General features: G+C 40.0%; 8 protein-coding genes across 13 annotated transcripts in view; 5 read left to right on the top strand and 3 right to left on the bottom strand.

The window, feature by feature from the left end:
• Window positions 1–643, top strand: part of abcb6b (ATP binding cassette subfamily B member 6 (LAN blood group) b) — a 31,294-nt gene extending 30,651 nt beyond the window's left edge. For 3 of the 4 annotated variants that reach the window (XM_067604267.1, XM_067604266.1, XM_067604271.1), the window contains one exon: window positions 381–643. In XM_067604267.1, the coding sequence (XP_067460368.1) occupies window positions 381–507 (127 nt within the window). In that variant the 3' untranslated portion in view covers window positions 508–643. The remainder of the gene's footprint in view (window positions 1–380) is intronic. The other variant, XM_067604268.1, reaches the window with a different exon arrangement.
• Window positions 644–4,783: 4,140 nt separating this feature from the next.
• si:ch211-67e16.11 (uncharacterized) lies at window positions 4,784–23,946 on the bottom strand. Its single transcript, XM_067604261.1, has 8 exons — window positions 21,472–23,946; window positions 20,196–20,477; window positions 13,034–13,294; window positions 11,685–11,855; window positions 10,838–10,969; window positions 9,254–9,420; window positions 7,608–7,880; window positions 4,784–7,515 (listed from the first exon to the last, which is right to left on the bottom strand). Exons 1-8 carry the CDS (start codon window positions 21,722–21,724, stop codon window positions 7,339–7,341), a joined length of 1,716 nt encoding a protein of 571 aa, XP_067460362.1. The 5' UTR covers window positions 21,725–23,946; the 3' UTR covers window positions 4,784–7,338.
• Window positions 23,947–26,082: 2,136 nt separating this feature from the next.
• Window positions 26,083–46,714, top strand: ttll4 (tubulin tyrosine ligase-like family, member 4). 2 transcript variants are annotated; one of them, XM_067604259.1, is made up of 22 exons: window positions 26,083–26,213; window positions 26,297–26,389; window positions 27,246–28,615; window positions 29,113–29,605; window positions 30,091–30,259; window positions 30,361–30,437; window positions 30,567–30,630; window positions 36,432–36,550; window positions 36,962–37,072; window positions 37,355–37,431; window positions 37,571–37,765; window positions 37,909–37,991; window positions 38,386–38,514; window positions 38,792–38,914; window positions 39,023–39,121; window positions 39,682–39,816; window positions 39,913–40,050; window positions 40,222–40,318; window positions 41,140–41,350; window positions 41,804–41,871; window positions 41,990–42,060; window positions 42,495–46,714. In XM_067604259.1, exons 3-22 carry the CDS (start codon window positions 27,968–27,970, stop codon window positions 42,682–42,684), a joined length of 3,297 nt encoding a protein of 1,098 aa, XP_067460360.1. In that variant the 5' UTR covers window positions 26,083–26,213; window positions 26,297–26,389; window positions 27,246–27,967; the 3' UTR covers window positions 42,685–46,714. The 2 variants fall into 2 exon arrangements, with proteins under 2 accessions (XP_067460360.1, XP_067460361.1); XM_067604260.1 differs by lacking the exons at window positions 26,083–26,213; window positions 26,297–26,389; window positions 27,246–28,615; ... (2 more) ...; window positions 30,361–30,437; window positions 30,567–30,630 and adding an exon at window positions 32,134–32,524.
• A 5,886-nt stretch (window positions 46,715–52,600) lies between these two features.
• prkag3b (protein kinase, AMP-activated, gamma 3b non-catalytic subunit) lies at window positions 52,601–69,053 on the top strand. 2 transcript variants are annotated; one of them, XR_010930676.1, is made up of 13 exons: window positions 52,601–52,942; window positions 58,907–58,970; window positions 59,278–59,417; window positions 59,664–59,745; window positions 62,230–62,288; window positions 62,575–62,620; window positions 62,718–62,772; window positions 63,236–63,362; window positions 63,764–63,929; window positions 64,151–64,188; window positions 64,367–64,513; window positions 65,199–66,267; window positions 68,507–69,053. XR_010930676.1 is itself a non-coding variant. In XM_067604258.1 (13 exons), the coding sequence occupies exons 1-13, from the start codon at window positions 52,859–52,861 to the stop codon at window positions 68,575–68,577; spliced, it is 1,173 nt and encodes a 390-aa protein (XP_067460359.1). In that variant the 5' UTR covers window positions 52,601–52,858; the 3' UTR covers window positions 68,578–69,053. The 2 variants fall into 2 exon arrangements, 1 of the variants encoding a protein (XP_067460359.1); XM_067604258.1 differs by having other exon boundaries at window positions 65,199–65,292.
• A 4,259-nt stretch (window positions 69,054–73,312) lies between these two features.
• On the top strand, window positions 73,313–83,140 carry LOC137192057 (fer-1-like protein 6). Its single transcript, XM_067602594.1, has 11 exons — window positions 73,313–73,347; window positions 75,472–75,554; window positions 76,272–76,383; window positions 77,091–77,145; window positions 77,642–77,773; window positions 80,783–80,845; window positions 81,129–81,207; window positions 81,479–81,635; window positions 82,253–82,439; window positions 82,632–82,733; window positions 82,877–83,140. The coding sequence occupies exons 1-11, from the start codon at window positions 73,313–73,315 to the stop codon at window positions 83,138–83,140; spliced, it is 1,269 nt and encodes a 422-aa protein (XP_067458695.1).
• An 82-nt stretch (window positions 83,141–83,222) lies between these two features.
• Window positions 83,223–114,507, top strand: fer1l6 (fer-1 like family member 6). The gene is made up of 35 exons (XM_067604256.1): window positions 83,223–83,332; window positions 83,462–83,696; window positions 84,783–84,891; window positions 85,349–85,589; window positions 86,171–86,291; window positions 87,574–87,674; window positions 89,408–89,510; window positions 89,974–90,093; window positions 90,283–90,435; window positions 90,556–90,727; window positions 91,295–91,419; window positions 91,956–92,090; window positions 92,242–92,391; window positions 92,485–92,592; window positions 103,695–103,757; window positions 104,312–104,410; window positions 104,802–105,027; window positions 106,040–106,170; window positions 106,491–106,613; window positions 106,719–106,764; window positions 107,272–107,316; window positions 107,950–108,041; window positions 108,487–108,615; window positions 108,705–108,845; window positions 108,937–109,064; window positions 109,170–109,340; window positions 109,520–109,674; window positions 110,771–110,913; window positions 111,170–111,258; window positions 111,382–111,480; window positions 112,277–112,397; window positions 112,584–112,704; window positions 112,780–112,937; window positions 113,053–113,153; window positions 114,161–114,507. Exons 2-35 carry the CDS (start codon window positions 83,475–83,477, stop codon window positions 114,339–114,341), a joined length of 4,422 nt encoding a protein of 1,473 aa, XP_067460357.1. The 5' UTR covers window positions 83,223–83,332; window positions 83,462–83,474; the 3' UTR covers window positions 114,342–114,507.
• On the bottom strand, window positions 113,660–122,881 carry si:ch211-67e16.4 (uncharacterized). Its single transcript, XM_067604257.1, has 12 exons — window positions 122,609–122,881; window positions 120,802–121,294; window positions 120,571–120,720; window positions 119,916–120,151; window positions 118,524–118,664; window positions 117,976–118,048; window positions 117,639–117,844; window positions 117,422–117,508; window positions 116,879–116,981; window positions 115,553–115,776; window positions 114,587–114,692; window positions 113,660–114,302 (listed from the first exon to the last, which is right to left on the bottom strand). The coding sequence occupies exons 2-11, from the start codon at window positions 121,238–121,240 to the stop codon at window positions 114,636–114,638; spliced, it is 1,716 nt and encodes a 571-aa protein (XP_067460358.1). The 5' UTR covers window positions 121,241–121,294; window positions 122,609–122,881; the 3' UTR covers window positions 113,660–114,302; window positions 114,587–114,635.
• Window positions 122,882–124,436: 1,555 nt separating this feature from the next.
• LOC137192056 (glutamic acid-rich protein) lies at window positions 124,437–138,931 on the bottom strand. Its single transcript, XM_067602593.1, has 22 exons — window positions 138,797–138,931; window positions 137,891–138,083; window positions 137,486–137,637; window positions 137,128–137,347; window positions 136,927–136,986; window positions 136,745–136,815; window positions 136,187–136,391; window positions 135,836–135,973; window positions 134,747–134,917; window positions 134,019–134,141; window positions 133,751–133,825; window positions 133,439–133,506; window positions 132,575–132,638; window positions 132,007–132,220; window positions 130,425–130,565; window positions 130,098–130,284; window positions 129,622–129,769; window positions 127,998–128,389; window positions 127,544–127,749; window positions 127,061–127,296; window positions 125,848–126,067; window positions 124,437–125,501 (listed from the first exon to the last, which is right to left on the bottom strand). Exons 1-22 carry the CDS (start codon window positions 138,929–138,931, stop codon window positions 125,327–125,329), a joined length of 3,594 nt encoding a protein of 1,197 aa, XP_067458694.1. The 3' UTR covers window positions 124,437–125,326.
• Between the last annotated feature and the right edge of the window lie 3,846 nt (window positions 138,932–142,777).

The raw sequence follows: 142,777 nt of genomic DNA, 5'->3' as shown, positions 1-142,777 counted from the left end.
TGCTTTGTTTTTAGACACTTCCAGATTATTAAGTGCCAAGTCAGATATATCAGAGCTTTCAGAAAAATCCCAGCTTACTAGTCATAATTTTAACTTGGAAGTTGATGTGAACACTATTTACAAGTCGGAAATATTATAATAACGGTAACTCCGATATGAAATGAACGTGGCATAATGTGGGATTATCCGTTTCGGAAAGTTACAATTGTCAGACACAGCCCCGCAATTTTTTGGGAAAGGTGTGGAGGGTGGGGGCTGTTCAACCATCCAATAAGCAGTTCTGATGGAGCATACTGATGCCTTTTTTTGTTTTTAAAGATGTAGTTTTGGGTCGTCACCTTTTCTCCTCTTTCTTTCTTCTTATTTCCCCTTCTGTTCAGGCATGATGAGCTGCTGGTCCAGGGAGGTCTGTATGCAGCCATGTGGATGAAACAGCAGAAAAGTCTCGACACACAAAACACAGAAACACAGATCAATAATCATATTCAAGACACTGAACTGAACTGAATACATACATACGACATTGAAACTGACCTGTTGTCACCATCCAAACCTGTCAGATTTCACTGAGGCTGTGAACCGAGTTGTCACAGTAGAAACATTTAGCAGCAATAATAAAACTTTTTCTCATGTTTTAACATAATTTTGTACTGTTTTGTCACTCTGTAATGAACTTTGAATTGCTTTTGTATGAGATTGTGATCTACAAATGAGTTTGACTTGAAAGTCTACAACAGAGTAATAGATCCGTGGTTATGGAAAGAAAATCAAGAGAAAAAGTAATTATTGACAAGATTTTGAGAAAAATGTGATAATAGTAAACGATTAACTTAATTAAAGCTGGACTTTTGTCTCCCCCTTCTGGCAGTGAGAGTAATTGAGAGTAATTAAACGCTGTTGACATGTGCTTACGTCATAGGCTCCGTCGTAGCACTCTGCTACTGTTGGGACTGTTAAACGGTGGATAAATTGTCTTGAGCGTCACACAACTGTCACGAAATAACTCGTTTCACTATCAGACTTTGATCCATTCAGTCCGATAACATTTAGAAAGTCTAGAAGAGAGTTAGCAGAGGGCTAACTGGAAGTTAGCTGCTCAGCCAACAGAAGTCTCAAGGTGCGCATTCAAACAGCCAGAGTGGGAATGTCCCTCCTGACATGAGATTTAAAAGTTCTGTATACTGTGAAATATAGAGCGATTTATCTGGCAGTGGTAGACTTAACCAGCATTGTGTGAACTCGTTTGGCAAAGCCTTGAATGTAACTGACGTTCATTTATATGTAAAAGTTAAGTTAAACTGCAGGTTTAAAAGTAATGTAAGGGACTCATTCAAACTCACAATATTATCACTTCATCTTCAAACTCTGTTATTGCACCTCCAAAATCAGGATTTTCCATTAAAGTTATTGATGCAACCTTAAACCGGCAACTGTCTCCTAAGAAATACAGTGTGTTTAGTAGTCGGCATTTACCATGACCATCATCTTTACAAAACCAAATGGCTTTGGTTGCTAAACCTTGACCACGCATACACAATTGAGTAAAAATGGAATTAGGCAGAATTGTTCAATACAAACATTGTTTGATGGGATAAAGAGCAAATGCTCACAGTGTAATTGATGTGACACCATGACACCATGAAAGCTCCTTTGTCGCAGACGAAGCTGGCAGTGATCAGATACTTGTCAAGTTTTATATTACGCATGTCAGTGAAATTTTAGTCTAACTTTGGTCATGCATTTTTAATGTTTTATGAGTCTATCAGTGAGGTTAGTGGAAAAGGCACTTGTTTACTTGTTCGCACACAGTGTCCATGTCACTCTTCTCTGCAGTAATACAACATACTGACTCTCTTCACTGTCATTTCCAAACTCTGGCTGAACTGTTCTTTCTCTCTGCTGTTCCTGCTCTGGATTCACTCACTTGTTCACATAAATACTGTTTACTGTCAGAGTTCAGCTTGATAGGAGGAGTTAAAACACTGAATTACCAGCAATATTTCAGTAGCCAGCATCTACGGGAAGATTTAGACTGCCGACATTAATCCTGGAATTTACTTGTTCCTTTCATACCAACAGGAAAGATAGTTGACTGAAAGTAATGTTAATGTTACATTGACATCTACAGCACTTGATAATGTTACATTAGCATACCTTTTTAGCAATGTGGCCGTGCTGCCTGCATGTTTTTCCCTCAGTTGTTTTGTTGCCACTTCTTGTCTTATTCTCAGTGGATTGTAAATTAATTTAGACCATAAATCTGTTACTTTCAAGAACCGGTAATGCAACATGTAAATCAACTTCTCAACTTCAGCATTTACTTTTATTTGTTGACTAAAAATGTATGTCTTAGTTCTCATTTTCAAAGGTTAATTTTGTCTAGTTTTAGTCTTGATTTCGTCGTTAAAGTACAAGGTCGTCAGCGAATATTCTTGACAAAATTAACACGGTTGAGAAGATTCAATCTGCGTCATTAAAAGCTGAGGTGATTGTGTTACTGGGATTGTTTTGGTAAAAACATCCTGGATGGGCTGAAAGTGCTGGTGTCAGAGGTTACTCTTTGGAGTAAAACTATATCAGCAGCCTGAGGGCTTCTCAGACAAAGACAGATGGAGAGTGTTTCAGCGAGAACTGTGTCTCGTCAGCAATAAAAACCTTTGAAACAACTACTGTGTCATGGCTTTTCTATGTAAAACACATGGTGATGATCCAAACACATCTGACTTTTAATGGCACTACGTGAGGACTTACATGAATCATAAGCCCCTTTCAGACATGCACCTCATTGTGTAAATGTGTTGGAAATTTTGTGTCAGTTTTACCTTTGAATAAGCCCGAGTTACTTTTCTGCTTAAGTTGTGACAGCAATGTGATAAGGACCTACTATAATTTCTGTAACACTTCTAACACAGCTCAAATTAAAATTCAATGCTAACATAACGGCCACAGTAGCGAGTCCTCTGCCATCACTATCCTCATAGGTGCACAGCTGTGCATCGAGTTAAACACACTTTCAGTACTGTATATTGTATATTGTGGGTCGCCAGTTAAGATTAATATTTGTACTACTAACTACTTAACTTGTAAACATATAAAGTATAAAGCATAAGTACATAAAATATATAGTATGTACTGTATGATATAGTATTAAATACATAACTCTTGGCCCAACAGTAATTTAATAGTCACAAAGTAGCTATAAGGAATGGAGTACCAACAGATAATGGTCCAAAAAAGGGCATTTGGAGAGTAAAAGAAGCCTGTCAATACTTGTTTGGTCACAAATCTGACAAAAATGTGACAATGTCGGTTAAACTGATACAGACCTGTGTCAGTAACGGTTGCTACTAGCAACTGAATGTTCAGCTGAAACCAACACAGAGGCTGTGCCTGAGATCACTCCCTGTTTATTACTATATAGTGCACTACATTTACTGTCTGGCACTTTATTTGAATGTCCGAATTCATTGTGTGCATTTATTTTATCTATAGTACACACACTCAACACTCAGAAACTCAAAAGTAAATATAATGCACTATATAGTGAATTGGGAGTGATTTCATACACAGCCCATATGTACTATGTGAGAATTGGAAAGCTTGACAGGCATAGCAATAGTTACTGAGGGGGGCAGGGCTTAGTGAACCACAGCCTCCAAATGACCACAATCAACATCTTTCTAAAACAGTTTTAACTAAATCAGAACATTATAATATTCATGAATGTAGAATTTGTAATTGTAAGGCAGCTGTACACTGCTGTCACAACTTTTAAAGGGTAACTACACACCAAATCATTTTTCACATTGTATAGACAATCATATAGGCTTATGTTGGCCCATGATGTTAATATAGGTGATTTTTACAATAATACACATATTGTGTGTTTAAAACTGTTGTTTTTTTTTTTTTTTTTTGCTCAAAATTACCTTATTTGTGTCTGCTTGGATTTGAAAACTCAGTTCATCTAAATTCTCTGTCCCTCCCTGACCGTGATGTATTAGGCAAGACTCAGTGGTCTATTTCGTTCATCTACTAAATAGTAGAACAAGATAGCTTAACAAGATATTCAGGGCTGATAAACAGTAATGTTAAGCCTTTCATAGTAGAGTCACTAGTCCAGCTACTACATGGGTACCACACAGAAACTTTTAGCAGGGGGCCATGAATGTGCTTCTAGTGACTGACAAAGCTCCAGCAGACTCTGTCCAGCGAGGACATGGAGAGTCTAACAGTAGCTGCTCATGGCCGGTTAGCTCGGCTCTAACTCTACCTAACTACTAAGAGGTGACAAAGTATGAACTATTTAAACCTCTCTCAAGTTCTCTATTTTTCATTTTTCATAGTTGTACATACAAAAAGTGTGTGCAACTCAAAGGCATTCATGACAACACCATGAAAGAAGCACACTCTGGTCTTCATGGCTTTAAGCTTGCTGAATTTATGTTTGTTACTGCCATGCTCTTGAGAGTTGTAGTTCACTTTTATGTTTTTTAATGTGCACAGTCTTATCCGTGCAAAGTCGATTTTAAATATTTTAAATTCTTCATTGTTTAATTTATGTTAACAAGCTTGCAATTTTCTTCTTCGCTGCTTTTATCGCTTCTTTGTGTCAATCAGCGGAATAGTGTGAAACTGTTAGAATATGTATCGCGTCACACCTCTACAGCTACACCTTTAATGCTATTTTGTCTTATATCTTGTTGATGCAGTTCAAGTTATTGTCATCTCATCAGTACTTTAGAGTTGGAAACCAGAAAAATAAATCTCATATACTTGGATGGTTTCTAAAAGTACTTTATTGACTATATTTTGTGATTTGCTGCATGCAACTAGAAACATTTCTGTTTAATTACATCTCACACTCTGTACAGATCATTACACAAACTGTGAATATGCACATGTCAACTTGTTGGACAGTTCTGGTCCAAAATGTCCCACGCATTTGGAAAGTTTTTCTTCTGATCAACTTCCATCTCTTGAATAAACAAATCTCTAATGTAAAACAGACAACATTGAACATCAATACAAAACACAGCAGGTAGGGAGGGTGTATATGGTTACTGGGATGAAGAAAAGACAGGAGGTAATGTACAGAAAAAAAAATCACAGAGTACCACCAAAGGTACAGGACAACATGTAAGTTGTTAGTGTAGGGATGAGTTTATATTAGAACGTGTGCATGGATGTGCATGTTTCATGTGATGCACTTTATACCAACAGCCTTTGTCTATGTGTTTCAGCACACACACACACACACACATGCACACACACATACACACACACACTCCCTCAGAAAATGTGCCCTTATTAAAATGCCATAGCCAGTCTGTGTAGCAGTGAGGGCAGTCTCAGTGCTTCATATCTTAATCATGATCACTGCCGACCAATCTCTTATTTCCTGTCTGTCTCAGTGTCTCTCTCTTTCCTTCTTCCACAGCTTAAGCTGCATAAAAAGTCCTCCACCTCTAAATCTTATAAACTCCCTGACATCAGATATCACTCTGCTTGAATGCAAAATTCATTTTTTTTAAGCTGAGTCTTATTTTTGTAGTTTTGGCCGTTATTCCTAGAAGACCACAGGGGCAGCCATGAACAATTTTGTGTGCTCACTTTTATGTTAAGCACCAAATAAGCTGTTTAGATTGTTGAGTTTAACCTCTGGATTTTATGAAAATCTGGAGTTAAATGTACAAGTCTCACCACTGCCAAAATGTACCTTGGGAGTCCTAGTTAATGTCAATTTAAGTCTTGGAAGAGCTCCAACTATGAGATACCTAAAGGAAAAAACTAATGGGACTTTAAATCTATCCCACTTTGCAACTACAATCACAGTGACACGTGAGGGTGTGGTGGTGGTCGTGGTGGTAGCATCAGATCAGAAAATGGGTCATTTTTGAGGGCTCTGACAAACAACCTATTTTGTCATTTAGGTGTGAGGGATGTGTTGGCTTAGTAAGAGTCAAATGTCAGACTCAAAGCCTGAAAGAGGAAGCAAGTCTTGTAAGAGAGGCCTTGAGTAGTGGGACATAGTTTTGATGACCCGAATGTTGACTGTGGGAATGTTTTAATAAGTAATGGTTCTGCTTGAATATGATGTACTGAACAAACCTCTACACAAATTAATTTGAGAGGAGCGAGCAGCAGTTTGGTTCAAGAGGCAGAGACTCATATTTCACCCCCTCTCCAAAAACACTGTGAATACTGCGAATGACTGATCAGTAGTGTGAAAAATATTCTTAACTCAAGGTTCACCTACTAGCTATATTTGTGGACTTATGTGGTCTTCTTTCTAGAGCCTTCTACTGCGAGATACAGTTGAAAGCTACAGATAAAGCTAGTAAGTGTCCATAGAGTTCAAATTTGATTTTGATTCAAACTGTGTAAACTGTTTTTCGCAGGTTCTCATTCCAGTTTTCCTATGCACAGATTCAAATGTGCATAAAAAGTGGATGTTTATGTTTCAGTGTTTTGTGAGTTAAAAATCATTCCAGTATTCAACTTTTTCTAACACTGTCAAAGCAAGGAAAGAGAAGTGGAACGAGAGGAAGGACAACAACAAGCTAAAAGAGGAAAAGGTAAAATGATGGACAGAAAAAGGAGTCAGTTGCCAGCCAAAAGAAATACAGGAGGAAATGAGAGTCAGAAGAAGGGAGGGGGGGGGGAGGAAAAAAGATGGCAGAAGTGGATGGAAAGGATGTATGCAAGTAGAGAGAGGAAGGAAGGAATCAAGAAGGAAAGAAAGTAGAGAGGAGGTTAGAAAAGGAGATCAAGAGAGGAAAGGTAGGAAGAACGGAGCTGACTAATGGTGAATAAAAGGACAGAATGGAGAAAAGAGGAAAGGAAGAAAAAACTGTCAAACAGACAATAATAAAGATAAATGATTGGCTCTGAAATGTTAAAGTGCCCAGGAGATGTGTCTTTCACACACGCACATATACACACTGACCCGAGTGTAAACTAGCAATAGTCTCAGAGAGAGTGGCTGTCCTCTTGCTGAACTCACACGCACACACACACATACACACACATGCACACACACACACACTGTTTACACGGTGTTCAGGACACTCCCCTTGGGATGAGCTGTCATCACCATGGTTACAGTCTGAGTTCAGAGTTAGGACAGAAAATACACACACACACACACACACACACACACACACACACACACACACGAGTGTCCAACAAACACCAGCACTGCAAGTATGCATGTATGTAATGCAAACGTGTGTGTATTTTCTGTGCGTGTATGTGTGTGTTTGTGTGTCTAGGTAAATCATTCTCTATTCTCTCTCTCTCTCCCTCTCTCCCGGTCAGTCTCTGTGTCTCTCTCTCTCAGTTGGTCCTCCTGTGTTTCTGGTGCCAGAGTGCAGTTGGCAGGTTCTGGCAGCCATGGTACTCCCGTCGCATCTCGCCATCCGTCAGTGGCGGTGTGGCATTGCAGGGGGCACCTGCCAGCGTCACGTTTAAAAGGCCGGCCCACGGCTCCAAGAGGCGAGACATCCCAGCACCCTGATAAAATTGTTGGTAGAAGAAGAAGAGGGGATTAGAGGACTGTTTAAAAAAAGTGAAAAGAAAAAAAAGTCTTAAATGTGATAAAATACCTTTTCCAGGTGGTCCAGCAGGCAGGTTGCAGGGCTGATGTATGACCAGCTGCTGTCCTCCCAGCCTGGGTTCAGCTTCTGGTTCTGGTGGTTGTGGGTCTGCCGTGTCTGGCTCTGGATCAAAACCACGTTGAGGTGTTTCTGTGACCCTCGCAGCCTTTTGGACAGAACGCCACTATAGCTCTGATCCACAAACAGCAAAACACGAGTCGCCCTGCAGCCGGCCAGGTCGGCCAGCAGCTCGTTGACTGAGTATCGTTCTTTTAGATCAGCCTGGAAACAGAGAGAGAGAGAGAAAGAGGAGACATGTCAGAGCGAAATAGTGTTTTAAATTTAGATTTTATGAAGAGGCAAACTTTGGCAATGTTTCTGATAAAGTGTCATAACAATAAACCAAGATGAATTTAAGTGAGAAAGATGGTGAGGGCACACAGAGAAGTGTTAAATAAGACAAAGTAAGGGGGAACATACACCACCCACATCACATAGCGCTGCATCATTTCACACCTGTAGCACTATTTTTAATGTGCAATGTACAGTAGCCAGGATGAGCCAATTTGAGGGTCAAATCTGATGCTTTTCTGGAGCACTGACTCTGAAAAAATAGGGAAGTAGCATATCCTGACATTACAGTGCCAGAGTGTGAGCTTACACACAAAAAAATAAAACACCAGTGTGCGTTGCCCTTAAGAGCAGACATATTGTGAAAGTCATGTGAGTTGGAAAAGTAGAGTCCACACACTAGATAACGCTCCCATGAACATTTATTTCATGGAGCGAGTTTCATAACATTTCAAGCTTAACGCTCAAAATGTCACATGGTGGTATACCAATAAATGTTCATGGGAGCATTATCTGTAGTTTATCTATTTTTCACATGTTCCCCATCAAACTAAATCACTCTTGCAGCATTTGCACATGACAGACCAACAGCCCCTTTAGCAGCCAAATTTGAGGTCCTCAGCAATAGAACCAGCTGGTTAAGTTTTTGTAGTATTTAACAGACATGTCTGTTTCTGATCTGGGAACCTTTTCATCTCTGATACCTTTGACTGATTTTGTGCTCAGATATTGGCAGTCTAGCTTATTATCTTCTCATGTAACCCGCACTGTCTGGCTGTTAGCATATCTGATTAGCAAACCAGCTAATGTGCTAATCTTCTGTATCCATTGACTTCCACTGACATTTTTCTGACAGCAAAATCACTGGACGTTGTCTGATATTATAACAGATGATAAAGACACAGTGCAGATAAAACTGTAAATCCTGTTTACCAGGACCTGTTCACAGTCATGACCCCAGCCTACTGCACCCAGTCTGACCTGTTGATTTGTGTTAAACATGTCTCTGTAATAACTGCCTTCAACTATGTGAGCTCATTTCCTCTTTTTTTTAGAAACTTGAATGTGATGACAGAAATATTGTAGTCTGGGAGGTCCTTGTGTGTGCATGTGTGTGGTCAGAAGAATTATCTCCTTATCAGGCTGATAATGGCTCCCATGTGTGTCAGATAAATCATTTCACTGTTTTGTGTTGGTGATTTGCTTCGAACACAGCAGCCTGTTCTGTCACACACACACTTTTAATAACCCATTTGTTCTCAGCACCTGACCACTATAAGTGTGTGTGTCTTCTTCTATCTTACGATGCCGTTGAGGTTGGCGTCCCACAGCAGCATGGTGCCGTCGTTGCGTGTGGGCGAGTTCAGGTAGAGAACCAGCGAGTCGGCGCAGTGCTGCTTCCTGCAGACGTACGACACGTGGTTACGGATCACCGCTTTCTCCGTTGCCGAGTAGACACCCTCTACCTCTTCTGTGTGGGAAAGAGATGAGGGAGAGGAGTCATGCATGTTATAGAAATGGTCAGTTCAAGCTTTGGTGGAGTTCTTCGCATTCAAATGGAAAAAAAACCTGCTCACAACCAGTGTTCCTTTGTTTACTGCAAAATAAATCTTTCTTCATTTAGAGGTATCTAAATTCTGTGCTGTGTCCTCTAAACTCTCTTAAATCAATCTCCATCTTTGCTTTTCTTTGCTCCTGAGATAAATCAGCACAAGGAGAAAAAAGAGAATTCAAATCTTTGCATTGTTTTCTCTTTTTTTCCAAAGAAACTGTGTAGATACTATTTCATTAATAATAACACTCGTTCTTATTTTCTCCCTTCCTCCTTGTGTACATGCATGGTTTTTAACTTGAGTTGCATTCTGTGTATGAAAACATAATATATATATATATATATATATATATAAAGTACATTCATTCATTCAGTCATTCATGGGTAAAACTGGGAGGCACAGAAATTGAACCCATGTTGTATTAACTCTTCAGAAGCAGCTTTGCTGTGTTTAAAATGTTATGTTATAAATCAGGGCTCAGAACACTTGAAAGAGGTAATTTGTGGTTGAATAATTCAGATCACACTGTGTAAAGAGAACTTTGTCAGATATTTAGATGATTAAAAAAGGCAACTGCTTTCTTTGAATTATATTCTACATTTGTGCTCTGTGGATGTTTTTCTCTCCACTTGAGAAGTGAATGACAGCGTTTACATCGCCCTTTACGGATACCTCCCACCAAAACACAGACAGACATAGGCTGCATTCACACCAAATCTGGCAATGTAGGAAAACCACCAGTCCTCCCATTTGTTTGAATGGGGGTAGTGCGTATAGGCTGGAGGAGTGGGGACTGCATGGGCTGCAGCAAAAAACCACAGTGGCCGTGCGGGAAGAACCAGTTGAACCAGAATCACATTTTGCTGAAACGCAACTCAAAGTCACACTGCAGTGGCCAATCACGTGAGCCAGCGATCAGACCAAAGACGCCCTGTACAACCCTGCCATGAGGGAAGACAAAGACATTACTAGGATGAGGGGAGGACATTTCTCTTCGTTTGATAATGTTAAAAGTAAAGTTAGGCTTTGCTGTCAGCTCCCCGACTCATTTTAAAAAAGATGAGAGAAAAAGAGAAAGAGAGCCTGAGAGAGCTGAGAGCCTTAGTGAGAGAGAGAGCAGCAGTGGTCGAACGAGCTAGAGAGTGAATGAAGAGAGGGAGCGGTGGTAGTGAGAACAAAGCAGGGACTCGGAGAAATAAAATGTTATTTTCTGATTGATTCACAGTGGTTATGTTCTAAAGCACAAATAAACACGCCCACACCTCCTCACAACCCTACAGGAAGGTACCACATTGCCGGATTTGGTGTGAATGCAGTCATACTTTTAAGGCATACCGGGAAGCTGTCCACTGCTGGCGAAGAAGGTCTTGATGTGATCTTTATGGAAGCCGTTGATCCGGAGCATTCTATAGAACCTCTGAAGATTCTGCACGTGACGGTGGAATGTTATCTGCTGCTGCCAGCCACCTGCAGTGCGGACACACACACACTATTTTATGAACTCTACAATAACCATACACATTACAGATTTTTTTCCACCATAAAAATATTTTCAAAAATATTTTGAACTTTTTTACAGCTTGAGAATTTTTGAAAAACAGGAGATCTTGGGAGCTTCTCAGGAGGAACAATTTTGCTCAGTCCTAGTTACTGAGGTTAGACTTTTTGTTGGATTTTAAAGGTGTGGAGTTCACAGCATTGAACTCCATGCAAGATGCTCCTACACTAATGCAAGGGTGGAGAATAAAGCTCTCTGCTTACATAGCACACAGTACAAGCGTACATTAGCTTGATTTAGCACAGTGTACTGGCTCTAAGTAAACTTACTGTATTGAGGTATTGAGGATAAAAAACAATTTCTCTCTTGAAACACAGTATGCATTGTGTATATATACAGTATATACACAAGTTGGAGGTATGTGGTGTGTTCCAGACATTAATCCCTTTATAAAGCTCTGGGTGATGTCACAAACCCTGCAGTCCCTTTCATGCCTTTATTAGAGAGTTGACAGTAGAGGGATGACAGGAAATGAGGAGAGAGAGAGATGGGAAATGTCCCTAGTTGGATCGAGGATGTTGCTGTTCATGGTCCACACTTAAATTAAGTACATTTTAGTGTTTTGGAAATACTGTACAGGTGAGAACAATCCAAATGTGAAAAAAAAAACCACACAAGTCCTACCTGAGATGAGCACAGCGTGGTCACAGGTCTGGTAGAGTCGGCAGGAGAGGTGAGTAGCCAGCGGCTGCTGGTGGCAGCGTCTGGTGTTTTTATTCAGCTCGCAGCTGGAGACGGGCAAACTGGGAGAGCCCATGGGCAGCGGCTGAGGGCACCTTGCAAACTCTGCCTGGTCTGCAGGAGGCAGGGGCATGGAATTTTTCAGAAATTAAAAAGGTATCAGCCTCACAGAAAATGCACATGTGTTTATCTTGAAAACAATCTCTAAATAAAGCAGACCCCCAGTGTTGAAACATTAAACACATTTCCTCACATTAGGGCGAGTCAAACTTACCGTATACTCAGCACACAGTGGATTTGAATGGGTCATGATCAACAATTAAGGAATACTTTATCTCCTCATATTTGTAGCATGCCAAAGGTGGGTTTGTGATTTTATCCTGAGGATTCTCTATGTTTGCCAGAACAGCAATATAAACTCTTCCCAGCAGTTTTTCTCACGAGGCCCAGGTTGCTGGCAGAGGCTGCAGGTGTGGGTGGTCTTGGCATAACATGAGAATAATTCTGCATTTGACTCAGAAAGCCTCCTACCAGGAAAACTGAAACAGAATGCCACTCAACTTATAAAACTCAGGTGAAGTGTAACAACCCCAATTTCACCAAAACTATGTAACATTATATTAGTATCCTCTTTTCAAAGCTAAAACTATGTTAGAAAATCAACCAGCAAAACTTGCTTGGGATAGATAGTCTATTACAATTTTGCTTTTGAGGAAAATATATCAAATTATTAGATTGATTCACATTAAATTTGATACAGATATTCAAGGTCCCCAGAGGATGAATCCTTCTGATTTAAGTGATCCCCTGACCTATCCTCTAGCATCTCCGCAAGGTCGACATTTGTGGTTTTGAGTGAAATGTCTGATTATTCAGTACTTTAGTTTATTAGACCAAATACCTAAAGTACATAAAATTAATGTTATTTCCATCAGCCTCAGATATACTTTGTGTTTAGTGCTATAGCAAATTTTAGAATGGCTGCAGACTCTTGATACAACTTTCTTCTGTGTTATGTTCGAGGATATTCCATCTCTCAGAAATAAATCAATATTTATTGTTTTACCTTTGGTTAAATGAAAAGACTGATATTAATTTGATCTGAGCGTTCGGTAGAGACACAGGCATGTTTATCCTAGCTTAGCACAAAGACAAAGAAAAAAGCGGGAAACTGCTCCAACAATAGAGGAAAAATAGCATTCCAACTGCTCCGATCAAGTTAGTCTAAAGGAATCAGCTGGGATTTGTTCAGACCTGTTGAACCCTATTAAAGGCAGTGAGTTGAGACTTACCAACACATCTGAGTCTCTGTGTTCGGTTGCTGTCTCCCACTCCGACCACCAGTGGGAGGAAATGGACCTCACAGAGCCCTCCCACGGCACGTTCAACCAGACGACTAGCACCGCTGACCGGACCACTAATGGTACCACTGCGTAGAGATGCACCTGCAAGGCGGCCATGGCCATTACCAATCAGCCTCTCAGGCCCGGCCTGCCGACGCTTCAGCTGGTTCTGACAACGACTCTTCAACGCCAGAGTCAAACACTCCTCACCTGAGGACACAGAGAGTCAGAAGTCAGTGTGAGAAGGTGATGATCCAGAGCTTTAGAATAGGTTTAGAGTCACAATTTCCTGATGTTGGAGATATGTGTCTGAAGATTTTAAAATGGATTAAATAACAAACACTTTTTCCATCACTGCTTGGCCTCTCTTCTCAGCTGAAAAGGTAAAAATGGCATGTTGTTATCTGATTCATTAATGTTTGTTACAGCAGGCTTATGTGAGTCTTCTTAAAAAATATCAACTTCTATTATTCTGGCAACAAAGAGGGAGCCATTGCTTCACTCTCACCACCTTGCACAAAATATTTTTGTCACCTGACCATTTTCTTGTCTGTGATTGGCTGATGTTGAAGCAGTGCCAACTGAATTTGCATTGATTTCAAAGTGATATTTATAACAGATATTTTTAAAATCTGGTATTCAAACAGATATTTGGGTTTGCTTCTGCATTGTGTGGCCTACTGCAAATACACATTAGTGTATCTCCTGCTGACACGTTCCCGCTCAGTCCATAAACTTTACATTGGTATGACGTCATGCACTATGCTTTTCTAGGTTCTAAGAAAGTTTTTCAAATATGAAACCTTTATGAATGCAAAAAAGCATAATACATAGTGTGATAATTAACCTTGTTTGCAGTTGTCCTGTCAAAAGTTTTACAGATGTGTCTTAAAATGAATGGTGGTCTATGGGGAAAATGCTTTTTGGGCTGCAGATTTTTTTCATTGCAGTACTGTAACTGGCCACTGGGACAAATTGGCAGCAAAGCTGAGTGGCGACGCCATATCCAGCTCTCTTAATAAATCCATGATATTTTGTAACAGAAAACAGAAAAACACAAATAAGTGCTTTAAGATGCTGAACACATGGTTAAAAATATGAATAAAACATAGTAAAAATGACACCTACAAATCAAGTCAAATCTTGGCCAAATAAAACTTTTGTTGTTGTTGTGTTTGGTTGTGTGTGTGCCTTCAAAGAGCTTTTTTGGGGGAAATTTACACCCTTTCATCATTTTACAATTGAACAAAATGCAGCTCAACCATTCTGGAATTAACATTTATGGAACCTCTGATTTACTTTAATTGGTATTCTCATATGCACTTGCTCTCCTCCTCGTCCTCCCTTCTTCTCTTTCTCCTCCTTGTCCCTCATTCTCCATTTATTCTCTTTCTTTTCTGAGCTTCGCCTTTAGTGACTTCTCTACTTCTCCCATTTCCTCCTCCCTTTTCTTTCCATCTTTCCTCCCTGCTTACTGAACCTCTCTTCTTTTCTGCCATCTACCTTCTCCTCTCTCCTCTTCAGGTTAAATAAGGTTCAAAGACAGTCTGGCTTTAAAAGACACTGGTCCAAATCCATCTACAGGACCCAGCAGGGGGCACAGTGCTGTGTGTGTGAGTATAAATAATTGACAGGTATGTGTTTGTGTAGCACAGGGCCAAATTCACCTCAACATCTGGCCCTAACCTCTCTCACAGCGGGAGGTCAGCAACTTGCACTTTACACATGCTTCTTTTACAGAACTTATGAGGACCATGCCAGAGTACATTCACTTCCTGTCCCCTTAGACCAAATTCTTCATTAATAAAGCACTTTGAAACACTTCTTTTACTCTCCCTTTTGGCCTTTTATGCACAGTAAGGTTGTTGTTTGCCACCACCAAAAGTGGAGCTTTTCAGAAACACGGATGTAAGATTGTCAAACCTTTTACAAATACGACCAAAATACTCTCACTTTGCCTTAAGTGTTATGAAACAACTGTCCCCTCTGACCTTCCATAGTGATTCCTCAGAATCTGTATTGAGACAACAGAAAAAATTGTTGTAGATGGAAAACTTTTAGAAAAAAAGTGTGGATGGAAAACATTGAAGATGAAACGTAATACACATATAAGTGAGGACATTCAGACCTGCATGCTTTACCTTAACCTTTACTCTACACTTGAAAGAAAGTTCCGGTTTATTAAAACTTGGGTCTTCTCATAGCTTTTGTAGCTTTGGCCAAAATTATACTTAATGCTGAAATTAAGTCTTAAAACAGTTTCTGTTGTCTTCACTTTGCAAATATGTCTTCACTCTAAAGGTCTAAAACTCAAATTGGTTCTCAAAAAGATAGAAATGCAAGAAAACACGCACACACAGAGATTTCAGGTGTTGCTGATGGCAAAAAGTGTTGAGGAGCTTGCAGGGATGAACCCCCTCTGAGCAGGAATATGTCCTACATAAAACAATGAGCTATAAATGGAGCTTTCAAAGAGTGAGACCACATACATTCAACTTTCACTTTCTCTTCTGCTTCAGTTAAAGTCAGAACTTTATACTCACACTAAATAAAACACATACAGGCATGCCAACCTTAGAGGTAGCTTAATATTACTGCTGCTATTGCTGTCACTGCTACTACTTTTGACTACTATCACAACTACAACTGCAGCCACTTGTCACAGTCTGGCACTATGTCCCTTCCTCCAGCTGCATTCCCACTTCCCATAGTTGCCATTCTCCACCAGTCCACCAGATGCCCTCAGTCTTTTCTCCGTGCTTTCCAGATCCTGCCACTCCCATCCACCCTGCTGTCACTGCAATCATCTAATTCCCCTCACCTGAGCCTCCCCGCCCATCTCCCCACCTGCACCTCATCAGCCACTTACTTCATATACTGGCCCAGATCTTTTGTTCCCTTGTCAGATCGTTGTAGTTGTCATGTTTCTTTTTGTAAGTGCTTTCAAGCTTCTCTTTTCTGTATCCTGTTACCTGGACCTGCATCATATCTGTACCTGCTTGCCTGCCTGTCTGGACTTTTCCCTTTCTCATCCCTGCAGCTCTGTGGATTTAATACAACTGCTGTTTGGACTGTTTGAACTTGCCACCCATGCCTGTTAGCTTTTGTATCTTCTCTTTTGACAATAAACTCACTGAACTGTCCCTGCCTGCCTCTATAGTCTGCATTTGGGTCCCCTGCTGCCTAATACACCCATGATAGAACGATCTGACCAAACATGGACCCAGCAAATGCACTCCGTGAGGTAATTCACACCATAATCCTTTCTTGAACTACTACAGCAACACCACCGGGATAAAGGCATTCTGGGAGGTTTCTTCCAGGCCTTGCCCAGCAGAAGTACTAGATGGAACTGCAGTGAACTTGACGACTGCTCTAGCCTTCTTGTCTGCTAGCGTCCGGCCTCCTAAACCTTCAGCCTGTTTCCTAGCCAGCTAACCTGCCGCATGCTAGCCACCAGCATCATAGCCACCAGCATCATAGCCTTCAGCTTGCATCTCAGCCTGCACTCCAGCCTGCTAGCCTTCAGCCTGCACCCTGGACTGCTAGCAACCAGCCTGCACTCTTGTTGATTAGGCTTGGGTTCATGAGCCTGCAGCCTGCCTGTCCTGAGCCGGCTAGCCTGCTACTCACCTGTCCTGATCCTGTATTTCCTGAACCCTAGGAGCCTTATATGGAACACCTGAGGAGCCACTCTGACATCCAGTGGTCACCCTTTGAAGGGACTTGCCTTGCCATTATCACAGGGTACTGTGGAGTCCCCAAAAGGAGGTGGGTCCCCATGGCTCCCAACACCACTGGCTCTTTCAGCAGCCCAACACCACTGGCTCTCTCAGCAGCCCAGCGCCACAGAGTCTCCATTGCCCAGCACCTCTCCACTGCCACAGCACCACCAGGCTGAGCATTGGCCACCCCTGCCAATGCTCAGCCTGTTCCAGTTCCTGAGCTGTTGGCTGCTCCTGCCAACACTCAGCCTGTTCCAGTTCCCGAACCATCAGCTGTCTTGGCCAACGTCCAGCCTGTTCCCGAGCCGTTGGCCACCCCTGCTGACGTCCAACTTGACCCCCAGCAGTCGGCCGCCTCTGCAGGCATCCTGCCAGACCCCCAGCAGTTGGCCATCACCGCTGATGTCCTGCCCAATCTTCAGCAGTCTGCCACCCCTACTGACACCTGCCTGAACCCCCTTTGGCTGTCCTTGCCAACACCCTGCCTGAATCCCAGTCAGCTGCCCTTGACGACGCCCAGCCAGACCTGTAGTCAGCAGCCCCTGCTGACACCCAGCCAGACCTCCAGTCAGCTGACTCTGCTGACCCACAGCTAGAACTCCAGTTGGCCATTTCTGCTGACCAACAGCCAGACCTCCCTGATCATCACTCAGCTGTCTTCGTGACACCTTATCAGACCTCCAGCTGCCTGCTTCCTGCCCTGCACTCCGGTGGTCTGCCTGTCCTGCACCCTGCCCTGACCCTCAGCTGTCGATTACCACTGACACCAGTCCTGCACTCCAGCTGCCGGCCTCCGGTGCTGCACTCCAGATACCAGATGCTTATCCAGCAGCCTGCCCTGACCTGCAGCCAGATCTTCTGGTGCCACCGGCCTTTCCTGACCTCCAGCCTTGTCACCAACCTTCTGAATGGCCCAGCCTTTGTCGCCATCCTCCAGAGCGTTCCTGCCTATGTCGCTGGCCTCCAAGTGGTCCCACCGATTTTGCCAGCTCTGCACATCTGGTTGTCCTCTTGCCCGTCCTCCAGAGCTGCTTTGCCAGCATCAAGACCATTGTCCAGAACTTGTCCCTTCGGCCCTGCCTCCTTGTCTTCATCCAGACCTGCTCTGCCCTTTGGTCCTCCATCCTGGTCGCCCTCCAGATCTGTTACACCCATCAGCCCAGCCCCCAGGCTGTCTGCCTTAGGTCTCCTGCTCCACCCCTGTCCAGCCCCGAGGCCCTCCGCCTGAGATCCCCAGTGGCTTCCCTAGCAGCTCCCAGGCCACTTGCCCCTGAATCCCTCCTCCAGACCCCCTGCACCCACCCTGCTCGGTGTTCCTAGCTGGCCTGGAAGGACATCTGGAATCCGTCCCTTGGGGGGGGGGTTCCTGTCAGTCTGGCTCTATGTCCCTTCCTCCAGCTGCATTCCCACTTCCAGGTTCTTTGGTTGCCATTCTTCACCAGTCCACCAGATGCACTCAGACTTTTCTCCTTGCTTTCCAGATCCTGCCACTCCCATCTGCCCTGCATCACTGCACTCGCATCATTCCCCTCACCTGAGCTTCCCCGCCCATCTCCCCACCTGCACCTCATTCCCCTGTCAGTCACTTACTTCATATACCGGCCCAGATTCTTTGTTCCCTTGTCAGATTGTTGAAGTTGTCATGTTGCTTTTTGTCAGTGCTTTTGAGCTTCTCTTTTCTGTATCCTGTTACCTGGACCTGTACCATATCTGTACCTGCTTGCCTGCCTGTCTGGATGTTTCCCTGCTTCATCCCTGCAACTCTGTGGATTTAATACTGCTGTTTGGACTGTTTGGACTTGCCACCCATGCCGGTGAGCTTTTGTATCTTCTCTTTTGACAATAAACTCACTAAACTGTCCATGCTTGCCTCTATAATCTGCATTTGGGTCCTTCCCCTGCTGCCTAATACACACCACCCATGACACCACTACTGCTGGAATATTAGCTACTGACGTTATTGCTACTACTTCTACTTCTATAACTACTCTTACTATTATTTATAATACAACTTTTGATGCTACAGTGAACATTGCTAATTTTAATAGCTACTACCACTGTACCTCTGTAACCATCAGGCCTAATACTACTGATATTACTGTTGGCTTACTACTTTTTTTTTTTTTATTACTGCAGAGTTTGACACTAGAAAGCTGTTTTCACGTTGATCTGCTGACGGGGGAAAGTCTTTCCGTGCTCACCTTAAATCTCAATTTCAAGTGTGTTCCTAATTGTGATTTGTGACATAACAAGTTTGGAGCCAATCATGGCCCAATATGAAACTTGCATACATACACTGAGACTGGACTTTACAGTTATAGGAGACTTCTTGTGTCCAGCAGTTCAACTTGAAAAATATTTGCATATTCATACATACTGCATTTTCAAATAAGGACAGTGAGTCGTAGTATTTTTTTAACAAAGTACTTGAACTTATTTTGTGATATGATTATTCCAAGCAGAGTTGTATATATGTCTTAAAACATGTCTGGAGGAGATTTTTCAAGTCACCGTTGACTTTTTCAGTATTTATCCAATACAACAATCTTTCAACAAATAGAAAGACTGGAGCACACTGATTGATTTATAGCCTTTAATGGTGCAAACAGGCTAATGTTTTGACACTATTAAGTCTTCATCAGACAGTTTTCTTGTTTCTCTCTAAAGTTTGCTGTCCCTGATCTGAGAAGCACCTGATTCATCTGCACATTGTTGGAAGATGGGCGGAGAACCCCTTTTTACCTATTTTTTCTACAACAATCTTCCTGTAACATTAACCAAGTGCTGCGAGTGCCTATACGGAACCATAAACACTGTTAATCCTGCTGTAGTAGCTACGGATGGATATTGTATTGCAACAGCAGATATTGGAAAAGAAATGAAATATGTTGTCTGAGAACATTAGACATCATTATGTGTCTCTGAAAAAGTACTTGCTGTTGCAAATTAGTATTAGGCTGTGTAAACATAATTTCTGGGCCACAGGGTTGATTTTTGCCACTGCTATCTGTTATCTGCCATTATCACTATGGTTTCCCTTTTACAACTACTGCAGTACCACTACTATTGCTACTACTACTAGACTATTACACCACTATTACAGTTATGATTGCTATAAGATCTATGGGAAGCTGTGTGTGAAATGCCTAATGAAGGCTGACTTGTCTTTTAATACAAAAATTAACTACAGCAAAATACAGGTTTTTAATGTTTTCTTTCTTTTTTTTTAATTCAGATGTTCCAAAAATTAAACATGATTGAAAAAACAGCATGACTGAAATGCATGATTCAGCATCAAACAGTTAAATATATGTGCAAGTAATGAGTAATTGAAACCAAGTTAATAGTGACTTAACAGTGCATGTACAGATTGTCTGCTGACTCACCCAGATAAATTCCATCCAGATGGGAGCATCTCTTCTTTGTCACGTTCACATCCACATAAAAGAGGACCACTGGGTGTCCAAAGTTCTCCCCAGGGCTTGGGTCTAGCACCAGCACAGCATCATGGGCTGTGGAGCCAGGGAAAGACTGCTGGTTTCTGTGGGGACTCTCCCCTCCATTCAGCATAGGGTTTACACTGAAACCCCCCCGCGGCTTGGAGCCCACCATCCCACTTGAGGAGTGGTAGGAGTCTGGGAGGATGGCCAGCACTTTGTCTGAGTTACCTGGAGGGTGCAAGGGGAACAAGAGAGGAACAAGAGAGAGGAAAATAAACTATACAAGGTTAATGGTCCATTTCAAAGGGTTACAAAAATAGGAAAAACAATGTGTGGCATTGGTGGGTCACTACATTTCCATGATTCTGTGGTAATCCTGATAAGGAAATACCACACAAGTACCAAAGACTTGATATTAGAAGACTCATATTGTGGTAGTATAGTAGTAATAAATACCAAGTCGCTACACATTCATTGCTGTTATACACACTATTATACCCAATATGTTGGCTACATATATACTGATACTATTGGAGGTATAATAATCCATTCAAACAATAACTTCCTGTTGATATGACTGTATTGAGTAATACAGTGACAATATAACCATACCATACAATACCATATAAGAGACAAAAAATTCCATTAAACAAAATCAAGTTGAGTCAAATCTGTAAAAACATTTGGGGACAAGTATTATTCCACTTCCATTTTGTTTTTACCCACTCAGATCATTAAAATTTTGATTGGTTACTACACAATCAAGCAATTCATTATGGAAGTTTTTTTGTTTTAAACCATCCCGTCATTAAAACATTTTACATTATTAAAACATTTTAAGATTTTATATTTTTTGTGGGATAAAATGATAAGTATAATTAAGAAAAGTATATTTTTCAAATTGCAAATTCAGACTTTTTCAGTCGTTGTGAGAGAGTGGACATTTGCACCTCTTAATCAGTATGATCAATAAAGTGGATTTTTCTCTTCTTAACCACATCACAAACATTTTTTGAATCCTATCTTATTCATCATATTTTTATATTGTCTGACAATAAAAACTGTTCATCAAAGTGGTTGTGCACTCTATTTTCCCCATTTTCTTTACATTTTGGTAGATTCCTGCCAGTTTGTCATAGTATACTATGAACTTCTCCAAACCCTCCTTCAGGATAAAACGATTTAAAGCACCCCAGTGATGTTTGACCTTTGCCCTCCCTACCTGCAGCAGTGCGTGGCTCCGACACGTAAACGGCCACAGCGGACAGTGGCAGGTGGGCGAGCCGCCTGCACTCTGCCTCAGAGAGCGAGGACATGCGGAGGCACCGGTCCAGCTGGTTCCACTGCAGCGACTGGAGGCCTGAGCGGACCCAGCGCTCCAGCCGGCCCGGGGCCATGCTGCCTGCTGGGGCCACCAGTGCAATGTGGAGGACGAGGATGGAGAGAGGTGCTGCAAGAAGTATCAGGAGCCTCATTGTGACACTGGGGTTCTTCTGGTTTTTTAGTTATTTTTTTCCTCTTGATTTCACCTTTTAATTTTTTTCCTCTTTTTCTGGATTTATTTTATTCTATTTATTCACCCTTTTTTGTTTTGTCTCTATTTTTGTTCTTTAGCCGTCTTTATCCTCTTGATCCTCCTTTTCCCCCTTTTATTCTCTTTATCCACTTTAAACCCCCTTGTCCTCTTTTTTTTCCTCCTCCTTTTCCTGTATTTCTATTTTCCTCTTTCCTCTTTTTCCTTTTATTCCTCTGTATCCTTTTTATTCATTCATCCTTGACTCTTCTCCTTTGCCTTTTTTGGTCAGTCATTAAGGTGACAAAAACTTTTCTTGCTTCTCAGTCTTCTTCAATAAACAGCAAATTCAGTCTCTTTCAGTTATTTCCTTTCCTCTCTGTCCAAATGATGTATTAAAATCTCCAACAGATGCTTTTCTTGATTTTTTCAGCTGATGAGCTGATATTCCCTCTTCCTTGTTGCTCCTTTAGTTCCTGCTTTTCATATGAGAGATTGAACAAATGTTGGTCTACAACATCTATGTTTGTTTTTCTTCTATTTGTTTTCTTCCTTATTCCCTCTTTTTCTGTATTTGGAAAAAGTAAAATGAAATATTGGCTAAACCAAACACATTTGTTTTTTCTTCACATTAAAGGACTAGTTTTCTTCTATTACTCCATCTTCATCATCTTTTCTTTGCATCTGAGAGAAGAAAACTGACTCTAACATTTTCTTTTGGTTGTTTTTACAATTAAAGACTTTCTCCTTCTTTTCTCACTTTACTTTTCAAAATTCTTATTATTCCTCTTTTCTTCTGGGTTTCAGAAGAAAAAATATATCCAATAGTCCCTGTGGAAGCAAATTTAGAGTTTTTGGTTGTTTTTGTCTTTTGTTGATAGACTGACTTGTCCTCCCCCTCCTCCTCTTCTTCTTTATTCCTCTTTCAGGGGAATGATTTATTCAACCGAGCCGGAGCAGCTTCACGCTCTGTGTTGGTTTGGAAGGTGATAGATCATCCTGGAGTAAGAAAATGTTGTCCTGATAAACGAGACTCAGTTCTCAGAAGACAGATCCTGTTTCTTGCTCTTCTTTCTTTTGGGACGACCAGTTTGTCCTGCAGACTCTTTGCTCTCAGTGACACTTGAGACTGGATCGTCCCAACCCGTCATCCACAGCTCAGAGGATAGAAGCACTCCTGCTGCTCACCCTGCTCACTGCTCAGCTTCAGTTTGCTCGCTCTCTCCTGGTCTCTTTATCCGTCTCTCTCTCTCTCTCTTTCTCTCTCTCTCTCTCTCTCTCTCTCTCTCTCTCTCTCTCTCTCTCTCTCACTCACTCACTCACTCACACACAAACAAACACATACATTTTTTCTCTCTCCCTCTTCCTCTTTCTTCAAGCTCTGACATGCCAGAGGGAAAAGGGGGAGAAGATGATGAGAGAAGAGTAAGAAAAAGAGGAGAGGAATAAGGGATAAGTAAAGAGTGGGAAGGAGGAGAGAAAGGGTATGAGGAAAGGTTAGAGGAGGAAAAAGGAGAAGGGAAAGGGAAAGGCCAGAGTCAATGAGAGACTGGACATGAGTGACTGAAGAGTGAAAAATGAGAGAGGGTGACAAGGAAGAACAGAAGGGATGTAGGAGGGAAGTGAGGAAGAGAGGAGGACAGAGAGAAGGAGAGAAAAGGAGGAAAGCAGGAGAGGAAAATGGGGGGGGGGGGGGTCTGGAAGAAGGAGTGAGGAAACAGTAGAGACAGGAGAAAGAAAGAGGGAAAGAAGGAGAGGAAAAGAAGATGAGAGAAATAAAGAAAAAGAAAGGAGAGAGAGGAAAGGACTGTGTGGAAGTGAGGGAAAGGAAGGGAAGAGAAGACTGAAGGAGGAGTGGAAAAACAAGGGAAGGATGAAAAAGAGGAGATGAGATAAGAAGGAGATGAGAAAGAATGAAAAAATAAAAAATAATGAGAATAAAAAGGGAGGAAAGGAAGTACTGAGAGAATAAATGGACAAAAGGATAGGAAAGAGGAAAACAAGAGGAGCAAGGAGGGAGGAGAGAAAGGTCAGGAGTAAAGGCGGGAGGAAGATAGATGTTGTCTCATAGTCTTCCCTCCACTGAGCCCTCTAGTGATGACATTTGTGATGTACATGCCTCTCTGGTCTGGAGAAAGAAGGCACTTTTTGGGCACTTTGGTCCCTAGAAGTTTTCTTCACAGTCCAAGCTTAGCAGTCAATCTGACCAAGTGAAGACAAATGAAATGCTTTGAAAACACAGACTGGCTGAGAGGAGAGTCAGCAAAATTAGAAATGAAGTATATGCCTAACCATTGTTTCATTGTTTTGTTTTCCCCAAATAGCAACAGATTTTCTTTACAATAGTTAACTAGGAATGATCTTCCCTCTTTTCCCTGAGAAAAAAAAATCAAATATACTAAATGGTTCCTTTCCTTTGACTACTGCCAAGTTTAACTTTAGTTTTTAAATTTGACTATAAATTTTCATGTGTAGCCAGGACTCCTGCCATAGCACATGTATAAAATCTGTCTCATGCAATCTTGCATTGTGGTGGATTGTGGAATATGCAATGCAAGAAAGCCAATTATACCAAAGTGGGACCAAAAGTAACTTTTGTCAGCAGCTGCCTCTCTCCCTATATATATATATATATATAATATTACAAAAAAATATTATGAATAAAATGAATGGTGTAAAATATATTTTATAACCTGGACTACATGTTCACTAATAAGTCGCCTTATTAAGAACTTAGAACAGAACTTTTATAGACAAGAAAATTTGAGTACCGCTGTGCAACTCTACTTCTGTCAGTGATGACACAAAATGATCATAGTAGGTGTCAGAAATTATATATGGTATCTGTAGTAGTGAATGAGTGAACGTGGGAGTGATTTCAGACTCAGACATGGACTCTTTAATTCTATTTTATTCCATTCTGTTCCTCCATTGACAATGTCATAATTCCTGTGAGCCTTTATTGACAGACTCCAGCTGTGAGATAATATGATTATCATTATTTAAACAATCATCGCTGAATGAACACTGACTCATCATAGCAAATTTAATACCAAACACTTATTAGCCTAGAACAAATGGATAGCGTTGTGATCACAGATAAGCTTCCCCACTTTAACATCTCCAAGTACATACACAGAGAACAGTAACAAAAAGCCATGAGAAATTGAGAAGCCTACCGGCAAATAATGCTAAGACAAGGGTCTTTGGAGAGTTGATAAAAGAGGCCTGTCAGTTTTGTCACAACTGAAATGCCAGTAGCAGTTGCTATAGCAACAAATGTTCAACTGAAACCAACTGCTGATGGCAAAATATTGTATTCACTGTTTTAAACAACAGTCTACAGTAGATTGATAATGTCATACTTCAGAAAAAGTGGAATACTCTAATCCACAAATGCTGCCATACATATTACATTTTATGACAGCACCTGTAATATAAATGTGTTTGGACCATCCTTCTGTCATGCTCTGACTGCTCATCCGTGGTCTGGTCATTTTGTGCTCTATATTCGATATCTATGATCTGTAGGCTACAATACATCCACTAACAATTGTGCATTTGGAGCTACAAGTGTTACTGAACTTGTATATCCAGCAATACTTTTTTGTTCTCTAAGGTCAAGTCAATTTAATTTATACTGTAGCCAAAAATCACAGGTTTGTTTTTTACAACCTGTACAACATCATGAGGCACCCTCTGTAATTATAACAACAATTCTGCTCCATTGTTTTCTGAGAGAGCAATTGTGTTCTATGTGATCTGTAGGCTATTTTATCATTTCCAGACAGTAATATACCTAAAGGGGTAAATGTTAAATTTATAATAACTATGAACATTTTTATATATATAGGCTATATCTTTTATGTATCGCACCTCTCATGGCAAAACAGCAGATGATGAGCACAAGTGATAGATAAAAACCAAGTACTGCCTGTGTAGTCAATCTGCGCACAAGATGTCAAAAAATAATTTCAAAAAATGAAATACATAGCTACTGAAACACATACTCCCCAGTACGTAAAATAAACAGACCACACTGATTTTTGTTGTTTTTGTATGTTATTGTTTCTTCAATACAATATAGGCCATTAAGGAACATTTTTGAGGGTTTTTGAAGGAAAACTTGGTAACATACTGGGCTGAAATAAATAACCTATTTACACGTTTACTTTGGGGTGCAATACATTGAAGCACTCCACCACCACAACCAAAACTATCAAAACTAACAGTGTCAGTAGTGGTGCTGTTACACGCCGCTGTGAGCCAGCGGAGGGCGCTCTGATGCACAAGTGAGGCGGAATTACGGCTCCCGAGTGAATCTGGCGTCAATAGACGATCTTCGGCCATGATGTGTCACTCAGACTTTTCAGCTAGCAACTGCGATGCAAGAAACTCTAACGAGTAGCAGCATCGACAAACCAGTGTAACAACATGTTACAGGGGACCATGTAGATACGAATACATTTTTACAGACTGATACCGAGGCTGTGTTTTGTTATTGACACTCCTGTCCACTGGGCGGTCTTGACAGTTGCTGTTGTTGTGTTGAGTCGTTGTTGCTAACGCTAACAGTTGAAGCTGGACGGTGCAGTGGCCAACGCAGACGGATACAAGCTACTGTGAGGTAATTGCTGATTACAGTTTTATTTAACCGTAAGGATAAGTGTGTCTTAACATTAGTTAGTGACCAAACATTACCGGTTTAGCGTTAAGTTAGTTAGTTTCCTGAAAACGACTCGCAAATTAGCCAGTTTAACGTGAAGCTAAGCGGCGTGTCCTGAAAGTACACACACGTGAAACTACTCTCTCCTCCTGGACCTCCGTCATATTGACAGCAGCTTTAGCATGGTGTCAACCTCAACACATGGTGTTATGCCTGCTGAAAAGTGTATCCACATATCATACACACACAATAAAAGGCAAGTTATTGGCAATACCACACTCTTGATGGCCTCAGACTAGCCTCGGTTTGTGCCTCATGTATTCGCATAGTTTCTGGTCACAGAGGTAACTATTGATTACACATCATGTTTCCACATGGTATACAATTAAACACCTAAGTTATTGTGTCCACAGAAGATTTATTTATATGTGACATAACATCACAACAATGTCAGCTTTGTCAATGTAATTAGATGGCTGTTGTTAAAAGCTGTTAGAAAGGGACTGTTGTTAAAAGCTGTTGGAAAGAGGCTGTAAGAGAAAACCATTGTTGAAATAGTGTTGCCGTAATGGTGACGTTTGACTGGCCTCAGCAGTAGTGGACCCCCGTATTTATTATACTTACAAACAATAACATCTTTACAAGAAATATTTTGCAGCTTCTTAAGGGTTACTAAGTCACTTTCAGCTTTGTACTGCATTAAACAAGTTTTTGCTGACTTTCTTTCCATACAAGAGGGAGCAGAATGCTTAACTCTTCTGATAATGTATCATTAGAAAGATTTAGATCTCTCAGACTGACTTCTCTTCTTGTGTAGTTTCAGTGGTGAAAGCTGGAAGTTTCTTGTCTCCTGTGAAGTGACTGAGGAAGATACAAAAACTCTTAAGGACACCGCTCTCTCCTCCAAGGCCTGATCCCTGAGTGTGAGCCAAGTATGCAACGTTATGCAGCCTGAAGCTTTAATTTCATCCCCAGAGTTGTTAAGAAGAATAAGGAGAAATCTGCTTCTGGCTCTGTTTGCATCAGCTAATGCCCTCAAGACTCTTTCATCAACTCTTGGCCTTACGTTAAATTATATAACTTATATAAAAGTGTGACTGTTAGTTGGAGTGTGAACCACTTTGCCTCAGGGAAAAAAAAATCCTCATGTGCCTGCCTTATAACACTGCATCGCTACAGAGCGCTAACAGTGTCCTGCTGACCTGCAGCACACGTGCAAGGCCTAGGTGTTGTACTGCTAACTGTCTCTGCAGCTGTAGTGGCAGTTATGATTGCTGCTGGTAAGGATTCATCAAGAACTTTTAGTCAATCTACAGCGACGAACAGAAAATTCACAACTCTGTTCAGTTGGAGCTGACATCTCAAAACTCATTTCTTCTGAAAAAACACTAACGGAGTGGGGAGCAACCAGGAGGGACAGGTATTTTCGCCTCAGGCTCATTTGGTATCATCTCGACTATAAATCCCTGTTCTGCCTGTCCATCTCCACCCAAGACCCCCAGACCTTCAAAAATAACCACAGCTTTGTTTGACTGTGCCATGCCCACCAACCAGTCCTCCCCCTGGGGTGGGGGGAAGCTCCGGGTTTGCTCCAACGCTGATAGTCCCACAACTACAACCTCTGTCAGTACACACGCCAAGACAGTTGCAGCCACTAAAGTGCCTTTTAGTCAGCCTTCCCTAGAGCTGTCCAGGAGAAAGGACCAAGCCAAACCTCTCTCCTCAAATGTTGCCTCATCTGCTTCCGCTGTGAGGCAGACAGCAGTGGCCCCATCTGTGGTTTCTTTACAGGAGAACGGTGATAGAAGTAAAACTAACACCCAGAGCCAATTCACCACTGTGCCAGACGGGTCTCCAGCCCTGCCACAACAAATTGATCGGATTCAAGGTTCACACCAGTTACTGTCAACAGGACGGAAGCAGGCTTGTAGCAGCCTCATAGAGACCAGTGCCCCTTCCTCCATCCCCAAGAAGGAATGCCAGGTTGGGTTAAATGTTCAGCTGACGAGTACCACAGAGAAATGTATGTCGCTCCAGACCTCTCAACCTGGAAACACTTTAGCTATGAGCAGATGTCAGGCTGCCACAGGTGATGCGCCATTGGGATTGGAGTCTCTTTCGTCAGTTTGTCATCAGGACCTGTTCATCAAAGGACAGCCCGCTCTGCAACAAACTAACAAGTTGATGGTGAGCATTGAAGTTAAGTTTTAAGTGGAACATATGTCCAAAATGGAAAAAAAAGGTATCTTCACCCAACAGTGTTGGATTTTCAACTCTTAAAATGAAATGCATATAGTGCTTGTCTTAGTACAGAGTGACCATAAGAATGTTAGACTTTGGTGGAGTTCCTGCTTTCCATTTAGAACTATATTGGACACCTGAAACTGGTTATTTTGTTCCATGATGCTCAGATGAAGAAAACATTTCATTAAAGCACAGTTAGGATTAATATTTGTTATACATACCCTTGCTGATGAACTCAGCTTCTGTTTTAATATCAGCACATTAGAGCTGTGCTGTCTATTAAGTATGGCAGTACCAGTCCTTGCAATTACTGATTATGTTGGTGTTTACAGAATTTTTTCATTTTGTCATTTTTTACATTGTCACATGTATGTCCATGTCTGTAGGTCCATTTACTGCATCCTCTTCCACGTTTTAACTTTCCTTGTCTTGTCTTTTAGCTTGAGGCCACAGACTGTTCCTCCTCACCTTCATTGCCTCCTCTATGCCTTACTCTTTGTGAACACCAGGGGACAGCATTAGGAAAGGATGCCTCCAGTCTCAACACTGCAAAAGTAGAAATAAAAAGCACAACAAGAGAAACAACAACAACTACAAGGAAGAGTCATTCAGATAAACCAGCAACAAAATCCATTCAGGCACAGAACAGTTGCACAAAAATAACTGCTTTAAACAGTCCGTTGCTGGTAAGAGGTAGTCCTTCATCAGTGGTGGCAGCAACTTCTCACAGTAAGCCCCAAACAACAGCATCACTAGACACAAACAAGCAGGCCCAGGAAAGTCAGTGTTCACCAGGAAGCAACCTGTCCACATGCAGAAGAATAAGTCCTCCAGCAGCCAATCCTTTTCCAAATGGCCCCACGCCAACTGTGCTCAGTGCCAGTGTCAGTGCCACTCAGGTGGAGCAGCCCACAACGCTGGATGCCATCCCAGGTAATCAGAATCAGTGGTTTACTTAATGTACACCATAGCTGTATAGGGAAACCTGGGGTGAGAGAATGGCCATTCAGTCTACAGGTTAGCAGTCAAGAACATCAGACATTTTGAACACAGGTTTTGCAGAAATATTCATAACTATGGTAAGAAATTATTAATGAGCTAATAATAAAAGTAGGATTCTATTAATACAGTTGAATGTCTTATGATTATGCTATGCTTTAAGAAACTTGTTGTAATTAGAGAAACAAACTTTAGAGATAAAAGTTAGTGATTAACAGTTTTTACCTTAAATACAATGAAATATTGGAGTCAAATAGGTAGAAAATCATGAGACACATGATTCATGTCTTGAGAAATCATTGACTCAAGAACAGCAAGAACAGTGTTTTTCAGTTTTTTCAGTTTTTATGTAGCTAGAATGAAACGAGAAATGGAGTGCTGCGAACTCTTTGGGTTCATGACTGTATTTTCACCCTCAGCCGTGGCCTCATATCCTCCAGGAGCCTTGGTGGGCTCTGTGACCACTAAGATCTCCGCCATCCACCTAACCAAGCAGGGACAGCATGCCTGCATGTCATCCTCATCTCCCTCCCCTTCCTCTCCCTCACCATCAGAGGAGTGTCCGGTTGGAGAGACTCAGCTATCTGGGTGAGGAACAGCTAGTTTCTTCTCAGTCAATGAATACAGCAGTTCCCCCCCATCACATCCTTATTCTGAAAATGTTACTTACTTATAATAATTGTTTGCAGTCAAGAGTGTGTTATGCAAGTGGATGGAGGTGAGGAGGAGCTGCCTGATGAGCTGGAGAATGCCTGTAGTGATGATGGTAAGATGTAATAACACACACACACACATACTTACAGCTCCATTGCACTGAAGCTGCCTGCAGTCAGCTTGTAATCGGCTCTATTCATGGTGTAAACAACTGATTTTAGGTTTCCTTTGTTTTCTTCAGATGATTCAGACTGCTCGTCCATCAACGGCACCTCATCCACAGCATCCCTTACACTCCTCGCTGGGTAAGACTGGGTGTAACTCCACACACATGCACACACTTCAGCTCCTTTTTTTAAAAGGGGACCTATTATGCTCTATTTTATTTTCAGTCATATATGTAATGTTACAATGTCAGATGTTCATATTAAAAGTACCCAACGTGTCAGATAATGAGGTAAACATATGGAGAACATATGGCCTCAGACTGCTCTGAATGCTTGGTTTACAACGGTTTTTTCTACTTTCAGTCCGAGCTGATGTCGGCTCGTGACGCTGCTCCATACACAGCGTGCAAGCTCACTGCTCTGCTCTGCTAACATAGTGGCGTTTTTCTGTTGTTTTGGGGGTGGTTGCACTGAGTCATGACTCCATTACACAGCACTATAAAGTAAAATAAGCTGTTTACCTGTTGGAGGTGTGCTGGTTGTCTGCAGCTCTTCATCAAAAATCATCATCACTGTGGCTGTATCTACTTGTACCTTTCCTCCCTGTGTTATTTCTAACTGATCCATTGAACAAAGAGCTCCAAATATTTCCATATGTTGTTTCAACTGGTTTTTAGCGCCACTAAAGAAGTTCTGCTAATTTGGTGAGAAACACATCTCACTTTCTGTCAATTCTTCACAATAAAAGTCTCCCATTATTTAGTCATTTAAAAGCTTTTAATTTGAAGCAGTAAAGCAGGAAATGTTGGGTTTGCATCAGCAGTAACTTAACACAACTCTGATATGGCTGCTCCTGAATGCTGGCCAATCAAATCAGAGTGGCCTCATCAGGAGGGGGGCCTTAAAGAGACAGAAGCTCAAATGGCCTGTTCAGAAACTACAGAGACTGTACTAAGGGGCTGCATAAAGGGTCAGTATAATATAAATAAGGAGTTCTTTTAGCTGTGAATCACGCAAAGCCTCTCTAGTGGAGTTCAAAAATTAAAAAAATAGAGCTGGAAATGAGCATAATAGGTCCCCTTTTAACAATGACATTTAAGATTACCAAAAGAAAATAAACACTGACTGATGCAAACTCTATAGGAGACTACTACATTCTATCTCTATTCTTACAGACAGTCCCCACAGCACTGTTTTTGGAACATTTTTTGGATCGTTTCTCACAACCATCACTCATCCATCTCATGGAATAGATATAGAATCGATAGATCCTTTTTCACCTAGTGTAACATAATCCTCCATTAAGATCACACAAATATCCTTTCGAAATGCAGTAAATAAGTGACATGTGTCTACAAATATCTTTCAAGGCCCCCAGTGGTGTCACTATGCGCTTATAAAGCTCTGTTGGTAAAGAAAAATAAAATTAATCAATATATATTAAAAACATATCCATATCTTGTAGGCCCATTTATGAACCTGGTTGAGACATGGTCAATGTCCTGTCATTGGACCACCTCACACCTAAGCCTGGTTTCTAATTGGTCCCCAAAAATGCCATAAAGTATAGATCCATCAGATCCTATGGTCTCTTTCTCTCTCTCTTTCATTCTCTCTCACTGCATTGTTAAAAGGGGCTGAAAGCAGCAGAGCGTGGTGGAAAGGTCTGCTGCATTGTGTATCTTATTGTTTTCCGCTGTGATGGCCTCAACAGTAGAACTCCCTACCAAAGACTCGGAGCTGATTCTCTGCTAAAACAGCCTGGATAGGGACCACTATTGTCGCCTTTTTCCCCCAACCAGCTGATTTGTTTATGTATACATTTAGGTACACCCCCACCCCTTGCTGAAAGCTATAGCTCCTGTATGTATAGTATAGTGGTAAGTTAGGTCAGTGTAGCTGTAATGCCATTGTATACCTGTTGGTGCATGAAGGATTTTATTTAAGAGAAAACATCTGAGGGGATAATATCATCAGCTGTCCTTCATTCATCCGTTTATCCATCATTCCTTGCTTCATATATGACTGTCACGTGAGTGGTTTCTTTTTTTGGGTGTAAATTCTCATTATTTTGTGTTTATCTGAAGTGGATAATGGTATGTGGGAAAAGGAGCTCAGGTTTTGTTCAATTTTTGAATTGATTGCAGCTAACCAGTCGTGTAAAAGTACATGTCACTGATTTGATGGGTTCTTATCTTGCGACAGCACTGGTGTTATTTTGTTGAGTCTTCTGAGCTTTGTAGAATGATTCCTTACATGAAATGTAGCCATTTATGTGCTCCTGTTTATGTTTAGCCATTATTGGATCTCTACTGGCAAATTGCCCAGTCCCTGTGAATAGTATTTTTAAATTTTGAAATGTGGGAACGTTAATTTTAGGTAGATCAGATATCCGTATGACTCCTTCATTTGTCTGTACTCTGTGTCAAAATGTTCTTGTACACTCTGCGTGATGCCTCTATACCACACAAGCTTCATGTTACTAGGGCAGAGTGTAAACAAGAATCCATCCTGACCACACTTGTCTTGTGTTACAAATTAGAGTGGTGACTGGATGCTAACTGCTGTTATTTAGAAGTTAGTGAACTTAATTCTAGCTGCATTACTTTTTGGCTGGACCGCAACAGTGGGGACAGCCCTACAAACCTGAAAGTGCCTGACTGACGGACTGACGGACTGACGGACTGATGGACTGACGAGCGGACAGATGAAGTTACACCATTGGTTGGCCGAAGGCCCGAAGCCTGCCAAAGGTTGGCACAACCAAGTATCCCAGAATGTATTTCGTGCCAACCAGCAGCAATGGAGGAGATTTTGAGATAGGCTAAAAGCTGTCGAAATTCTCGCTGTAGGATTGTAATATGTCACACACTTTATTAAGTTTTAATTTTTTTTCAGGTGAGAAAGCAACCAAAAATTCCCAAAATGTGGTCAGTTTATCCAAATAATGCCTACATTTTTGGAGATCTAAGGAGCTGCTAGCTGGGTGAGACCAGCATCATCTCAGCTTCTAGCAGCCCGACTTCTGAGATAATTAGCCAGTCAATGTCCGTCGTCATCCCGGGGAGAAAATGATCCAATGAACTGATCTGTGCAGCTCTTTGGTAATTTACCACGGGCTCTAATGTCTCTGTAGCATTTCGATATATGATATAATTCCTTTTGGAAGATAAACGTTGGTCTCGCAGATGAAATCTAACATGTAGTTGCCACATTAGTTTGTCTGAATGAGATTATTTTGTCACAGAACAGTCAGGTAGTTGCATTGAAGCCGAGCTGGTGCTGTTAGCAAGTATGCTGCTATTCCAATTGCAGATTGATTGTACTGAGTCCTCCCATCCTCAGAAGTTTGTACTCCTGAGTTGAGTCCAAACTAGCAAGCACGCAAAACAGAACTTGGCGCACTTGGTGTTGAGAAAGGCCCTATGACTTCAGTCAAAACCCGGCGCACTTCCTGGGGGCTCACCACGTGTCGCCACTTCCTGAGTCCGTCATTTCAAATTAAAAGACCTCTAGTGTTTCATATACGGTCCAGCCATTGTTGTGAGACTGCAGTTTGTTTTAATAGTAACAAGCTAAGCAGAGCTCTGGTGCTGAAAGGACAAGAACTGGTCGGTCTTCACCAGAAAACTTAATTGTAGATATACTTAACAAGTATACAGAACAATCATTGTTGATATACTTAAATATACAGAACAGTCATTGTAGATACACTTTCCATGTTTTTTAGAAAGTTAATATACTGTATGTTGTGTAAATGGCTGTCTATAGAGTTTGTGCTTTGTTAAATACGCAGTTAGGTGATGTTGCTTAAGTGTGTCAATATAGTTATATATATGGTATATTTGTTGAAATGTGACCAAACAGTACTGGGGACTCCTTGAGAGGAACTACCCACTGGGGAGCTCCCCTGAAAACTACATACCTTCAAGAGTTTTTTTTTCTGTTTGCATTCACACCACCAACATCAACGCTGAAGAAATGCTGAAGTGAGCTAGCCAGCGGTTGGTATAGCAACATCACTTCTGCGCATGATACAATGCTGTGATCAGAGCTATGTGTTCATTGTGTGTCATGGGTTTCATGATTATAACAGAGATGGAAAGGAGACGTGCGTATTTAGACTATGCGGTTGTTTTTCATGGGTTCTTAAAAATGGCAGTTGTCGGTGCTGCATTGACTCATGTGTTCGACTAATCAATGTACATTTAACTACTGGACCAATCACCGTACGCTTATGTCACCTTAGGTTCCTCTTGTGCTGGGAGAGGACCTACCCTGAAGTAGGAGCTAAAAAAGTCCCTCAAAACGGTGTTCTAAGAACTACAATTGTTCCCAGTTCCTGCAGTGCCGACGCAATAAAAAGGGGGTAGTTACTCCAACAGTTCTCACAACTATGAAAAGGTTCCTACGGCCCGTAAGCCCCTATAGCTCCTCTGTAAGATGGGACAACTATTCAGTTTTATTTATATAGCACCAAATCACAACAAAAGTCATCTTGGGGCACTTTTTACGTAGAGCAGGTCTAGAGCATACTCTTTAATTTACAGAGACCCAACAATTCCCCCATGAGCAAGCGCTTGGCAACAGCAGTTAGGAAAAACTCCCTAATAATGCTTCATAAAATGTTTCCCATACACCTACAGTTGTATGCAAAAGTTTGGGCATCTCTTTTTTTTTTTTAATTGAAAAGAAACAAACACATAAACACAGTCTCTTGAGGATATGGAACATAAAACACAATATTTTCAGCAAACATTAATGCATAGATACTTTTTATGTCATAAATTATTATGACACCCTACATAGTCAGTACTTCGTAACATCCCCTCTGGCAGATGTCACAGCTTACAAACGCTTTTTGTAGCTAAAAGTCTTTCAATTCTTGTATTTGGGATTTTCTCCCATTTTTCCTGGCAAACAGCTTCTAATTCTGCAATGTTCTTGGGCTGTCTTGCATGCACAGCTCTTTTAAGATCTACCCACAGATTTTCAATTATGTTTACGTCAGGGGACTGTTAGGGCCATTCCAAAACCTTCAGCTTGTGTCTCTTGAGGTAGTCCATGGTGGATTTCGAGGTATGTTTTGAATCATTATCCTGTTGTAGAAGCCATCCTCTTTTCAGCTTCAGCCTTTTTTTACAGACAGTGTGATGTTTGCTTCCAGAATTTGCTGGTATTTAGTGGAATCCATTCTTCCCTCCACCTGTGCAATGTTTCCTGTTGCCATTGGCTGCAACACAACCCCAAAGCTTGATAGATCCACCCCCATGGTCAACAGTTGGCAAGGTGTTCTTTTCATGAAATGCTGCTCTTTTTTTTTCTCCAACTTTACCTTTGCTGATTGTGGCCAAAGAGTTCTATTTTAACTTCATCATTCCACAGCACTTGTTTCCAAAACACATCAGGCTTCTGTAGATGTTCTGTTGCATACTTCTGACATTGGATTTTATGATGAGGAGGCAGGTAAGGTTTTCTTCTACTGACCTTTCTTTAAAGGTCTTGTTGTGCAAGCACTGCTCCACAGTAACTGCTCCACAGTAGAACGCTGCACCACCACTCCTGAGTCTGCTAAATCTTCCTGCAGGGTTTTTGCAAATGGGGGTTTTGATTTGCCTTCCTGATCAGCGTACGAGTAGTTCTCTCTGAGAGTTTTCTTGATCTTTCATATCTCATCTTGACCTCCACAGCTCCCCTATATTAACTTTAGAGAGAACTCAACAGACAAACACGTGCTCAGATCAATGATAAAAATAGAATAAGTGTGCTGTAAATTAATCCAGTAACTCTCTTTGATATGAACTTCAATGTTCAGTGCCATAGTGATACTGATATGGATGTGAGAGGCTGCATGTGTTTGGGTTTCTACCATTCATGAATCTGTTTGTTCTTCACTCCTTTTCTCTCTCTGTCGTTCTCCCACTATGACTCTCTCTCAGTATTGAGGAGCCGATGTCTTTGGAGGTGGAAGATGAGAGAGAGGAGAGACCAGCTCTGGTTCCCAGTTTGTTCCCCTTCTTCCCTCCAACACTCTACTTCAGCACCGCCAATGAGAAAGGTTAGGAAACACATGACTCTTGTGTAATAGAGTAAGATCAGTTAACTCACAGAGATATGACACCAGTTTTCAATTAGACATGTCACAGCACTTGGTTCTCAGACAGCACAGAGATGCTGCTGGGTCTTCGGCAACTGTTATTGAGTGTTGTTGTTTGTCACAAGACTGCAGGCCTAGTTTATTTTATCATATTTTATTAAAGCCAGTTTAAATATGATTATTATCATTGGTTTATTTAACTTATTTATTTTACTGAGCAGGTTACCTCTTTTACCAACATCTTTAGTGTTTCCAGTTAGTGTTTAAATGCAATGAACTTTTTCGGTATTTGCATTATGTTTGCTATGATGATGCTATGAAAATATATCTATAATATGCTATGAAGATAACTTTTTGTTGTGTGTTCTGCAGTGGAGCTGTTGCCTGCAGAACAAAGACGACTGTTAAAATGGAAGATGAGCCCAGTCACTCCAAATGTTGTCAAAAACATCATCGCCAGGTCACACTTCAAAGTCACCAAGAGTAAGTCACTGTGTGTGTGTGTGTGTGTGTGTGTGTGTGTGTGTGTGTGTGTGTATGCCTCTGTGTGAATGGCTGCAATTTTCATTTAATAAACATATTTCATTATCAGTTATTTGATAGTTAATCACGTGTGGTCAAGATCTGAAACACAATACTTTTGCCTTAAATTTTATTGCAGTGTGATTGAAACATGCACTTTCCTTAAAAATGAACATGTATGAAAATAATTGTAAGCGGTTTTCCTGGACAATTAAGATGTTTTTCGCGGTGTTGTTCATTTAGAAAGCCATGACTGGTTGGGCTGCTGGGGACACCACATGAAGTCTCCTGGCTTCAAGGCTCTTGGAGAGCACCAGAAGGTAAAAAACTATACACTAATCATTCCAGCCTCTACTCCCAGCCTTAACTTTAAGGAAGGTAAAATGATCAAATAATCCTTAAGATCTTCAGTCCAGAATTACACTTAACGTGGCTGTGTTGGTGTTTCTTTTGTCCTAGTTGAACCACTTCCCCGGAACTTTCCAGATTGGCAGGAAGGACCGGCTGTGGAGGAACCTGTCCAAGATGCAGGTTCGCTTTGGCAAACAAGAGTTCAGCTTTTTCCCCCGAACATTCATCCTTCCTCAGGACATCAAGCTGCTCCGCAAGGCCTGGGAGGACAGTGGCTCCAGGCAGAAATGGATCATCAAACCTGTATGTTCTGTTGTGTAATTCATTTTCAAAATGAGTCATCCAGACGATGGATCTGATTTATTCAATTAGTCAAAAGAGTACGTCCTAAGTATAATCAGGTTACTTGTTCTTGTTCATTCTCTATTTTCTTTCTTGTCTAACAGCCTGCCTCAGCCAGAGGAATAGGTATCCAGGTCATCCACAAATGGAGCCAGATGCCCCGCAAAAGACCACTACTGGTCCAGAAGTATGTAATCCAGTAGATCACTAGAAGTTTAACAGTAAGCAGCCCAGAGCAGACTGCCACTGGTCCACAAGTAGCCATATCAATCATAGTGCAGGAAATACATTTTCAAAGAGATAAACAAGAAGAGAGTTTATACAGTTTTAATTATAATTCTGTTTACAATTTGGAATACATCTTCTTTTCTGAGGTCTTTGTTTCCATTTAATTACTTGTCAGCTGTTAACAAGCTGTGTTGTTGTTACTGTTAAGGTTAGACTTCAATTGAGGTATTAAAGTACTGATTCTAAAATGCCAGCAGGAGATCAGCAGAACAGACCATCGCACTTTTCCAGTACCTGACACCGTTTACTCTCTCACTGGGTTAAAACATTGTTATTGTGGTTGTGTTTTTCAGGTATCTTCACAAGCCCTACCTCATCAGTGGTAACAAGTTTGACCTGCGGATCTACGTCTATGTGACATCCTACGACCCGCTCAGAATTTACATCTTCTCTGACGGACTGGTTCGATTCGCCAGCTGCAAGTCAGTTTTCACCACATCCATCATAGTGACAATTGACTAAATAAATGTCCAAATAGATTAGTTAAACTAGAATTGAATGTAAATGATCTCCAAGGATAAAGTTTGTAATTTCAACAGGAAAAAGTAATGGGACTTATTTAAGAAAATATTATGTAAATATTTCTTTTTTTTTTTTTTTTGTGACAACAAGAAAAAGTTTCCAGAGACTTCTAAATAGTGTCTGAAAGAGGTCATATATTATCGATTTTGCTAACATCCCTGTGTTTCTCCTCTCCAGGTATTCGTCTTCCATGAAGACACTGGGCAACAAATTCATGCACCTGACCAACTACAGCGTCAACAAGAAAAACTCTGAATACCAGACTAACAGCGACGACAAGGCCTGCCAGGGACATAAATGGTAACTGAGGAAAAAAGGGTGATAAGGTTACAGTTAAAACTGAAATATGCAACATTGTCTCTGTTTACCAACTCCAATCAAATGTACTGTTTGTTCATGTGTTTTCAGGGCTTTGAAGGCATTGTGGCAGTATCTTGGTTCTAAGGGAGTCAACACCACTCTGATATGGGAGAAGATTAAAGACATTGTGATCAAAACCATTATTGCGTAAGTTCCTGTTTCCCATTCAGTCATTCAGTCACTGGATGTAGAAAGTGGTCACACAAGGTAGACCGTAGTTGATAGCTCTGTTTTTCATTATTTGTTGAGGGTTTTTTTTTCTCAATCAGTTTATTTTTTGTATTTTTTTTTTACATATATACATTTACATCACAGCCTGATGAGGATAATTTTCAATATAATGTTAAAGACAAGTTTCCTCTCACTTTGTACTTTTTTACATTGTATAATCTGGATGACTGACAACTTTCATAGACACTTTTATGATTTTTCATACTCCTGTCAAAGTGGATATACAGTATTTCATTAAAGCAAAGGTTCACATTTTTTCAAGTCAGTCTTTAAACATTCACTCTCAGGCCCATATGTACACTGAAACCATTAACTATAAAATATTTACTTTGTCTGACAAAATGTTCTAGCTCATAAATCATTTACCTGAATGTAACCAAAATACTGTGCCAGAGATTTGGATGAAAAATGTCATGAAATTATGAATAGATATGATTCTGAAATAAGCTTTCCATCTCCTGTGCATTGTTTATCAGGTCAGAACCGTATGTTAACAGTCTGCTGAAGATGCACGTTCGGACACCCTACAGCTGTCATGAGCTGTTCGGCTTCGATATCATGCTGGACAAGAACCTCAAACCCTGGATCCTGGAGGTCAACATATCACCTAGGTAATACACACACACACACACACACACACACATATATGTATATATATATATATATATTTCAAATTACATCCTCTAACTGTTGTGTTTCTGGTCCAGCCTCCATTCCAACACAGCGCTGGATGTTTCCATTAAAGGTCAGATGATCAGAGATCTCCTGAACCTGGCTGGTTTTCATATTCCTCAAAGAGAAGATGTGGTCGTCCCCTGCAGCAGCACCTCCAGCTCCACCAGCAGGTAGGGGGAGTTTTTAAGACTTACATACAAGGGCTGGGAGGACCCCTACTACATATAGGAGTCTTGTCTTGTCTTAGACATGTGGAGATGAAATTACATGTAGCTGATTGTCATACAGGCATCGCAAGTGTTTCACTTTCCATTTGTTTCACTTTGTGTGTGTGTGTGTAGTCTGTATGGGGGGAACAGGGAGAGGACCAAACCTGATCTGTCTGCTGATGAGAAGGTCAAACGGGCCTTTTACCTCACACAGCGCTACGCTGACCAGGTACACAAATACACACACATAAAGCTGTAAAATAAGTTTATTCTGTTCAAGTTCAAAAGTAAGGAGTAAATGTTTTTGTCATTTTAGCAGCCTAGTAGAAATCACTGGATGCTTTCATTTTTGAATGGAGGAGAAAATTTTAAAAATGAAAATTTGTTAACACTGACAGGAGTGTGTCTTTCAGCAAATCTTAAAATCTTATGAACAACAAATCTGCATCACTGTAGAGAGTGTGCAGTTTTGTCAAAACTCTCCTATATTTCAGAAGAAATGTTGATATATATTCTGTCAGTCACTGCTTATTTTCACATAAAATAGCAAGAAATTAAATTCCAAAACACAGTTTTAATTTCAGGTGAAGTAAAATTTAACTGCAGCTTTAACAAACCAATTTCTTTCCCCAAAATTTGTTCTCTCGGGCAGCTAACTCACAGGCAACAACTAGCCCCTCAACAAGCTCCTCCCTGTTAAAATCTTAAACTATAACTTTCTTACCAAAGTGGACCACCTGTACCTTGTGCTTGGTGGGGGAGCTGCATGACTGTAGCCCCTTTTACACAGCCTGTTCAAGGCAGGAATGCTGCACCTTTATTCCGTCTCGCTGTTCTGTATAAAAGTTATGGACACAGAATAGGGGGACAGAGTTGCTCTGCCAGTAAGCCGGTCATACCACCAACTTCAACTGGTGTAAGCTGCTGCTGATACTAGAACTACCAGTACTTCTAATACCACTAATGGTGCAGATGCTGATGCTGATGAAATTCTGTATGTGTAGAGTTCTAGTTACATTATTAATGTTTCTTTTTTTCTATCTCTATCAGGACTTCCTCTCCACAGTGTTGGATGTTTTGACTCCAGAGGACGTTCACATGCTAGCAGAGAGCGAAGATGAGCTCAGTCGCAGAGGTCAGTTCGAGCGAATTTTCCCATCACCGGCATCATCTCGCTACCTCCGCTTCTTTGAGTGTTCGAGATACCTCAACATACTGCTAGACCAGTGGGAACAAAAGTACTGGAACAACAGGACCAAAGGTATTTCAAGTCCATTTTATCTATATTCACAAATTGCCTTTGTCTCTGCAATCTGTACAAGATACAACACCCAGTGTGTTTATAACTACACTTCATTTACCTAATGGTATTTCTCTTAGTTGGTTGGTTTATTAAGGATTTGTGGCATTTTTTGTTGAATTTTTCTTTTTCAACCGCATCTCACGGCATTCTGAGACCATCGCTGAGGAGGACTGTGAGATGCGGTTGAAAAGCTCTGATGAGATGAAGATGGAACACTTTCACTCAGGACTTGTGTAAATGAGAAGCTGCCCACCATTAATCTCCATGTCATAACTGAGAGAGAAACTCAGGAGCTCTTCAACTCCTCCTACTTTATGTTAAGAAAGTAATAGCACACAAAGGGCAGAAGGATGACTGGGACTGCTGGCAGATTTGATTGATTCTGTGTATGAAATGTTCTCGTGTGTGCAGGTATCAGTCTGCTTAGGACTCTCTGTCAGAAAGGAGTCCATCTCGGAACCAATGACCCTGCTCACATGGTGAGGAACTGGAAAGATGTCATTAATTTGTCTCAATAAATGATACAGTTTATTATTGAACAAAAATCCATGCTTTGATTTGAAAAGTTGAACTATTTGCATCTGTGTGTCTGTCCAGTGGTCCAAGTGTAGCTACACCTCCAAGTGTGAACCACACAGACGAGAACTTGTCAGCCCATCCAGACCCAGGTGAAGACACACACAAACACACACAAACACACACACACAACAGTATCGCAGAACAGAATATTGAATAGAGAATTGGCCAATACAAGTACAGACCTTGTTAAATAATATTCAGTTATGTGCACGATGCATGCTATATGAAAACACTTTATTTGTATACATTCCTTTTGTGTAAAATACCATTCATGCAGAGGAGCAAGTAAAAGCACTCTAACAGCTTAAGAGGAGAAAGCTTAAATACTCTTTGGGGCATATTTGATTAACTTATGTAAGCCATTGTTAAAATGTTTTATGTAGTAATACTAACTAATGTAAGTAAGTTAAAAGTTGGTGCAAACAAAGAAAATATCATTTAAATTTGGTTTGGATTATTCAGACACTATAGAGTGAATTAACCTGATTCTTCCTCCGCTGCCTCCCTCTGACTTGTTCTCCAGGGTGGTGGTCAGCCACCAGCACCAGTCCGATCGCGCCGACGAGGACGACGGGTCAGACGGGGATGTGGCCTCCGTTTCCAGCCTGCCTGTTTCTCCAAGTCCTGGATCTAGTGTCACCAGCAGTGCCTGTGCAAGCCCTCAACCCAGCCTCACCCAGAGCCTGCTGCCCCAACAATTCTCTTCACTCTGAGACTTGGTTTGCTAACACGCTGCTTAGCACCCAGAACAGAAACAAAGCTCAGGGTCTAAGCCGTAGCCCTCACCTCTCTCTCATAAACACCTTTTCCAGTGATCTTCATGTCTACTGGCTCAGAAACACTCACTCTGGACCAGACATCTACTTAAAACTAGAACTTTGAAGCCTAGTAACATAGAGTTAAGCGAGGTCTGGATTTTGGTCTTTAACAGAATTATAGTTTGCGTCAGAAGGAGGTACGTATAAAATGTAACTATAACAAATGTGATTTTGTGCAGAAAATGGCTTGAAAAAAAAAAGTAACGGGGGGAACAGCAGTCAGTTGATGACTTATCCTTTCTAAGTAAGCCTCCATTGCCACAATAGTGAAAAAAATACAATATATAAATAGGACTTTACCAGTGTTTTTATATGTTTTAGGCCATTTACTACAAATCACAAATATGCCAACCATTGTCCAGCCTTTCAGATGGTGCAACGTCACATCGTGTCTGCTTAACATGTCAAACATACATTATTTTACAGCAATGCAGTGCAGACAACATTTCAAGCAGATATGAAAGGTGTGACCTCCTGATTTATTCCAGTAGTATATTGACATTTATCTCAAGTATTCCGTTTATCTCATTAACATTATTAGCATTTGGACATGCTCATTAAGGCTGTTTTATCAATATTAGTATTGTGTGGAAAAAAAAAAACAATAGAAGAGGACATGACATTCATTTGAGTGAGACTACTGCATTGAAACAATGGAGGGCGCTACACAGAGGCTCTAGCAAATAAAACGCTGGCAAAAGCTGGTTTAACTTTTGTTGTCATGCAGTGCAGCGTCACTCGGCCATTTAAATACGTGTAAGCAAACATTCCAGGTACCTGGCGATCGTCAAGACATTAAATTGTCACGGCGATAACTTTTTAGAGTTTTAACATCCTGTCTGACAGTATTATAAATTGCTGTGCAGTGTTTTGGTCTTACAGGCCTTAAAACTCATAAATGTATTGCTTAAACCTGACATCCTGAATTGTTTTTCATCATCTCACTAGTGCGTGTAGCCAACACTCCCTGCTCGCACTGCCACCTAGAGGCGGCTGCTCTGATGCATTTAATTTCCCAAAAGGCTGGTCCTCATTGGACTTTGGTAGTAAACCTAAACTGTGAATACAGACATCATGGACTTTCTCACAACCTACACCTCAAAGCTTTTGGTTTGGGCACATTAGCGGGAGTAAAACTGCTAAACCAACATTACCGTACAGATAATAAATATAAGCTTGAACACAGTGGTCCAAAGTTGTGCTGATGAATAATGACACAATACTATGGTTTCTATTATTGGTTTGGTGTTAAGAGGGCAGTTGTTGTCATCTTCCTAGCCTTACAGACACAAGCTTTGTGTGTGTTTGTGTTTGTGGAATGGAGAGGAGAAGAAAAAAGAGCTATCAGTGGACAAATTAAGGGAGGAATGGGGAATTGGAGAGGAGGTGCGCTGCAGAAGATGACCATTCTGAGCTCACCAGACATTCTGCAGCGTGTTGAAATCTCTGCAGTTTGTTTCAAACATCTTTAAAGTGTCATTACTTCATTTTAGTTTCATTTTATTCTGGTTGATGGTGTTACTGGTGTGTTTCACAAAACCTCACTTTGATTCATGATGTTGATTTTATGTTAGTGATACTTGAAAATGAAATGGCAAACTTTATCACTCTGCCTGGCATGCATGTGGGTGGGCAAAAAAGTTATGCTGAAGTCATTTGATAATAGCAACCTTGTTAGACTTTTAAAAAGCGCTTTCATTTTTCTGTGTGACGATCACTTGTATTAAGAGTATAGAGAGCCGAAGTCATGACGTCACATTCTGGCTAGCCTCTGCTCCACTAGATCCTATAACTCAGTGAAATCTCTTATTCAGCATTGATTTCATCTGACTTTTTGAAAAAATAAAGCATGTTCCTGGGGTGTGCTTTCTATATTCTAGGACAAATTGGCTCAACTACAGCACTTGCTTTTACAAGCTGAAACCACTGCGATTTAAACAAAGTTAAACAATTGATTTTCTAGCATGCAAAAAAAAACCCTCATCTTGCCAGTGGGCTCGCCTCTTTTGTCAAGCCGTAATGTTTAACTCAGGATGGTCGAGGGCTTATGAGAAATGGGGTCCATTTAAAGGCTGCTGATATTAGATTTTTATTGAAACATATGGAGTGAACAACGCAATATACTGTTTAGAAGGCTCTGTTCCAAGGCTGGGTCTTTATTAATTTGCCTGGAAGTTTCTGTTTTACTTCAGCTCTCTATACAGACTTTCTTAAAGGTTGCCAAAATGTAAGTCCAGCTCCAAAATTTAACCCTGCAAACAAACCTATACAAAGCACATACTGCTTTATCATTTTCCAGAATCATCAACACTGTGAGTGGAGAGGTTAGTTAAGAGTACTTAATGTATCCTCAGGAAAAAAAAAAGTATCTTATTTCAAAAATATACATTTACTGTGAGGACACTTTCAGAGAAGTAATCTCAAACTACTTGAACCTACGTGTGAAAATGTTTGGATTTACCTTCTCTCAGAGCCAACAGCTATGGTAACAAATGGGGAGTTGTTGCTTTAGTCTTCTTTAGTCCAGCGGCTTCTTGACCTCAGTCTTACCTAGATGAATATCTGGAATTCTCAAAAAAAAGTCTTAAAGAAGCCCTGCTTTATGTCCCATTGGAATTTATATTGAAAGTCACTTTTGCTCCCGCAAAGGAAAAATTGTGGGAGCTTGTTGAACTCATCTACTGACAAGTTTTGTTATGCATTTACTAACAGATGCCAAACTGCTGTGAAGTGGTCAGTACGTAGCACACATTTACATCTTCATGCAAGCTTTGAGCATTTCTTTGTGGAATATAAGGAGAAATAAAAAGTAAAAGAGGCTAAATTTGACAGAGCAGCATTTAAACAGAACAGCTTGTGATGTGGAGGCACACACTAAAGGGCCCATTCACACAGAGGAGCATCACTGAGGAGAAAGGCATTCAAACTCCTTATATTTCAGTCAGGGTTGCCTGCAGGTAATGGATATTTTATTATCAATTCATGTATTAATTGTAATTCATTTTTATTAATTTATACAATTTTAGTCAATAGAATCTCACAAAATGGTGAAAAACTGCTAGCACAGTCACCCAAAGCCCAAAGTCTTTAGACTGCTTATTCAATACCCAGAACCCTCAAAATATTGATTCAACAAGGTTGAGAAAATCAGAAAAGTTAAAATAGCTTGTCCTGCCACAACGGGCAACCAGTGAATGACGAGGTCTTGGGAAGAAGGCATCTTACTTTTAAATTTGTTGTCAGTTGTTGCTCATCCCCTTCTCCACCTGTTGTGATGTACAAACTGTAGTGTGCCCTACATCATTTTTCTGTCTGAACTGGGCCTGACACAGTGTTAGCCTAGCATCACACATCCAACATAAGACAGCACAAAGTCAGCATCAGCAGGACATCTTAGGTGGTTTTGTACGTTTTTGCTCATTCTCTATATGATATATTAAATAATATGTATTAAAGCTAGTTTTATTCTGTAGTTAACTGAAATATAGGCTAAATGAGCTTAAGCATACAAAATCACCAGTTTAGTTGTTCAACACAGCTGCTCTTGAACAATGACTATTTTGTAATGGTTTCATGGGCACATGAGGCATAAAACCAAATTAGTCTACACTATGTCAATTACAATAAAAACATTCAATTCCAGTAGTGATAGTTTGCTCTGACACATTTAGCTAATCCCACTTTACATTACGGCCACGCTGCCATCAGGTTTGTTGGCTGCTTTTCAGAGTTTATATATATATATAATATTATGAAGTTAAATAACACTGCATTTGAAGTTGTTTACATAACTGAAATGTAATAAGTAAATGGAGATTTTAATATTTTTCACTAACTCAAAAATTGTAACATTTTCATGTGAAAGGGCTGTGTAAATTGCTCAGGATGACAAGTTCAAAATAAAAGTTATTTGAGGTACAAGTCTCATGATGGGGTTCTTTATCTGGGAGATTTAAGAAATTGTTTTCTTGGTTGGTGAAAATTGTTGGTCTTAAAAATGTTGCTATCAAATGTGCCAATACACAGAATACAATACGGACAGAACACACTCAGATTTTCTTGAATTTAGGGCAGAAGAGCAGAGTCTTCGTTACTGGCAGACAGTTACAGCTGTGACACTCAGCTGGAAATTACAACTGTTTTTGAAATTACAACATAAAGTATATAGTCATGGGAAAAAAAAACTAAAAGGAAGGTCTACCAACTGCAACTTTGTAGGTGTTTTGCATTTACATTTACATAAATTTCATCATTATACACTTTTTATCTACAAAGATTTAGGACCCATTACAATATTTTACTGTTATCAGCATTTACATGGGCAGGTGTAAAATGATCATAGGACAGAATAAAATAGGGGAGTAGCTCAGAGATGTAACCTGGGGTCAGGCTATGAAGAGCTTTAACCATAATGAGTAGGATCTTAAAATCAATTCTAAAACCAAGTGGCAGCCAGCGTGAGAAGAATAATATAATTTCTTTTCTTGGTCTTTGTTAGAAGTCTGGCTGCTGCATTTTGTACAATTTGGGGTCTGTGAATTGATGTATGATTTGTGCCAGTTAAGATACTGTTGCAGAAATCCAGTTGTGAGGAAATGAAAGCTTGTATGATTGATTCACTATCTGGAAGACTCAAAATTGAACACATTCTGGACATTCTGCCACTTGAAGGATTTTTCAAGTCTGTCTTAAAGCAACAATCAGTTTCTCAAGGAGGTTTTCCTCGCTGTAATCATTCCTCCTGTTCATACTGGCTATTAAAAGATCCTCTTCAGATGTGCTTTCAGTGACTATGTTTACATGCACAAAATATTCCGGTTTTTGCCCTTATTATGAAAGAGACAATATTCCTACTAAGCTGTTTACATGGCTAATGAAAATGAATATTCCACTAATATTCCTGTTTACATGCAGAGGGTTTCACTTTCAGGGTTCCCCTCTGCTCCAGTGAAAACAGGAATCACAAGATCTCCGCAGGCAGTGAAGTAAACCAGTGAGGTGAAAAACATTAGTGAGCTGCTGCCTGATATTTGTAAGTGATACTGATATGACTGATATTATAAATATAGTATAATATAGTTACAAGCACATCCAGTACCAAGGTTGTCCCATGATGTTTACTACACTGCTAAGTATTCTTGATGCATCACACCAAGTCGTCACCATCAGTCCATGGCTGCATGTCGGGACAGTAACCAATCCCCTCCGTCCCCGTCGCGGAGAAGGTGCACTCTGTTTTTCTCCAATTGAAACCCATATTCCGAATGCACTGTATACATGTCCAAAGAATGCTCCTAAAACCAGAATAATATCAGCATATCCCATGTCTTAATTGGAAGATGCTACATTCGGAATAAGGCCAAATTCAGAATATCCAAATGGAATATGCTGTTTACATGACCCGTATCAAATTCAGAATATTGTCATACTTGGAATAGTAGTGGATTATTAGTGTACATGTACTGTACCCAATGTAGGTGATGGGGGCTAAAATCCGCAGTGTGTCCACACATTCATTATGTGCAAAAATGCACTTAAAAGTTTATCTGAACCTTATATGAGGCTTCAGCAGGCTGAGTTAGTCATATCAAGTGGATATCTGCCACATTTACTGTCTTTTTAGCATCCAATTCCCAATTTATGTTTCCCTGTTGAGCTGTGGTGGAAGCACAGTCACAAAAAGAGGGACTTTGGCACTAAAAAGACTGTAACATTGAAAGATATCCACTTCATTTGGCTAATTTGGACATTAGAAGCTTTATATTATTCATACTCATGTTACTCATATTGTTTTAAGGCAGACTTGGGAAAATTGTGAACCCATCCTTTAAGAATATGTTACTTCCATGTCATGAAGTACAACAGTTTATAAAATTATATGTCTGGTCAAAATTCTGACCATTATAAAGCAGTTGGCCAACAATGACCCTCTGTTTACTTCTGAAACAGCCTGCATTTGGAATACACACACATGCACACATGAGACACTGGCGAGAATTGCTAGAATGAGTGCACTCACTGTGAGTGCAGAGACACAGAAACCAGGCTGTGGTATTCTGAATGTGTGTCAGGACTCTGTAAGCAGTTGTTAACTATTAATATCTGGGCTTCTCTCTCTTAACCAGCAGCGACAGGCCCATGTGGAGAACTGCATTTATAATTAGTAAGACACTGTAGTCAATATTATGACATATAAACTGGATTTAGAGAACTTTCTAAATTCTGCCTTGAATTATGTTTAACAAACATCCCCTGAAATTAGTCAGACTGATGAATTAATTCATTTAGCCAGCACATCTCAACACCAACAAGCAATTGCTGGGATTTGCTGGGCTCTGCAAAATATTTAAATAACCTGCCTACCAATTTATTATTACTGTACATCTATTGGTGTTAAAGGGGTAACAGTGTAAATAATTGTGCAATTGACTTTTGAAGGTGTTGAAATCTTACTTTTCACAAAATTTTAAAATGTTTATCTCAAGCTTGAATTATTGGAAGAGAGAAAGAGAGGATAGTCTACTAGAGTTGTTCAGTGTGTCTATAAATAGTTTGACGGGTAATGGCCCAATGAAACTCAAATGTGTTCCCCAGTAGGACTGCCAAAGCCTTAAAGCTACACCAATCAATATTTTTATTTATTAAAGGGGACCTATTGTGCTTTTCCTTATTTTCAGTCATATATATAATGTTACAATGTCAGCTGTTCATATTAAACGTGGCCAAAGTGTCAAATTATGAGGTGAACATATGTAACAGGTGTCCCTGTCAGCAAAAAGCACCAGCTTCAGACTGCTGTGAGCACTGGGTTTCCAACAGTTTTTCTACTTTCAGTCTGAGCTGATGTTGGCTCGTAGTAGATTTCCTTATACGGACATCTGCTCCACGCACAGCATGTAAGTTCACCCCTCCGCTAACATTATGGATTTTTTCCATTATTTTGTGGGTAGTCTCGTCAAGCCATGACTCAAGTCGAGCTAGTTCGCTGTGAGTGTTTTTCTATTACACAGCGCTGGTCGTCTGCAGCTCTTAACCAAACATCATCATCACAGTGGCTGTTTCTGCTTGTACTTTACTCCCTGCATTATTTCTAACTGAACAAAGAGCTCTAAATATGTCCACTCCGCTAAGGAAGCTCTGCTAATTCGGTGAGGAACATGTTTCATTTCCTGTAAATTCTTCACAATAAAGGTGCCCTGTTATTTAGTCATTTAAACGCTTTTAATATGAAGCAGTAAAGCAGGACATGTTGGGTTTTCATCAGTGATAATTTAACATGACTCTTATGGAAAGCTGGACAATCAGAACATAGTGGGCTCATCAGGAGGGGGGCTGTAAAGAGACAGGAGCTAAGACTTCCTGTTAGAGACAGAGGCTGAAGTGAGTAATTGTATAAAGGGCCAGTGTAAGATAAATAAGGAGGTTTTTTTAACTGTGAATCATGCAAAGCTTTTCTAATGGAGTCTCAGAATAAAAATATAGAGCTGGAAATGAGCATAATAGGTCCTCTTTGTGGCTCAAACTCGATCAAATTGCTACGTGTTGTGACAGATGTCCCTCATAATGATGACCCCACAGAGAATTATCACAGACTCTGCAGTTCCCCTCAGCTCTTCTGAGCATTTTAGCATATTTCATCTTGTTGTTTTGGCTTATGGCTTGCAACTGAACTGTTTTGATTCAGTCCCACCTCTCATCAAACTTGCTGTTGTGCACTACCTGCCAAGCACCAAACAGCAGACACAGTTAGTGACTAGTGGATCATTTAGCAACTAGAGAGTCTAAATATATCTCAAGAGTTGGTTAAGTCCAAAACAGAGCTAAAAGGAGAGTGAAACAAGACTCGATGAAATGATGCTGTTGTTGCTTGTTGTCTGCTGGATGTGGTAATGGGCAACTGTTGGCTAACAAATTAGCCATAACGACTCTATCAGATACATCAATGCTATGTTTACAGCTTGTTCTAATGTAGCCTCAAGTTTCTGAAAAAAGAAGCAGCCAAATGCATGTTTTTTGCCTCTTCATTAGTCCTTCAGGTTTTATTTTTCATCCGGAGAAGCTTGTCAACTTCACTCATTCATAAAACTAACGCAACTTAACTTTTCTGTGGAAGGTGCATCATTGTTCACAGTTATCGGAGATTCCTACAGGAACATCTGGTGTTTTTACGTGATGTAATTATTTTACTATTTATCTTATATATTTATTAGTATAAATGTATTAGTATTAATGGCTGTGTAAAGGAAAGAGGGAGAGATTTCTTTTTAAACACATTTAAACATGTTATAAAATAATTGCTGAAAACGTGAAAAGACTGAACTATGTAGAACTGAACTGTGGAGTTAGAGCGTTAAACTGTTTTTCACCATTTGTGTGGTCAGGATTTTTTGGGCGGGCCTGAAATGGTGGCTCGATGACGAAGAGGGGTTACTAGCATGACCCCCCCTCCACCCCACACACACACACACACACACACACACACACATACACACTCATTATATACACACACTATATAAACATTAGAGCACATGTACTCGTTGTTACTATTTTTACACCGGGTAGTTTTACAAACTTTCATCGGAGACAACTGGGATTCACTTTGGATAGTTCACTGTTACTGGTGAATGGGGCCATTTTCGGTCAATGTTAGCACTCAAGGAGTTAGTTTAAACCCAGCTGAAGTGTCTGTTGACGAGCGGAGCTGCCGGCAGCTTAGGCTTCAGCACTGAGTATGCAGCTGGGAGGTTCTCAGCAAGAGCGAGAGCATTTGCCAGGCAACACGTCACCAAAAAGCACGGCATGAGAGGCTTTTGCTCCCAGGGTTATGGCCACAATGAAGCTGCAAAGGACGTTTAAGCAGAGAAGTGAATAATGTGAAGTGCACGGAACTCCATTGAAAAGAATGACCATTTAACATAACAATGATTGGTGATGGATTGCTTGTTAACTAGTCATTGAAGTTACGTTTTTACTGAAAAAAACACATTTACATACAAAATATGTGCCGAATTAAACAGTGGCTCCTAATATTACTTTATTTTTAAAATATCATCCACCCTGCTTGCCTTACACCTACAAACAGGGCCTATTTTTAATTGTGTATTTTTATATGGGAGTTTGGTATCAACGTTAAGTCAGAGACTGTTCAGCGCCTTCAGTGAACACACCTCCAGTGTTTCAGAGCAGAGAATACTGTTTGTTTTTCCATGATTTTGAAACCTAATTAATATACTTGCTGATTTTTTTTTAATCATTCAAATTTGGCTGGGTGATTAATTACACATTTTACTGTGGTGTGACAAACTAAGAACACATTTATTATTGCTTTACATGGAATTTAATATACAGAACATAGAGGTGGTGGTTTTTGTATGTTTTAGCCCATTTACTAGATGTGATGCATCTATTACATGGTTTACATTATTGACAATTTTCCAAATAAACATAAGTGATAAGACAAATTTCCATTAGTCCTGTCAGCCAGGTTTCACTTCTTTGGCCTCAACTGATTAGATTGTGTTGGTGATGTGGCTCTGTTATGTCCACCATCATAAGAACATTTGTTTTGCAGTCTAAGGACAGGGATGATGCATATGGGTGTGAGGAGGATTGTGCTCCAAGGGCTGTCTTTTCTTTGTTTCTCTCTCCAAATATAAACAATGTTGTCACCTCAACGTCTCACCTATGGATGATAAAGAAGCACTTATAATGTCTGTCACCACTCAAACATATACCCGCCTCTGTCTATAGCTCCCCCCACCTCTTTCCCTTTACATGTTTTCCCCTCCCACTCTCTCTCGCTCTCTGTGAATGCCACAGGCCTCTCACCCCTCAGTCCAGATTTAGACCTCAACCTTTCCCAGACATTCAGACCCAGCTGGCTAAAGCTGCCCGGTAGAGCTCTTCCCTGTCCTTTGCGTCCAATTCCTGCTTCTTTCCTTCCTCTCCTCGTCTGCCCTTCTTCACCACGCCTGGACTCTATATTCAGTTCTTTATCTAATATGGTCGAAGAGCCTCCCAGATGTTTTGGTTGTACAGTGGGTTAAGGGTGTTCTAGTCTTTTGTTTTGATGCCCAGGGCCTCACCAATCGATCTGGTTCCAAAGAGGCAGACCTCCAGCTCCTCTTCCTCAGCCATGGAGCCTTTTGCAGAGGTAAGACACTCACTCCCACCCAGTTGGTTGATTTCACTGCCAATAAATTTTGTGGACAATGAACAATTATAACTGACATTTTATGTTGTAATTGAAATTTAACATAACTTATAGTGAAAGTTTAAATTACATGCAAAAAAGGTGGCTTCATTTGGTTAAATTTGACTTGTTCCTGATGTTGTGAAAACTTTTTTTTTCATACCACTCATGTAGCCAAATATACTGACATAGAAACATTTACATAAGTCATTATTTAGCTTGTTAAAGACCTAAGACATCAGGCAGTTGAAGTGCCTCATGTTAAGAAATAGACTTGCTCAGATTAAACTTTTTGTCATTGTGCGCCTGCTTTTTCCTTCTCTCTGGTGCCTCCAACCAACAGAGAAGTGCTAGTCGAGACACTTCACTTCCTGACCCAGGTTTCAAGCCCTGCTCACCATTACAGCTTTAGTGTCTCTGACCTGTTCAAGCCCGATGCAGATTTGACTCAGCTTATAGTTCAGGTTACATGTAGGATTTATTCACATATACAAGCATGCAGGTTGTGAAGTATGCGATGTGAAGTATGAGATGAAAAGATCTGCAATGTAAAAGTAGACAGTAGACAGTATTTTTTTTTTCTTTTTTTTTTTTTTTTATACAGCGTCTCAGTTACAAAGTCACATCCAAACACACACCAACACACATGATTTGGTAACCAACACAAACAGACACCCAGCAGAAGTGGACAGACCAACCCCTCTGAAAAAAGCAGAAAACAGAAGGCCAGTTGGGCCAAAATGTTACCATGGCGATGGATCAGGCACAATAACTTAAAGTAATTTTTCTCTGAAACGGCGAGACATAAAACTACAGTTTTAATTAGAATAGAAAAAACACTTTAGGCTTTCGAAATATTTGGCTCCCACTGGTTGTTGATATCGTTGAGAGAAAATAGTCATTACAGTACATGAAAAGGAGTTCTGGGAATCTGCACTCGATTGCTCTTCCTCAACGACCAGATGTGTGTCTCAGTAAACGGAAATTGAATTGCAAGAACTGAATTTGAATTCTGAGAACTGATTGTGATAGTACATAGAGATATGATTTTCAAATATAGTTTCAGACCAAATGAATACAATTTCAGTTTCAAGTTTATTTGAATTCAGTTCCAAACTAATAAATTCAATTTCAAATGATGCTATTCCTACAATACAAATTAAAATTATGTGATTCAAATTCAGTTTTTAAGGCAATTAATAAGGTTGAGCAATTCAAATTAAAATATAAATGATTCTAATTCAGTTTCTAGTGACATTAAACAAAGTGTGTGTGTGTTTGCAATGATACTGTTTCAGAGCCTCTGTTGACATCTCATGGCTTATTTTTATTTCATCACTTTTAATTATTCTGTTCAATCTCCTTTTAAAATTCCATCCTCCATAATATAGTTTTAATTTTTGCCTGTTTTGTCTGTATTTACTATTTTATTATATATATACAATATTATATACGCTGATATTGTAGTTTTATATTGACAATGTAGGTTTACTTATAGAAAAAAAAAAACAAGTTTAAAAATCTTGTATCTGTTAACCTATGTTAACAAAAAGTTCCTATAGGGGGGATTTATTAGCTGTTAAATTTCTGAAGATGGAAGTAATTCAGTAGCTTGACACTTAAACAGGGCCAGTGTTTAAACCTGGGGACAGTGTTTGGAAATGGTCTTTTTGATCCCTCTAAAGTGGCATCACGGCAGGTACATTACTATGTTGACAATGGACGGCTGATACTTCTACATGAACTTAGCATGTTGTGTTCTGTAGCTTGGATAACCTTAGCGAGATTCAGGTTGATGTAAGTAAAGTTGTGATCCACACAGAATGTTCTCACCTAACTTACTCTGCATCTGTCAGGTGTTTAATCTCAGAGCACTAAGGTCAAGTTTAATTTTAAGAATGTAAGGTCCAAACAGGGCTCACCATTACCGTTTGAAACCATGCCAGAGACATTTAAACACAAGTCACAGCATGGCTTTTAATCACTAGGTAAAAATAAGGAAATTGACCTGGGGATACTGTGATACTACTGAAACACAATCCTGATGAAGGCACTAGTTGTGGAAAGGTTGATCTTAAAACACATGGTACCCTCATGAGGCTAGACAAGTGGATGGTTATTTAAGGTCAACATATGGATGAAAATAATTTCAAGGTATGCACACTTGTGGTGCAGGAACATTTGCTACAAAGTGACAATGCAAGTATAACAGTTAATTGTAAATGTCCTTCTACAAAGAGAGGCCATCTATCTTATCTGTTTCATCCCATAAATCAACCCACGCTCATAATGTCAACCAGGCAACAGAGCAGCTGCCACTTCCTCCAGCTCTTTTTGGGAATCTGTGGAAGCATCCAAACATGCTGGAGGCTGTGGTCCCTCCAGGATACCACAAGCTTTTGTCAAGGTTTTCTAGTTGGTTCTTTTTAATATGGGACTATCAGAGGGATTTATGGGCTTTAGTATCTCCAACTAGTTGACATTTAGACTGACATCAATGAACACAGTTGTAATGGGAATGTCAGTGCAACAATAAAACTATGAAAGTCTTCTTCAGTTAATTTATCTCTACAGCCGTCCAAAGGCATCATGCAGCATCTGTACCGATTTAAAAATTGCTGCACACAGACACCACTCTACACCATCCAAATGACAATAATATTTTCCTACTGGGAAAAGCCATCTCCTCTCCATTTGGTGATCGAAAGGTATGAAACAAACATACCCGTGGGACACATGAATCATAAATATAATATTATATGACCTAATTGATACAGCATCAGAAAAAAATAAAACACTGTATGGGTCCTTATAACAGACAGCACGATACACCAAATATGACAATATGTAAACTACATAATTTGGAAATGTACTTTAGTCATCAAGACAACTACACTGGCATAACACAACTGTCGTGACAAGACCACACTTTGCCACTGTTAGTTAAAAACTTTTGAACTTAAGTATTTTGTTCATGCAGGAGAGGCTGTCTGAATCTGGTTCAAACTGTCTTGCTACAACAAATCAATACAGACGAAATACTACTGGACACTGTACAATATTATAGGAAACCACTTGGAAAGCTGTTCACGATAATTTAAAAGAAAAACATATATCGTGGGTGACAGGGACGGGGAATGCTGGTGCAACGTGACAGAAAGAAAAATCTTGCAACAGTACAAATATTCCCCAGCCACCTGGATACTTCCCACAGCTATGGAAATAAGTAATGTGACTTGCTGAGAGGATAATGGTTAATTACTTCACCCAACCCCACATAGTGCTGCTGAGCTTTCATGAACAAAAATAAAAACTCTGTTTAGAAACCTTTACGGTCTCTGTGTGCTGTCTGTTGAAATGGTGCTGTTGACACAGAGTTTTAATTATCTAAGTATCAAAGGAAGTCTCTAACCTCTGTCAATGACTGGGCTCAGACCTTCCAGATCTTTTGAAAGCACCTCCAGTGTTAGAAATTCCTCTAAGTGGCTACATTTCTTCAGTGTAGTCTCTTTAGTTGCTTTAAGGTTTTCCCTACCTGGCTTGTGTCTCTTCAACTTCCTCATTGACAGTTTGTCTTAATTGTACCTCTTCACTGACTCTAGTGTCAGTTGTGTCAAGCCAGCTCTGGATGCTTCTTCCCTCAACGCTGATGTCCATCAACAGGTTCTTGGATTACAGCCATGACATACGCTTGCGCACAGTTTACAGCTGCCCTTTCTACATGTCTCCATCTTCTGCCAGAATACAGAAGAGACTTGTTCAGCTGCAAGTGATAAATCACAGAGGACAAATGTTCCCAGCAAACCCACGGGGTACATCTGGCCTGTCCAGTCTAAATAAACAGACAAACAGCTGCAACAAGCTGTGACCTCTAGGCGATTTTGTCATCCACCAATAAAAACTTAAGAGTTTCATTAATGCCAAGTCCCTACTGTGTCTACCTGAAGTCATGGCTCCATTTTGCTTCTGTGCTGTCTCACTGAGAGTTGGATGAGAAGATCAATGTTGGTGTCATCTCTCTGTGTTCAGTACAGAGTTGGCCTAACTAACTTAGCACAAAAATACTGCTATCCTTGAAGATGAATTGCAACAACTCCAATGCTGTCATATTTACACAATGTATGAGTATCCAACACATGTATGAATAGAAAACACAACATTGTGGTTTGAGGAACTCCGTGACATCATGTAGATTCTAGGGATGTGCAGAAGGCCCTGTATTTGTATTTGTATCTGTATTTGTTGATGCAGCAAAATTATTTGTATTTGTATTCGAATAAAAGTGGAAAGAGGCTTAAAAATCCTGTTTTTGTTTTTATTACACTTTTAATTTTAGAAAATTAAAGTGTCACAATAAGTATTCATGAACAAACTACTTTATGAAGGAGGTCCCCACACCAGGTCTCCAAGTGGAGTCTCCCAGATCATAGACGACTGCACTGACTACTGAGCTAAAACTTTACTCATCACCTCATTCCAGACAGACCTCTACCTATTTATACACCCATAACACAGAGACAGCACACCGTGTAACGTGTAGGGAAGAACTTCAGAGGCAATTATTGCTTTGCACTTTTCATTTATTGCCTGTTTTTTACAACCTAACTTTGTGGAAAGGAGAAGGGGAAGAACAGATTATGGGGAGTCCCTTGGGAGCACTTGGCGTGTGTCAGTAGCTCAGCTTTACCTCTGAGGAACACCCCCAACGCCAGGAGTGATGTCCAAATTAGGAAATGTGTGTCATGTAGCAGGTGAATGTGACTCCCCTCGTTGAGACCTTCTGATAGATGTAATAGCAGAGCAGAGGAGAGAGAGATATGTATGCGATGTAACCGACCTGCGTGCTGGTATTAGACATGGTTTTTTTTCTTCCTGAAAACAAATCATTTTTAAAATATTTGTATGAAACAAATATTCATAAAAAACCCGCTATTTGTGCTTTGCCGAATAACGTATTTGTATTCGGGCACACCCCTAGTAGATTCTCAGGAGATTCTCCTTGTGACTCTTGGATTTAACAGTGGCTTGCTTGCTCTCTCACAAGATACAATGTGACATTATCTGAAACCAATATCTGTCAGATTCCAGTCATAAACAGACAGAGACACAACCACTCAAATATCAGATAGCTCTTTAAGGCCAACATGGAGCAAAGGACCTTCTTAGCTGCCAAATAGGGAGGGGTGTTAAGACCTCGAGGTCGTATGAACATTTTTTTTCAAGTATTTGTGTATGTGCTTTAATCGTCTCTGTGAATGTGGATCTCTCTCCCTCCCTCTGATGATCCTGCTGTGTGGTGCCTGTGTGTGATGGGCTGAAGGTGAGCTTGGCTGACTGAATGATTGTGAGTGTGTAGATTGTTCCAGGGAGCTGATTGGTTCCAGTCTCCAAGCTTGCAGTTTAAATGCCGGCTTCCCCCAGCTCCTGTGGGCTCTCCTCTCTCCATGTCCAACCAACCTGCCAGCCAAAATGTTTCTGTTTGAAATGTTGTATATAGATTTGCCAAATTGCTATAATAGCCTAGGTTCATTAGGGGTGGGCTACATTTTTGTTTGATCCTTTTTTCTCCTGTTTTTGTTAAGTAAGGAGTGAGGTTAGTGACTTGTCTTTTTTTTCCTTTTTGTTTGAATAGGTAATTTTAGGTTGCTCAGCTTCATTTCCCGTTTGTTTATTGTTTTGCTGTTAGCCCACCCTGAAGCTAGAAGATTTTAAAATAAACCTTTAAAGAGCTGCAAATCCTCTGTTGCTGGTGGTTTTTCGGAGCTGGAGAGAGGGGAGTCTCGTCTTTCATGTTGCACCAGGGTTCTTCCTAGGCCGGGTCACAACAGGGGGTCATTGCAGAGATGTGTGTGGAGAAAAAAAATTCAGTCTTGAAAGAGTAAACTCTGAGCCACCAGTAAACTCTTGATATACTTCCTCTCCCAGGTCCCCTTATTTGAGATGGACCAGGATGATGATGATGAGGATGTTCTCTCAATGCGAAGCAGAGGTAAAAAAAGAGAAGATTTTGTAGCTTTGTATGTACATGTATGTGTATTGTTTGGCATTATCTACTATTTCTGTGCTACTACGACTATTTCCACTAATCTGTAGGAATTACTGGCCAGGTATTCACAACTGCTTTGTGTTTACTGGCAGCAGTGAAAACAAAACTATGGCCTGATTAACTCAATTCTGAAAACCATGTGCTAAGGCCCATATCAAATACAAATTTATAATGATTGCTGAGAAAAATGTTATCCAGATATGGTTTTAAGATAATTTTATCTCTGTGTTTGTATTTTCTCTATTTGCAGGTGCCTGTTCATATGCTGTCATGCCCCCTGCAGGCTCAGACCCTGACGCATTAATTTACATGAACTTCATGAAGAGTCACTGCTGCTATGATGCCATCCCTACCAGCTCCAAACTGGTCATCTTTGACACGACACTGCAGGTGTGGGACACATACACACACACAAAACAAGAAGGTCACTGTGAGTTTTAGCATTCCCCAGTAATTTCTTTCTCAGAAATGCAGATAAACATGACTTTAGTGCCACTTAAACCTTTTTTCTTTACTTTTTTTTTTTTTTTTTTTTTTTACAGCAGAATGACTCACAGTTCTCAACAATCTGCAACAGTGAAAAAACTGCCTGACAAGTTTAAATTGTAATGAAAACTCTGTGTGTCTTTTTGTCAGGTGAAGAAGGCGTTCTTTGCCCTTGTGGCTAATGGTGTGAGGGCAGCACCACTATGGGACAACAAGCTTAAGTGTTTTGTGGGTGAGCCATGATGTATCTCTGTTTCTGTCTCTCTTGCATACATACATGTAGTGAACATTACAGGTGTTCAGTAAATGAATGAAGTGAGTGTATTCAATCATCACTGTCACTGACTGAATCAGTATCTTTTTGAATTTGAGCTCACCTCACAACAGCTCAGTCATGACATAGATACGTCATGTTACTTCCTGGTTCAAAGCTTACAGAAAGACGAGGAAACCACAATACAATCATGATGTGATAACTCCAGAAAGTTTCTGAGCTAATGACCTTACAGTACAGTATATCATCCTCTCAAAATTAGAGTGTTGGTGTTCTGTCTTGCAGCAAGGTGATGATACAAAGTCAGTTTTCTGGAATGGTTTTTCCATCTGTGTCTTTTTGTGTCAAATTACATTTAGATACAAAGTCAGTTTTCTGGAATGGTTTTTCCATCTGTGTCTTTTTGTGTCAAGCAGTCAGTCAGCGCTTGTTTTTATTCATATTGAAATATTTATCCTGGGTATTTTTTTCATCATTTTGGCCTTCATTTTTATCAGTTATAACATTTTATTCACCTGCTTCTTTGTAGACATTTTGGTCAGAGGGAGTCTGCCAGGCTCTGGACATGAAATACAAGCCAGTCAGTTTGCTATATTTAAACTAGTCCAATTTAACCCAGGGATCTAAATTGCTTATTTGAAAATTTAAAAAAAGATAACCCATTACAATCATCCCTGCCTAGCAGAGCTACTTCCTTGTTAATCTCCAGGATTATAAGAGAGGCATGGTGTCATCATGCCGGTGTTTGAAAATATCTCACTAATAGTCTTAGAATAGTCCCGCTCCACTCAAAAATATGTTTTTCTTCTTGTTCACTGTGCAGAATGATGTATGTGTAGAGTTTGACACTAGAAGCGGGTGGGTTTATGAGCAGGATTTGTGACATCACAACTAGTTTGGAAGCCATACCTGGTCCAATATTCAATTTACACAAGTGTGATGTGGAAACTCGAAGCCTCCAGTGCACAGTCACTGAGAATGGACTTTACAGTGAAGTAGGAGACATCTTGTGTCCAACAGTTAAACTTCTGAAATGAAAAATACAAGTTTGCATTTATAGAATACAGTACAAAAATTGAATATTTAAATCAGACAGTCTAATCAAAGAATACATAAACAAAATTAACAATGCAGCCAAGTATGCAGTGCCAACTTTTGGTACCTTGATACTCAGTGCTGTGAACACAAGAAGTATTGAGGTTCCATTTGTGCTAGAAGCTAATAGGTGTGTGACCTACATTGGGTCCCTCTCCATAGTTTTGAAGCGCAGCGCTGAGGATTCAGGTTTCCTTACTGTGGATAGGTGGTTTCAGATGATGTTGGCCCAGTTTGCATGCCAACATTTAGGGGAAAGCAGGTCAACTATGAGAAGTTTGTGTTGCATTACAAACACTGACACCTCACTGAATACGCAAAGCTGATCATCATGTCACTTAGGACTTATCTGTGATTATTTTCTGCTTGTAAGTAAATCTGCAGCAGAATCAGCACCGTTTCTATCCCCTTCTTAAGCTTTGCCAAAAAAAAGCATGTCAATCAGCCTGGATGAAGTGACTAAATGGGCCTCCCACAGCTTAAAACCAAACATTTAGTCTACTGCTACAGAGCCCCTCTAGTGACATACTGTATGTGGAAAACAAATTTGGTATTAATTAAGACATATGAGGATTTCTATTACGATTTATTTCACATTACAATTACAGTAATACAGTACCTAATAGAGGGCAATAGATGTGTTGCATAATCATGTTGCATACAAATGATTTCCCATGAAAACGAAGAGCAGGAATTTATGGAGGCAATATCACAGTGTGAAAATACTCTGCAACAAGTAAAAGTTCTTGCCTCAAATAAAGATAAAGTTTGACTTAAGTAAAAGTACAGAAATACTGTCAGCAAAATGTACTTCAAAGTATCAAAAGTGAAAGTACTCATCATGCAGAATGAACCTCTTCATTGTTATATTGCCATACATTATAATACTGGATTATTGTTTTTGATGCATCAATGTGAATTAAGTGTCTCTTGCTAAGAATTACTGCATAACTGCAAGTGTGTCTAGTATATCATTGTAATTGATTAAAGAAAATAAAATGAAATCAATTCAAACTTGTCCATATCAGCAAGCATATACTGTCGCTCCTAATGACACCTGTGCCAAATAGTCATCAATGAACAGCAGTCTCCCCATGGAGATAACAATCAGTGTGAAAATGCACATGTATGTTGTCTGAGTCCATAAAAAATACAAATGTGAAGTTTGTCTCTTAAAGGGAGAAGAAATTTTATCAGTAGCAAATGACAGTCTTGCGAATTTTAATTTGCCACTGATAATTCCATGTTTGATGTTTCCAATGTTCCTTTGTGTGTGTGTGTGTGTGTGTGTGTGTGTGTGTGTGTGTGTGTGTGTGTGTGTGTGTGTGTGTGTGCATGCGTGCGCAGGTATGCTGACCATCACTGACTTCATCAACATTCTCCATCGTTATTACAAGTCTCCTCTGGTGAGCTGTGCTCCTGACTTTTTGACATTTGTAGAAAATAAACACATAAGGCCTATATGTTTTTGCATGCCAGTTGTGTATGTGACAGACAATAAAGTTTCTTGAATCTTGGTGTTCAGTTGACACCCCAGTGCTGTCACGTCCAGTAATACAACAAAAAGCAGAAAATCAACAATGACAATTATCCTTGCAAAACTGTCTTAGAGATCAGACAGAAAGATGACTGCTGAGGCTGAGGATCTAATCAATGTTGTTTTGTATCTGAGATGAGTTGTTTTGTCTGCAGGTTCAGATCTATGAGCTGGAAGAACACAAGATAGAGACATGGAGAGGTCAGTACAACACAACAGTATATTTATATCATGCCAAAAGTGTTATCTTTCATATAATTTCATGTAGTTTGTGTTAATAACTTCTCTTTCTTGGCAGAGATCTATCTTGAGTACTCGACTAACAAACTGATCAGCATCACTCCTGACGACAGGTGAAGCCGGTCTTTGTGATAATTCATTAACATCAGGGTTGCAGTTACGCTTTATCTTTTTAAGCCATGTATACACTCCATTATAAAATACCATTGCAGTTGCTGTAATTTCAGTTTACAAAATATCTGTTATTAAAGGGCAGTATCTTTTTGTGTTGCCTTTTTTTCCTGTTTAATTAGGTGTGTCTGTGTCAGTCTAAATATCATATTCATATTAATGACTTGTACAATGTAAAGGGGCAGTTGCACTGACCTCAAACCAGCATTTACATCTGGAGCTCGTCGTAATCTAAACTGCAATCTTTTTCATGAGCTTCTAGTGCTGTTTGAAAGCAGTATTCCCACAGGAGAAAATATGGGAGCATTGTTACCTGATCAAGCCCATAATGTGTCTTGTTTTCCCTGTTAAACTCCTCAGGTGTGACTATAATAATCCTGATCATGAATTTTCTCATCCTTTCAGTCTCTTTGATGCCATCTACTCCCTGTTGAAGTATAAAATACACCGGCTGCCAGTCATTGACCCAGCATCAGGAAACGTCCTCCACATCCTAACTCACAAACGCATCCTCAAGTTCCTCCACATATTTGTAAGCTAACACTTCTCTGAAGGCTGTAGAGAATTTTCCAAAGCCAGAGCTGAGGCCTCTGCAAGGCTTTGTACATTTACTGATCATGCCCTCAATATCAAGTCAAATCCCTTCCACTGACTGTATGACAAAACATTTTTTGAATGAGATTCATTTCCTAAATCAATTTAAAATACAATAATTTGAAAACATATACAAAATTGGAGACCAGGCTCCATTTGTAGTCACTTGTAGTCATTTGTTGTCTCCTTTTACTATGATTTGATACATGTATATAGAAAACATGACTGAAAGTGCAATTGTTGGTCTATATAATTTCAATTCCATTCTTTTCTATTTTAATTCAAATTTTAGATCTTATGTACTTCTCTTCTCTTTTCTTCTCCTCCCTCTCTCCTCAGGGATCTATGATTCCTAAACCGAGGTTTCTGCAAAAGCGGATCAGCGAAGTGGGGATTGGTACCTTTAAACAGATTGCTACAGTCCAGGAATCAGCCTCTGTCTATGACGCTCTGACCATTTTTGTGGAGAGAAGAGTGTCAGCTCTGCCTGTAGTCAACGAGGAAGGTAGTCCATAATGATACTGACATTTAGTGGTTTAATTCTCTTGGGAAACAGGTCACTTTGTTAGTCTTTTCTGTCAGAATCACAGTTAATCAAATGGTGGGTTGAATTCTAAAATTCTTGTAAATTATGACACAATGTTTAAAAGCTGAACTATTTTAAAAGCAATTTGATTCCCAATTTAAACACACACAAGTTGACTATAACTCATGTCTGATCTCTAGGTAAAGTGGTGGCGCTGTACTCCAGGTTTGATGTCATTGTAAGTTCATGTCATACATCATGCACCACTACAACTATGCTAAATAATATAACTGTAAATTTCCATCTGCATGCTGAATCATTACTTTGTACTTTGTTGTTAATAGCAACAGGATGTTCAACTGAAACCAACTGCTGATGGCACAATAAGATTGTTTTCTCTTCTTTCTGTCTTGCAGAACCTCGCAGCCCAGAAAAACTACAACAACTTGAACATGACGATGCGGGAGGCCATTGACTCCAGAGCCTGCTCAATGGAGGGAGTTCTGAAGTGTTACCCTTATGAAACACTAGAGACCATCATCGACCGCATTGCTAAGGCTGAGGTAAAACACATGTACTATCATATCTTTAATTGTAACCTCCAGATATGGACTGATTTAGTCAAGTTTCCAACCAAATTACTTTTTTTTAGTATACGGTACCGGTAAAAAGTTCGGATACAATTTCACATTCCCTTGAATGAGATCATACTGAACACTCACTGAAAGTTTCAGACTATTATAATGCCACAGTGATCCCACATAGTTTGAATTCCCTCTTGCTTTTGTTTTTTCTTTATTTCCTTTCCTTTCCTTTTTTATTTCCCTCTTTCTCACCTCCTTTATGTGGTCCAAGTTGTCAGTGAGGATTCATTTTAATCTGACTATAGATGCACTATCATACAGTAAAGCTGAAATTATAATTTCCGCATCCACGAGTCAGCAAGGGTCCACATGACGTGAATTTCATCATCAGAGCAAGTACACATAGGCTCTGTGTGGACATCCATATACCTGCAATTTGTTGTGTCTGCGGGGACCTGTCCGCACTAGTCCGCACGGTCGCGACACTGTCTTCCTGTAGACGGTGATCTACTTCGCATGTGTGGAACATGTCCTCCAAGCGGACCCCAGAAGGTAGTATAAACAGACCAACTACCCGGCCGTGGTGTCCGCAGTTGTCCGTGTATGCGTTCGCTCGGAGTATAAATGAAGCTTAATGGCCAAATCCTGTCTCATTTCCCTGTAGGTGCATCGTTTGGTGTTGGTTGACAGTGATGATACGGTGGGAGGGATTGTCTCTCTGTCTGATCTCCTACAAGCCCTGGTCCTCACTCCTGCAGGTATTGATGCACTCTACTCCTAACTCCACCCCTTCCATCCATCCCTTGCTTTCCTTCTAAGTCCCCCTGGTTATCCACCCATCCACCTATCCAACTCCTCATCCTTGAGGCTTCTAGTTGCTTCTGGTGATCCACACTCCTTCTCCTCCTGTAACGGCTCCTACCAACCAAACTCTTCTTCCTTCAACTTTTTATCATCATGAAAGCAACAAGTGTCCTTCTTTCCCTGGTATCACCATCTATCAAAGTTGAACCTCTGCCAATTCCCTTCCTCTCTGAAGCCTCCTATCCAGAAGATCCTATCCACCTTGTACTCATACTGAGCATAATTGCCCTCATTAAACACACCACACCCTTCAGGGATTCTTCTGAAGCCTCCTGCTCCTCAAAGATCAACCTCTGAAGTATTTTCTTAAACCATTTGCTGTGATCAACTAACCATCTCCTATAAAATCGTCTGCTCCTACAAAATCAACCAATCGCTTCACCTGGAACCTTGTGCACTGACCAACATCCTTAAACATCCCTCTAACATCTGTAATCTCAAACTAAATAAACCATGCTCCCCTAATCTGCTCTGATACCTCCTTCTCCTGCTAAATCAACAAAAACCTACTTCTCCCCTTTGAAAATCAAGCAGCCACCTCCAGTGAAACTTCACCAAAACTCTGAATGGTCCTCTGAAACCCATTACCTTTGCCATTTAATTCTTAATCTTCCACTCCACCTTCAACATCTGTCAGTTGCCCCCACCAAAATCCTGTGATCCGATCAAAAAACCAAGCAAATCTTCTGAAATCTCATCAGAATATCCCACCAATCAGCCCTTGTCTTCTACATTCTACGAAGTCAGTCAACAACCCTCCACACCTTCTCCCAAATGTCCCTCACTCATCAATCAGCCAGCGACTTCAGGCTGCAGTTCCACCATGCCACCAGCACCTCTTAGCCACTCCCCAGCCCCATACATTGCAGGTAGGAAGCCCTAGTGCCGGTGGCTGCCTGTCTGAGCTTGCATCTTTACTTTTTCTTTATGCCACAAGGTCTTACTGCTGCCCGTTGTAGTCCCTCTGTAAATCCTCCAAAAGGATAATATGAGGGGGAACTGGTACCCATGCAATTAAGGCATCTATCATGCACAGTTTTAGCAAAAACAACAACAAAAAAAAACAAATAAGGAAAATTAAGAAAACAAAATTGTTGTCAATGCCTTGTTAAGAACTTCATAGTTTATCCATATAACAATAATATAATGTAATACTTACACTGTCCTGTAATGTTCAAATTAAACTATTATATCTCAAAGCAAATACCATCAAGTTGCTAAAATGCTGTGATTTTGATTACAACGTGGTACCATTCCCACCCATCTCTGGAGGGACATGTTATCTGTTACCAGATCATCACATTAATGATATGAGTGGAAACCAAACACCTATACCCATCATTAATGTGATGGTTAAATAAAATCATTGTTAGTAGTGAGCATGTGAAAGAAAGTTGAATCTGATTCCTCCTAACCTGACACGTCAGATGGTTTGTTACACAGAACCATCTGAGAAGTCATCCTTGCCAACTGTTTGGAAAAGGGCAGGCACTTTCAAAAACTACTTGGCAGGTGATTGGATGAACCATCTGTCTGTCACTGTCAATCACCGTCTTACCTTACAATGCAGCTGGATCACAAGATCACACAAGAACCCTAATAGGACACTGATTGGTCCGAATCACCAGTGGTTCGGACACAAGCACAGAACTTGAAGCCTGACAAGATGGATTCTTGCATGATCTCGAGATGTTGTGATCTTGCGAATCCAGCTGCCTCACAAGGTAAGGTGTCATTCCTCCATGACACCCTCCTTTTTCATTTGATGATTTGTGTCAAAATTGAATCAACAGTGTCAACATTTAAGTGGTTTGTGTTTTGAAAGTGCTGTATTCAGTTTGGTTGATTTATTTGCAGCCGTCCTGTCTAGCTATCTGGATGTTATTGAAATAGGCCTCTTCTAGCCTGACATGTCAGAGTATCAGACCTCTCCACCACTGACTTGTACTGGCTTCCTGGTTTGATTGTTTTTTTATGTTCTGCTATATTTAAAATAAATAAAAATGAAAAAGCGGTTCAAAGTTGATTTTTAACACTGGAAAACAGAAGCTGAGAAAAAAATCTCACCATAATGTCCAATTAGTTTTTCCTCTCTTTTTATTTGATATTTTTCTGTCCTAGAAAGGTGCTATATAAATAAATTTTACTTACTGCTGGAGCTTTCAATCATATTACATGATCTTCATCAGCAGACTGAGTTTGCCCAGTTGTCATGGAGTAATAGATGTTCAAAAGTTCTTTTTTGTGTATGTTTATGGGGACTTCTTGTTCATATTTGCTTAAAAATGACAACTGGGCATCTGCTGATGAAGATCATGTTATGTGATCAAAAGCCCAACAACAGCTACTAAATGGACCTTGTGGTGAGTTTTCCCAAATGAAGAAGTGAATTGACATGTTAGGCTGAAGACCTCATAAACCAAGTCTGCGTCTTCATTTTAGACCTTTGTCAGCATGTCATTATGCTGCGTTTACATCATACCAGATTTACTTTAAATTCAAACAGCCATGTTGGAGAAACTGTAATTTCCCACTTGGTTTCACAAGTCCTCCAGTGATGATTACATTCTCTTCTTGCAGTCACTGAACTGGTTCATCAGTGAATATGTTATGACCAAAAAGACATGCCACCAGTAACTGATTTCCAAAACCCATCCACCCAGGCTACATGACACTGTATTTTTCCACCCAGGAAAAATACAGTGTCACCCAGTTTTTCAGGTTCTTCTGATATGATGTGAACATGAAATTGAGTTTCAGCCTTGATAAAACTGTCTATGGAATTAGACTGTGTGCTTGAGTGCTTGTCTTCTGTCTCAAAAAACTATCAAATAAATTAATAGATTAAACATTTAGTGCTGTGAATAAGTACAAAGTGAAGATTGTGTTTCTTCACTGTGAAAAAAGATTATATGGCAGCACCGGAATTTTCACCTCTTTTTCTAGAAAAAGTTTGCCAACAGTTATGTTCTGGTAAAATACATAACTTTGGTAAAATTTGGGTAATTTCAACACTGGTTAGATCTTGTTTTAGCAACACTGTTGTCACAAAGTAAAAGCCCTGTTTCAGAATAAATTCTTATTAATTTTTTCATTTCATCTTTTCAGATATTTATGAGAGATCATGCTTGCAAGACCAAAGAAAACAAAGTGGAGACTCCCGTAAAACAAGACTATGAGATTACAGAGAAAACTAGAAGTTAGTAGCAGGTTTGTGGCCACCATCTTAAGTCTCAGTCCAGAAGGGAGTGAGAGTGGAAATACCTTCACCCTCCTCCATGAGTACCAATAATGTGCCCTTTAGCAAGACACTTTATTCCCAAGTGAAGCTGCTCAGTGGACGCCAACAGAAGACTGGTTGTGGTGGGAAACTGAACTGTATCATGGGTGTGGCTGGAAACACCATGAAACTGATTATGCACACCCAGAGACTTTTAAAGGAACTTTGATTGACATGACGCAACAAAATTATTTCCTGTAAAATGTCATGTAATTTTTGTTTGTACTTCATTTTCTTGTCTTAGATTCAATACAAATCATATGGTCACTCATATATTGAAAATAATGAATTCTGGAATTCAGATGCCATTTTTGTAAATGCACTTATGTTCCAGTTACTGTGTAAAACAATAAATATTTGCCCTGTTTTCAGTCATATGAGGAGTGTATTTGGCTTCAAAACCCACAGTTTCTTTTTAGGCTACTGCATCTCCACTTTAAAGTGGAAGTTAGTGGTGGTAAGTTAGTCACAACCGTAGATACATAAAGTTGTTGATAGCAACCAATAGACTAGAAAATGTTATTTGTCTCTGCCCTCCAAAACAACCCATACAGCAAAATAATTCATATTAATTATTAAAACAATCCTAGCTGACAGGATGTAGAGTTTGAGGTTTTAAGAGGTCACTTGTCAGATTCTGTAGTTTTTCTGGACTTTCTTATATTTACAGTTTCACTGTGACTTCTCATATCTTCAAGTATAGAAACTAATTTACATTCTATGTTTAATTGGAATTAGAGTTGGAGCCAAAGTGGAGATACCTTGAATTTGAAAGTCATACACCAAATGAAAACATATTAAAATGGAATTCACATTTGAGATAAAAAATAACTTAATTGCAGATATTGTAATTGGAGATTCCATAATGGTGCCACTACTTGTGGCAAACAACATATTTTCATTCTTACTTCATTTTAATCAATATGTGATTAAAATATGAACATTTAGTTTGGTGAGAATTGAAGTTGAGCAGGCTGATGCACCAGCTGAGCTTAAGTTTGATTGAAAGTTTGCATGTAAAGTCAACACTCAGGTGAGTGCTTTTCAATAAACTCACCACTTTGTTTAGTTGCACCATCTCTACTTACATTACAATGTAACTAAGTCGTCCCTTATCAAAACATTGTTGCATATAGTGGCATTTCACCTTGTGCACTGTGCAGTTAAAAATGGGTCAAAAAGCAACAACAAACATGTGACAGGAAGTAATATATGCCATTCTGAGTGAACTTGCTGACATGATACAGCAGTATTTGGCTGTTACCTCGTTATTAATCCAGCAATCATTTATTGACAGCTTTTATCGTAATTTGGTAGGTTCTTTAACTATATTGTGGATGAAGAGTAGATGTAGTTGGTCACAGGCAGTGTGCTTACTGTGTAAATATTTTTAAAAAGTTTTCCTCCCATTCCTCTACCATTAGAGGTACACCTGCTCAGGGGAAGCTTTACATATTTAAATTGTATCTTAATTCGATGTTATAGTGTAATTATAGCTACTAGCTGCAAGCTACTTTTAAACGGACCCATTGCTGGTGCAACAGCCAGTATATTTTATAATGTGAATATGGTCGTGCTAATATATGACAGCACATGAAACTCTCTACCAGCTGATGTGAGGACAGGTGTGTGAGCTGTCTGCTGATCCTCACTGACTGACAGGCAGCCTGTCTGGGTGTGAGCTGGGCTGCCTGCTGTGTTTACCAGGGGTGGATTTGTTAACTCTGCCAGTTTCACACATCCTGGTCATGAGTACCGGTCCCCGTGCACACACACACACACACACATATTTTGTCTCTACTTGTCTCTACTTGATGTCCCTTGACAGGTGATTAAAGCAGGCATAAAGACAACTACTGATTAATGTTATTGTTTCTGTTAAAATCAACTGATGAAGGTAACTGTGTGTTATCTCACCAGTGTCACTGGATGCTTCCACAGGCCACTGATCACAAAAAAATAATAACTACTACTAATGATATAATAATAGTACAATCTGAACTACTATTTCTACCAACAGTATCCAGATTACTGCCTCTACTGTTATTGCAACTACTACTAATACTTTCTTTACTAGACTTTCTTTTCTTGAGCTTGAGGCAGGTAATCAAGGATAGATCATTAAGGACCTGACCATGCATCAACCACATGCTCCCACAGCTTTACAACTTCATCGTCTGAACAAACACTTCAACCACCAATCGCTTTGTCAGACTGTTATTCAACACTTTGCCTTAACGACTCTCAGTGGGTAAACTCTGACTTCCTCTGAGCCAATATATTCACACAGGATGCAGTGGTGCGTGTCCAGCTGCAGGAACTGATGAATGACACTGACTTCTGACTGCAGTAATGGATCCCAAAGGAAGGTAGGAACCAGCTCTGTCCTTTGCTGACCTGTGTTGTTTGGTGTTGAGTCAACGGGCTCATTTCATCTTGTTTCTGGGATTGATTTTTTAAAAACTTCTAACCTGAACAGAATGAACGGCTGTGTCCACACATGTACACACGCTGTTTAGTTTACTTGATCTGACCAAACCAAAAAATATCCGGAATCTTTCAAAGACTTTTTTTAGTTTCTTACTGCTGTAAACATAAAATCACACAGACTTACAGTTTCAGTCACATGTACTTTTTACTTTTTGATCATCGAGGCAAAAGACAATGGTAACTTTCCAAATATATAAGAGTATCTGATAAGTTTTCCAGCTTGCTGATGCATTAATAGTGGTATCAGGAATTGACTTGCCTGCACCGATTCAGCACTTTGTTTTTTTTGTTTGTTTTTGTTTTTTGTTTTTTTGGTTTCCATGTAACCACGACCCAAAGCTTTTCAAGTCTATGTTCTTCCATTTTACAAAAAGACCTACAGTGTTTGTGTGTTGGGCTCTTGAGTATTGCCAAAACCCAGGTGACCTACACTCAGTACTGTGCCTGAACACATCCTGTGTAGACACTGACGGAAGCCTGAGGCTGCTGCTGACATGCTGCTGTCACTACTCAGCCTGTGTAGACACTTTTTGTAACAATGTCATCCTGGTACACATTTTAAAAAATGCTCATATGGGTCAGTAAGACAAATTACCTGTTTTGGTCTTTAGGTTGGAAGGTTTAATATTATGATCACAAATAGCTCAAAAAGTTCAAGAGGAAACAGCTGAATATAAATATTTGTATACTGCAACCAGACCTCCATCCATGATAAAGGCTGGATAAAAGGAAAGACGATGATGGGTTCTTAATCACAATATGATGGGAAAATGGAGATTTACCATTCCCTTGTGAAACCATTTATCTGCATCATGGGATCTGATTTGTGCATCATGTTCTTGGGTGGGGTCCATTTGGAGGGAGTCCAGCTGCAGTCCCAACTCAGCATGTCTTTATGTTTGCATGCTTTTTATGACCATTACAGAAGACTAATAAAGCTTCCAAGTACTGCGCGTTATCATAATTACAAGAAAAGAGTCTCATAATGACCAGATACCTTTCTTGTAGTTATGAGATAGTTTTCTCATAATTAGATCTTTTCATATCATTACGAGATACAGAAGTCATAATTACAAGATAAGACTTTTTCCTCTTTTGTGAATGCAATGTGTCTCTGTCGTCCCCAGCCACAGGTGACAGGTGATATCAAAATATGTGGTCATGTTTAAAGGAACACTTCATTCATATTATCTATAGTTAAATAAAATCTATATTGTTTTCACATGATGCTGGGTAAGAAATTTAAAATTATTTCCCCAAATGTCAGACAGGTATTTTAACTTTGTCATTTCAAGAAAGCTTTTGAAACAGCTGCACATATAAAGTAATAACTGAATATAAGCATCAGTTCACTTTTTTTGTTTTTAGTTTTATTATTTTTTGTCGTCACAAACTGCACTGCAGCCATCTTGTTGATTTGACACAGCTGGACCATAGGAGGAAACACTGCAGAGTTCAGGTCCACTCATGAGAACGTAGTTGCCTTAGAAAACAGTGAATCATGATACTCTCTAATACATGTGAATTGCTCAAGGAGGGCAGGTCCTTTACCTAAACCACAGACTAACACAATACTCTAAAGAAAATGAACCACTACGACCACAGCAAGTTAAACACAGGGAGAGATAGGATTAAAATATTTTCTTTAGAACGAGAAGGAAGGAGCTCAGCTGGATGGTCAGGTTTAATCCACGAGTGGAGAGATATTTAAGGCTGAGATGGGATCGTATTCATTTATTTGGGGATGAGGAGACAGGTGTGGAGAGTGAGCAAGCTTTTCCGTGAGGATGATTACAGTACAGTCATATCAGATGATAAGGGCACTACTAGTGAAGGGAGGCCTGTAAAGAGAGAGGCTAATTCTGCTCTGGAAATTAGCCAAGATAAATAATACTGAAAACAGGTGATTATAGCAGGTTGTATTATTATCATTATTATTATATTATATTAGTATTATCAGCTTTGGTCAAGAGAGGAACAATGTTTGCAAAAGGAGATGAGAAGGCAGTGAATCATCAGAGGTCTGAAAAGCAACCAGATGTGAGCTGTTGAGGTTAGTTTTTAGTTGTAAACTGATGGACTTGAACCCTCCTGGTGCTTGTTAGTAGAAGAAGAAAACTTCTGGACTTGTGATCTGCAACAGAATGGATCCCGAAGACAGTCCTGAGACACATAAGCGGTGAGCAGTTTCAATTTAGGGGATTTTCTTTTCAAACATTTATCTCCATTTAGCTGACTATACTCTAAATTACTTCAGTGTTCCATATGGCAGTCCCTACAATATATGTAGTTCAATTACATAAAGTTGCCTTAGCTTTTGGTTTAAGATTTCACTCAAGGATATTTTTTTTTTTTCTGTTTAGGAAGCTGAGTATTGAAAATGATTAAAAATAAAATAAATACTCTGAGTATAACATAAGAATTCAGAGAAATAAAACTTGTGGTGGGAAATGATAAGCATGATTCAAGATTTTGAATTTAAAGACTTCCATGAATTCAAATTTTCAAGTAGTATTTTTAAGGCTGTATCCTCAAGAGAGCGCTTCAATGGACTCTATGCTGCTCATTTTCATCTAGGGAAAGATTTAATGCAGTTTTGAGGAAAATCTGAACTCAAGATATTAAACGCAACCAGTCATTGAACTAGAATCCATTTTACTGGCTTATCAGGTCACAGAAAGGCAAGTTTATTTGTACAGCACCTTCTAACAATAAGGCAATTCAAAGTGATATGCCATGTTAAACACAGCAAAACTAAGAATTAACAAAGCAGTATATTAAAATAAGTGTTAACTTGGGTGTCTTTTAGAGCTACTACATAAATGGAAACAGCGGCAGTGAGGGTCCATAGATCCTCTGTAGGAAATTATTATTGCTGATATTGGAATTAACAGAGGAATGATGTGGCAAGTAGGGATGTGTAAAGGGCATTTGTATATGTTGAGGCAGCAAAATTATTTGTATTCAAATAAAAGTGGAAAGAGGCTTAAAAATCCTGTTTTTTGTTTTTATTACACTTTTAATTTTAGAAAATTAAAGTGTTACAATAAGTGTTCATGAATAAAATACCTTACAAAGGAAGTCCCTACACCAGGTCTGCAAGTGGAGTCTCCCAGATTATAGACAACTGTGCTGACTACTGAGCTAAAACTTTGCTCATCATCTCAGTGCAGACAGACCTCTACCTATTTATACACCCATAACACAGAGACAGCACAGTGTGTAACGTTTAGGGAAGAACTTCAGAGGCAATTATTGTTTTGCACTTTTCATTTATTGCCTATTTTTTACAATCTAACTTTGTGGAAAGAAGAAGGGGAACAACAGGTTACAGAGAGTCCCTTGAAAGCACTTCGCTTATGTCAGTAGCTCAGCAACTCCAGGAGTGATGTTCACATAAGGAAATTTGCGTCATATAGCAGGCGGATGTGATTCCCCTCGCTGAGACCTGCTGATAGATGTAACAGCAGAGCAGAGGAGAGAGACTGAGATAGTGATGTTACTGACCTGCACACTGGTATTTGACATGTTTGTTTGTTTTTTCCTGAAAACAAATAATTTTAAAAATATTTTTATGAAACAAATATTTGTAAAAAAAAAAAAAAAAACATTATTTGTGCTTTGCCAAGTAACCTATTTGTATTTGGGCACACCCCTAGTGGTGAGTAAAGTACAAGTGAGAGGGTAAAACTATAGAATTATAAAAGTAAACTGGCAATAGTTTCTTTATAATGCTAATGAATTAACAATGTTTGCTGCTTGTAAAAATTCTATTTACATTAATGATAGCTGATCACATGTGTGATGCACTGAGCTTTATTATCTTTGTCTTACCATGTGAGTTGGCTAACAGCATTGGGTATGAGTTCAGTTTGTTATTTTCTGTGGAATAACTCATCATACTTAATATTTGCTGTCAAATCCTTTGGAATCAAAATTGTCACTTGGTATCTTCAGCACTAATGCTCAGCCATCTCCACTTCTTACTTGTTTTGGGTGCTGTTTGCCATCAATCTGGTCTTTAGTGAGTGAAACACATGACCAGTTGGACTGTGGTCAAAAACACCCCACTGTTTAAACTTCAAACACCCATAAAACTGAAAGTTGTCATGTTGTCTCATAGTCATTGTTTCATTTTAAATGCAAAGTGCTGGAGTATGGAGCCAAACAATGACAATGTGCCACTGTGCCTAATTTTGTACTTACCTAATACTGCGATGTATTAACATATGAATGTAATTTGTAGCGAATGCGACTGAAAATAAGATTTGCTTCACTGACAGTCTTCTTCTTCTGTGAGCAGAAAGGGCAAGATTTTCGGCCTGAAGGGGAAGAAGAAGAAGAAAGTAAACACAGACCTGGTCCTGGCAAACAAGGGAGCTGTGGGTAAGGCCTGGAAAACAAACACAGACACATGAACGCGCACACACAATATTGGCAACAGTGAGCAATAGAGTAATGTCTGTTATATCACTGTAATGGAGACTAACCCTTGTCAAACAGTCACATGTTGAATACTGGACTGAGACTGTCTACAGTCATAGTCATCACAGGTAATTTAGAATTTAAAGACAACACAGAACATTGTACGTCACAAGATGTAATTGTCCCTGTTTATCTACAGTGTTAGTAGAGGTTCTATGAAATGATCCTGAGGTCATTTTCTTCTGTGGTTTGAAATGTTTCTGCATTCATCAGGATGTATGAGAGGGGATTCATATCAGGACTTGAACAATTATTGATTATTCCAAAGTCATGGAGTCATTTTTTTGTTTGTTTGTTTGTTTTACATAAAATGAATCCTTTGTTACTGCTGGTCAGGATGGCTGTCAATCCAGACCTCACATTGTTTGCCAATATCTCTACCCATTGTGTAGCACAACGTTACTGTCTTTTCTAGTAACAGGAAGCTCACAGTAAATGTAGGTGCACAAGTCGTATGATATTTTTGATTATTTTGGCTAGTAAAGTCAGTCTACATGTTAGGCAGCTGTAGCTCTGCTGATAGACATCTTGGCTACTAATAATACAATTGGTGGTTTGGTGTTGGACAAAAAGTCTGCCAGTTAAATGTAATGTGTGTGTGTGTTTGTATGTATATAGACAATGAGGTGGAGCTGCCCTCTGAGGCGTCTCCTCTGCTGGAGGAAGAAAACACTGAAGATCAACCAGGAAGCTCTGCAGTCAGAACCAGAATAATACCAAACAATAAGAGGTATGAGATATTTTTGCACACCATGTAACAGTGTTACATACAGCTTCTGGGTCCAGATACTGGATGTATTTTAAAAAGACAAAAATGATGTGCAAAAATATAGCTAAACATATTTGAAGTACTGAACTTGAAGCACCTTATGTTAGTGCCTCTGACAATTTCTGACAGAATTTCCTAAAATAAACATGATGTTTGGAAGGGCAAATACTGTCAGTCTTGAGTTCTGCCTAATAGAATGAAAGATCCTGGGACGCCCAGGATCAGCATCTTAGACATTAGAGATTGTGACTTTATTCATAAATGACCCACCTAAGCTTTTACTTTATCACGGCTGAACAGAATTTTACTTTTGCTCAGTAGTGCTCACACACATCTGTTAAATTTGCATGTCCAATGCAAATTAATTATCCACTGTTGCCAGTTTTTCAAATTGAGTTCAGCTATTTACAGTTTCAACTCATGTTTATCTTTCTGCATCCCAAAGACTAGCAAAACATCAACATCATGTGGTGCATTTACGTCCACGTAGAACATAACAGTTTCTGTTCATGTTTGTGGTTGTAATGCATTGAGTGAGTTTTGTGTCTGTTGGTCAGTCTGGATGACAGTTTACTGTATGTTTACCGCAGCACACTGATTTCTGTATGACTCTATTTATTAATGACCATCAGATTGAGACACTGAACTGAACTGTGAAACTTCCACAGATCCAAACTCAAAACTCGCATCCAGGACAGTGAAGAGAAACCACAGAGTTTCCAGGTAACAGCATATCAGACACACAGATATACATTATATTTAGGTTATTTCAAATATAACATTAAACTTATGCAATTCTTTAGGGGATGTGGGTTCAATGATAGTAGTATAATATACAGTATAATAATAACAACAGGAAGAATTTAAAGCACAACTAACCATTTGAAAGCTTTAAAAAAAATCAAAAAGAAACAGTATAAATGTATAATGTGCAAAAATACAAAAAGACAAGATTATAAACAAAGAATATGTAAATATTAAAGACAGGAAAATATATATGGAACACAACATAATATGTGATATGAAATATATATAATATAATATAAAAAAATATAATATAGCAGAATATTGCATGCTATAGGGCCTATAGCAGTATGCAGACATGAGAAGCTTTTTATTGTTGTTTTTTTTTTTTTTTTACGGCAATGGGGACTAAATCCTAATCAAATGCTTCGCTCATCTGTTAGGTGGTATGTAATGTGTCTTATTTTTCTCGTAGATTGCCATTAACATCACAGAGGCCAGGCAGCTGGTGGGAGAAAACATTGACCCCAGTGTGGTGATCGAGATTGGTGACGAGAAAAAACAGACGTCAGTCAAAGAAGGAACCAATGCTCCATTTTACAATGAGGTAGAAATAAATTAGGACATGCCATAAACCTCATCTGTCACTTATCTGAGAGACCCTGTTTGAATCAATCCTTGTCAAATTTTCAAAGATTCATTTTTTTCAAGCTGTCAGTGGTGGCTGTAAGTAAGTAACTAAGTACATTTACTTGTACTTTACTTGAATATTTCCATTTTATACTTTATATCTCCACTCCACTACATTTCAAAGGGAAATATTGTACTTTCTAGTCCGCTACATTTATTTGACAGCTTTAGTTACTTTTCAGATGAAGATTTGACACAATGGATAATATAACAAGCTTTTAAAATACAACACATTGTCAAAGATGAAACCAGTGGTTTCCAAACTTTTTGGGTTTTGACGTCTCACAAAAAGCAGTGTGTAGTCAGGGTCACATTTCAGATGTCTATGAGTTGTTAACAGCTGCACCAAATAGTGATTTTTCCCTCTAAACTTCTCACATGGTTTCATTTATAACATAATCAATATCAACAACTGTTCAAATGATCCAATATTTCATCAAAAATCAAAGATTTGAGAAAAATCCCCAAAACTGAAAACAAATTTGTGTATCAGAACTTTGTTTTTTCTTCTTTCCTCTCCCATTAATCATCTCATGACCCCTCAGATTTATCTGGTGACCCCTTTGAAGGGCCAGACCCCTAGGTTGGGAACCACTGGACTAAACTAGTTAACTGTATATAAAGTAGTTGAAACTAGCTCCACCTCCAGCAGCTACAACAGTAACATACTGCTTAACAGGGCTGGATCATGGTCCTGTGAGGTCCTTGGGCACATGTCTTTTAGAGATCCCCCCAGCTCATTTTGTATTCTGCCAAAAAGGGAAAATGTCCACTCACCCTGTCAGTTTGTCACTGGCAAAAGAAAATTCCGAAGTGCCACGAAAACATTGGGGAACACTGACTGCAGTTTAAGTAGCCGCAACGTCTCAAGCAATTTAGTTGGAAACTTCTCACCCTCAGAATCAGACATGAAAGAGGAAGTTTGTGTCCAGGTCTGATGGATATGCAGCGGAGAGTGCATTTACCTTTTCCACTACGACATCACTGTTAGACACCTGATCTGACATAAACAGAGCTCCAAAGAGACTGGTCAAACACTTGTTTGTGTCCAAGCAATGTTCAAGGCATGCCACTAGCTTATTGATTACCACATAAAATGTTTCTATTTTGAACTTCTCCCTCCCCTCAAGTGTCACATCCGGCTCTGAGCTGTCATCTGCAAATGTTCTGTGTTTCCTCTTTCGCTAAAGATCATGTTTGTCTTGGAGACACCTGTCACATTTAAGGCTGCCCTTTCAAAAGCCTCATAGTGGTCCTGCTGTCCCGCCACAAAATCCCTCAATGAAGACAAAAGCTGCGCTGCTATAGAGATGTCAATATCACATTTTCTGTAGGTGCATGCTTAAAGTATGCAACTGTAAGTATGACGTCCTAGAAATGTTCCATGAACACCATCTCTAAGGTGTCCAATTTAGCACATAGTCAAGTGGCCTCAATTTGACTATTTCTTTTCTCGTTATCATCATTGCACTTACCACCGATGGGCTCTGAAATGTGGGTGTAATTTAGGCCTCTGGGCTGACTAGTTGTTTTTTCTAAGGTGTTAAAACCAACTAAGTTAAGTGAATGTGTTGTGCAAGGCGCAACCTCGAGGGGTTTTTTTTTGTTTCATGTGGGCCTGTAGCCCATTGTATTTTTCTGACATGTTGCTTGCATTGTCATATGACTGATCTCTACAGTTTGAGAGGTCCAACCTAAGGCCCTCCATCGTCAAAGTCACACAGACTGCTAAACTTTTACCAGTTATGGCTCTCAATTGACTCAAAGCCCAGGAATCACTCCACCACATTCCCACTGCTGTTAACAAACTGGAATATGAACGTCATTTGGTCTACATGAGTCAACAATTACTGAAAAATATTTGGCATCCTAAATCTCATCTGCTATTGTCATCACAGTCATACATTATGATTTATGAGGAGTATCTGTGCAACGGGGAACCCAGATCTGTTAAATTGAACAATATGTTAATGGTATGGGACTTTCAGTCCATTGGGACATTTTTCAAACTGTTGGGGTTTCAGAATAATGGGTCTTCAGATCAATGGGCAGTCCCCAACACATTTTGGAGCTCTCATATGCCTTAAATAGGCAGTTGCTTGCAAGTGGCTATATGAAACTACAACAGTTGTTGCATAGCACCTGAGCTACACGAGTCTTTGGGGTAAATGCGACAGTTTGTAATAGTTCCGTTTAGTGTGACACTAGCTTTGTTACGATTATCTACTGCATTTATGCTTCAACAATGTTATATGTGGTTGTCATTTGTGAAGATTATCTTTAGAAACAACCATCATTAACACTGTAAGTTTTTATACTTTTGTTGAGGGGTCCCATGGCAATGCTAACTTCCAGGTTGGCCTACAAAAATATATCTTTGCAGGGGCACTCTGAGTCCCAATTCATTTTCTCTATAGAGAAAAGAGGTTAGCTCACACTATAAGCACCCAAGAGCCTAGTGGTCAGCTTGAGGGCCCTGGCATTTAACTTCCTCCGGAAGTCTTGGGCCATGCACCACATGCAGCCTGAGGCTTGGAGGCCCCCTGGCAGTCCGAGACTTGGTGCACTGGCCCCACTGGCCCAGTCCCTAATACAGTCCTGCTGCTTACACACTGATGCATCAGTATCAATAATCTGATGTTATATACAATAATATATCAGTCAGAGGGATGAAATGAGTACTTTTACTTTAGTACTTTAAGTACATTTTGCTGCTAATACTTATGTACTTTTACATAAGTAGGATTTTTCATGCAGGACTTTTACTTGTAAGGAGTATTTTTACATTCTTGTATTGGTACTTCCGAATACTTCTTCCATCACTGCAAACCATCATGCTTCTTTATCCAGAGTGACTAATAATACACTGCAAACAACGAATGATGAGTGTTTTCTAACTGCCCTCCCCCTCTCTTCTTTCCATCAGTATTTTGTGTTTGACTTCTTTGCCCACAAAGAGATCTTCTTTGACAAAGTCATTAAGCTGACGGTGAGTAAAAACAGCAGATGAGTGGTTGAAAGGTGGCTGTCAAGTGTCCTTTCTGACAGTATCTGTGCATACATTCAGAAAGCCTCCATGCTTGCTTGTAACATGTCATTTATAGTGTACACCGCAATATTAACATTTAAACATGAGATACTCTTTAAATGTAATATTAAATATTTACTTGACTTTGGGCATGAGTGTTTTCATGTAGTGCTTACAGAACCTACGATCTTTGTCAAGCTTGTGAGCACCTTATCAGTTTAAAGTTCACTTTCTTTTTCTCCAGGTGATGCACTCTAAGATGCTGAGGAGTTTCTGTGTCGGCTCCTTTAAGCTGGATGTGTGGACAGTCTACAAGCAGCCAGGTAACCAACAGACTCACCTTCCCTCATCTCTCTCATGTTTATTCATTACTTAGAGGAAAGGATAAGAGAGTTCTTTATGTCTCCTCCATGTGATGTCAAAGCAGCCTTTTGTTTGATATATCGATTTATAAATTTTCCTGCCATAAGCTGTGGTGCAATGGCCACTGGGAGCTGCCCAGTAGCCTTGCTCCTAAACGATCATTATTGAAAGAGCAGACAGCATTAATCATTCCCTGAGTGTCACTCTTCTGCCTCTTTCTTTCTCCCTTAGGGCACCAGTTCATCAATAAATGGGCAATGCTGACCAATCCTGGAGACATTAGCACTGGGGTCAAAGGGTATGTCAAGTGTGACATCAGTGTCTCAGCGAAGGGAGATGCCATGCAGCCTGGGCTAAAAGCAAGTGATGCTGAAGAGCAGATAGACAAGTATGATACCCATTTTTTTCTGAATATTGTTTTACAGTGTTCCTTCTTTATTGGGACAAGTAGGGGAACTACAATTTGTAACCTCCTAACCTATGCAAGACACGCTGTTTTCAGAAAACCCATCAAGCTTTTCAAATTGTCTTGAAGAATCCCAAAATGTCTTAAGATACCAAATACTGTATATCAAGCTCAAATTTGAGATGTCAATAAAAAGATACAACAGACATGTAAAGTACTAAATGTTACATCATTATTAATATATATGTGAGGTTGCTATATAGTTAGAATATAGATATATAGAAAATTGTATAGAAAATTTAGGGAGAAATATTAGGAGTATAAAAGGTTAACTGACAGAGTCAAAGTACCCAGTTAACATGTATTGTTGGAAATATGGGCTTTTGTTCAACTTTCATTTCTAAGAATCATTCTTTAGAAGACCCCTAATTCCTTTATTGTAATTTTTTATCATACAATGCAAAATATTTTGTGAAAGCACCAATAGCCATCCCTACAATATGGTCGCAATATCGATATCAAGGCATTTGGACAAAAATATTGTGATATTTCATTTTGTCCATATCACCCAGCCCTAATCGTGATGCCCTTTTTCTCAGGAACCTGCTGATACCAGAAGGCTTTCCCTCTGAACGACCCTGGGCCCGTTTCTGTGTGAAGGTGTATCGAGCTGAGGGTCTTCCCCGGAACAACTCCAGCATCATGGCCAACGTCACCAAGGCCTTCATAGGAGACAACACAGCCCTCATAGATCCATATGTAGTGGTCAGCTTCTTCAAACAAGTGGTGGGTTGAATGTCAGCCATAAGCAGATGACATTTGATACTTTCATTTAAAAAGCATCTAAGTAGTTATTGGCTCTTAATTGACTTTTAAGAAATTGGTTTAAAAAGTTGTAGATACAAAGAATTTCTAATTCAAAGAATCATTTATACGTATCTTCATCTTCTCCTCTTCTCACCTCATCTCACCTTTCAGGGTCGTACATCCACACAGAAGTCCACAGCAGACCCAGTGTGGAATGAACAGATCATCTTCACAGAGATGTTTCCTCCTCTGTGTCAGAGAATGAAGATCCAGGTCTGAATGTTGAACGAATGGCGGAGGGGCGAGAATTTCTGCAAATTCCACAAATCAAACCACAATTTACACCAAAATCAATATTACTTTTAAATATAAAGTAACTTAGACATACACAACATCTATTGTCTGTGTCCTCATAGGTTTGGGATGAGGGAAGCATGAATGATGTTGCCATAGGAACCCATTACTTTGACCTGAGACGCATCTCCAATGAACAGGATGGTGACAGAGGTAAAGGAGAGATGAAAGGAGGGGTTAGAGCAGACAAGAAAGTCATGAAGGAGGGGAATGCAGGAAGAAAGGAAGAAGAGTTTTGGGGAAGGACAAATACAATACACAGACAGGACCGAGGAAGTGAAAACAGAAAGCCTGATGGAATTGGAAAGAATCATGGAGGGAATTAATGGCTGGCTCATGGTGACGTTCATTTGCTCTACACATTCTCTCTTCATCATTCTCTCCTCCCATCTTTCTCCAGGGTTTTTACCAACCTTTGGTCCTGCTTGGATCAACCTGTATGGCTCTGCCAGAAACTTTTCATTGGGTGATGACACAGGGGAGCTTAATGAGGGCATCGGAGAGGGTGTGTCCTACAGGTCAATATTAAAAAACGATAATAATTCAAACATTTTATCATGATAATAATGACTGACAGATGATGAATAATCAATATATTAATACAACAACTTACCAACAACAAACTGTCCAATTCTTGCTGTTGTCAGGGGGCGGGTCTACATGGAGCTAGCAGTGGAGATCCTTTCAGGAGGGGCAGGTTCAGAGTCCAAACTCAGGCGAATGGTGAAGCCTCTAAGGGACGCCAAAGCAGGAAAGGCTGGAGGGAAGGATGGTAAGACTCCTGCAGGAGGAGGAGCGGGAGGAGCAGCAGGAGGAGCTGGTGACGATGACAAAGGAAAAGCTGTAGCAGCAGAGGTCCTGCCTGTAGAATCTCCTCCTGTGGTAAGATAATATCCTAAATGCTCCCCCACATAGTAGAAACACTGTTGTAATAATTCAACAATAATACTGTAGGCCTATATGATCTTACATCAATCAGTTAGAAATATTTTAAGTTTTTTTCTGACAAACCACATATTTGTGAGACATTAGTATGGGTGGATATAAATACTACAGTACCCATGGGCCTTTGGAGAAGACTGAGAAACACTCAGCTTACCACTTGTATATAGATAAGGGTCATGTGACCAGTAGAGGCAGCGTGGAGAGTTTCAACTGACTGCTGCCACCATTGATCACATTGTAGCAGCTCCACAAGAGTCTCCGAGTGAAATCTCTGCCAGAGCTGTGAAATCAGAATTCTTGTGTATTCAAAGCTTTTCAATGATGTAGTCAGGATCAGGACACCTCACCATACTTTCTGAATGTATTCAGAATTTACCCAGAATCCAAACTTTTATTGATTTAAACTGTAATATGTTTTATCAGGGTTCTGCAAAGCTTCAACCTGATTACATTAGCAGTTGGGCATCTGTGTTCAAAGTGTTTGGATGTTGGTTTTTATCACAATTCAGCTCGGGAGTCGTAGTTGATGAGAGGTTTGTATGTAAACAGTGTGAAGAGGATAGTTTTGTGTCCATTCAAGCCTTAGATGTGCTGCAATTGCCTGTCATTACTCAACCTGGATTGATTCAGGAATTATTAGCTAGTTTCCACAGCAGGAACTTTCCCAGGACACCAAGAACCCTTTGAGGAACTGGAGAACTAAACCTGCATAGGTGATAGTTTCAGGTGTTGCAGTGTCCTGAATGCAACAGCAAAGTGTTAAAGAATATGCCAGATATGCTGATAAGCCGAAAATGATCCTACACATGCTTAGTATCAGAGTGTTCTTTCTCGTCCTGAAGATTGATAATACACAAAGCGTAGTTAATGGTTTCCACTTCGCTGAATGGATGATTTCATACACCAGGTGGGGTATGCAACGGACAAAGAATATTATCAGGTCATAGAAGTACCTTAAAGCAGATGTGGAAAGTCTGTTTGACAGACAGATAAATGAATGAAAGGCGATGTTTCTGTGTCCAGCTGAACGCAGACGACAAGGAGAGTTTCCTGCTGTTTGGGGCAGTGTTTGAAGCCACCATGATTGACAGGAAGATTGGAGACCGGCCCATCAGCTTCGAGTTCTCTCTGGGTGAGTCACCAAATCTTAATTTTTGCCTCCTTTACAAGTGTTTCTTTTTAACAGAAATACTTTAGTAATCTAATACAATAATGATGTAACAAGCAGTGTCTTTAAGGACTGCGTAATGTTAAGTATAAAAGGTCAACTCTGAAGCAATTTTTTCAGTAGCTGAATTGGGGGATGCATTATATAAGTGTTTCTGTTATTTTGTCCACGCCATAATTACCACTGAAGCCAAAAGTAAAATCACAGCAGAGTAGATTTAATTTCTATTCCTGAGATCTAATGGCACTAGTTTCTTTTTCAGACCAGTTTCCCCTCCTGTATCTCCCCCCTGTATCTGTTCTCTCTTGTTCTATTTTAGCTTACGTAGTTGCTGACTTTCCTGTTCTGTGTTACAGTATTGTATTTATGTGTCCAGTGATACAAATAGAGGCACTTCTCTTCATCGTTTTTCCTCTCTCAGGTCACTATGGTAATGTCTTGGAGCCTGCAGGGCAGCCCAGCCTCAGCAGCACCAGTCCTGCTCTCAGTCGAAGGAGAAAGGCGCTGGACGTCCCAGACAGCAGTGACACTTTTAGTACCTCTCCACTCAGCTCCCCCTCCTCCCCTTCCTCCCCCCTCCTACCCAGAGACCCTCAGGACATCATCAGGACCTCCAAGTCCACCACACCTCCAGAAAAACCGTTTATCGTTGAAGGAAACAGGTTGAGTCATTGTTATTTGGATTTGATTCTTGACGCTCTGTTGAACCTGGAAGAAGTTTGAAGTTTTTCTCTTTGTGTTGTCTTATGTGGGCTTTATGCACACTGTCTTGGACACAGCCCTCCCTCAGGCCAATCATTGCAATTATAAAATGAGGCAAATTCCCTCAGCAGTGCCCAAGCTGCATTGCATGAATTCAACCCCAGCTGTACCGTCCTTGTTGCACTACTGCTGGCTTTGCACTGGCAGGAAAATAGGGCTGTTGAGAGTTTCAATCCAAATTAAATTTTCCAGGATTTAACAAATAAGACTCTGTTTGGACTACATGACTCCTGGAATGCTACAAGTAAATCTAAATATTTTATATTATTGATTCTATCAGCTATCTTTACCATATTAAAGTTAGTTATTGCCAGTAGGAGAAGAAAAAGGAAGGCAGATAGATGGTCAGTGATGTTATTATAGTGTCTCTCATGAGTCAGTGAAGTGTCTAGCATGTGTATTACTTGCTGTACAGTATTTTTTCTAGTGTCCCAGTTCATCATGTGTATAACTTTGTGCATATACATGTGTGCGTTTGTAGACACTACACGTATCTGCCCCTGGAGAAACAGAAGCCATGCATTAATGTGCTGAGTTACTGGGAGGACAGAACCTATCGGCTCTACAACTCCAACATGCTGGAGAATATAGCTGTGCTGTTTGTATGTGCACACACACACACACACACACACACACACACACACACTCACACACACACACACACACACACACACACACACACCTTTTTTTCCACAGAATTTTGTCAGTATGTCAACAACTGATCTTTGTCCTTGCCTCAAATATGGAAATTTGAATATTCCATGAACCAACTTCCCTGTATTTCCCTCCTGCTAAGCTGCTGTATCAATGGCAAAGTCAGGCCTGGTCATTCAAGACTTAGGTCCAAATTGAAGCATTTTAAACTGTTGGACGGATTGCACTGAAATTTTGAATAAACATTCATGGTCCCTGGAGGATGAATCCTACTTACTGACTTTGGTGATCCCCTGACTTTTCCTCTACAGTGCCACCAGCAGATTGACAATTATGGCTTATTGACATGCCTCAACAACTAGATTGATTTCTGTGTGAATTTGGTAAACATAGATATTTATGGTTCCCAGAGGGAAAAAAAAAGGTTTTGGTGATCACGTGGTGCCACCAGCACACATTTTTTTCTCTTATGTAGTAAAATATCAAAAAATGTATAAGACAGATTGGCAAACCTGCGTACAGACATAGCATGGTTCTCAGATGATGAACCTTAATGATAGTTATCCCATTTCTCCGTAGCACCACTATGAGGGTGACATTATTGGGTTTTGCGTGAAATATCTCATCAAATATTAAATGGATTGCCATGAACATACATGCCATGAATGGTACAAACATTCATGTTCCCCTCAGGATGAACTGTAATAACTTTGTTGATCATCTCGACTTTGCATCTAGCGCCACCATCAGGTCAAAATACCTACTTCAGTTTATAACAAAAAACCTGCAAAACTAATGCCATTTCCATCATCTTCAGTTGTACTGTATGTTTAGTATTAGTTTGCAAATGTCAGCATGCTAACATGCTAAACAAAGATGTTATACCTGCTTAACATTGTCATTGTGAGTATGGAATACTGGTATTTGCATTTAACTCAAAGCACCACTTTGCCTATTGACAGATTTCTTGGCTAAAGTAGCTAAATAGTGAGATCCTTAACATTACTGTGTTATACGTTGGTTTACAAGTAAAATGCCACAGCATGGCACCTTGTTTACTTCCGGCTACTCATATTCATCCATAGTGAAAAGTCATTACAAACTCTGAAAGACAGTACAGTATTAGTGTTAGATCAGTGATGTAATTTTAATGAAACAGTTTGTAAAGGTTCTGGCTATGTATAGCTTCCACTGCAATCCTAATAAAAGAAAATGTTTCTTTTCTTTTAGGAGGAGGGTGTGGCCAGTGCAGCTGAGCTTCACAAAAAGCAAGATCCAGGGGCGGAGCACCTGCTCAAAACCGTTCTCAAAGAACTCTGTATGGACGCCAGGTATTCAAACAAACTAATCAGAGCATGACAATACCTTTTGTGTTTCACTGAAATAATAGTGGGAAAATATTAACAGCATTGCTTTAAACAGTGTTTCTTTGGAAATATCAAAGAAGATAAAACAGAACAACCTTACAACTTCATGTAATTAACATTTTTTAAAGATAAGTGTTTCATCACAGTGTGGTCAACTAACTGACTGTGTGTACACATGGTCTATCTTCCCTCCACTGTGAGACATGTTAAGTATGTTGCCTCAGTTGTTGTGGATTCCATTTACAACATGTCTCTAGTTTGAAGCAGTTAATGTGAAAAAAAGCATGAGTTAATAATTTGAAAGTCCCCCTCCACTCAAAAATGTGTTTTTCTTGTTGTTACGGCGCTTGGAAGTTTGAGCTTCACTGTACAGGATGATGTATGCGCAGAGTTTGACACTAGAAGGCTGTTTTCGCATTTATCTGCAGAATGCAGAAATTTTCTATGTGCTCACCTTAAATCTGAGTTTAAGACGTACCTTGGAGCGTGATTTGTGTTGTCAACTAGTTTGGCAATCCTGGTTCAGTACTCAACTTAAACAAGGGTGAGCCTTCAGTGCACCTACACAGACAATGGACTAAGAATGGATATTTGCATATTAATCTATTCTGGATTTTTCAATGATGGAAAAGTAGTAAATGTAATTTTAAGGACTTTTTTGTGAAAAAAACAAAACAGATACAAATTATTCAAAGCAGCGTATTTTTACACATCTTAAAACATATGTGGAAGGGATCTTTAATCTTTTTTTTGTCATCTCTCTACTTCTCTACTTCTGACACTACATGACACCAAATGTGATGTAACATATTTGATCCAATGTCTGACATTGAGAGGAAGATGATTACAAACCCCTGAAACTTGATAGTGTATGTCAGTGTTTTTAGATAGTTGTAGTATTTTTTATTCATTTGTTTTGAGTTTCTTTCTCTTATTTTTTTCTCTTGATTTGGAACATTCAGTTCATTACAGACAGCACCCCATTGCTGCTAAAGCCAGATTTATAGTTCTGCATCACATTCAGGCTATGTGTGTTGCCTTTGTAGTTTTGCAGACTACTGAAGCACTGCACCACTGGAGATTGCAAGCTGAAAAAAATGTTCATTTATTTTCTCTAGCAAAGCCATTTCCACTGCAAACCTTCTGCTCACAGTGCGTTTACATGCACTTAAGAAACCAGATGGTGCGGATAATCAGGGAGTTTACATGCACTGTGGTAAACTGGTTATTGTAAATTCATGTATACACATGCAGCAGATCAGAAATCAGATTTCTCCCCTACCCCCTCCTTATTTTGGAAGTGTGGCTTACTGATTTTAATAGTATTCATGATGATTGCTCTATATCGAAAAATTGAATGAAAAAATGGAAATACAATAACTGTGGGGCATAAAGCATGATGCGGAATGATAATGCACAATACACTGGTCATGTGTTACTTTGGCGCTATCACAGTGGAAATATGATGCTGAAATATAAAACAACAGGACCGCTGTACACTGTGACGCACAACTATAATTCCACCTCAACTCTACTGTTGTCTTGGGAAAAGTGTAGACGCACATGTGCTTCCTCAGTGATACACGGTGTCACCAGCTGTTTCTTATTACCTGCTAGTGATTAGTCTCACCAGGACAATGGTTCAGGGAGAATGTCCTCACAAACATGTGTTGAAAGCCTGTCCTGTTTCTCTGCAGGAGTTTCATAGCAGCAGCAGAGGCCAAGTTGAAGGCGGAGCTAAAGTCCACTTACCTGACACAGCTGGACAAGAAACGCCTCACAATGTGTAAACAGGAACTGGTGGGAAAACCCGAGATACACACACAAATACACTAACAGACACACTGAAAACACCTCATTAAATTTTAAATGAGTGTGCTCAGCCATTTTCTACTGAAAGATCCAAGATCTTTGGATCTTAAAAAGTTTACAAAGTAAAACATTTTGATGCCCTTACAGTACTCTGAGTAGGGTAATTTTCAACACACATCAAGAACCATGAAGATTAGGTATGAAGAAGGATGTGGCCGTAAAAGTGCACTTGAATCATGTCATATCTCTTGATTTTGTTTGTTCAACAGCAAAAATATTGTTTTTGATCTGTTAATGCTGTTCATTACTGCTAATCTCATCACAATAATATGTATTTTGTTTAGTTTTACACTGCAGCGGCTTTAGATTTTTAGCTGGTTATTCATTTTGACTGCAGTGTTTGCTGTGCTGTGTTGCATTATAACAACGTGTGTATTTGTGTGTGTTGCAGGAGATTATGATAGGAGAGGCACAGTCTGTGGCAGAGAGGAAGAGGAATACTGGTGGCATGAAAGAAATGCTGCAGGATACAACAAAACTCATACAAAAACTACGCTTCCTTGTGGTGGAGGTACAGAACTCACCCTGTGTGTGTGTGTGTGTGTGTGTGTGTGTGTGTGTGTGTGTTTGCATGTGTTTGTATTTGTCTGTGCACATCCTGACACTTTCCTGTGTGTGTGATACATCACTTTTTTCTGCGTTTACCTTTTAAATTGTATTTGTTCTTCTACACACACATGCACGCCTTTGCACACCGCAGCCCCAACACACAGTCCCAGACATATTTGTGTGGTTGCTAAGCAACAACAAGCGTGTTGCGTATGCTCGGGTTCGAGCCAGAGACGTGCTGTTCTCCAGCAACCAGGAGGCCAAAGGAATCCACTGTGGCAAGATAATAACACTTTTCATGAAGGTATATACATATACACAGAGATTTAAACTTTGGTGTCGTCTAGTATTGGACGGTTGGTAGAGAAAATCTGATATGTGTGTGTGTGCATATGCGTGCATGCGTGTGTGTGTGTTTGTGCAGCCTCCAGGGAAGCGTGTTGCAGGCTTGTCAGTCCAAGCGAAGCTGGATGTGTATCTGTGGTTTGGAACCTGTTCAGAATCCACCCACATGCTGGACAACCTGCCTGCAGGCTTCACTCCAGCCACAGGAGGCGCTGATGCCAACTGCCCTCCCACACACCTGATCTGCACAGGTGAGAAAGAAACAGATTATTACAATCCCTTTTTTTCAGTTATTTTTTGTCATTTTGTCTTTGAAATTAGTTTTTACCACAAACTGAAAAACAAACATCAGTCAATACTAATTATCATTATTATTACTATAAACTAATAATTTCTAACACACATTTTGTTAGACATTTTGGGAAATATGCTTATTTGTTTATATATATTAATTATATAAATTACAATTAATTAATATAAATTTGTTATCTTTGTACAGAGCCAGGCTAGCTCTTTTCCCTGTATTCTAGTGTTTTTGCTAAACTAACCTAGCCTAATATTTAATGGACAGGCATAAGACAGGTATTGATCTTCTTATCTAACTCTCCACCAGGAAGCAAATAAACGTACTTTATCAAAGTATTCCTAAACTAAACTCAATTCTACTGCAGCACTGTAGCTTTTAGAGCTTTTGTATGGCAAAAAAGCTTAAAAGTTAAGTTACACTAGATGTCACCAGTGATAAGTGAAAGAATATGTTTTAGTGATTTAAATTTTCCCCAGACTACATGGTCTTGTCTGTATGTGTGTGTCTCCAGAGCAGCATCAGTTCCAGTTGAGGTGCCACATGTATCAGGCTCGTGGTCTGATTGCTGCTGACAACTCCGGTCTGTCTGACCCATTCGCCCGAGTCACCTATCTGTCACACAGCCAGACTACCAATGTAAGCACACACTGTATGCATGTGTCATCAATGTTCCTCTGAAATCATTGTTCTTATTTTAGACTTTTGTATTAATGATTACATTCAGATCACAGAGATGAACCATGAGTATTTTAATTTAAATTGAAATGAAACATGACAGATACAGCTTGTCGAAAAGGTAAAAATACTATTTCACATGGCACATTTCACGTGACATGTTGTGTTATGTGTTTTGGGGTGATGGAGGGAGATACAACAGCTGATGTTAGCATGAGGCTATCTGCAGAATAATATTGACACCCAGGTCATAAGTGTACACTGTATAAATATGATTGGATGTAACTAGTGAGCCGGTGGCCACCTGATGTAAGCTCCACTTTTGAGATTGGACTTGACTAGTAGATGAGTGATGGTCTTGTGAGTAGTTTATGACTAATAATAACATTTGCTATCTGTTGTAATCACTCTTTACTGTGAATAAGATTGTACCTCCAGAGCTGACGCTGTCCGGATTTATTTATATGTGTGTTCTTGTGTGTATGTGTTGCTGTTAGGTGATCAGTCAGACTCTCAGTCCTACATGGAATCAATGTTTGCCAATGAACCGCCTCCTGCTGAGCGGAGAGCTGCAGTACATCCAGCAGGAACCACCTTGCATCCAAATAGAGGTGTACGACGACGACGCACTGGTACTGCTAACGTCTTTGTGGTTAGACACACAGACAGATGAATAGATCAAGTCATGGTTTCAAGACTATTTTGTATACAGTATGTTGCTACCAGCTGCTGATTGGACTGACCCTGTGACCATCTCTTTACACCCTGTCCCCCCGTGTGCAGGGTAAGGCAGAGTATCTGGGGGCCACAGTGGCGGTGCCAGAGGTGCAGCTGGCGTCTGACACCTACACACCTCCAACACTGAAGTACAGCCCACTGCACTGTGGCAGCCAGTCAGGAGGAGAACTGCTGGCTGCCTTTGAACTGGTGCAGGTCAGTCACTTCTATAACCATTCAGCTTCCATCATAATAATGCAATAATGTGAATAGTAATAATGAAGAGAAGTCATTGTGATAAATGTGTAGATTCCAATGTCTGGAGAGCAGATGATGCCGGCGTTACAGGAACAAGAAGGAGGCGTCTACACGGTTCCTGCCAACATCAGGCCTGTTCTCAGCACCTTCAGACTAGAGGTTAGACTGCCTGTGTGTGTATGTCACTCCCTCAGTGCTTTGAAACATTCCGCAATGCACAGTCATTATAAAATCACAGGAGAGCAAGAAAAGACTTTAAAACTCACACTCTAATATCTCAAAAACAATAAAAGATAGAAAAAACATGTAAATTCAAGATTTGTAGGTCAAAGTCTCATGACTCATTTAAAGTTCAAATGAAGTTTGTATCTAAAACTATCTCCATTCAAATATATGAGTATTTCTCTGTGTCCAGCTGCAGTTACTTATTGTCTCTCCACACCTGACAGTACACGTCAATCAAACTTTGACCAGGTCATGTGGGTTAGTGGTCATGTGGTAAGTTTTTACTTTTCTAAAAATAGACTTGATGAAAATTAGGAAAATAATTTGTTTTACACACAAATTCATTAAGAGTTTTCAATTTACTAATTGAAATTCAAGTGAATGGGCCCAAAACTTGCATGATTTTGATGACACAGGTTTGAGCAGCCCTGCAGAAAATTCTCATCCTGTCGATCAAACTTTCAAAATAAAAGCACACCACTTGTAAGAAATATCCCTCATTTTTAAAAAGCAAAATGATCTGATCCAGATGGGCCAGAGTGCGAGGTCCCGACCAACGTTGCTGGCAGCTTTAATTTAGTTAGTAGTCCTCTGCCTTTTGGGCTCGGTCCCTAATGATAATAATAATTCAGTGTTGGATCTTGAAACTTGAATATAATTTCACCACCAGTGGCAGATTTTTCTTAGTGACTTGTAATGTGGGTGAAAGGTCAGAAACATGTCTTTGAAATCACTGTTGGAACAATGACATGGAAAAATGCTAACACCAACATACCGTATTGGCCTATTTGGGAAGCCATGTGGACAGAAAAACATAAAACCATCAGGAGAGAAAGACCCAATAAAAGCTCATGAAATGGGCTGTTGTAACATCAGTTACAGGTCTGGACTGGTATTGTCTTTGCTCCCAGTGTTCAGCCAATATTACTTTACATTTTGGCTAATTTACACCATTAAATGTATGCTGAGTTCTCTATTAGCAGTTCCTGTTTACATGTAGCTGCTTCCTATGAGGACTTAATGTTGATCTTCACAGATAATACTGTGTTTCTTCCCAGCATGAATAACACAAGTCATTTGACAGCCAGTTTATACTATTGTGAATGCAGTTTCCATTTTACTGTAGCTACTAATTCATTTTTACAACAATGAGTCTGAATGATTGTGGTTTCTTTTATTTGTAATCACCATTATTGAACTTTTGCACAGTTTCACATTTGCTTCCAGTAATTTATTTGAAGTGTGTTTAACTGGCTGCAGAGTTGTGCACCTACACACATAGTAGGGGGCAGAAAAAATCACACGGAATAATAACAATCAAGTGTTTATGTCTGAAACATGTATTGATATTCATGCTTAGGCTTTGTCCAGCTGGATATTCATGTCTATTACAGACCACATCCTGTCATTTCTTCACGGTTAAAATGGCATCAGGAACCATGAGTTGACTTTCAGAGGAGCACAGAGAATATTTGATTCCCCACCTCCTCCTGTGATGTTCATCCTGTCTGAATGGAACTTTACTCTTGTTTAAATCATAACATCATATTTGACAGCAGAGCTTCTACTTTCTAACATTCACAGTAAAGTAAAGTAAAGTCATGCAGTTGTTGTTTTTTTATTTTTTAATTTTTTATTTGTATTTTCATGTGGTATTTGTGATCAATTGAGGTTTAATTTAGTAGTTTCCAATCAGCCTGACCTGCATGTCTTTGTGTTGTGGGAGGAAACCCGAGAGCCGGGAGAAAACCCACGCAGACACGAGGAGAACATGCAAACTCCACACAGAAACAAGCAGAAACAGGCAGGTGGAGGTGTTTCTGTGAGGCTGCAGTGCTGATCACTGAGCCCGCGTGCCGCCCTGAAGGGGGAAGGAAGGAGGTTAGGAAAGGTGGAGGGGAGAGGGAGGAGAGGTAGAGGGGGAGAGGAGAGAGGGTGGGGTTTAGGGGGAGAGGAGAGAGGGGAGGGGGGAGAGGGAGGAGAGGTAGAGGGGGAGAGGAGAGAGGGTGGGGTTTAGGGGGAGAGGAGAGAGGGGAGGGGTGAGGAGAGAGGTTGGCGGAGAGGGGTGAAAGGTAGAACGGAGTAGGAAAAGGAGTTGGGGGTAAAGGAAGATGAGGAAAGGAGGAAGGATGGGGGTGAGAAAGATGGAGGAGAGGAGGGAGGATGGAGAGAGGGAGGAAGGGTGGAGAGGTGAAGGGGTTCTGCTTGTTGTTCAGCCTCCGCTGGACAACAAGCAGTTTCCTCCACCTTTCTGTCGCTCTTCTTGCGTCTCCAGCCCCAAAAACCTGTTTTCTTCTCCTTGTTTTCTTTCTGTGTCTGTGCCATCTTCTCCTCTTTTTCTTTTTTCTTCTTTTCCATCTTCTGCTCTTGTTCTTTTTTCTTCTTTTCCATTTTCTCCTCTTTTTCTTTCTTCTTCTCTTCTTTTGCTCTTTGTTTCTTTTCCTCCTTCTCCCGTTTTTGTCTTGCTTTCTTTTGTTTCTTGTCCTCATTTTCTTGTGGGTTCTCATCTTTATTCCCTTCATTTTCTTGTGGGTTCTCTTCTTTATTCCCTTCATTTTCTTGTGGGTTCTCATCGTTCTTCACTTCATTTTCTTGTGGGTTCTCTTCTTTATTCCCTTCATTTTCTTGTGGGTTCTCTTCTTTATTCCCTTCATTTTCTTGTGGGTTCTCATCGTTCTTCACTTCATTTTCTTGTGGGTTCTCTTCTTTATTCCCTTCATTTTCTTGTGGGTTCTCTTCTTTCATCCCCTGGTTTTCATGTTCTTTCTGTTCCATCTTCTGGCTGTGCAGAAGCGCCTCCTCTCTCAGCTGGGCAGAAGCTAACAGTATGGCTTTTTCTGCCTGCCATCTGGCCGTGACCTTGTCACACTCCTCCTTCCAGAAGCGTTGGATGCTGTTGGCCTGCATGCTGTTGCTTTGGACACTTTCTCTGAGGGAGGAGATGAGTGTATCTCTCTCAGAGATGTCCTCTCTACTCTTCTGGAGTAGAGAGGACACCTCTGTGAGTTCCCTCTCCTTGGACTCCAGACGTTCCGCCAGCCTTCTTATGGTGGCGTTACTGGCCTGTAACCTCTGGTCACAAAGCAACCAGTTGCCCAGCATGGGCTCCACAGTTTGGGACCAGTTGTTCCATTCCGCAATCTGCCTGTGAGCAATGTTGAGGCAACTCTGCAGATATCCGCAGTCGCGGCAGGGAGGCCTTCCAGCCGGTGGTCTCTGCCGGTTGGAATGCTGATTAGGACGCTGATGTGGTGCAGCATCAGCAAATCTGCCCTGACGTCTTGGGTTATCTCCTCTGTTCATTGTTTTTACAAAGACAATGTCCAGAGGTAGTAAATAGTAAGATGTCTGTCGTAGACTGTAGTGGTAGACGCTAGTTGTGCGTGAAGGATGGTCTTCGTTCTTCGTTCTTTGGTCTTTGATTGACTGTGAATCTGTAACACGATACTTGTGTGCGGATGTGAGATGAAATGGTCTCAGTTTACAGATAAACTGATGATCCACAATCTTGCATCATAAAGCCGTCTTGCCTTTGATGTGTCATAGGTTCACAAGGGTCACATGTCTGATGACATCCGGAACTGATGACATCATGAGCTCAACCTTGGAGGAGGTCATGTGACCTGACAGCAGATATCAGATTAAAAAATAAAAGTTGCATTAAAAAATGAAAGTTGGATTAAAAAATAAAAGTTGGGTTAAAAAATAAAAGATATCAGGTTAAAAAACATATCATATCACATTTAAAAAGATTGAAATCTTTGGAGCAAAGTTACATTGATGTTGACATTATTTCAATTACTGACTAATGATCTCTAAACCAGCTGATTTCTACTTTGTTTTGGAAGCTGATTCATCAAACACCTTTACGTTGAACTTGCTTTGTGATACAGACCCCTGAATAATTGACCTAGTTGACAGTTAAAGGCTGCTGTCAGTGTTGGACGGATATTAAAAACAGAAAAACTCAGTCAGTGGTCATCATAATGCAAAAATGAGTGCAATAATTTCTGTTTGAGACCTCATTGTCACATGAGCTTTACAATATTTACTACAATATTTGCATTGCATGTAGTGGTGTGGGTGTTACGCATCGTAGTTGATCCATGATCCATATGGATCGCCCCCCATGGTTCGGCAGGCATGTGAACTGCGGATTAATTGCAACATTTAATGTCGCATTTAAGACGACGTAAACAAACTGCTGGAAGTACAAGTCATGGACAGACAGCTGAGCAGCTAATTAGCTACATAGCTGCTAACTGACGTTAGCGGTGCACTTTTCCCCAGTCAATGTTTCTTTGGTGGCTCGTTCAACAAGCTGCAGGACAAGACGTGTGTTCATGTTTGCAAATTATCATCAAGTTTTGATGATGTGGACACAAAATGTTGTTTCATTCACTACCATGTTTAAAAGAGGAAGATATCAGGCCTCATATTGCAATTTAATCTAACAATTGAGCATTGAGTATTTTATATATTTTATTTAAACATAAGACAACTTGAATGTTGTTGTCATTTAAGACCATGGGCAAAAGTTCCTTGCTGGAAGTGTTTTACAGAATATATGGAAAACAATGTTTTATTTGTCCCTCCCCCTTTTTTTTGGCTGATCCATAAAATGATCCGATCCATGACTCAGATCTGTGATACGATCCGAACCGTGAGTTTTGTGATCAGTTGTCCCTTAACTGCATGTATGTCAGAAAGATTAGTGTCAGCCTAAAAAATATGGCAAACTGTTTAGCATGAATAATGTAGTGTGTAGATTTCATTTAGATGGCTTTGCCCTCCCACCCTCATTACTGCCTGTGGTTGCAGAGAGAAACCGTATCCAGCTACAGTGAAGCAGCCACGCCGATGAATGAATATGAATTTGGTGCTAATTACACTGTGAATAATAGTCACTTAAATGTTATTAACACAACAAACTTATAAAAAAGTCAACTGACCCCTCCCACCCCACGCCGCCACCAATCAGAAACCAGCTCACATAAACATAAAGTCTGACTAAATGAATTAAAGATTCCATGTGGAATTTTTTTGTAAACAAACAAAGCTTCTGTTTGCATTCAGTGTTCAGTTTCTCACCACAACACATTGATAACATTGAGTAACTAACAGCTACTAACAAACATGTTACATTACTTACATCTATGTTCACTAGCTGCAGTCTTCTTCTCTTTCTTTGCTCACACATTTTTGCATTACTTGGTGCGTTAGCACCAAATATTTGAGTGTTTGTTTACATTTTAACAAACAGTCTCCATTAAAAGTCTGCTGAATTAGCTTTTAGCAAGTCCTGTTTGTAATGTAGCCTACTATCACTGGATTACTTTCATACTGAAGAAACCTTTCAAATGTGATGATTCTCAGGCAAGTTCTGCAGCCTCTTTTTTCTATGATTTCAAAACATTTTCAAAACATTGAACACATATTCTTAAAATCACTTTGGCACATTTTGAACAGAATTTTCTCTTAAAGCAACATCCTCAAAACATTCTCACAATGTAAACCTTCGTAAACATTCCACATTGCAGGAACGTTTTATGAAATTATGAAAAGCAGTGAGGCATTCTTTCAAATCCAATGTTTTCCCAAAACCACAAAATTCATATAAGTCCAACGCTGCTGGCAGCTTTAATTTAGTTAGTAGTCCTCTGCCTTTTGGGCTCGGTCCCTAATGATAATAATAATTCAGTGTTGGATCTTGAAACTTGAATATAAGTTCACCACCAGTGGCAGATTTTTCTTAGTGACTTGTAATGTGGGTGAAAGGTCAGAAACATGTCTTTGAAATCACTGTTGGAACAATGACATGGAAAAATGCTAACACCAACATACCGTATTGGCCTATTTGGGAACCGATGTGGACAGAAAAAGATAAAACCATCAGGAGAGAAAGACCCAATAAAAGCTCATGAAATGGGCTGTTGTAACATCAGTTACAGGTCTGGACTGGTATTGTCTTTGCTTCCAGTGTTCAGCCAATATTACTTTACATTTTGGCTAATTTACACCATTAAATGTATGCTGAGTTCTCTATTAGAAGTTCCTGTTTACATGTAGCTGCTTCCTATGAGGACTTAATGTTGATCTTCACAGATAATACTGTGTTTCTTCCCAGCATGAATAACACAAGTCATTTGACAGCCAGTTTATACTATTGTGAATGCACTTTCCATTTTACTGTAGCTACTAATTCATTTTTACAACAATGAGTCTGAATGATTGTGGTTTCTTTTATTTGTAATCACCATTATTGAACTTTTGCACAGTTTCACATTTGCTTCCAGTAATTTATTTGAAGTGTGTTTAACTTGCTGCAGAGTTGTGCACCTACACACATAGTGGGGGCAGAAAAAGTCACACGGAATAATAACAATCAAGTGTTTATGTCTGAAACATGTATTGATATTCATGCTTAGGCTTTGTCCAGCTGGATATTCATGTCTATTACAGACCACATCCTGTCATTTCTTCACGGTTAAAATGGCATCAGGAACCATGAGTTGACTTTCAGAGGAGCACAGAGAATATTTGATTCCCCACCTCCTCCTGTGATGTTCATCCTGTCTGAATGGAACTTTACTCTTGTTTAAATCATAAGATAATATTTGACAGTAGAGCTTCTACTTTCTAACATTCACAGTAAAGTAAAGTAAAGTCATGCAGTTGTTGTTTTTTTATTTTTTATTTTTTTATTTGTATTTTCATGTGGTATTTGTGATCAATTGAGGTTTAATTTAGTAGTTTCCAATCAGCCTGACCTGCATGTCTTTGTGTTGTGGGAGGAAACCCGAGAGCCGGGAGAAAACCCACGCAGACACGAGGAGAACATGCAAACTCCACACAGAAACAAGCAGAAACAGGCAGGTGGAGGTGTTTCTGTGAGGCTGCAGTGCTGATCACTGAGCCCACGTGCCGCCCTGAAGGGGGAAGGAAGGAGGTTAGGAAAGGTGGAGGGGAGAGGGAGGAGAGGTAGAGGGGGAGAGAAGAGAGGGTGGGGTTTAGGGGGAGAGGAGAGAGGGGAGGGGTGAGGAGAGAGGTTGGCGGAGAGGGGTGAAAGGTAGAACGGAGTAGGAAGAGGAGTTGGGGGTAAAGGGAGATGAGGAAAGGAGGAAGGATGGGGGTGAGAAAGATGGAGGAGAGGAGGGAGGATGGGGAGAGGGAGGAAGGGTGGAGAGGTGAAGGGGTTCTGCTTGTTGTTCAGCCTCCGCTGGACAACAAGCAGTTTCCTCCACCTTTCTGTCGCTCTTCTTGCGTCTCCAGCCCCAAAAATCTGTTTTCTTCTCCTTGTTTTCTTTCTGTGTCTGTGCCATCTTCTCCTCTTGTTCTTTTTTCTTCTTTTCCATTTTCTCCTCTTTTTCTTTCTTCTTCTCTTCTTTTGCTCTTTGTTTCTTTTCCTCCTTCTCCCGTTTTTGTCTTGCTTTCTTTTGTTTCTTGTCCTCATTTTCTTGTGGGTTCTCATCTTTATTCCCTTCATTTTCTTGTGGGTTCTCATCGTTCTTTGCTTCATTTTCTTGTGGGTTCTCATCGTTCTTTGCTTCATTTTCTTGTGGGTTCTCTTCTTTATTCCCTTCATTTTCTTGTGGGTTCTCTTCTTTATTCCCTTCATTTTCTTGTGGGTTCTCATCGTTCTTCGCTTCATTTTCTTGTGGGTTCTCATCGTTCTTCGCTTCATTTTCTTGTGGGTTCTCATCGTTCTTCGCTTCATTTTCTTGTGGGTTCTCATCGTTCTTCGCTTCATTTTCTTGTGGGTTCTCATCTTTATTCCCCTCATTTTCTTGTGGGTTCTCTTCTTTCATCCCCTGGTTTTCATGTTCTTTCTGTTCCATCTTCTGGCTGTGCAGAAGCGCCTCCTCTCTCAGCTGGGCAGAAGCTAACAGTATGGCTTTTTCTGCCTGCCATCTGGCCGTGACCTTGTCACACTCCTCCTTCCAGAAGCGTTGGATGCTGTCGGCCTGCATGCTGTTGCTTTGGACACTTTCTCTGAGGGAGGAGATGAGTGTATCTCTCTCAGAGATGTCCTCTCTACTCTTCTGGAGTAGAGAGGACACCTCTGTGAGTTCCCTCTCCTTGGACTCCAGACGTTCCTCCAGCCTTCTTATGGTGGCGTTACTGGCCTGTAACCTCTGGTCACAAAGCAACCAGTTGCCCAGCATGGGCTCCACAGTTTGGGACCAGTTGTTCCATTCCGCAATCTGCCTGTGAGCAATGTTGAGGCAACTCTGCAGATATCCGCAGTCGCGGCAGGGAGGCCTTCCAGCCGCTGGTCTCTGCCGGTTGGAATGCTGATTAGGACGCTGATGTGGCGCAGCATCAGCAAATCTGCCCTGACGTCTTGGGTTATCTCCTCTGTTCATTGTTTTTAAAAAGACAATGTCCAGAGGTAGTAAATAGTAAGATGTCTGTCGTAGACTGTAGTGGTAGACGCTAGTTGTGCGTGAAGGATGGTCTTCGTTCTTCGTTCTTTGGTCTTTGATTGACTGTGAATCTGTAACACGATACTTGTGTGCGGATGTGAGATGAAATGGTCTCAGTTTACAGATAAACTGATGATCCACAATCTTGCATCATAAAGCCGTCTTGCCTTTGATGTGTCATAGGTTGACAAATGTCACATATCTGATGACATCCGGAACTGATGACATCATGAGCTCAACCTTGGAGGAGGTCATGTGACCTGACAGCAGATATCAGATTAAAAAATAAAAGTTGCATTAAAAAATGAAAGTTGGATTAAAAAATAAAAGTTGGGTTAAAAAATAAAAGATATCAGGTTGAAAAACATATCATATCACATTTAAAAAGATTGAAATATTTGGAGCAAAGTTACATTGATGTTGACATTATTTAAATTACTGACTAATGATCTCTAAACCAGCTGATTTCTACTTTGTTTTGGAAGCTGATTCATCAAACACCTTTACGTTGAACTTGCTTTGTGATACACACCCCTGAAAAATGTACCTAGTTGACAGTTAAAGGCTGCTGTCAGTGTTGGAAGGATATTAAAATCAAAAAAACTCAGTCAGTGGTCATCATAATGCAAAAATGAGTGCAATAATTTCTGTTTGAGACCTCATTGTCACATCAGCTTGACAATATTTACTACAATATTTGCATTGCATGTAGTGGTGTGGGTGTTATGCATCGTAGTCGATCCATGATCCATATGGATCACCCCCCATGGTTCGGCAGGCATGTGAACTGCGGTTTAATTGCAACATTTAATGTCGCATTTAAGACGACGTAAACAAACTGCTGGAAGTACAAGTCATGGACAGACAGCTGAGCAGCTAATTAGCTACATAGCTGCTAACTGACGTTAGCGGTGCACTTTTCCCCAGTCAATGTTTCTTTGGTGGCTCGTTCAACAAGCTGCAGGACAAGACGTGTGTTCATGTTTGCAAATTATCATCAAGTTTTGATAATGTGGACACAAAATGTTGTTTCATTCACTACCATGTTTAAAAGAGGAAGATATCAGGCCTCATATTGCAATTTAATCTAACAATTGAGCATTGAGTATTTTATATATTTTATTTAAACATTAGACATCTTGAATGTAGTTTTCATTTAAGACCATGGGCAAAAGTTCCTTGCTGTAAGTGTTTTACAGAATATATGGAAAACAATGTTTTATTTGTCCCTCCCCCTTTTTTTTGGCTGATCCATAAAATGATCTGATCCATGACTCAAATCCGTGATACGATCCGAACCGTGAGTTTTGTGATTAGTTGTTCCTTAACTGCATGTATGTCAGAAAGATTAGTGTCAGCCTAAAAAATATGGCAAACTGTTTAGCATGAATAATGTAGTGTGTAGATTTCATTTAGATGGCTTTGCCCTCCCACCCTCATTACTGCCTGTGGTTGCAGAGAGAAACCGTATCCAGCTACAGTGAAGCAGCCGCGCCGATGAATGAATATGAATTTGGTGCTAATTACACTGTGAATAATAGTCACTGAAATGTTATTAACACAACAAACTTATAAAAAAGTCAACTGACCCCTCCCACCCCACGCCGCCACCAATCATGAAGTCTGACTAAGTGAATTAAAGATTCCATGTGGAATTTTTTTGTAAACAAACAAAGCTTCTGTTTGCATTCAGTGTTCAGTTTCTCACCACAACACATTGATAACATTGAGTAACTAACAGCTACTAACAAACATGTTACATTACTTACATCTATGTTCACTAGCTGCAGTCTTCTTCTCTTTCTTTGCTCACACATTTTTGCATTACTTGGTGCGTTACCACCAAATATTTGAGTGTTTGTTTACATTTTAACAAACAGTCTCCATTAAAAGTCTGCTGAATTAGCGTTTAGCAAGTCCTGTTTGTAATGTAGCCTACTATCACTCGATTACTTTCATACTGAAGAAACCTTTCAAATGTGATGATTGTCAGGCAAGTTCTGCAGCCTCTTTTTTCTATGATTTCAAAACATTTTCAAAACATTAAACACATATTCTTAAAATCACTTTGGCACATTTTGAACAGAATTTTCTCTTAAAGCAACATCCTCAAAACATTCTCACAATTTAGACCTTCGTAAACATGCAACATTGCAGGAAGGTTTTATAAAATGATGAAAAGCAGTGAGGCATTCTTTCAAATCCAATGTTTTCCCAAAATCACAAAATTCATATAAGTCCAACGCTGCTGGCAGCTTTAATTTTTATATACATTTTCAACAAATCACTTTAAAAAGCTAAAATCAACAATGACTTTATGCTTCCAACTAGTACTGCCAGGTTAGATGTGGTTAAGTTCAGAGTAAAGTTGTGTGATAGAGTTTTGTCTGCTATCTATATAAACACACAATGAAAATGAAAAACACTGCAATTTTAGGAATAAAAGTGATTTTTCTCCTGAGAAGCTGACAGGTTAGAGGGAAAACGTTTTAACCCAATAGCACTGACATGAAATGGGAAAACTGATTGATTTCCTGTTTTTGAATGTAAGTAACTATTTAGCCCTATGCACCAAGCTAACCCTGTGTGTGTGTTTTGTCTCTCTGACAGGTGTTATTCTGGGGTCTGAGGGAGCTGAAGAAGGTTCAGCTACTGTCTGTTGATCGCCCACAGGTACGTGCTGTTTTAGGTCTTTGCTTCCTTGGAAGTCACTATATCAAGATTTGACTGAATGGACCATTGCAGCTACTGAATGAGAATTTTATTTGGTGTGTTAAGGTGAAGCGAGTTGGTTCCATCTCCAGCCTCTCTCTGTTAAAATTATAACCTAATCTCTCCTTTCACTATTTGACCCTAATTTGCTGTTTCCTGGTGCTACAAGTCTTATCACTGTCTACCTGTGTGTTGTCCACTGTCTTAGTTGATGTGCTCCCTTCTGACTACAGGACTGAACTAAATCTACACATCTACTACATCTGTTTTTGGTTGGAGTCAGTGTGTTGTATATTATGATGTACATTTGCAAAAGTGGTTGGTTGCAACTGTGATAAAGCATTTCTTTGTCTGCTTCATGTATGCCATTTCAAATTAGATTATTTGGCCATTCAACAAAAGCACAATTGTAAAAACAACATCACAATACCCAGTTACACAATAGAAGAAACTATGAAAAACAGGAGGATCAAACTCTAAACAAACTGAATAATAATCCCTCTCTCTCTGTCCAGGTCTTCATAGAGTGTGCAGGGAAAACGTTGCGTTCCTCCGTCATTCAGAAGTATAAGTCCAACCCAAACTTCACCACGCTGGTTGATTCCATTGAGCTGGTAAGACCAATACAATATTTATAATGTATCATAAAGTAGTACACCCTGGCTTACTTTTGGGGCATCTTAGAAGCCTATTAGTCCGAGATGCATACACTACATGGCCACAAGTATACAACTGGACAACAGTGTGCATCAAACTTTGTGGTAACAGTTTGGGGAAGGCCCTTTCTTTTTTCAACATGACAATGTCTCCGTCTGGAACGCCGACTGTGATCCAGGTCTTATCACTCAACAACAGTACTTGACCTCACTAATGCTCTTGTGGCTGAATGCAAGCAAATGCCTGCAGCCAAATTCCAAATTCAATAATCCCATATGGGTGTAATGTTCAGGTGTCCACATACTTTGGTACAATGTAAGAACTCTCTTCTGTTCTATCGTCCTGCAGGAGTTACCGGAGAATGAACACCTCCACCCTCCTCTCAGTATCACTGTTGTTGATTGGCGGGCCTTTGGTCGCAGCACGTTGGTTGGAAACCACATCATCAACAACCTCAAGGCCTTCAAATACACTCCACCCCCAGCCCCGCCTGCACCCATACAGACACACACACCACCCAAAGTCACATACAGCCTTGAACCTGCCCTAATACCAGAGCCGCAAGGACCTGAGGGTAATATGTGTTCTAGATTCAAGATATTTATTCAAGATTCAAGTTTATTGTCACTCCGGTTGTACAAGTACACTCGTGAGAAATTCTTTGGCTGGTGTGTGTGTGTGTGTGTGTGCATGTGTGCGTGGGGGGGCATATCACACCCGGTGATACGCTGGGCTATGTGCACAACTCTCCCCAGCACCTTGCGGCCCATGCTGGCACACCACATTCAGGGAGAGGTGGTTGTCCTGGCACCACTGTTCCAGGGTGGTCACCTCCTCCCTGTAGGCCATCTCATTGCCGCGGGAGATCAACCCCACAACTGCTGTGTCGTCCGCAAACTTCACAATGGTGTTTGTAGTCTCTATAGCACACAGTTCTGGATGTAGAGGGAATACAGGAGGGTGCTGAGGACACAGCCCTGTGGTGCTGATATATTATTGCTTCTAGTCATTGTCAAACAACGTAGTAAAGTGATAGAAAGTAGATGCCTCTGATAATGTTTAAGAGCAGCTACATTCAGGCCGTTAAAAACACTCTGGTAAAAGACAGAAAAGAACTTACTTGAAATACCACAAGACCCTCTAATCACCCTCTGAGCCTGATGTTCCTTGTTTATGTTGTTAGATTTTTTTGTTTGTTAGACCAAATAGCTCTGTACGGTTAACAATTACCACATTCTTTTTTAAAACATCTGATTTTTTTGACCAATAAAATGGCATATGCAGAGCCCATAAACTATATGTCTATTTAGCTTGAAGGTTTATTATTGTCCCTGGAAATAGTAGTTCAATAAAACATTTGTTGCCCAAGGTCCACTTACTGGAAATTTTCTGAAGCTTTCAGTCACATCTCATTGCTGTCATAAAACCACCTGCTGATGTGACTTAAAGCTCTGGAAAAGGCCCAGTGAGTGGACCTTGCCAATCTGCCCATTGGAAATGGGTAGAAAGTGATAATGATGATGATAGAGGGTTTGATTACAAATTATTGATCCTCTAATCAAGTAGATCTTTGTCTTGTCCAATAGGACTGTCCCAGCCTGCTGGAGAGAGCAGTTCCACTGGAGCAGCAGCAAATCAGGATTTCCTGATCACTGTGGAGGAAGAAACCCCTCCTCCAGCCCCGCCTACCCAAAAGCCTCGACCTGCAAAGAAAAAGGTGAACACACACACACACACACACACACACACACACACACACAGTTTTACCTAAGTATCTTTTGGGGTATTTACATAGACTTACATTAATTTCCTGGAGACTTGCCGTAACCCTAACCATAACTACTGACCCAAAAATCAGCATTTTGCCAGTTGGGGACACAGCTTTTGTTCCCAATTGCACAACCTAACAGTCAACTTAAGACCAGTTGACTGATACACACACATGCGTGTGTGTGCACAGATCAAAAACAGTGTTCTTCTTGGTCACATATTCAACTCTTTTAATGTTATTTGCATGTGTGTATGTTTTAAATCCAGGACAGCAGCACAAAGAGCACTCGTGGTCGTTCCACCAAGCGGAGGAGGCGTACCATCGCTGACGAATCAGCAGAGAGTGTCATCGATTGGTGGTCCAAATACTACGCATCTGTAGAGAAACAGGTAGCTCTGAGTGTATGTGTTAAACACAGGGTTGCAAAAGATTAAAAAAAAAATCATTTGAAAATTTGAAAATGTCAAACATTTGCCCTCCTGTTTGTGTTCTAGGCCAAGCAGAGGGAGGGCTCTCCATTCCCCCATGTGTTCGAAAGAGGTAAGAACTCCTCTTTGGTGACATTATGCCTCCCTCAGACAGCCATGTTGGAGGTGTTCTCTGAACAGCTGGTTGTGTTATGCTTGTTTTTCAGATAATCTCATGATCATAAAGTAGTGACATTGCTGACTTCTTTGTGCAGTAGTGGAGTCCTTAATGTTTGCCTGACTAAAGGGGAGCATTTATGAGCCACAGTCAAATAAATATTTGACTTCTGACAACAGAAATATGTAAATGACAACAACTAAATCATGAGTTCAGCTGTATTAAATGGAGAGTAACAAACTATGTCTTACCTACTCCTTACCAGATGTTGGTGGTGACTAACAGCAATTTAATTACAATGTGATTGGAGATCTTTGCAAAAACAACTTTAGAACACACAACATGTTCACCACTGATAATATGTATTTAGGTCTGTAATTAAAATGTAGGTAAACTGATCATAGGAAAGGTTATCCAACAATTTGCCCCTGACACACACACACACATTGTTGTGTATTGCAGCTCTGTCGTACCACACCATGCTCAGCGATGGAATAGACTCCTTGGGTAAGGACAAAGACATGAAACTAAGAAAGTTGTTGTCATTGATGGGGGATTGAGCATTTTAAAGCCCCTGTTTAAATTTCTGTAAGAAAATCTGCTTAACATCCCGGGAATTGATGGTATCTTATTGGTTTCAGTAGTATATACTGTAGGCATCTCTGGTTTTGGCTAGTTTAGGTTGTAACATATAAGCACATTACTTGTTGTGTGGTTCTGTCACTGCATGATCTGCCCTGCAGCTACCACTGCTAGCCTCCAGCTTCTGGTTTTTCAGCAGTGGACACAGTGCCATACACTTTTGTCTCACAAGGATCACTGTGTTCTCTATGTTTGGGTGGCCAGCATTTGAAAGATTTGTATTTATCCGGAAAGATTAACAGCATTAAAAGGAAACAAACAAATGATGGTACTTGACACATGATAAAAGGGAACTGTTCATCTTTTTTGTTTCTTTTTTCTTTTGGTGAATAGGAAAGGGGCTTGGTGTAAATCACAGACCTCGCTCTTAAGAGTTTCTACTACTACTACTTCTAGCATCTAGATTGTCGCTTCTGTGTCATCACAGTAAAAATAAAAGTTCTTTGCTCTCTATGTCATGTTTCCCACTAAACATATATGTCTTGTTTGTTCCATCAGTCAGTAGCCAGTCGGATGGAGACAAGAAGAGGAAACTGAAATTAAAAGCAACACCGGAGCCAAGTCTGCCTACTAAACTAGCCACACTGCGGGTACTCAATTCACAAACACTGTTGATTTTATCAGCCATCTAGATGTGAGAGTGAAAGAGGGCTCAGACAATACAGCTAACTGCAGCACAGATTAATTTCCTACTACTACTATCAGCAGTTCCCTCACACTCCTGTTTGTCTTTGTTGCACCTGTTAGGGCAGGACAATGTGCACCATTATCACTGATAATAGTTCATAGAGATTGTGACATCAGGACATTCGCAGCATAGCTCAAATTAGTGTGCATAAAGGAATTACTATTTTATTTTCTTGTAGACATGTTGAATTTCACGTGGATTGATTTTGTAATTTTTGCATGATTACTATAAATAATCTTAAAAATCTGTGCAATTTTTTTAAATCAAACAATTTATCTTACTACTGAAATGTGTCAGAGAGAGAAAAGTTCCATGGGGTGATACTGATCCTGTCCTGCTCTCTGCAGCTGTACAACAAAGAGCTGGAGGCAGAGTTTGGGGCTTTTGACGACTGGGTGAATACATATGAGTTGTTCAGAGGAAAAGCCAACGAGGAAGAGGGGGTGACACAGGAGAGGTTCGTTGGCAAATTCAAGGTGAGACAATTAGGTTGAACGTCCTCTAAGGATCCCACTTGACATATCTTCACCATTGATCTATTGGACTATGAATTCCTTCTCCGCAGGGGCGTTTCTGCCTGTATAAGCTGACTGATGACGAAGCAGAGGACTGGGAAGAAGCCGAGAACTCTGGGTGCTTCAGGGTCAACAGAGGAATCCCACCTAATGGCCCGGTCCAAGTCCTCATTCGGGTTTACATCGTCTCTGTGAGCCATGCTCTGTTGTGGATCTTTTTTTAAAAATGACGATCAATCTTGGTTTAAGATGTCTATAAATGTTCTTAAATGTTCTCCCCAGGCGTCTAACCTTCACCCAGCTGACCAGGATGGGAAGGCAGACCCTTACATCGTTGTTCGGCTTGGCAAGAATGAAATCAAAGACAGAGACAACTACATCCCTAAACAGCTAAACCCTGTGTTTGGAAGGTAAATGGCTGCCTGACTACAGCTTAAAGTAGAAGCGGCCCCAGTAGTTTCACCTTGTAAGCCTGCTGCAGAACCTCTCAGATTGTTTCTCCTTCATTATTTCAGGTCTTTTGAGATGCAGGCGACATTTCCTCAGGAGTCTCTGCTGTCTGTGTTAATCTATGACTATGACATGGTGGGAGGGGACGACCTGATAGGAGAGACTCGCATTGACCTGGAGAACAGATTCTACAGCCGACACAGAGCCACTTGTGGACTCCCTTCTGAGTACAGTCTGTGAGTCTGGACATTTATCTCCTCTTTGGGAACCAGGGGGGAAAAGTTAATTCAGATTTATTTTTTCCATTTGGTTCCTTCAGGGCCATGTTGACTAATTGGTAAATAATCATTCTGAGTGACTCTTACTGTAAAATAAAGGCACTGTTCCTTGTCTTACCGCTTTGTGTGTCTGTCAGTGAGGGTTATAATGCCTGGAGAGACTGTCTGAAGCCATCAGAGCTGCTGTCTAAGCTGTGCAGAGAAAACGGTCTAGATGGTCCTCATTTCAGACCAGGACGCATCACTTTGGCTGACAAAGTCTTCGCCGGCAAGACACTCTTCATGCATGAAGGTACGCTCCAGATACACAACATATTACTCTTGAGATGCAAGTTAACTATAACCTTTGCACCTATTCAATAACATCTAAAGTGACACAGATCTGCAGTGATTTGCAGGATTTTCCAACTGAAGTGTCTCTTCTTTATAGGAAAAGTTCCCATTTCGGGGTTAGCTACAATGCTTGCTCATGTCTTTGGTTTCATAGAAAGGATGCTGTAGTGGAGAATTTCTTGATTACTCAATAAACACACAAAGAGAGCTTTGTGTGCTCTAAGTATCTTGCCAGCATTTAGACATCTGGTCTTATGTTTTATTCTGGATGATGTTCTGCCAGTTACTGCATGTTTTTGCCTATGGCATATTCCCACATCACCGGAATGTGTCTCTGTGCTGTCATTTTCTCTTTCCTAGTTTATATTTTCATCTAACTGTAGCTTCTTCCCTTTATTTATAGAAGTATGAAACATTAAATGGTAACATTTCTGTTTAGGTAATGTTTGTGACTTCTGATATGTTCTCTTATTACATCTTTGCTAGATTTGGATATACACATCATAAGGAGTTAATAAGCAAAGTGTAACATGTTGGTCTCTGAACCCTTCAAAAAGACGGGGTGCTTGTCAAACACATGTGTTGCTAATTTGGAAATGTTATGTTGTGCCCAATATTGAAGTCAATGTATTTTGGGGCTTGCCTTTTTTGTTATTTTGAAGCCAAACATTTGCCTATGTCAATGCAGGTATCTGTAATAGTTATGTCACTTCTGTCAGTGTTAATCTTTAAGAGACAGATAGATAGATGTTTGGTACATTACTATTAAACATATTAATATTCTTTATCTAAATACTAAGTTTTATCTTAGTATTTAGATCAGGTAAAATGTTTGGCCAGTGTTTTAAAGTGCTGCAATTGTATCATTTACATTTATTGTTTGGGCAGAATCTTCTGTCCAAAGCGACTATAAGGTGTATGATACAGTTGGATTGTGAGCGTAAATGACATAGACTTCAGGTTAATTAATGATGATAGCCTTGTGGTGTGTGTGTGTGTGTGTGTGTGTGTATATATATATATAATATTGATGACAATGTGTGCACATATCCCAGATGAGCCGGTGGAGTGCTATGAGCACTTGTCTCTGAAGGTCTTGCATCGCTGGGCAGAGATCCCAGCTGTGGGATGCAAACTGGTACCAGAACACATCGAGACCAGAACTCTATTCCACAAGGCCCGGCCCGGGATGGACCAGGTATAACTAAGCACACAGCTCTCTGGAGGGAACATATAACCTAAGCATTTTTACACTTTTTCCACAAACACCCTGCTTTAAAAAGGCAGCAGGCGTCTGTATGTCAAGCTTTGTGTTTTCCACCAGCAGAAGCAAAAATATCACTTCTAGGCCAAACCCTTCAGCATTTAATATCTGACTAAAAATACATACTTATGCATCACAAACTGCTTTGGATCAACAGTGTGTGTGTGTGTGTGTGTGTGTGTGTGTGTAGGGTCAGGTCCAGATGTGGGTAGACATCTTTCCCATGGACTTGCCTCATCCTAGACCTCCAGTGGACATTTCACCTCGAAAACCCAAAGGGTGAGAGCAGTCTGTCCAATCAGCACCTGACAGCATCACATGCTAAGCAATATTTAATGTCTTTACAAAACGATATTTGTTTTTGAAAAAGAAAAACAAACATGTGTGTGTTTGGGTGTGCAGGTATGAGCTGCGAATCATCATCTGGAACACGGAGGATGTGATTCTAGAGGACAGTAACTTCCTGACCGGTCAACAGTCCAGTGATATCTACGTCAAGGGGTAATGACAAACTTTTTCTGTCTTTTTCAAAGACATATTTGTTAGATTTTCATGCAAAAGTTTTGCGCTCTCTCATAAAAGTAATGCTGAAACAAAAAGACTTAGAGAAGAGTGTTCCACTTAAAGGTTTAGGGCTGTATTTTAAAAGGCTACATTACTTAAAGGACAGGTTCACAATTTTTCAAGTCTGTCCTAAAACAAAAGTCAGGTGACCAAATGAACAATAACACACTTTTCTTGCTGTAATCATTCTTCCTGTTCATGCTGGCCATTAAAAGATCACTTCATAATGCACTTTCAAGGTAAGTGATGGGGACATCATCCACAGGCCTACTTTTTTTTTTAACCAAAAAGACTGTAACTGATATCTACTTTGTTTGACTAACTCAGAGGATTGATTTTGTTCCCCATCACTTACATTGTTAACCCATTAGGGGGGGATCTTCTAATGGACAGTATGAACAGGAGGAATGATTGCCGCCAGCAAAACCTCGTTCAATGTTCATTTGGGCATTTGACTGTTGTTTTAAGACAGACTCAAAAAATTGTGAACCTGTCCTTTACGTTAATAGACCATGAACAAAATACTTCTCAGGACATGCTTTTGGTGAGAGAAAAAGTAGGGATTTTTTATAATCTCCTTGTCCCTCCAGAGCTGGGTTTTATTTCTGATCTTTTGATTTTAGGAACAATTTTAAATTGTCACAATGTCAGACCCATTATTTACTTTAGGCCATTAGCCTTCTTCTGCCTCCTGAGAATGACATTCATACACTCTCCTTCTCCCTCTCTGTAGCTGGCTGAAAGGTTTAGAGGATGACCGACAAGAGACTGACGTCCACTACAACTCTCTGACTGGAGAGGGAAACTTCAACTGGCGCTTTGTCTTCCCCTTCAACTACCTGCCTGCTGAGAAGGTACTGAAAGACAGATAGATGCAGGTTCAAACCTCACTGCACCCTGCTGGAGTGAGCATGACCCAGAATCCAAACAATTGCTATAATATTATTCCCAGCATACCTCAAATAGATAACGAGTAAAAAAGACAATGAGTGAAACATACCTGAGTTCAATCTGTCTGTCTTTTCCTCCCTCTTTCACAGGTGGTAGTGGTGAAGAAGAGAGAGAGTATTTTCTCTTTGGATAAAACGGAACAGAAGCTTCCTGCCATCCTCATTATGCAGGTCTGGGACTTTGAGACGCTCTCCTCTGACGACTTCCTAGGTGTGTGTGACGGCTTCTCCACGTTTCTGCATTTCTTTTTTTTCTTTTTAACTAATTGAATGTTTGTGTACGCAGGAACGGTGGAGTTAGACCTCCACGGTTTCCCTCGGGGAGCAAAAACAGCCAAGTCGTGTAAGGCGGACATGTTGACAGACGGGACGGAGAGAATCTCCATCTTCCAGCAGAAGAGAGCAAGAGGCTGGTGGCCCTTCAGCAAGTCTGGAGAGCTGACTGTATGCATACACACACATACTGTACAAACCAAAAACAAACAGCGATTCATACAAATTGACAAACACTGGATGAGACCTTGATTGACAGGTGTGTTGTGTGCTCTGAAAACTTTAGGGGAAAGTGGAGGCGGAGTTCCATCTTGTGATAGCTGAAGAAGCAGAAAAAAATCCTGTTGGTCGAGCCCGCAAAGAGCCAGAGCCACTGCCAAAACCAAAGTAAGAGAAGCCAGTACACTCTAAACAAAATCCAGTCTGGTGTGTTGAATATGTTACGGTGTCCGCTTCAGAGCGAGGAGCTTGAGACACAGAGGAAGCAGATGCCACTGAAAAGTTCCTCAAAACGAGAAGTAAACACTTCACTAAAATATATGCATTACATCACACTGTTGACCACTCGCAGGCATACTGAGGCATGACTTCATGCCAACCTTAATCTTTATGAAGGCAAAGCCTGACGTTAGCTCCGAGCTAGCCGTTGTTCTACTAGCTTCTGTGACTCAGGTTTTTTCCCCCATCCGACTTTCTGAAAGAGTGAAATGTGTTCCTGGAGTTTACTGACTATATTCTAAGATAAGCAATACCTACTGGAGCATTTACTGTTACACTTCATAATGTTAACAATTCATTTGTTTGCACACAAAAAACTACAGCTCCCATGAATTTTTCCCAGCCAGGACGAATGTTTAAGTAAACACACATCCAGTAAACCACACAGCATACTGTTGAGTAAGGCTATGGTTCCAAGCCTGGATTTTTATTAATTTGCATTATTAGAAAATGTAAGTGTGATATTGAACAAGGTTTTTAAACATCTGGGACAGAACCTCAAAGTTCTTGTTTCACTTCAGTGCTTTAATTCAATTCCATTGAAAGACCTCTAGAGAAACAGTTGGTTTTGTAGCCTGAATGCGATGTTATTTTAGTTTTGGTTGATGTTTTTGTAAACATCTTGTTTTTTAGCTGATTTACCAGATGTGAAATAAGGAAAACAATATATTATTTCATGTGCTGGACTCTTATTTACACAGAGTTTATGACTTACTGACCCTCAACAGCTGGGCTCAGTAACTACACACTACATCTCTGACATGTTCTTCTGGTAATTTAGTTGCCGTCTTTGCACATTTTCAAAACTCTGAACAAAACTCTGCTGAGGAAACTTAACATTCTGAAGTGTTGTTTCAGTCACCCAAACACTTTCTCTCTCTGTCCCCCTCTCACAGTCGTCCAGACACCTCCTTCTCATGGTTCGTCAACCCATTCAAGTGTTTCTTCCATCTGGTGTGGCGAAGCTACAAGAAGTACATCATCATCGCCCTGGTCCTGCTCATCACGGTGTTGTTCCTCGCCTTGCTGTTCTACACACTGCCAGGAGCAATCTCTCAGAAGATAATCAATGGATAACACACACCTAGGCAATGTTCACACTATTAATCTACACATCTGTTGAAAATATGAATGACTTTAAGATTATGTAATCCCCCCCTTAAAGAACCATTGTTAAAAAGTTTCATGCAACGCTTCTTTTAGCTGAATTTATTATAACTGAATAGTTTCAGGCTTCTCATTTTTATCTGGTAAATGTCCACAGATGTTCTTGTTCTTGTTAGAAGTCTTGACATGTTCCTAGTAAAAAACTTTTATGATACCTCTCAAGTGATGTCTCTATGTGTCCTAATAAGGCCCAAGCAGAGGAGTTTATCTTGTACACATTTCAGCTCCACAACTAAGTGCACTGCCACACACTGGAAGACCCTGATGTCCAATAATGAAAAGAGACACATAAACATTAGAAAATGTAATGATCAGTTGTCCCTGTGGCACATTTAATCCATGTTCAACATGTACGGGGGAGGTACTCTACAGTATATACTCATTTCACCACCCAAAGACAGACACAAATAATTTATACATTTACTTTCCGTATACAGGAGAATTAGTTGATACACAATTATCTTTGAGTGTTGTTGAAGTGTTTTTATTTGAATATTTGAATGCATTACAATTTGTATAAGAGTTTACAGAGCCTGTTTAGGTCAACTGATACTAATGTTAAGTGTAACTGATGTAAATTGAGGATAAAAAATGTATTATGAGCAGGTAACAGCAAATACACAGTGATCAACATGAGGTGCTCTAATTTCTTGTCAGTATATATGAGTGGGAATAAGGTGCTTATAGTTTGACCTGATGAAGATCCACCACATTGTTATCTGTACTCAGTAAAGACATGAATGCAGTTTGGATGTGCAGGTCCTTATTTTGTGTTGTTTGTCAAAACACATTGTTATTTTTATATATTAACTTACAAAGAAAGATCATTTTGTTATTAAGATGTTTTCTTTTCCTTCCGGGAATAGAAGTTCAGTGTAAAGTAAGCAAAATTGGACCAAAGTTTCAAGGACGTGTTTCATTAAGCTACTCTGGATGGCAACACGAAGATGTTTGCATCACCGATCGAGGACTTGCTACATTCTGCAGGTAGGTGCTGACGCCACCTGAATATCAACATACTTGACAAACAATGTCAAATCTTTCTCGGCTCATTCATCTGAATCATCTCACTGCAAGATATCTGTATCTGTCAGAGAGATACTCTGCTGTGATATGCTGACCTGAGGGTAGGAGCAGGAGGATGATGATGTCACAGCATGCTGATTGGCACGTGCAGTCATGTTGGGGCCTCTCAGGAGCAGAGAGGCGGAGGAGGAGGAGGAGGAGGAAGGGGGGTTAATGAAGGGGAGAGGTGCAGAGATGCTGTTTACTGCTGACATGTTGTTGAGGAAGCTGTTAGACTGAGACAGTGAGCTCTGTCTCTGCTGACTACTGGAGGTGGACGCTGAAACACAAGGAACCATTTTATTGGTTAAAAAAGCTCTTTCATGTGACCAAGACAAATATTTTCTGTATAGTGTTATAATGGAGTCTATTTTAATACAATAATACAATACTCACATGATATATGTATGTTAAAAGATTTAGTGCTCATTGTAAGCATCCCTCCACAGTTACTAACCACTTCAGCAAATGTAGTCATTACCTCCAGTTGTGCATAATTTTTCATCCCTCCCCTGTAATAATCACAGCTGAAATGACCTACCCTTTGTCCTGCTTGTCCTACTACAAAAATGATTTTGCTAATCTGACAGATGGAAACACGCTAACACCAACATATAGATCTGTTTGGGAACCAATATGACAACAAGTAAAAATTAAACCATTAGGAGAGCAAGACATCAGATAGGCCACTGTAACGTCAGCTACAGGTAGGCACTGGTATTGTCATCTGAAGCCCATTTTTAGCCTAAATTTGTTTACGTTTTGGCAAATTAACGCCATTGAAAGCGTGACAACTATCCCTGGATTACTTTGATACTGAAGAAAACTGAAAAATGTGATGATTCTTAGGCAAGTTCTTATGGGGATTTATGGAGGTTTATTGGTGATGGACATCATAGAAAATGATATCCTTGGGAGGTGTAAGTCACACTGAATGTACAATATGTGTTTAATGTCTTTGTATTGAGATTTTACTGAGTAATGACTTGGAGAAGGAGTATGATTTGTGACTGTGATTCACATCATGCAGTACCTTTGCCTCATTTTCAACTCTCCTGCGCCCCCCTGAGGAGGGTTTTGGCTTTGTCCTGCTGAATGTCCGTGTCTATTTCAGACCATATCCTGTATATTCCCGATGGTTAAAAGCACGTCTGGAACTATGAGTTACTTAATTACTGAGGAGCACAGTGAATATTTTATTCTCCACGTACCTCCACGTACCCCTGTAACACTAATCCCGTCTGAATGGGTCTGAAGTGCACACCCATGAACGGTATAATCCTATTGTGATGAACGGGCCTTTAGAACTGAGAGGTACCGTATGTTGCCAAAGTGTTGAAGAAACAAATAGAAACAAATAGAAGTAAGGTGTCTCATCTTACCACAAGGCACTCTGAGCTGCTGCTGCTGGTGCTGGTGCTGATGCTGATGCTGACTGCTAATGGGAAAGCCAGTTTGGGAAAGACCTGCAGCTCCACCTTGAGCCTAGCAATGAGAAAAAGTATAGAAGTGCAGTCTTTTTCCTATTGGGACGTACGATTCCTTCTATGTAATTGATACAGTATGTAACTGGGAAAACACACAGTGAGTCCTACTTACTGTAAATAGCAGCTTTCTTGTTAATTATTAAAAAGTAAACCATGTACTGGATACTGTGTAATTAGGTAATGTACTGAGCATGAAATGTTGAGTAGGATCCATTATAGTATCACTGCTCTCATATGCATTGTGCACATTTTCACAAAAAATAAAACTACAATAAATCCCTTAAGGTTTCCAGTAACAACAGCCAAAAGCAGCTTCTTCCCACATGGAAATGCTGTCTAAATAGGACATCTCCTTGTGTAAGGGACAGAAGCATTGTCTTACTCAAGTTCATGTGCTCCTATTAGTAACACATATGCAGTGGCGGAGTCATTACAGACCTGAGCCTGGTTCAGACAGGCCTGGAGTTTCCTCTTTGCCCTCCATCTGGCCACCCTCAGTCTGGTCTTTTCTCGACGCTCTCTTACCTTCAAAACAACATAATTACATGTCACCACAAGAAGATAATTTGATTAAAAAATGTCCCTTTAATCTCTTCAACATTTTAACTCTTTTACACATTAGAATATGTAGAATATTTCTGAGGTCAGGACTAACCAGGTCTGCCAGCAGCGGCTGAGGCAGAGTTTTCTCCAGCTCTCTGCGTCTGTTGAGGCTTCGCCGGCGAAGCTCGTTCCTGCGCAGTTTGTATTCCTCGTACAGGCTAAGGTCTTTATTCCATGGACGCACCACCTGACGAGGAGGGACGCCCGGTGGCAAGGCTGCAACTGAGGGCAGGGAGGTCACCGGCTGAGGCATCAGATCTGAGAGTGAACACAGTTTAACGTTTCAAGGCCTTACACACATATTAAATGAAGCACAGATTTAGGTTGCTGATCTACATAACAATCATTGTAACAGTGATCACTACTAGCACAGATGCTAAACTACTCACAGGAGCTCGGTCCATCTGAGCTGAAGGCTGTAGTGTGATTTCTCTGGCTTGCCTGAAGTCCTGACCTTTGAGCCTGGATGAACAGGAAAAAGCATTAAAATAAAAGACTATCACCTTCAGATTCTCTTCCACTGTCTCTGGGATATCACGAGTTATTCCCTTAACCTGCCTCATCTTAACTTCCTCAAGTTAATTTAGTTTCCCAGAATACCCTTGTCTCCTTAATCAGAGCTCATTCTGTCCTGGATCACTGACAGATTTGATCCTGTTTGATTGTTGGATGCCGGTAAAAAAAGTTACTGTAGAAAGTAGTCATCATCACTTTTTCTTGAAGGGTTGACACCAAAACCTGATGTTGAACATTGATAAATTCCAAAACAAAAACAATCAGCACACAGTCTCTCTGAAACTTTGCAGATACACTCTGTTTTACTGTTGCTGAGCACTTTGTTTTCTTCTAAACAACCTGGAAAGAAAAACTCTCCGTGAGAACTCGAGTGTGGATTTCGTTGAGCATTCTTAGATATGATATTCAGCTCCAGCCTCACCTCTGACTCTGGCAGGTGACCGTGCTGCACCTGGCAGTCAAACAGCAGGGTGGCTGTCACCTCCTGCTCTTCCTCTGGCTCCTCCTTGATACAGATGACCTCCTCCTCCTCTTCCTCCTGCTGCTGAGCCTCCTGCTTCACCTGCATTTCAACAGTAAACATAGAGATGTACCTACATTGATGCGCGTCCTCTACTAGACATAGAGGCTGTCCAAACACATGTGACAAACAACTTTCCATATATCTCCAGGTCAACTTTGGAGTTGGACTTTTTTATTTAATTAAAGGAAAAAGCAGTGCAGTTTGTATTCTGTCCAAAGCTTTATATATTAGGAGACTGTAAGGCGTTATCTGCTTTTCCACAATCACTGAAGTACTGGACCCAGACGGCAATAATGACTGGACGGCAAATCATTCTCAGGAAATGGAAGAAGCCTCAAGAGCCTCCTTTTCAGAACAGGGTGACTGAATTAGGAAAATTAGCTCCATATGACAGAATGTCATATAGGATGCAGGACAGAAAAATAAATCCTCAAGTGGGGCATATATATTTATTTTATAAAAGCGTAGGGATGAGGTGGAAGCACACTGTTTTTTGTTTTTGATTTCTATGTGAGAGATATGTTTTTCTACATTTTCTTTTACTTTTTTATTAGAGTTGTATTGACTCTTTTTGTCATATTTATTCGTAAGCTACTTCATATGCAGGTTGACCCCTCTTGTCTCCATGTTAGGGTGGGGTGGGAATTTGGTGTTCTGGTTTGAAACAGAATGTGTCATTTTTTCTGTTTTATGACTGATGTTATAGTGCAAAATAAAAATCATAGGTTTTAATAAAAACAATGAAATAAAACAGGAAAAAAATTAGCAAATCTCTATATTTGAGAAGGTGGAACAAACAAATATTTTGTTTAATAAAATAGCCTGAAATTGTTTCAGCTCTAGTTTTGAATTAAAGAATTTAACCTTTAAAAAGCTCTCTAAGAGCAAAACTTTTCATAATTATAATTTTTTAACCCCGCAGTTTTTATTCCTGCATTCTTGTAAGTATTTCTGTTTTGTTGAATTTAATTATGTTTATTGATTTCCTTTATTCTGTAGCATTTTTAATATTTCACTCTATAAAGCACATATTTTCTCTGATGAGCACTTAACAAAATATTTTATTAATTAGATCTACTGTATTTATTAAGCCCCTTTCAGATATGCACCCCTTTACATTAATCTAATGAAAAAATAACAGGTTGGTCTCGTGTCTGAAAAAGCTTCCTGGTCACTTTTATGTAAAAGTCACAACGACAATCTTCCTAGGTCGGACCTAGTTACATTTCTGTATCACTTTCTGAAGCTAGGGCCACTTTCTTTGAGTGACTGTGTGTCTGTGTGTGTCACCTGTGGAGTGGAGAAGGGCAGCATGGAGCTGTCAGCCTGGGTGGAACCATCTGGGGACAGCGAGCCAGCGGCTGACTGCTGCTCTGGCTCAAGAGTCAAAGCCTGGACAGGAGGAGGGTCCATGACAGCATCCATTCCTTCTGTGTGTGGCTGTACAGTGAAGGTCCATTCGCAGTCGTCCTCCTGCTCTTCGTTCTCTCTTGGAGCAACGTCTTGCTCTGTGGTACAAGAGAAACCTGAAGACACACAAGCAAGTGTTCAGTCTCATTTATCTGGGATGTTCCATTCTTCATATGAGAGTTAAAAAACCCTGATAATTATATATCATCCAATAGTCATTATTTTACACAAACATGTAACAATAACCCTTCTTTAAAACTATCTCTTAAATTCAATTATTAAAGAAAGATATGTAGAGAGCAGGACATTTTTTAGTTGAAAAATAAACCTGTCAGTGCTCTCTAGCTGACAAAAGATTAAATGAGGACTCGCTTGCTTCAACATTTTGCTCTACCTTAGGCTACCACCAGAGCTTTCAGATCTAATGTGATGAGGCCAGCAGAGAAGATAATAAAAGAACAGTGTGGAGAGAACAAATGCAAGAAAACCTGCAGCAGTGTCCTCCAACATGGACCGATCCCTCTCAGCTCTGTACCTGTATTGTTGTCCAGAGATTCTGTTACTGTGCTCACAGACAGTGAGACAGGAAGCACCAGGTCTGATGGGTCACAGTTGGCCACTCTCATGTCTGACTGACCGCGCACTCTGATGGTTCGCCTGCCGACGCCCTGTGGAGAGATGCATTCTGGGAATACAAACACAGGGAGAAGTTAGATTCTTCAGAGCAGAAGGTCCAGCAGGTGTCAGTCATTCCAGTGGTCATTACCTTGGTTGCTTTTTCCATGTTGTCCTTCAGCAGCTCTGGTCTGAGTTGAGCATGATGGCGAGGCCTCGGTGGACGAGACACATGCTCCACCTGTCTGTGGTTGGGGGAAGCTGGACTGGTGGATGCGGACCAGAGTGGATGTAGAGGCTCTCTGCTGCAGCTCCTCCTCCACTCCCTGCCTGTAGTACTTCAACTTCAGCTCGGTGTATCGCAGCTTGGCGCGGATATTGTCGTTCTCCTTCTCTTTTAAGGACTTCTCCCTCTGCAGCGCGTTCATGTCCCTCTTCATCAGCGCCACTTGAGCTTTCAGCTCCTCAAATTTGATTCCTACTACTTTAAGCATCTCAGCCAGCACCGTCTCCACTGCTCCGTTCACTGCCCGCTCCACCACGGCGCCCATCTGGCCGCGAATTAGCGACACAGCAATGCTTACATCCATTTTAAAGTGACCTTTGACCCCAAGATAGCTGGAGGCGGTTCTTCAAAGTTTTACCTGGATGCAAAATTACAGTTTAGAAGAGCTTTAGCTCTTTACCTGCAACTATGTCACCAAATCCAACTCTCTACACAGTAACAAATAAACATATTGTGACACCTGGTGAAATAATTTACACTGAATAATTAATTTCTGTTGAAGTTACATTATTATGTGGTAAAGCAGTTGTGAGCAGAGACTGTTTGGAAAACTTTCCTCTGTGGTGCATTCAAGGACCATGAGACATTTAGGATTAAGAGTTGGCGGCCAAAAAGGAAATCAAATTAAGAAATGCAAACAGAGAGGGTGTGTGAAAAGGATGTGAATTTGATCATTTCTTGCATTACATGGTAGCAGCAAGCTCTCAAATCTCCAATGTCAAAACATCAAAAACATTATTTACGAGTGGGTCTGTGGCAGTCCACCTGCTACCTGGATAGAAAAAAAAGAGTAGCAATAGATCTTTTTCACAGCAGAAAGTTTGACTTATCAAAACAGGAAAAGCCCTGGTGGAATCAATAACATTAATGATGGCTGTATTGTATTTATGTGGGCTCTGGTATTGTGTGTACTTAAACAGTGGCATGGTTTACTGGGACAATAAATGGAAGGGAGCCACCTTGAAAAGGACAGCTTACAAATTTTCAGGCCTGTCTTAAATCAGTCAGGTGCCCAAATAAAAATAATCAACATAATCATTCCTCCTGTTCATACTGACCATTAGAATACCCCTTCACAATACACTGACAATGTAAGTGATAGGGATCAAAATCCACAGTTGTCCCTCTGTTAGAAGTTTATCTGAGGCTAATATGAAGCTTCAGCTGTTCAAATGAGTCAAATCAAGTAGATAACTTTCAGTTAGTCTTTTTAGTGCCAAAGTTCCTCCTTTTGTTACTGTACTTCCACCGCAGCTCAACAGGGAAACACTGTCTGAGGAACCACAAAGAGGGAATCTGATGCTAAAAAAGACTGTAAATGTGGCGGATATACGAGTTTTTAATCAAGCAGTGAGCACAATATTTTCCATCCAGATAGTTAAAAGAGTCTTTGAGGATTCAGAAAATACAGTCAAACAGCGGTAACGTTAACTGTTTTTACGAGGCAAACATCACTGTTTGATTGTGTGAGAAACTGACCTCTGAGAGAGAGAGAGAGACAATAACTGGAGCTAGCTTCCCACAGCTTTTCAGTCTCTACTCTCACAGTACCGGGTAGCTAGTTAGGAGCACATTACTATCTGTCCGTGGTTTCAATACTGGACAGCTTGAGTGTGTGGAATTATGCCTGTTAAAGTCAATTTTCAGATTAATGAGAAAACAGTCAACTTACTGTTTATGTTTGTAACTGATAAACTGTTCAACCGGAGGGTTTCCTTCCTTGCACTGCAGCTTCACGAAGCAAAACAAAACTCGTCGTTATGTCTAATTTTCCCTCACGTAACTTAACACGAAGACAATTAATTCGCAGAATGTGCTTCTATTCGCATCAATTCGGTAATAAAACTCAATAATAGTGTAAGTTTTGCCATCATAACGATGGATACGACGCTGAACCTAGAGTCTTCTTCGCAGCCTCTTCCGCCTCTTGTTCTTCTTCTTTGAGGTTTATTGGCCGTTGCCAAACAACGGATTGGCGCATTACCGCCACCAACTGGTATAGCCTGTGGATCAGAATGTTTAGTATTTATAATATTCATTAAAAAAAACCTAATATCTTCTCGATCAAATTAGTAAGTCTAAGATACTGAAATAGGATTCGATAACACTCATCTCTTGAGTTCTTCTGTAGAATATATATATTAGATCAAAGTGTATTTCTATCTTTCTGATCATCTTTCAGATTCCTTCTTTCTGCCTCATATTCTGACAGTGTAACAAAACATGCTCTATTGTTTCTTCTTGCCACAGTAGTCACATTTGCCTGGATTATGTTTACCTATATTGAATAGTGTACTGTTTAGTCCGGTGTGCCCAAATCTAAGTCATCTTGATATTATTGTCCTATCTCCTCTGTTCCATCCTGCACACTTTGATTCTCCCACTTTCCCTTTAACACTGTAAAACCATCGTCCTTTCTTCTCTTCCTCCCATTGCTTTTGCCACCTTTCCTTCAATCTCTGCTTAATAATGCTCTTGATTTCTGTCTTGCTGAAGCTAACTGCCAAATCAATGTGATTACTTTTTGTGGCCTCCTTTGCAACCTCACCTGTCATTTCATTTCCTTCGATACCAATATGTAACTTGACACACCAGATGGTTTTTTACACAGACCCATCTGAGAAATTGTCCATGGAAACTGTTTGGAAAAGGGCACTTTCAAAGAATACTAGGCAAGATTATTCATCTGTCCATCACCATCTTACCGTGTGAGGCTGCTGGATTCGCAACACTGATTGGTACGAACCACCGGTGGTTCGGACACAAGCAGCACATAACTTGAGCCAAACAAGATGGTTTCTTGCATGATCTTGTGATCTCGTGAATCCAGCTGCCTTGCAAGGTAAACCAATATGTTCCAGTACCCATAAAGATATTACTGTAAGACCCATCATTTGAATTCTGTATGTTTGTTGTACTTCTATCAAAATGTCTGGTCTGCTGTCTGAATTACTGCACTGTAAACTGGCTAGTGATGAGCTTGAATCAGAACAAATGTTTGCTCTCAATGGTCTTGTATCCTCTATCCACCGCATTGCTAACAATATTGCAAGCATTTTTTCCTGTGTAAAATGAGATGAAACACAGAAACAATAAATGCTACTCCTATTTTATTAACTAAACCTTTTGATGCATCTTTGTAGATCTGGACATAACTGTGATAACTATCAGTATATGCCTGTATGGTATGTGAATTATAAATAAACTCCCTATCCTTGTCCTTCTTTTCTAATAATGTAAAATGTACTGTGGCATCCGTAAGTATCCAAGGTTATATTGCTGGCAATGGTACTGTTGGACTAAAGTTTAGTTGAGCTGCTGCTTTCTGTGTCACTATCCATCCCACTGAATCACAAAATTTCCTCCAAAAGTTCTTGTTTTATATTCAATAAGATTCTGAAAACTGTTATTCCTTTTTAACATTTTAAAAACTTTATTTCAAGACTTAATTGCTTTATCATATTCCTTAGCACACACTGCTACAGTACTGTGCACAAGTTTTAGACACTTGAATGTTTAGATTCTTTTCCATTATGCAATTGCAATTGATTGGTCCCAAATGACAAATGACTATGTGAAAATCAGCTACATCTTGATTGTGCCTTACTGTGTTGGTCATGTGTGTTCCCCTGCTAGAAGTTGAGCATAAGTTGGCGAAGTTGTCACATGATATATTCAAAATCTTATTACACTCAAAACAAATCAACACATTTGTTTAAGCTTTTATTCATTGATGTTGCTAGAACACCAAGGGAGGACGTCCAGGTGACTGCCAGGTAACATCTTGGACATCACTACAACTTTCATCTTGGAGCTATTTTTGAACCATTAAAGGATGTCTTGAGGGGGAAGTTCAATATCTTTGCTGGTTTCACTCTTGTCTCATCACAGGAGATGACGGGAGTTCTGCCATCCAGCCTTAAGTCATAACCAGCACTTTAGATCCAGGGTTAGTTCCTTGGAGGGGTTTTTCCCTCCCTCGGCTTGACCAAATGGTCAGCTGTCTATGCAATTAAGTTGTCCCAGATGTAGATCCCTATGCAGTTAGCCTGCCTAGTTAAAATGGCTAATCCAAAGGGCTACTTTCTGTATTTCCTTTCTCACTGACTCAGAGAGGAATTTGAAGAGATTCATATAAACTGTATTATTTTCTGTAAATCTACAGAAAATAATACAAAAGGAACATGGTTTAAAACTTTTGTACTGTCTTTTACAGAAACAAAAGAAATTTTAAAAAAGTAGGTAGTAGCCTATATATATTTGACACATGGAGAAGATATTTTTCCATCCCATTAGTCTCCCATCACTGAAAATCACTTCAAAAAGAAATGACCCATTTCATCAAACAAAAATTATTTTCCCAGTTGTCCATCATGGTCACAAATGGAGGTTAAAGGTCAGGGGTTGTGGTCTCTGCTTTAGTGGGATTTAGACCCAGTAGCTGTAACAAAGTGAAATAAGAGTATATCCACGGTCTGGAGATACCCTGAGTTTTTTCCAAACCTCCAGCCTCCAACAGTAGACCCCTTTTAAAGGCCAACTGCTGCTGCAAAAGCGCCATCTGTCTGCAGGGAGGACAGAGTAAAAGAGAGACAGAGTTAGAGAGTGGACAATTATTTTAACTTAAGTCTAACACTCTAGTCTCCACACAGGACATATTTCAGCTGGTCTTTCAATTATCAACCTTATGGAACAGATACTCTTCTTCTTTCATAAATACAGCTGTCTATGCTTCGCCCTTGTTCCAGGTTTAATCTTTTTAGACTATTAGTCTATCTTATTCCAGTTTGCCTGTATGATGATCCGCTGTTGACAGACCTACCTCTCTAATTCCCTTCTGTGCTGTTGTAACTGGCACAGACACCTAAATGTTATAGCGCCAATGTTACAAAGACAGACACACACACATACCTGGTGAGTAGCTCCGCCTGCAGTCTGGACTCCTCTGCAGCCCACAAAGCGGCCTCTTCTTCTCTCCTTTTGCGCTCCTCCTCTTTATTCCTCCTTTCCTCCTCCTCCTGCTCCTTCCTGCGGAGGTACTCAATCCTCTCACTCTCATCCATCTCCTGTAATCTCTTGGACTCCTCCTCCTGCCTCTTCTCCTCCTCCAGGCGCAAACGCTCCAGTTCAACTAGAGGGGAAATGTAGTTTAATGCAGTAGTTTAATAATAATGAAATCACCACCAGTATAATCAAAAGTGCAGCTGTGACCTCACAAGAAATCAAAATTGCAATGTGACATCAAAATTGATCAGAAGCTGCAACAGTTAGTCGATTATTTGATCAGTTGTCAACTATTAAATTAATCGCCAGCTATTTTGATAATCGATTAATTGCTTGGAATATTTTTTTAAGAAAAAAAAGTCCAAATTCTCTGACTCCATTTACTCAAATTTGAATATTTTCTGGTTTCTTTAGTCGTCTATGACAGTAAACTGAATCTGTTGGACGTGACAAAACAAGACATTTGAGAATGTGATCGACATGTTTCACCATTTTCTGACATTTTATAGAACCAAACAACTAATTGATTAATCGAGAAAATAATCGATAATGAAAATAATCGTTAGTTTCAGCCCTAACTTGACATCAACATTTTCCAGAAGTGGGCCATCAAAGTTCAAATGTGATGTCAGCATTTATCAGTAAAAGCACATAATGAAATCACACAGTGGCTTGAACATTAATCAAGTGCAATGTGCCTCTCAGGTGCATAAGGCCTCTAAATTACTGCTGTTACTGCTTCAGTATTGTGATCATTTTTAAGATGAAGAGAGGTTGTCCAAATGATCTTGGACAGCAAATTCACACTGACATTCCTCTCTTCATTGACATAAAACCAAATGCTACATTAATGGAAGGATTAGACAGGTACTGCCAGATAGTCAGTATTAAAAAATATAGGAAACTAGATCAAGAATATATACCATATATAGGTTTACTGTATGTCTATACAAAGCATCTGATGTTACACAAAACTTTAAAGTAGTGTTGAAATCGCCATAGCTTATTCTGACTGTCTTCATGAAGCAACTAATTGCCTCTTTGTAACTCCTCTCCTACCTATCTTCCCTTTGCTTTGTTCTTCACTTCCTCTTTCTTTTACTCCTCCTCTCATTCCCACCTTTCCGTCTCTGTTCCTCCTCCTCTCTCATCCGCTGGAGTCGCTCCTTCTGCCGCCTCCTCTCCTCTTGCCTCCTCCTCTCCCTCTCTCTTTCCGCTTGCTCCTGCCTCGCTCTCTCCTGCTCCTCCTCCTTGCGCCTCCTCTTCTCCTCCTCCTCCGCCAGCCTCTTCAGTCTAAGGTTGAGGTTGGACAGTAATGAAGTGACAGTGTAGAAGTTACACACAGGAATTTGGAAACTGCACAATTAATGATGGCAGCAGTTAACATGTAATTACCAGTTATAGTAACAATCATGCAAACATGCCCCAAATACAAACCTTTAAAATAACAATGAACTGACGAGGATTTGTTTACTACTCAGGTTGTGTAATGTCTTCTGTGGCTTTAATATGTCTAATCGTTTATTGCTATATCTCCACATTTTTGTTTTACTGAGTTCATCTTTATTTGAATAATTTTGTGCCTTTAGAGATAAATTAAGACCTGAGCTCCTCAGATCTCTTCCTCCTCTCCTCCTCTAGCTCGCTCTTCATCCTGTCCTCTGTCCGCTCCCTCTCCTGCTGTTTCCTCTCCTCCTCCTCCCGCTCCTTCCTCTTTCTCTCCACCTCCTGCCTCCGTCTCTCTGCTCGCTGGGCCAGACGCAGGGCTGCAGCCTCCTCCTCCTCCCGTCTCTTTCTGGCCCTGGAGGACTGAAACACACATAGACATGGACTCAGTATAGAACGCAGATACTCTTTTTAACCTGTTTGGATATTTAATTAATTTAATAAGAAGAAGTGGACAGAGGTAATTAGGTGGTATTATAATTATAACATTAGCAATAAGAATGTAATAATTACATTGATAATTTATGTTAAATTATCATTCAAACAGTGTGTGAAAATCAAACATAAAACAGGGTTAGGGTTAGTGCTGTATACATGTGCTTCCTACCAACCTCAGGCTTTACTGGGTTCAACATCAGCTGTTCCTCCTTTATCATGACAGTTGAGCATGATGACAAGCGACTACGAGAGGAAGCGAGACCGTTGGTACTGGCTGGTACCGCCCCCTCACAGGAAGACACGTCGGACCTTTGTGAGCTCCTTTGTTGGAACTGAGATACAACAGTGGACCTGCATGAACTCGCTGATCGGACGCTGCTGTGTTTGTCTGCATTTGTGAGGTTGTCATCTGTGGAAAGATGGTCTGCATCTTCCTTTGAATTTCTATTAGTTTCATTTTGTCTTTGTGTAGCAAAGGAGCTTCTAGTGGATTTTAGGTGAGACTCTTCTTCCATTTCCTGATTGAGCTCCAACTCTTCTTTCTCCAGGATGTCCTCAGGTCTTCCTGTGAGGAAAGGAAAATTAAAATGAAAGGAAAGTATAGTAAAAAAAAAACACTATTCTGATAGGTTGAGTTGGGGTAGAACTGGTTGAAACAATGGGCCTACCCCAACAAGAACCCAATGAGAACATTTTTCTTATACTAAACTTCTCTTACTTGTTTTCAGTGAGGTTACTCATACAAGTGTTCCAAGCCAGATTCATCAAACCCTCTCAGCTGGACAAATTTTACATAAATTGCTGATTTCAACATGATGAATGCCACCTGTTCACGAGTGGGTGCGCCTTTGTGAGGTTTGATCATTAGCATAATCAACATCATATAAGGTGACGTGCTCCCCTCCGTTTCATTCACAAAAATGTTAGCTGAGAGTAATAAGGAGTCTTACTGTTGGAAATCAACAGACAAAAACATAACAAGTTTAGCAGTGTCAGTAGTAGGAGACCCAAAACAATTGAAAAATGTGAATTGGCATGTCATCACAGCAGCACTGTACAGCAACAGAAATAAAGAGGTTAGATGCTAAAAAGCAAAGCGGTTGATGATTGGAGGCAGTCAAGGCATGTGACAGTCAGAGATATTAGACAAGAGAATGTTATAACCTTACAGTAGGTGATGTTACACTGTCAGCTGCAACAGTAGATGATACTGGAGAGAGACCCACAGAAAGATCCTGCGGCAGCTGTCAGTGTGAGACGAGTTTTCAACAACTGATGAAATCTAGAAGTTGCTTTATTGAAATATGCCAATAAAAAAATAAAATTGGCAGCCATGATGATAATATGGTGAACACAATATTGCATTAAAATTTGCCTTAATTCATCCAAATTCATTCAGATAAAGGAATTATAATTATTTAGTCAAACAAGTGTTTGACTTGTACGACAGGTCTGGACCACTCTTTCTTTCTACGACAGAAAATTCTACGACATCTAACATTCTAGACATCTTAAGAAATTCTTATAGACATCTACAATACTTTTATATCATAAATGTATTCTTGATACCACCTACAAAGCAGCGTTCACTGGCCTTGCCTTTGTTAGGATTTGATTTGATGCTTCTCATCTTGCTTCTATGTATCATATTTCTAAATGCATTGGTGCTGCATGGATACTCTGTAACATCAATAAACCTATGCAGTATCACAACATTACCATATGAGAGAATTTCAGGTCACAGTTGTTAGGTGACCGTTACAAACAAATGTCCTCAGATTACATGCAATGTCTTACCAACAACTAACTCTTTGTGTTTCAACTTCGCTCTCCTTCTCCTTCCAGTAGACTCTCCCTTTTGCTTTGTCAGTTCTCCTCGACCGTCTCTCTCCTCATTTGTCTTCACTTTTCCTCTCTCTCCTTCCCTGTCTCTCATCTTCTTTTTCTGAAAGACAGTGACTGCAGCTGGTGATTGACAGAAAAGTAGTTAACCTGAATGGCATCTATTTTTTTGCATTTCTTTAGATAGATACAGGTATTTCAGTGTATATTTAAAACATTCACAACATTTAGAGATATTTTATATACTTCATATATGTTTAGAAGTATTATTTTAGTAGTATTTCTTTTTCCAGTCCATAAAATTTGAGGATTTACTTAAGAAACTGCAATAATCCCATCATGCTCTGCTGAAACTGAGCAGACCACAGCGGCCACAGCTACCCCACTGCATTACACAGCATGAATCAGTCAGTAAATCAATCAGTCCTCACCAGAGAGGGGAAAGCAGAATGGTCCTGATTCTCTGCCGCTTCTATCTTGGTCCTCTCCTCTTGCTTTTGGCTCCTGATTGGTTGAGCATCACTCCCTGTTTTCTGTCTCTGCCATTTTCCTCCTTTCCTCTTCTTCAATTCCTTCTGTCCATCTGCTTCTGCGCTCCCAGTTTTCATCTCCCTTTTCCTAAATAAATAGAGGACATGGGTGTCAGTGTGATTATGTGTGCAGTCTGTTATTGTTAGTTAAAACATCAGAAAATCTTACAAAGAGCTATTTAAGTTGTGTTTTAATCTCATCAGAGTCTGTGTGCATTCCCAGTTCACCCTGTGGTTATTGCAGTTTCCCCAGTGTTGTTCCTCTTGGTGTTCCTCTTCCATCCCTCCACAGCATCCTCTGTTGTTGCTTCATTTAGGTTGATGCTCTGCCGGCTGGAGGATGCACTACCTTTATACAGCAGCTTCTCCCTGTACAGACAGGAAAAACTCCAAATGTTTCAAATGTGAGTCAATTTGAGTCGATAAATAGATAAATAAATAAATAAAATATCTAGGGATGTCCCATCAAGTGTCTTTTTTTGCCCAATCCCAATATGAGTCCTTTAATGTTGGCTATACTCGATATACAGGGTCCAATACAATATACTGTATTTACCTAAATGTTAATTACATATTAAATATGTATCTAACATATTGAAATAAAAGTTGTAACTAAAAAATTTGACACACCCTATTTTTCATGAACTACTTGATTGAAATACTGAAGGTCCTGGTTCAAAACTATTTTTAAAGTTTACTGTATAAACTTATTGATAGCTTATTGATATGATATGAATGACAGTTTAACTTGGGGAATGCAACTCTTGAAATTGAAGTGATGTGATCAGTTAGATCAGTTAGATGTTGTGGGAACTACAAAGACACTCAGTCAACTCACAATTATACAGTGGTGTTACAGAGTAGAGGTTCTTCCCTCACAGGAGATCTTTGAGTACAGACACCAGCTACAGAGAGGACTTTAACCAAACAGCAGCTAAGTTTAAGTTTGGCCTCCCATCAGGTTACTCATGGAATTAACATTATTTAGCAATGTTTCTAACTTGAAAGAGGGAAAGATAACAGATTTATTAGCATTGGTGCTCAGAAAATCTGTTTATTTTCCCAACCTCAGTTGATCTGCGTCATTGAAACCAACAATCCATTAAAATATACCCTGATCAGCCCCGACATCTCTAAAAATATCACAGCTGATGTTGTCAACAGTGGTATTGCGTTGATTTGCAAAATCCATCTTATCAAAAAATATGATGGATTACCTGGAACATGTCCAATTCAAAGAAGTAAAATAATTTTATAATAATGTGCTTTTTCAACTTAAGATTGATCCACATGTGCAGACATCTGTAAATGTCCACATTGTGAAATAGGAACATCCAAATTACAATGTTTGCTTTGATTGATATGATTAACTGAATTCTAGAGTAAAGAGTTTTGGTCTAATGACAGGGTTGGCGGTTCAGTCCACAGCGCTTCCTGTCAGTGTCTTTGGTCAGGCCAGCAGGTTGCATGGTATCTCATCAGTGTGTGAGTGTATTTGAATGGGTGAATAAGAGGCAAATTGTAAAGTGCTACATAAAAGCAGCTGTTTACAAAATGAGATGGTTATCTTAAGTGCAAAAGAAGATCCTCACCTCAATTCTCTGTCTTTGAGACCAAAAATTATGTCAGAAATCTTGTGTAATCACTAACGAAGCCATTGGTTCTTAGAACATTTTTGAGTCATTCTCTACTGATACCTTGAAGCATCCTTCTTGCTTTTCTGGGAAATCAGACAGATTTAGTATACATTTACACATCTTCAGCTCACAATTAACATAAAAGTATCAAGTTAAAAGTGAATTACACCAACCCTGGCTGGTGTGATCCAGACAACTGGTCAGTCTGTCCAGTACTATACAGCTGTTCCTCTTCCTCCTCCTCCTCTGCCTCAGCGTTGCCTCCTCTTGGCTCCCTCACCAGTTCCCTCAGTGGAGGCATCCTCACATTTTTTTTACTATCTTTTTTTTCCTTCTGTGTTCCCACCACTGCCTCTGTACACTTTGTTTTTTTCTTGTTCTCAGCAACTGGAGCAACAAAGATAAAATTTGAATTATATTGACTGTTTTACTAAACTGAAATGATTTATAGTATGAAGTTAAAACAAATGATGAATATTCAAAATGCTTGTAAATTTCTTCAACTGTCTAGGTAATGTCTTTTATAATGAGTTCTGTATTTGATGAAGTGATTACAGTATCATAAGATTAAGAATTTATGATACGAAAATAATTGTTTTACATTAAAATAACTGTGTGCAATGGCTCTGGTTTAAATAAACTTTACTGCACCACAAAAGGTAGTGACTCATATCCCGAACAATATCGGTACAAAGACAGCAAGTCCAACCATAGTAAATGTGCAGTGGATGCAGAGTTTACCTGGGAGAGTGTGTCTGCTGGCTGATCCTGCATCAGTCTCTGTAGATCTGTGAAGATCTAAGCGCTGGTTGGAGAACAGAGTCGGATAGTTCAACAAATAGTGACATATTGTATAGACAGAAGGGATGCTTAGTTTCTATATATTCTTATTATTAGAGTGTTGCTTGGCTCCATCAGATTGCACTGAAAATCAGCACATTCTGCAAACTGTTATCTACAGAGAGGTAACTGACAAATTATGATCAGAATCAATCATCATGATTGCAAAGCAAGCAATAGATGATAGATGACATTACAGACATCAGCTTCTCGTTGAAACAAAATCATACATTATCATCAACATTTACATCTTCTAGTGAAAACCAAGGATAAAATGTGCCCTTAAGAGAAAATTCTTCCTTCAAAATCCATTGAATTGTTTCAAAAATGTGTGCCAGCAGTTGACACTTTGGAGATTCATGTTTTTTTCAGGATGGCGACAATATACTTTATGGCATTTGTTACGAATTTGAGACATGCTGAGGGTAATTTTCAATTTGCAATATGACCCCCTTTATTGAAATCCTGTTGACCCACTTAGCTTAGTTTGCAAATTAGTTAATTGTCTTTTTTCTGTCAAATAAAAGCTGTTGTATTTAATTTAAAATGTATGGACGGGTACGCTCCCCTGCTACAAACTGACCAACAGATATCTGACATCCTGTTCTCTGGGAGATTGCAGAGGAGCAAAATCACAAAAACAGAAACAGTGAATATAAGCTAATGAAACATGTTCAGATCACTTATTGATATGACCAGTCTTTGGGCTTGCTTGGATTGCTAAACCTTTTAAAGGTGTGATTCTGTCAAAAAATACCAACTCACCTTATGTATTGACTGATAGTGCTGACTGTCACCAGCAGGAACATCTGTGTTCATCTCCACCTCTCCCTCTGCACGAAGAACATATTAAAGCAAATACATGGTATTTACTGACTTCAGTGGAAGAGACTTTTCTCTTGCATCCCCAATTAAAGTAGAAGAATTCCATCAAACACATGTGAGACAGACAACTGAAAAACACAGTTGAAACACTTGTTAGAATTTGTGTGTATGTGTGTGTGTGTGTATGTGTGTGTGTGTGTGTGTGTGTGTGTATGTGTGTGTGTGTGTGTGTGTGTGTGTGTGTGTGCTGACCTGTGTGTGTATGTTCAGGCTGCAGCAGAATGACCCAGGGTAACTTCTCTCCTTCTGCAGACAAAACCTGGAGAGCTGAGAGACAGACAGACAGACAGAGTGGGTCATTGTGTGAGAATGTGCCATGCTCTAATGTTGTATTCAAATATTATTTACAGTCTAGAACCTCTTCTTAACAAACTGAAAGACTCCAGCAGGTGAAGTGTGTAGATTTTAGATGTCGTGAAGATGGAAGTTTAAACATCAAGTTAAAACTTGATGAGCATACCTTGCTCCTGTTTGTCACCATCACCCTGAGATGAGTCCTGGTTGTTGTCATACAGTGACAGTTGAATGATTTCCCCATCAGGACCCAGAATCAGGCTGCCAACAGATCTTCCGTTCTGCAAATCTGACAATACACAATTACTCTGACAAGCAGAAACATGGACCCTTTTGACTCACGTATTGACTTTTGTAATTATATTTACTGTATGTCAAAAAAGGGAGGTAAGCTGGGTGGAGAAGTTGAGTCAACATATATGCATCTGTGACAAATTGCAAGCTGTGACTTTTTTTTAAATTAACTATTAAAAGATGAGGTTTATGTTGTTGCTGTGTAAAAAAAAAAAAAAAAAAACTACTGTGATAACTCTAATGCAGGCCATTGAAGCAGGTGAGCAGGTGATATGGACGGGCAGGAACACACTTGACACAACACAACCCAACACAAAAGGGAGACAATGGTAGGTTTGGAGAATGGCAGGGGTCTTGGGGAAGTTGAATCTGAGGTTGAAGGGAGAGTTGAAGACAGAGAGACAGTGTCCTCATGACAGTTCTATGATTCACAAGATTACAAGAGTTAAACAGAAACTGAGAGTCCAGATAACATTGGGATTCACATACCTTTTCCATGTGAGCTTGCATTAAATTCATACAGTGGCTACAGTGGCTACAGTCAATGTCTAAGTTAACTCTGAGTGTCATGTTTTCTCTCAGTGGAGTAGCTGCCCATACCTCTCAGCTCCAGTGGTAGAATGCCCCTAACCACGCCTCTGTTAGCATCAGTGGATTCACAGGGATCCTGGAGGTCAAGTAGTCGGTTCTGTAAGAAGGCTAGAGAGCTCTGCCGGCCTGGGCCTCTCCGTCCAGCAACGCAACCCAATACTCCTACTGGAGGAGGAGGCTCTGGAGAAGAGGACGTAGAAAAACAGAACACAGAATGATGAGCATAAGGAACATAATGGATATACCTTTGTAGAAAATATATATATTAATAAGGATGTAATAATAAGGATGTAGCTCAGTAGCAGAGTTTGTGCTTTACATGCATTGTCTTAAAGGACGTGAAAAAACAAAAGGGTAAGAAAATAAATAATAACATCATAACAACATTAAAAAACTAAAATCTTACTTTACTAAGGTTCTAAGGTACCTTGTAGAGTTTTTTTTTACCACTATTAGTGCTATGGAGCAATTTTTAAAGAGTTCCCATTTTTCTTGTTCTTGTGCATGTACACGGTGATGCACACGGTGATGCACTGATGAGCATATGAGTGCTGTGATGCACATTCCAGTAAATGTGTATTGCAGGTGACTTTAATGTGGCAAGAAATGCAGCAAGAAGAATCAGGTTTGCAAAAGAATGAAGGAAATGTATTCAACATGTTTTTTAGACCTCAAGGATACACACAATAGCTAGGTTTGCATCCAAACCTCACACGAATTTCTTCTGCTGATCATGACCTGATTGTGAAGTTCCTTGTCTTGCTTTTTGGTGCCATAGTTCACAAATGAAAATAATTTCTCATAAACTTGCACCTCCTCAGTACAGGTGGAATTCATCAAGTTGAAACAAACAATTTACAACAAATGTAAGCGGTTATGAGGTTTTGCTGAATCCCACTTGGAAAACTTGTATGAGCCTTGTAGAAAAAAGTAAGAGAAGTTTAGGATAATAAATCAAAAAGGTTCCTGCATTCGAAAAAATATACAAATACATTTATTGAGGACAATGGACTTCTCATAGATCCATCTATCTGACCCAATTTATGTATATATGAATTTATTTCTGCATCAATTTATGCATGTATGAATGTACAGTACCTTCCCCTGGCTCCAGCAGAATCATAGAGCCTTTCTCAGAGTGTAGCCTTCCTCCTCTTCCCAACTGCCCAGTCTCTTGTTTACAGTATTGTCTGTCTGTTTTTTCTCTCCCTCCTCTCTTTTGACAAGTTATTTCTTCTGAAATACAGATGGAGAAGGGTGAGATTTTCAATCAGCAATAACAATCAATACATTGGCAATAACAAACCCACATAGGACACATGCCAAGTCTGGTTTTTGTGCTCAGTGTTCCTCAGTGTCATGAGTTGAATGAGTTGAAAAGAAAATACATATATGTCCTTCACCTGAGTCAGTGTGTGTGTAGTCTTCTTCTGTGTGCATCTTTCTTACCATCTTTTTTCATAGGAAGCAGCAGCGGAAGCAACAGAGGCTGTTGATGGGGTCTGCTCTGATTTTCTTGAGATTCTGCTTGTGTTTGGGCATCTGACTGGGTTTGAGCCTGGATTGCCCATCTGGGAGCAACAGTAAGGCTCTCTGCTATGGGAGGCAGACGCTGGACATGGTGTTCATCACTGCTGGGGCCGTCCCATCTTGGCTGAAACGTTCAATAGAGGCATGTCTGCTATTTAGAAGTTTTTCTTTCAGATGATGCCACAGGAGGGAAATTAGGATTTCAGTCATTGTTTCAGTTAGTGTGTTTCAACTTGTCAGGAAATTGAACAACACTGATACTCTGGCCTGACAGTAACTGTTGTTGAAGCTGCTGTCTTAGACAGCATTCAAGCAGAAACAGCACTGTATGAAAAAACAAAGCCTCATTCATGTGATTGGGATGACTCCATTGATCACAAAACATTAATGTGGATTTGCCAAGTTTTGAAAATAGAGCAGAAAAGGTTGCCAGATCTTATAAAACTTTCTATTTGGGAAACCTTTACACCCACTTACCCTGTCTGTGTTCTCCCAGCAGGGCCCATGACAGACTGAAGATCCCACTCTCAGAGGAGGAAGGAGCAGGCCTGTGTGTGGGATAGGGCACCAGATCATCAGGGTTATCAACATTTAGAGGAGGGAATGGGTTTGTTTGTATTCATTTTCTGGGGGTGCCGCTGCTGCTACTAGGCCGATACCTGAGGTACTATTTGCTCCAGGCTCTGTGTGTGATGGCTGCTCTGTTCCATATAGTTGGACTAGAGAGGAGAGAGTCAGAAAAATGGAGCTTTTAGCCAATATGCTAATAAGTAAGATGAGCACACAGACATACACACAAGGATAGATTTTCAATCAATCCGCTGGTTTTAAGTCACCAATTTATGTTACCACACACACACCTATCCTCCCATGTCTGTTCCTTGTTATTGATCTTTCATAGTTGCCTTTAATACTGGTTGTTCCATTGTCTCTCTGAATGGAACAGCCTCGATCATCTACTGCATCACGGACATCATTCATGTTTGGATGATGGATCTCTCCTCCTGTACCCATACTGTGGTGATTTATTTCACTATGCTGCAAACTTTCACTATGTTGCAGATTCAGGTCTAAGTATGTCTGTATGCGGTAGAAAAGACATTAGTAACATCAAAAATATGATTGCTGTAAAAGATACACAATCCTCATAAATTTCCAAAGATAAAAACAACATGAACAAAAGTCTTTAGACGGTAACTTGTGTCATTAGTGTGTTACCTGAGGTTCCTCTGGTTCTTCAGGGGTCATTGCTACATGGTGTACCCAGAGCTGGGGTTCCATCTGTGGTGTTGGAGTCCTGGAGACACTGGGTATCTGAAGGAACAGATCCAGCCTGACTCTCCTCTTGCTGCTGTGCTCCTCCTTTTTATCTGCAGAGAAACTTAATTTTAGGGTACGTACAACCATACTAGGTTGATTTCTGGAAGCCTTTGTTGTATTGTTGTTGACTTTGTTGTATTCTTGTACTTACTTAGTTTGTTTCAGTAAAAAGCAAAGCAGGACTTGTAAACAAAAGCCACTTGACTCAGACTTCATGAATTTTCAAGAGGAATTTTCTGTTTTGGACCTTTAATCTCAACCCTAATCTGTTCATGTATCAATTCATCTGTCCATCTTTTTTACCTCCAGGTTGATTTTCCAGTTGTTCAGTTTTTCTCTCTGCTGGAAGCCACTGTGGGTCCAACTGGACAAGCAACTCTTGACTGAGTTGTTTTTGTGTGGTGCGAAATGGCAGAGTAGTGGGACAATGAAGGTTTGGAGGTGCAGGGAGGTGAAGAGGAGGTAAGAGGGATGGAGCAAATTGAGAAGAGGTAAACTGGAGCAGAGAGAGAGAGACAGAAACTGCATTAACCAACTGTTGGCCACCAGAGGGCAAAAGAACTCCAACACAAGATAACAGACAGGCAGCCCTTCCTCATTATCCCATCATGAAGTCTTTATGGCTAAAGTGTTGGTGAAGGTTTTAGCAAACAATCATCCCACCTGACAAATGCAAGTCCAATATACACTCTCATTTAGTTGCTAACCTTTTCTGTCTGCTGTTTTGAAGCTGGGCAGGTATGGTACAGTGGGTTTATCAAAGCTTATTTGCTAAAAACAGCTACCTGCTGCTACTGGAAATGTGGTCAATGAGAGTGGTGAGACTCAACAAACACAAAAATGTGTCAAAAACCAAAGCAACAAGCTAAAAGAGGCTTTAAAGCTCTGTAGAGCTGCAGAGTTGGGTGATTATGTGCTGCCGGTCTATGGTTGTAAGCAACTACTTTTATATTATACAACATGCATTTAATTCAACGTTAACATAAAAAATATTGATTAATTGATGTTTATTTTAACTTGGTAGATTGTTTTATATGACAAATTATTTTTATTATATTATTATTATTATTAAATATGCACAGACAAAATCTTTCTTTCAATAAGTACAGAATCTAGATTTACATTATACATACACTACACAATATGCATGCATACAGTATAAATGCATGCAAAGCATTAAAGAAGTTCATCCTAGTCTGTTCCACCTACCTGGTTGTTGCTGTAGCTCAAAATGGCTGCTGTTAGCTCCTTGAGTGTGCTCAACTGCTGTTCCACTTCCTGCGTGTACCGCCGAACAACTCGCTTCTTTCTGTCTCCAGCCTGTGACCCACACTTGGTTTCCATAGTAACAAAGTCCTCAAGACAGAAGACGGTCGTAAATCAGCTTGAAAGCATAACTTTTGGTTTCAGTTTGTCAAAAGTCTGGGTTAGATATAAGTTTTTAGTTAGTTATGCAGTTGGCTTGTCAACTGTATCTGGTTATGTTTCCCCTGCTACTTTATGACATATAGGGTATCTGTAGCTACTTGTTTAGACACACACACACACACACACACACACACTAACACAAACACAAACACACACACACACACACACACATACCTGGGAGTACAGCAGAAGTGGCCCCCTACGAGTGCTGTAAGTCTTTGGAAGTGTTGGTTCTTCTGCCCCAAGCAGGTGGCCACTGTTGGACAGACGCAGCACTGAGTCCTGGGATTTCCAGATGTAGTAATCCTATTGGTCGATTGATGGATTATGTTGATTATATAATGGATGAAATGGTTGATTGATTAATGAATGCATGGACTGGTTCATTGATGGATGTCCATGACAAAGACAGTAAACCAGCAAAAAAACAAATAATCTGACTAATCTAACTAAAGTTTATTTCAGTGCTAATATACTGATTCCATCATGAGAAATTGTGTACTATTATAGATTTGTATGTGTACCTGTGGTGTGAAGCAGACATCCAGCCGTTCATCATGATGCCCTGTGGTTCCGTTGGATGAGATAAAACGACCGCATCCCCGACTCAGCAGGGACAGAGACAAATCCTTCATGATTTTTTTCCCTCTGGACTGCTGAGCCAAGGAGGATAAGGATTGATTAGGTCATTCCACAGATTCCAAGGTAAAAATGTTACTGTGCACTAGTGATTTAAAAATCCAACTTTTTTCCCATAATATAACAAGGACAATATTGCATTTAATGGAACAAGGACATATAAATCACAGCAGATGACATATGGAAAGAAAGACACAAATGACTTTTGCAAAACTGCTGCATACTTTTGAATAAAGGGCACTGACAGTAAAACACATGGCTTACAAAGACAGTCAGGAATCACTGAGCTTTCAGTTTCGCTAATCCTCTTATTGAGTATTGAGTATTGAGTTAGTATAACAAATAAGCTTCAATTCTTCACAAACATTGTTAGTAACCAACGGTGATGAGGTCCAGGATTAGAGCCCTGAAAATATTCCTAAGAGAGAGTTACAAGAAAGTAAGGAAAGTAGATTTTTTTCTGTCTGTATGTTTAGTTTCTGTGTTTGTTGATCACATATTTTTGATTTGTTTTATGTTTTATAGTAGAAATAAGCATTAAACGACAAAAAAGTGGACATACCTGCTGTCTCTCTCACAGAGGCCGCCGTCTGTATGTGTGCGCATGTGTGTGTGTGTGTTCAGTCCTTGTTGCTAGGCTGTCCAGAGTCGGTACTCTGTGTTTCTGTTGCCGTGGCTGCAGTGACATAGATTGTAACACACACACTCACACACACACACACACACACACACACACACACACACACACACAACTGAAAATCTGACTTTTAAATTTGGTTCAGTTTGTAAGGAGGACACCTTATACACACACCAAGCCTGTATGAAGTCTGTGGTCATTGGCACAATGACTTTCAGTTGGGCATATTTGGAAAGTCTCCAGAGTGAGGCCTCCAGGATGCATCCTAATCAGGTGGCTAATCCACCTTAACTGACTCTTTTCAGTGGAGCAGCAGTTCTACTCCGATTTCCTTTCAGATTTCCAGGTTCCTCAACCTGTCCCTAAGGGCTGGGTAATGCTTGAAAAGAACTAGTTCATATGACGTGTTGTCTGACCTTGTCAGAAGACAAAAGTGCTTTTCCAAACAGCCACACTTCAAGGCAGAGTGAAAAACCAGCTGAGAGTGGGAAGATGAGATACCATTTAAATATGGCGATAATGGCACACATTCTCAGTCAGTCTCTCCTGGAAGGCATTCATAGTGTTGCAATTGGTTGTGCATATGAAATGTGATAGAAATAGCTGTGTAAAGAATGAATAAATTGAGCCTGAATGAGAAGTTCAAACCCTGGCTTCTTTCTCATCTCTGCACAGCTCGTCAATCGTTGCATGTGGTTGTGAATGTTTGTTGTTTTGTTGGTTTCAAAAAGTTACAGAAATTGTTTGCCACTGCCCCTGCCTCCAATGCTGACATTGGAAAGGTATGAGGGAACAGGGTTTCAAAAGCTATTCGACCATTTGACAAGAACTTCTGATGCAGCTTGTGATTGGCTGCTTGTTTCCATGATCTTATTCTGTCAGTCATTACCCAAAGCTAATGACCATAGATGAGGGTTGAAATGTAGATCGACTAGTAAATTGAGAATTTCACCTTCACTGCCAATGCTGAACTAATCCATCTACCTCATAGTCAATCCTACCTTCATTCATGGATAAGACCCCAGGATACTCAAATCACGTATAGACTGGATAGGCATAGTCTCCCATAGGCAAAGTCCCCTGGAAGTCCCCTGTCCAGGACCCCACCCAGAGATTCCATGAAGGCTGGGCACTCTACTCTTTGATGCACAGATGACAGTGAGTCTTCTCCTCTGCGACAGACAGCAGCATATATGCAACCCTTTCAGTCTCTGGCAAGCATTCCAGCCCCTCTCCAGGATTCCAGAACCTGTGTTGGTGATTTAAAGTCTTATCAAATGTGAAAAAACTGCACAACAGTTTGTAATACTCATAGACAGGATTTTAAACTCTGGAAAGTTATCACAGTGTTCATGTTAAGTAATCCACCAAGAACTGTCATTTGTGCTTGCTATCTATGGTAACATGGGACACTTAAAGTACCTGTATTTCACTCTGGCAATGTTATTTTACTTATCAGTTATTGTTGCCAACAGAGTCCTTATTGTCATTATATGGACTGAAATCTGCATGAAGGACCGGCTGAGACCACCAACAATTCAGTCTTAAAAGGTTTGAGTTGAAGGTGGCAGGGTGAGATCCATGCTGAGACAGTCAGGTTGTCTGCTGGGAAGGATAGATAGAGTTGGGTATCATCAGCATAGCAGTGGAGAAAAACCATGTGAGCGTGTAACCGGACCAATGCTGTTACTCTATATTAGGTACTAGCATAACATCCCCAAATCTCCGACCAAACTGTTGGCAGTTGAGTTTCAATGTGACTAATGTAGGTGTCATGTTTTGACATGGAAGAAGACTGGTAAAGTTTTGACTATTTTTCTAACCTAACTTACTTGCATGAAGGAGCAAGTTAGGATTTTAAAGCAGTTGCTAGTATATTTTCATTGTTGTTTATTACTGAACTCTGATCATTTTTAGGCTACTACTGTCATGGATCAGGGCAGTTTACTGCTGGACCGGCTGATAGCAGTACAATCTGACTTTTGTTGAGAATGCATTTTTATTCTGATGGTCTACCAGGCCAACCTGTGTAGTACTTGGAGAGAGAGGGAGAAAGAGAGAGGGAGAGAGAAAGATAGAGGGAGAGAGAGAGAGAGAGAGCATGCCTTGAGATGATTTTGATCTTAGCTGAGAGAGAGAGAAATGTCTACAATATTAAAACATGTCGTCAGACTGACGTTCAGACTGTTGTGCATAGAAACATTTATTTGTAAGTTAAGAGTTTTTGCTCACCCCTGTACTATACCTTGACACATCTGATATGTGGTATGGGCGTCATCTCGCGTTTCTATATCATGAAAACTAATACAATACAATTCTAAACTAGTACAAAACTAATATATTAAAATTGCCTGAATAACTGAGGTTAACCTACATAGCCATACTCCAACCAAAATACCATGTTTTTTTTAGTGTGCAGAGCAATACTTTCAACATGACAATTTTTTCATTTTTTCATTTTTTTCAGATTGACAAAAAATGGTGCT

Source organism: Thunnus thynnus, chromosome 11 (genome assembly GCF_963924715.1).
Source record: "Thunnus thynnus chromosome 11, fThuThy2.1, whole genome shotgun sequence".
In the NCBI taxonomy this organism is placed as follows: Eukaryota; Metazoa; Chordata; class Actinopteri; order Scombriformes; family Scombridae; genus Thunnus; species Thunnus thynnus.
Note: the sequence above shows the minus strand (reverse complement) of the source record. Positions and strands in the feature narration are given on the sequence as shown.

What these genes read in the sequence shown, in the direction of transcription:
- fer1l6 (XM_067604256.1), top strand. Translation starts at nt 83,475, where the DNA reads ATGGAGCTAGCAGTGGAGATCCTTTCAGGAGGGGCAGGTTCAGAGTCC. An exon ending in TTTATCGTTGAAGGAAACAG is followed by an intron (nt 85,590 to 86,170) that starts GTTGAGTCATTG and finishes GTGCGTTTGTAG; the next exon opens with ACACTACACGTATCTGCCCC. An exon ending in GGTTCGTTGGCAAATTCAAG is followed by an intron (nt 108,616 to 108,704) that starts GTGAGACAATTA and finishes CCTTCTCCGCAG; the next exon opens with GGGCGTTTCTGCCTGTATAA.
- si:ch211-67e16.11 (XM_067604261.1), bottom strand. Translation starts at nt 21,724, where the DNA reads ATGAGGCTCCTGATACTTCTTGCAGCACCTCTCTCCATCCTCGTCCTC. An exon ending in TCTGGATGGAATTTATCTGG is followed by an intron (nt 13,295 to 20,195) that starts GTGAGTCAGCAG and finishes CTGTGTCCTCAG; the next exon opens with GTGAGGAGTGTTTGACTCTG. An exon ending in TGCTGGACCACCTGGAAAAG is followed by an intron (nt 7,516 to 7,607) that starts GTATTTTATCAC and finishes CAATTTTATCAG; the next exon opens with GGTGCTGGGATGTCTCGCCT.
- LOC137192057 (XM_067602594.1), top strand. Translation starts at nt 73,313, where the DNA reads ATGGATCCCGAAGACAGTCCTGAGACACATAAGCG. An exon ending in GACAGTCTACAAGCAGCCAG is followed by an intron (nt 81,208 to 81,478) that starts GTAACCAACAGA and finishes TTTCTCCCTTAG; the next exon opens with GGCACCAGTTCATCAATAAA. An exon ending in GCTGAAGAGCAGATAGACAA is followed by an intron (nt 81,636 to 82,252) that starts GTATGATACCCA and finishes CCTTTTTCTCAG; the next exon opens with GAACCTGCTGATACCAGAAG.
- LOC137192056 (XM_067602593.1), bottom strand. Translation starts at nt 138,931, where the DNA reads ATGGAAACCAAGTGTGGGTCACAGGCTGGAGACAGAAAGAAGCGAGTT. An exon ending in TCTGGATCACACCAGCCAGG is followed by an intron (nt 130,566 to 132,006) that starts GTTGGTGTAATT and finishes CTGTCTGTACAG; the next exon opens with GGAGAAGCTGCTGTATAAAG. An exon ending in ATTCTGCTTTCCCCTCTCTG is followed by an intron (nt 129,770 to 130,097) that starts GTGAGGACTGAT and finishes ACTGTCTTTCAG; the next exon opens with AAAAAGAAGATGAGAGACAG.
- prkag3b (XM_067604258.1), top strand. Translation starts at nt 52,859, where the DNA reads ATGCCCAGGGCCTCACCAATCGATCTGGTTCCAAAGAGGCAGACCTCC. An exon ending in TCTTTGACACGACACTGCAG is followed by an intron (nt 59,418 to 59,663) that starts GTGTGGGACACA and finishes TCTTTTTGTCAG; the next exon opens with GTGAAGAAGGCGTTCTTTGC. An exon ending in TCAAGTTCCTCCACATATTT is followed by an intron (nt 63,363 to 63,763) that starts GTAAGCTAACAC and finishes CTCTCTCCTCAG; the next exon opens with GGATCTATGATTCCTAAACC.
- ttll4 (XM_067604259.1), top strand. Translation starts at nt 27,968, where the DNA reads ATGCCCACCAACCAGTCCTCCCCCTGGGGTGGGGGGAAGCTCCGGGTT. An exon ending in AACAAACTAACAAGTTGATG is followed by an intron (nt 28,616 to 29,112) that starts GTGAGCATTGAA and finishes CTTGTCTTTTAG; the next exon opens with CTTGAGGCCACAGACTGTTC. An exon ending in AGAAATGGATCATCAAACCT is followed by an intron (nt 37,766 to 37,908) that starts GTATGTTCTGTT and finishes CTTGTCTAACAG; the next exon opens with CCTGCCTCAGCCAGAGGAAT.
- si:ch211-67e16.4 (XM_067604257.1), bottom strand. Translation starts at nt 121,240, where the DNA reads ATGGATGTAAGCATTGCTGTGTCGCTAATTCGCGGCCAGATGGGCGCC. An exon ending in ATCTCTGGACAACAATACAG is followed by an intron (nt 120,152 to 120,570) that starts GTACAGAGCTGA and finishes GTGTGTCTTCAG; the next exon opens with GTTTCTCTTGTACCACAGAG. An exon ending in GTCACCTGCCAGAGTCAGAG is followed by an intron (nt 118,049 to 118,523) that starts GTGAGGCTGGAG and finishes CTGTTCATCCAG; the next exon opens with GCTCAAAGGTCAGGACTTCA.